General features: G+C 41.6%; 5 protein-coding genes across 6 annotated transcripts in view; 2 read left to right on the top strand and 3 right to left on the bottom strand.

Moving 5' to 3' along the window:
• VHL (von Hippel-Lindau tumor suppressor) overlaps positions 1-855 on the bottom strand; it is a 9,529-nt gene extending 8,674 nt beyond the window's left edge. The window contains exon 1 of the mRNA XM_081105726.1: positions 453-855. Coding sequence (XP_080961852.1) covers positions 453-633 — 181 coding nt within the window. The 5' untranslated portion in view covers positions 634-855. The remainder of the gene's footprint in view (positions 1-452) is intronic.
• A 9,898-nt stretch (positions 856-10,753) lies between these two features.
• BRK1 (BRICK1 subunit of SCAR/WAVE actin nucleating complex) lies at positions 10,754-23,193 on the bottom strand. Its single transcript, XM_081105724.1, has 3 exons — positions 22,974-23,193; positions 12,311-12,393; positions 10,754-12,059 (listed from the first exon to the last, which is right to left on the bottom strand). Exons 1-3 carry the CDS (start codon positions 23,089-23,091, stop codon positions 12,033-12,035), a joined length of 228 nt encoding a protein of 75 aa, XP_080961850.1. The 5' UTR covers positions 23,092-23,193; the 3' UTR covers positions 10,754-12,032.
• Positions 23,194-28,197: 5,004 nt separating this feature from the next.
• On the top strand, positions 28,198-28,768 carry FANCD2OS (FANCD2 opposite strand; the record flags this gene model as incomplete). Its single annotated transcript, XM_081106499.1, has 1 exon — positions 28,198-28,768. The coding sequence occupies exon 1, from the start codon at positions 28,232-28,234 to the stop codon at positions 28,766-28,768; it is 537 nt and encodes a 178-aa protein (XP_080962625.1). The 5' UTR covers positions 28,198-28,231.
• A 1,074-nt stretch (positions 28,769-29,842) lies between these two features.
• Positions 29,843-93,983, bottom strand: FANCD2 (FA complementation group D2). The gene is made up of 43 exons (XM_081105685.1): positions 93,917-93,983; positions 92,040-92,180; positions 89,918-89,985; positions 89,645-89,748; positions 89,195-89,255; positions 84,750-84,802; positions 78,451-78,529; positions 75,703-75,827; positions 74,288-74,375; positions 73,464-73,568; positions 72,421-72,521; positions 71,961-72,069; positions 71,700-71,735; positions 70,359-70,502; positions 68,210-68,344; positions 66,444-66,575; positions 64,783-64,893; positions 61,586-61,695; positions 58,263-58,323; positions 57,511-57,630; positions 56,797-56,870; positions 56,359-56,505; positions 55,772-55,872; positions 55,010-55,125; positions 53,870-53,978; positions 53,244-53,354; positions 52,650-52,762; positions 49,770-49,910; positions 48,414-48,530; positions 47,622-47,750; positions 47,365-47,483; positions 43,361-43,471; positions 41,986-42,116; positions 41,692-41,785; positions 41,082-41,204; positions 40,095-40,188; positions 38,803-38,874; positions 38,048-38,086; positions 37,004-37,078; positions 36,189-36,263; positions 35,090-35,236; positions 33,357-33,452; positions 29,843-30,233 (listed from the first exon to the last, which is right to left on the bottom strand). The coding sequence occupies exons 1-43, from the start codon at positions 93,978-93,980 to the stop codon at positions 30,156-30,158; spliced, it is 4,359 nt and encodes a 1,452-aa protein (XP_080961811.1). The 5' UTR covers positions 93,981-93,983; the 3' UTR covers positions 29,843-30,155.
• Positions 93,984-99,411: 5,428 nt separating this feature from the next.
• EMC3 (ER membrane protein complex subunit 3) lies at positions 99,412-114,784 on the top strand. Of its 2 annotated transcripts, XM_081105684.1 has the most exons (9): positions 99,412-99,754; positions 105,361-105,418; positions 105,759-105,852; positions 108,338-108,442; positions 109,360-109,441; positions 110,928-111,007; positions 111,809-111,891; positions 113,580-113,670; positions 113,779-114,784. In XM_081105684.1, exons 1-9 carry the CDS (start codon positions 99,600-99,602, stop codon positions 113,808-113,810), a joined length of 780 nt encoding a protein of 259 aa, XP_080961810.1. In that variant the 5' UTR covers positions 99,412-99,599; the 3' UTR covers positions 113,811-114,784. The 2 variants fall into 2 exon arrangements, with proteins under 2 accessions (XP_080961810.1, XP_080961809.1); XM_081105683.1 differs by having other exon boundaries at positions 113,580-113,811.
• Positions 114,785-123,611: the final 8,827 nt, after the last annotated feature.

Below are 123,611 nucleotides of genomic sequence, written 5' to 3'. Positions count from 1 at the left end.
CACTGGGCTGTGTTCTCCATGCATACAGGGCGCCTACGCGGACCTGGCCCACTGAGGACATGGAAGAATGTGAGATTCTTCCACTCAGGGACTGAACAAATGGGCATTAGGGACGGAGCACTGCTTTTAGGGTAACTATTCGGGGAAGGGGGTCGGGGGAAAGCCACCATCGAATGCAAATTAACCAGTTTTATAGAGAAGAATGCCTACCACTTAGTAGCAGCGTCAACTTGGATCTGTTACTACCTCTTTGGGGCCTCAGTTCCTCAGGAGTAAATGGGAATAATAATGACAACAGCTCCGGCCTCCCGGGATGGTGGAGGGGATTCGATGAGTTCGTGCCACCGTTGCCGGTGCTCTCAGGCCTGGAGCGCCGGGCACAGCTCAGCACCGGCGGGCGGGCAGGCGCTCAAAGGGGGCGGCGCGGCCGGACCACGAAAGGGCGACCCTACCTCGGTAGCTGTGTATGCGGCGGCCCGTGCCCGGCGGCAGCGTGGGGTAGGGCTGCGGCTCGCCGTCGAAGTTGAGCCACACAGGAAGCACGACGCGCGGACTGCGGTTGCAGAAGATGACCTGGGACGGCTCGCGCGAGTTCACCGAGCGCAGCACCGGCCGCGGCCTCCCAGCCTCCATGTCCTCCGCGGCGCCTGCCGCCTCCGGATCCGACTCTCCCCAGCCGGACTCTGAGGGAGCGTCCTCCTCAGCGCCCACCCGGGCCTCCCGCAGGTTCCCCGCCTTCCAGGTCACTACCTCCGGCGCCTAGACAACCCCGGCCTCCGAGCCGCGGGATTCGCCGACCACAAGGGGCGGGGCGGGGCCTCCGCACGTACATGCCGTTTTCCCAGCTCTCGGTGGAGGGCGGAGCGTACCTTCGCAGAAATGGCTGGTTGGCGGCTATGCGCTTGCGCAGATGGATCTCGCTAGCTACAGGAGCCAATGCGCACTGAGGCTATGCGCATGCGCAGATGGATCCCCCACCCCCACCCCCAGCCACAGGGGCCAATTTTCACGGAGGCGGTGGGTGGCGCTCGGTCACCCTACTCCCGGGTTTCCCTTAGAAATTTGTTTTTCTTTCCTCCTGTTAGTTTCCGTAGTTTTATTCATCCTCTTAAGGCCATTATACTTTTTGCCATATTCTCCCTACCATCTACGCTATTGTTTATTTATTTTTCTCATTAATCGTTTGTTTTCTCTCCATTTGGGGTCACAAAATTAATGCAAAAGAGTATAAAAATCTTCCCTTTCTCCACCCAGAAAGAGTCCCTGGAGGCAGCAAGTATCAGTTTTTTGTACTTCCTGTTAGGTCGAAAGGGGGTCCAGGAGCTGATGCATACCTCTGCCAGGCAGATGGTGATGTAGATACTGGGCCCTTCCTAGAATCCGTAACAGGCCAGTGCACCAGGTAGATGGTGACGCAGATACCGGTCCCGCCCTGGAGTTCCTAACAGGTCAGCTACCAGGCAGATGACGACACCTGGAAACCGTGAGGACCCCCGCAGCGGGAACTCCCACAGCTCATGCTCCCCGCCCTCACTGAACAGCTGTATAAAAAAAGCGCCCCCCTCCCTGTTGTTGGTGCGGATCCACATGCCCTGTCTTTGGGATCCGTGGGCAGCCCAGGGACCCAGAATAAAGCCTTTCCTTTCGTTCTTTTCTAAGATTAACTGGACTCTATTTCCTATGCCACCTCCTGAGCCACCTAACCTAACACTTCCTTTCAAAGATATTCTATGCATATGCAAGCAATTAAACCAAGTTTGAGAAGAATTTTTATATTAGTACTATCAATAGAAATTCATTATCCCTTGTCATAAAAGAGTACAGTGGAACTAAGTTCAAAGAAAACAAAACAAGTTATTAATTTATATCTATTGTTTGTTTTTTAAATAAATTTTTATTGATTTTAGGAAGGAAGGGAGAGGGAGAGAGAGATATAGAAACATCAATGAGGGAGAATCATTGACCAGCTGCCTCCAGCATATGCCCTGACTGGGGATCAAATCTCGACCTCCTGATTCATAGGTCAACACTCAACACTGAGCCACGCCTAGCCAAGCTATCTATTGTTTGTTTAAAGCACTTGACGTGCTTTTGCTTTAAAGGGATTAGCCAAGTGTTAGATACCAAGTATTAGTTGTCAAACCAACACTCTCCTGAACATAATCAGAAAGTTGTTGGGTTTTTTTAGAAAGATTTTTTTTAAAAGAAAGATTAAAGGAAACTGAAAAGGGAATCACTTTTCACACTGTAGTGTGTGCCCTCTGAAATTCACACTTGGCGGTAGCGAAACAGCACCAGGTGTTAGACCAGTGGGGTTAGACCAGACCTGAGTTCAGCAACCTCACTACTTGAATTCTGGCTAGGAAACAATTCAAAGACTCAAACTACTGTATACAGAAGTAGAACTAATTTGTAGAAGAAAATGGGCTTAGGAAACAAGTTACAGAGGCAAAGGAAGGGCTTTTGGAGCTTAGACGTAAGAAAGGTAAAGGTAAGCGAGCCACCTGTCAAGGTGACATACAATGCATTTAATGCTAACTAACAGGCCCTGACCAGATAGTTCAGTTGGTTAGAGCATTGTCCCCAGACACTATTTTTGTAGGTTTGATCTCTGGTCAGAGCACATACAAGAAGCCAAATCAATGTCTCTTTCCTTTCCTCTCTCTCTAAAGTCAATCAATAAAATAAAATAAAAAATTTAAATGCTAATAATGAACAACTTGTTAGACAAATGGTTTATCAATGCCAAACTGAGTTACTTTATCATTTATTAAACTGGGACATCTTAAAAAATTTTATCAACAAAATGGATTTCACCTTATAATGCACTTATTTTCCATTTTACTCTCAAGGTCACACTGGAATTGTCACATTGAATGAGTTCAAATTTAAGGATAAAAGTAAATCTCAATTCAAAATGTTTTATGATGTATAGAAATTCTTTGTACTATTGTTGAAACTTTTCTATAAGTCCAAAATTTATTTTACAAAAAATATTAATATTATTCTTTAAAGAATACCTTGATTTTTAGAGAGAGGAAGGAAGAGAGAGAAACATGGATGTGAGAGTACAACATTGATCTGCTGCACACCCCCTACTGGGACCAAGCCAGAAACCCAGACATGTGCCCTTGACTGGGAATCGAACCAGCAACCTCCTGGTGCACAGGACCATACTTAACCGAGCCACAAAAAATTATTTTTAAAAAAACACACAAAACTTTATGAGGGGACAGGGCTGAGTTCCCGGAGGTGACTGCGCAGGCGCAGGGAGGGGGGTAGGGGGCCGGCAGATGGAGGCGATGTTTGCGCTGGAGTCAGGGTGGGCGCCGCTGGGAAGCGACCGAGAGGACCGAGCCCTGCTGAGGTCCTCGGAGAACATCTTGTGGACAAGAACGTGCTTCTCTGGCTCAGGGTGCGGGTTGCCTGGCCATGAGAAACCACAGGACGCCGCTGCCCGGAGCAATGCATTCCACCTGAGCAGCGCAGGGGGCGCAAGCCATGTACTTATCCGCCCCACCTGCCCTGCGCGCGCTGCCCCTCCCCACGCGAGGACTATGGGGAGGAGGAAAGGATGCCACCACACGGGTGAAGCCCAAGTCCAGGGCGGCAGTGACGTTCGGGGACCTGGCCATCTACTTCTCCCAGGAGGAGTGGAAGAGGCCGAGCCCCGTGCAGAGAGGTCTGTACAAGGACGTCATGTTGGAGAACTACCAGACCCTGGTCTTTCTCGGACTGTCCCGTCAGAAGCCAAATGTTATCGCCTTGTTGGAGAAAGGGAAAGCACCCTGGATGGAGGTATTCGTGAAAAGACACCGTAGCCTGGGATGCTGCAAGGACGCCAGACGCATTCAGGTGGGTGGGGCTGCGTGCCCGGCCTGGAGGCAGGTCCCGCAGCAGAAAATGCCTGAAGAGCAATGTATCTCTGAAGCTGAAAGAAGGCGGCATTATCAACAGAAAATGTCTGCAGAGCAACGTGCCTCTGACACTGAAAGAAGGCAGCGTTGGCGACACAATTTATCTGAAGAGCAACTATTGGCACAACGTAGAGCTGAAGCCGAAAGAAGCCTGCGTTATCCACAGAAAATGTCTGAAGAGCAATGTGCCTCTGAAGTTGAAAAAAGGCGGCGTGGCGTCGGTGACAGAATGTATCTAAAGGGGAACTATTGGCACAATGTACCTCATTAAAAATGAGGCTACACATGCGATCGTTTCTCCAAAAAAATGAGCAGGTTCAAAAATTAAATGAAGAAATTTTGGATATACTCGATGGAAATTTTTACACATATTTGAATGATGATTCCATTGATTCAACAGATGATGCTGAAAAGGAAAAATTTCCCATCGAATTTCTTAATAGTATTACTCCTTCAGGAATGCCGTGTCATAAGTTAAAATTGAAAGTGGGTGCAATCATCATGCTATTGAGAAATCTTAATAGTAAATAGGTCTTTGTAATGGTCTTCAATTTATTATCAAAAGATTGTGACCTAACATAATCGAAGCAGAAGTATTAACAGGATCTGCAGAGGGAGAGGTTGTTCTGATTCCAGGAATTGATTTGTCCCCATCTGACACTGGCCTCCCATTTAAATTGATTCAAAGACAGTTTCCCGTGATGCCAGCATTTGGGATGACTATTAATAAATCACAAGGACAATCTCTAGACAGAGTAGGAATATTCCTACCTGCACCCGTTTTCGAACATGGTCAGTTATATGTTGCTTTCTCTCGAGTTCAAAGAACGTGTGATGTTAAAGTTGTAAATCCTTCAGCACAAGGGAAATTAGTAAAGCACTCTCAAAGTGTTTTCACTCTTAATGTGGTGGAATACAGGGAGATATTAGAATAAGTTTAACCGAGTTATCACTTGTTTGTATCAGTGTTATTTTTCTATCATGTTTTTGGATCATGTTTTGTTTTCATATCATTGTTTTTATATCATGTCTTATTATATCATGTTGTTATTGCTTACTAATAAACATTATTTCAAAAAAAACAAAAAACATGTTATGGTTGGGAAATGCAGATCCTTAATACCAGAAGGATGTGGATTAAGGCACAATACCAGCCTCATACTTGGTAGTCTCAAGCCCAAGATGCCAAAGGAAACTGTGCCCCCACATTTTTGCAAATGCAAATGTTAATGCCAATGGACACCACTTAGCTACATGTGACAACTGCCCTTTTACTCTTTCAGGTTGTCAATGAGATCCAGGGAGAGGCTAATAAAGGACCTGCATGGCATAGAAAACAAAACCGACTTGGGAGACCCTGAATGTCTCTGGCTCTCACTTGATCCGGGAATAAGACCTGGGTTTTAGTGTTGTCTTTGCCACCATGTAACTAGATGGGCGTGTCACACAACCTGTCTGGGCTCACTTCTTCATTTTCAAAAGGCAGGAGTGGACTAGATTCTCTCTAAAATTTTTTCCCACCTTTAAGTTTTACGAGTTAATCCTAATCTTTGGACAACCTTTGTTCAGGCTGGTTTTTCTCCAGAAAACAAACTTGAGAGCACTGACCCAACCTGATTTTCTTATTGTATACTCTACTTGACAGCCACTGCCTTCAGAAATCAGCTGTACTTTTGTGGTTACTAATGGCACCACTGCCTGCAAACTTCCCTAACACATTCTTCACAGGCAAGTGGAGGCAAATGGTTTTTTTTGCAGGCAACAGTATGAAACTGAATACAAATGCTGGCAAGGAGCCTAGAGATAAATAATAGGCTCTTGCCCTAGCCGGTTTGGCTCTATGGATAGAGCGTAGGCCTTCAGGCTGAAGGGTCCCAGGATGGATTCTGGTCAGGGGCACATTGCCTGGGTTTCGGGCTCGATCCAGTAGGGGGCGTGCAGGAGGCAGCCGATCAATGATTCTTTCATTGATGTTTCTCTCTCCCTTCCTCTCTGAAATCAATAAAAATATATTTAAAAAAATAATTGGCTTTCTATCCACTTAGTATGGCCTGTAGTAACACTGTTCACAAACATGGGTCTAGCTTTATGAAATAAAGGTGGAAAGTTCAAAGTAGTGAGTGACTTTGAACTTTAAGTGAACTAAGTGAATCTTGAACAAGAGCAAGACAACAGAACTTGGTACATCTCTAATGCCCAAAAAATCAGTTCCCTATTTTCCTGCTTCTGAAAATCGTTCAAGCTTAGTTTTTAAAAAGATTGAAAAACTGCTTTATTATCAAGATATATATAATCTATTTATGTCTAATAGCTCACTAGTTCAAACCCCTTACTCTAGTTTTTTTCCCCCCAATAAATATATGAATTAAACCAAATTACCAGGTAGAAAACACTTTCAAGTGTATGGGAAAGAAGAAATTCCCTTGAGGGCTCTTATGAAGAACAGAGATTTTTTCCTATTTAGCTCATTTCCATTCAAGTTAAAAAAAATAGGAAAAGTCCTTCATAATTATCCTTTAGAAATCATTAAGATTTCATGAGGAAAGAAAGAGAAGCACAAAGTGGATAAGTTCCCTACAATACCTAATATATGAACAAGAAAAAGAACTAATTTTTCATTATGGTGAGATGAATGAAAACAATTTGGACTAATAAAATCTGGGTATATTTAACATATCTCTGAAACCCATTCTCCTTATTGTTCAAATCAAAACTACTATTGCCCTAGCTGGTTTGGCTCAGTGGACAGAGCATCAGTCTGCAGGACTGAAGGGTCCCGGGTTCAATTCCAGTCAAGGGCACATGCTCAAATTGCAGGCTCAATCTCCAGTAGGGGGCATGCAGGAGGCAGCCGATCAATGATTCTCATCATTTTTTAATTATTTTTTTTTAATTTTTTTTATTGCTTAAAGCAGGGGTCCTCAAACTACGGCCCGTGGGCCACATGCAAATACAAACATTGTATTTGTTCCCGTTTTGTTTTTTTACTTCAAAATAAGATATGTGCAGTGTGCATAGGAATTTGTTCATAGTTGTTTTTTTTAAACTATAGTCCAGCCCTCCAACAGTCTGAGGGACAGTGAACTGGCCTCCTGTTTAAAAAGTTTGAGGATCCCTGGCTTAAAGTATTACAAAGTGATTCTCATCATTGATGTTTCTCTCTCTCCGTTCCTCTCTGAAATCAATAACAATGTATTTTAAAATAAAAATATCCTGTCAACACCTTAGTGTTACATTTAAACATAAGTTAAAATGTAAAATATTAACTATCATCCTCAGTGAGGGGAAATTTTAGTACAGGAACACACTGGGAATACTGCCGTTTGGGTTCCAGACCACCCCCAGCATCATAATAAAGTGAGTCATAACCTTTTTGCTGGTGGAAGGGCTTGCCTTCAATTTGTAAAATAATGCAACATTTGTGGCATCTAATAAAATGAGGTATGCCTATAATCAGAACTCTAATTGCTTAAGTTGAAGTGACACATTGAGAATTAAATAAATCATCTACACTAATAAAAGAGAAAAATGGTAATTGGCGTACGGCGCTACCCTTTTCATTGGCTAATCAGGGCTATATGCAAATTAACTGCCAACTAAGATGGCGACTAATTTGCATATGTAGGCACAATGCAGGGAGGCGAAAGGGAAAGCAGGAAGAAGCCCTCTGCCACTGACAGTGATCGGAAACCCAGGGGGGAGCTAAGAGCTGGGGGGCAGGGCAAAGGCAGCCCTGGGGCCGCCTTTGCCCTGCCCCCAGCCATGATCAAAGAATCAGGCGCCTTTGCCGCCCTGGCCAGTGATAGCAGGAAGTAGGGGTGGAGCCAGCGATGGGAGCTGGGCACGGTCGAAGCTGGCAGTCCCGGGAGCTAGGGGTCCCTTGCCTGGGCCTAAAGCGGAGCCCACGATCGTGGGGCCGCTGCTGCTGCGGGTCCCCGCTGCTCGGGCCGAACTCCTCGGCCAGAGGCGTTAGGCCTGGGCAGGGGCGGAGCCTGCAACCGCGGGGAGCTGGGGGTCCCCTGCCCAGGCCTGACACCTCTGCCGGAGGCCTCAGGCCTGGTCAAGGGGCTGATCCGGTGATTGGTGATTGGAGGGTGATGAGGGTCAACTCCTCTTGCCGAGGCATTAGGCCTGGGCGGGGGGCTGGGGGTCCCCTGCCCAGGCCTGATGCCTGGGCCAGAGGCATCAGGCCTGGGTGGGGGTGGAGCCGGGGATTGGAGGGATATGATGGTCCCCTTGCCCAGGCCTGAAGCCTGGGTCAGAGGCGTCAGGCTTGGGCGGGAGGTGGAGCAAGCGATCACAGGGAGATGGGGGTCCCCTGCCCAGGCATGATTCGTGGGCCAGAGGCCTCAGGCCTGGGTGGGGGTCAGAGCCAGTGATCGGGGGGAGATGGGGGTCCCCTGTCCAAGCCTGAAACCTCTGGCGGAGGCGTCAGGCCTGGGCAAGGGGCCGATCAGGCGATCGGAGGGTGATGGGGGTCTACGCCTCTGGCCGAAGCATCAGGCCTGGGCAAGGGGCAGAGCCAGCAATCGGAGGGGTCTGGGGGTCCCCTGCCCATGCCTGACATCTGGGCCAGAGGCATCAGGCCTGGGCTGGGGGCAGAACCAGTGATGGGGGAAATGAGGGTCCCCTACCCAGGCCTGACGCCTCTGTCAGGGCCAATCCTGCAATTGGAGGGTGATGGGGGTCAACGCCTGAGGGCTCCCAGTATGTGAGAGGGGGCAGACTGGGCTGAGGGACACTCCCCCCCCCCCACCCAGTGCACGAATTTCGTGCACCGGGCCCCTAGTTTAGCATAACACTGTTTATAGACTGCAATGACCTGTGAGCAAAGATATGTATAACTTGAGAGTAAAATCCGTTTCTGGAACCTGACCAAATAAGCTCTTTCAGAAGGGAGTTATAACTGCTTCTGGTGGCTCCCGATGTACCTCTAACCCAGAGATAGAGGAAGTACTGGGATTGAATAAATTCCAGTACTTCCAAGACTTCCAGAAAGTATAACATATTATTAAACCTTCAAAGAAAGGAAGCTGTGAAGTGACACTAGACAATATAAACATCAAGACAGAGCAAAAGCCCACGAAGCCTTCTTTACAAAAGGATGGTGAGGAGGCATATAAGACAAATATAGGTATGTAATAGCCTTGAAAGTATCTACTGTGAATATAGTGAAACAGTTCTGGCCTACATATGAGAAAATAAGTTTTAGATCTGGTTATACCACATTCAGAAGTAGAATGGTTAGAGCAGCCTGAGTCAGGTAGGTATAGGTTCAAATTCCAGCACCTTCACTGATATTGTATGACTCTGGACAAGTTCAAGCCTCTCTAAACTTGTCCTAAACCTATTATGTGGAGTTAAGAATGCCTCCTTCTCAGGGCTTAAAGCTTAAATAAAATAAAGTACATAAAGCACTTGGTAACACTAGCACATGGTAATACTCAATAAATTATAGACAATATTAGCTATATATCCTTGATCAAGCCAAGGCATTTTATAAATGAAGTGATAACACAGAAAATCACGGACACCTTTAAGTGCCAGATAAAACGGAGCAGTTATTACTACTAGAAGAGGTCAGATTCACTTGTCTCCCATACCAAATGTTACCAGTGGCTCTCTTTACAAGCAGCAGATTACCATTAGCAACAGGTATTACTTAGGGTGCTAACTTTTTTAGAAACATTACTTTGATGATAATAAACTAGAGGCCTGGTGCATGGAGTCCCTCAGCCTAGCCTGCACCCTCTTGCAATCCGGGATCCCTCAGGGGATGTTGAACTGCCGGTTTTGGCTCAATCCTAGCAGGCCAGGCTGAGGGAACCCGCGGGTGCACGAATCTGTGCACGGTGCCTCTAGCATGCATATAAGATCTTTGGTTAATCTCTTCCCACCCTTCCTCCTCCCCCTCCCCTTCCCTCTGAGATTCATCAGTCTGTTCCATGTTTCCATTCCAGTGCATTGAGCATCTGCCCCCTGGTGGTCAGTACATGTCATAGCTAATGGTCGAATAATCGCTTAGGTTTTTAGATAGATTAACTGAGCAATATCTATTGGGTCATAAGAAATTTATCAAGCATTTTCACATGTAATCTCATTGGAGGGCTTTTCTGGCTTATAGGTTATCATCACTTTTGCCCCTATTATTATCTCATGTTATAGTCCTTGTATATAGGAGGAACTCAATAAATATCTGTTAAATTGACTACAGAACACCAGATAACCTAAAACTTGAACTTTAGAAGTATGTAATTCTTTATCCTAAATAGGGGAGATACTATGAATAATGAACTCAAGTGACTCTTAAAAACATTCTGAGGGTGAGGGCAGGATTGGGGGAATGAGGGGACATTGGGGGGGGATAAGGACACATTTGTAATATCTTAATCAATAAAGGAAAAAAAACACTCTGAGATGAGCTCAATAATGTTCAAAAAACAGCACTACCAAATCAAATGTCAGTTTTGTCTCCATTGCAAAATTTGATTTTTATAAAGTTTTGCTTGTTTGTGTGTGGTGTTTTTGTTGTTAATCCTCACCCCAGGATATTTTTCCATTGATTTTTAGAGAGAGTGTAAGGGAGGGGAAAAGACAGAAACATCAATGTGTCATCAACTGGTTGCCTACCACACATGCCCCGACTGGGGCCAGGAATCTGAGGTACATGCCCTTGACTGGAATCAAACCTGGGACCCTTCAGTCCTTGGGGCCAATCCTCTATTCACACTGAGCAAAACCAGGTAGGGCTAAAATCCCATTTTTAAATGAAGGCACTATTTTCCAAAGGTCTAAGCAAGGGTTCTAAAAGTACAAAGCAGCTTGAGCTCTATAAGTCAGTTCAATTGTTATTTATTGATTACCCACCTTCTGCAAGGCATTCAGCTGGGTAATATAAGAAGAGGCACCCAAGTACATTGTAGGAGTCAGACACTAAATTAGAGAATTCATCAACCCAGAGCTGTAGTATTAGCATGGTAGGATGGCAGGGACTGACAAAAGGAAAGGGGCAATACTGAATGACTTCTAGGTGACTGTATAAGCCTTTGAACAAGGTTGCAAACTTTGGAAATGACAAGTTTTACATTCTTCTGTTTAAACTATTAGCTTTAAAAAAAAAAGTAGACATTTGGCTTGTACCTTATAAAACCTGGTTTTAAAACCCTGGATTGTGGTTAAATTGTGTGAATGCTGGTATTGCAATAGAATGTAAGCATCACACTTCATTCAACGATGTATCTTTTATTGGGACATAACATATCTACAAAGTAAGCACTTGGCAAATACCTGCTGAATGACCAAATGATTCCCAGGATAAATTAGTCAGCTCAAAGTCCAAATATGAGAGCTCGGGCTGGTAAGCCACCTAGGTTTTGATCAAGCAGCTACACCTGAAAGTTTTGTTAGAATAATAATTCCACACATCAGATTTCTGTGGAATAGAGGAGTCCCATCTCTAGCTCCTCTCCCACCACAATCACAGCAGTCAGATAAAGTTGAGGAGTTTATTAGGGAAATATCAGAGGTAAACACCCCAAGTGACAGAAAGAAAAATCTGAAAATGTCCCTTCAAGCCAAGTGGAGACCTGGCCTTGACCGCCCCATAAGGACAAAAAACTGGTAGATTAGCAACAACATTCTCTAGCAGCCACCTTGCCAGGGCATGAGTCTCTCAGCCAGGACTGTCTGCTACCTCCCAACAAAGGTAGGGAGGAGAAAAGACTGTTTATAGAATCAATGCAGAGGCAATGAGAACTGTAAGGAAAATCTGAGAGAGAGAGAGAGAGAGAGAGAGAGAGAGGGAAAACACCTTAATAAAGAGTCCCAGGCTTTTGGCTCTGAGTGCCTCAAATACATTGACAAGTAGTTTTACAAAATGTTACTGAAAAGGTAAAATGCCTAATGTTTTCAAGAGTTCCCCTGGACTTCTCCCCACATGCCATATCACACTGCCAGATGAACATGGCAGAGCCCAAAGGCCACATTTTTGAAGAAAGAAAAACAAGAATAAGCCCTGTTGCTCTTTAAGGAGAGAGAAGTGGAAGGCTGCTGGGATCTTTCCCACGTAGGCCTGTGTTCTGTAAAGCAACTTCCCAGCAGCAGTCTGGCACAGTCCTAGGTGAGGGTCTCACCTTTTGTCACCTGTAGAAGGAAAATTGACCATTAGATAAATTCAAAAGGATTAGAGGTATTTTAGATCCTAAGCAATAGAGTGGTAGAAAAGAAGATAGTTTTAGAGTCTCAGAAATCTGGTTCAAATTTAAGCAAGGTACTTAACTTCTCTAAACTATTTCTGCTTGCCAGTTTGTTTTAGCAAGACGTAGCAATATGCATTCTCTCTTGCATAGCCACTGACTAACCTCATAAGGAAACATCTTGGCCATCATACTCACCCTTGCTTCAATGTACTCTATTCTCCGTTCAAGGGCTGTCAATTTCTCATTTAATGTTGCAAGTCTTGAACGACAAGACATATCTAGTAAAAGGAGAATGATATTCCGGATTAATGTCATTCCAGACACACACACACACACACACACACACACACACTCACTCCTAAGCTGAAGAAGAGGGATGATATATCATGTAGAGTACAAATGGGAGCAGGTAGGCAAAGCAGAGGAATGGAGAGGACAAGGTGAGAAGTATCTTAGGAACACAGCTGCTTACAGTGGATCTGTGGTAGGCAGAGAATATGGCTCCCAAAGATGTCCACATCCTAATCCTTGGAACCTGTGAGTATGTATTCTACATGACAAAAGGGAGCTTGTAGATATGATTAAAGTTAAGAATTTTGAGTTCCTGGATTGTCTAGATGACCCCAATCTAATCACAAGCCCCAATGTAGATGAGGAAGGAAGAGTAAAGGCAGAAAAAGACTCAAAGTCTGAGGGGGCTCAACTTGCCATTGCTGGTTTTGAAGATGGAGAAAGGGGGCCATGATCCAAGAGCTGCAAGTGACCTTTAGAAGCCGGGAACAGCTCTCAGCAGACAACCAGTCTGCCAACAACCCAATGAGCAAGAAATCACATCCTCTCCAAGAGCCTCCAGAAAGGAAGGCACCCTGCTGATCATGATTTCAGCAGTGAGCCAGTCTTAGACTTCTGATCTACACCACTGTAAAATAATAAACTTATGTGGTTTAAGCTGCTATCTTTGTGGTAATTTGTCATGGCAGCAATAGGAAGCTAACAGACCAATGCTGCACAGATTACCTTTTGGTAACAGGCAAACTAAGAGTTTCAAGAGAGGAAGAATAAAAAGAGGAAGAAAATAATCTCAATAGGGAGGAACAGCAGATGCCAAGAACACAGCACAGACCATGGGAAGAAGGGAAGGTAGCAGTGTTTCTAAGCTAATGGAAGCCACAGCAGTGCCGATGTCTCATCAATATCTGCGAAGGCCTTTCATAATCAGAGAAAACTTGAACATCAAATATCCTGTGAAGTCCACATTCCTTCTGCAAAATTCCTTTTCTACCTTTTTCAATCTTCTTTCACTACCTCACCCAAAATGAAATGTAGGTTTTCCCTAAGATACCTTTCTTCTGCAAATTTCTCTAACAGACTTGTGTACTCTTTCTACAACTATTCTCAATACACAGGAGAAAAAGGTTTCTAGGCATGCTAATTATTTCCTACCATTTCCTCCAACACGGTTCAGTCATCTATATATATATAAAAAGGGAGCAACTGGAACACCATAACAACTGGAACGACCAGTGCTATGACGCCCACTGTGGCCAGCAAACCAGCCTGATCAGGGGGTGGCGCTGCCAGCCAACCTCCCGTGGCCCTTCCCCACAGCCGGCCCCACCCCTGATCAGCCTCTCCCACCCCAATAGGGGGTGGGGCTGACCGGCCAATCTTCTGCAGCCCTCCCCAGCTGGCCCCGCCCCTAATGGGCCCCCACCACCCCAATTGGCCCACAGCCCTCCCCCCCCCCCCGTCAAACCCCACCCAAGCTAGGCCCCCCACCGAGATCAGGGGCAAGGCTGCTAGCCAATTGCCTGTGGCCCCTTCCCCCAGGCAGCCCCACCCTCATGGGCCCCCACCCCCATGGGCCCCCACCACCCAGATCAGCCCGCAGTGCCTCCCCTCAGCCAGCTCTGCCCCTGATCGCCCCACCACTCAGGTCAGGGGCAGGGCCAGCTGGCCAACCACCCATGGCCCCTCCCCCAAGCCGCTGGTCCCCTTGGTCCCCCAACCCCATTCAGGGATGGAGCCAGCTGGCCCACCACCCACAGCCCCTTCCCACAGCTGACCCCTCCTCTGATCAGCCCCCACCACCCTGGTCTGCCCACAGCCTCTCCCCCGAGCCCGCCCCACCTCAGATGGCCCCCCCTACCCAAATAGGGGGTGAGGCCGGCTGGCCAACTCTCTGTGGCCCCTCCCCCCATCTGGTTCTGCCCCTGATGGGCCCTCACCACCTCATCGACCTGAAGCCCCTCCTGCTGGCTGACCCCACCCCAATAGGGGGCGGGGCCAGCCAGCCAACCTCCTGCAGCCCTTCCACCCACCAGGCCCACCCCCATGGGCCCCCTCCCCCCAGCCAGCTCCACCCCCTATCAGCCCCTCCACTCTGATCAGAGGCAGGACTGGCTGGCCAACCACCCATGGCCTCTCCCCCAGGCTGCTGGCCTCCAATTGGTCTCCCCACCCCATTTGGGGGTAGGGCCCACTGGCCAATTGCCCATGGCTCCTCCCCACAGCTGGCCTGGCCCTGATTGGGATGATCGGGGTGGGCCTGCAACCAACTTCCCACCATCTCCTCCTCCTGACAGGCCCGGCCCTACCCATGCATGATTTCATGCAGTGGGCCTCTAGTCTATATAATAAAAGCCTAAACAACAATTACGGTGAAATGACCAGAATGACTGGTCACTATGATGCGCACTAACCACCAGGGGGCAGATGCTCAAGGCAGGAGCTGCCCCCATATGGTCAGTGCGCTCCCACAAGGGAAGCACGAAGCCAGGCTCACGGCTGTCGAACACAGCAGTGGTGGCAGGAGCCTCTCCCACCCCTGTAGCAGCGCTAAGGAGCAGCAGCAAGCCGAGAGGTAAGGAGCAGCAAGCAGGTGGGCGGTACAGAGCGAGGAGTCCCGAACGATGAGAGGGTGCAGGCCAGGCTGAAGGACCCCCACCCTCCAACCCCAGTGCAATTTCATGCACTGGGCCTCTAGTCTCTCAATAATCTTCACTTTAATCTAAAATATCCACTCACTGAGACACACTCCCACTCAATGATTTAACACTTAGCTCACAACCTTTCTTTTCATCTCTTCCCTGGATGTTATGCAAAAGTGCTTTGGCACCCATTTTGAGACAAATCTTCCTATATCCTGATCTTGCCTTAATTTTCATTTCATCATATGCAAATCTTACTCATCTGAACATTCTCCTTCAAGGCTCAGTTCAAATTGAATTCTAAGAGGTCTTCGACAGATGGATATAATTTTCCCTCCTCTGTTATTTACCTAAATATTTATGGCTAAATTTCTAATTCATAAGTTACTTACATAGTTGGTCTTCAGTTATCATTTCTCGCTTTGGATAAAGATTTAACAAACCATGTTCACCACTATTACTTAGGAATGCTTTGGTAAAGTATGATATATCTATGAGAGACTATTAAACAGTCGTTAACAAATCACCAGTTTGAAGAATAATTAATGACATGAGTAAATGTTCATGCAACAAAACCAAGTGACACTTAAATGTTTGTGATTTATAATTTATTTACATGACTGTTTCCCCAGTAGAATGAATTAATAAAAGGCAGATATTCCATTTTTTTAAATAGATTTTTTACTGATTTTGGAGAGGAAGGGAGAGGGAGAGAGATAGAAACATCAATGATGAGAATCATCAATCGGCTGCTTCCTGCACTCCTACTGGGGATCGAGCCTGCAATCCAAGCATATGCCCTTGACCAAAATTGAATCTGGGACCCTTCAGTCCGCAGGACAACGCTCTATCCACTGAGCCAAACCAACTAGGACAGCAGATACAGGCAGTCCTTAAGTTATGTCAGACTCCACATAAGTTGTCCCACTTATTTATTAAAAAAAAAAAAAAAAAGTTCCATCATTTCGACATATGTACATATGTGCTTTATATTTTTTATTATTTACTTACCACAAGTAAAGGTCAGGAATTGTTATCTTTCTCTCCTTATGTCCCACCGTAGGAACAGATCTCCGACATAACCCAAGGACCTACTGTATTGTCTTTTATTAATCTTTGTAATCTTAGGGCTTTGCCTGGCACATAGATGTTTATTGAAAAAAAAAAAAAAGATTCTGGTATATTAGTGGAACAGAAGTTTGAATCTAGTGTGTCAACTAATTTTTTTTAAAATTTTTATTTATTGATTTTTAGTGGGAGAGGAAGGGAGAAACATTGATTTGTTGTTTCATTTACTTATGCATTCATTGGTTAATTCTTGTAATGTGCCCGATCAGGGATCAAACCTGCAACCTTGGCATATTGGGACAATGCTCTAGCCAACTGAGTTAGTGAGCCAGGGCGCCACTAATTTTACAAGTGAGAAAACAAAGACCTAGATAAGTGGAGTATCCATGACGGGTAACTGACAGGACAAAAGGGTGGCAGAGCTGAGATCAAAACCCAGTTTCCTCACTACCCAGCATGGCATTCTTTCCCATTACACTGCCACCATCCTTCTGAGCCTCTGAGGCCATAATTTATTCCCCACATCCCTTAAAATTTGCTTGCAGCCTGACTCTTCCACATTCTAGTTCATTTTTTTCTTTTTGTTTCATATTAGATCCTTTCTCACTCACCCATCTTCATGGCTACTCTTCATTATTCATTTTTAGAAATAGCTTCATTGATATATAATTTATTACCATAAGGTTCACCTGCTTAAAATATATAATTCAATGGTTTTTAGAATATTTACAGAATTGTGCAGTGATCACCATAATCTAATTTTCATAATCTCAAAAGGAAACCTCTACTAGTGCTCTGGACAGGTGGCTCAGTTGGTTGGAGCATCATATTATACACCAAAAGATTGCAGGCTCGATTCTTGATCAGATCACATACCTAGGTTGTGGGTTCAATCCCCAGCTGGGGTGCATATGGGAGTATAGATTTGCCTATTCTGGACATTCTTCTTTAATTTTTAAAAATAATTTTTAAAAATTCATTTTACAGAGAGGAAGGAAGAGAGAAACATCAATCAGCTGCCTCCCATACACACCCCTATCTAAGAACTGAACCCTCCAGGAATTGAACCCTCCACCTTTTGGTGTACGGGATGACACTCCAACCAACTGAGCTACACTGGCCAGGGCTCTTCATTCTTCTTTTCAATCTTGTCCTTTTATGTGCTAGTACTGCTTCTTCTAATTCCCAGGTCTAGCTTGAGTAGAAGCACCTCAGCACCCTACTTTTCCTGGATATACTTTGCCATGACTGCCCAACAGGATCAAGTCTCTTTCAGAGTGGTTTTTAGAAGCTCAAAGGCACATCATGTATGCTATTCAGTAACAACATGAATGTTATCACTGACAATCTGTCATTTCCCATAAAAAAGAGCCAAAAATATCCAAAGAAGCAGGGTGGTAAGAGGGAGGTTTCCTTCCCAGATTGCTGTTCTGTTCTAGCTCTGTCAATCTGGTCATGAATCAGAATCCAAGAACAACATGATGCTAGCGGCCTACGTGAATAAGCAGTGTTGAGAAATTCAAATTGTTCAACTCTAGAAACTTCAGTTATATACATTAAATACATACTGGTTCAAATAAAACATAAGGAAAGCATTCAGCAGCTGAACAAATCTGAAACCAGAGTGCATTTATGTGAACATTATCACCAGACTTTAACTGAAAATGCCAGTTGTCCTTATCAGGGTGCTTGATGGTGTAATATAGTAATCCCCCCTTAACCACGGGTAATGCATCCCAAGTTTAATTTATGAACTGGTCACACAGAGATTAATAATAACTATTAATAAAATGGAACAATTATAACAATAAGTAACATGAGCGTGGTCTCTCTCAAAATTTCTTATTGTACTACTAGAGGCCTGGTGCACGGATTCATGCACACTGAAAGTAAATTAATTAGAAGGTGGCCAGCAGGGCAGGACTGGGTGAGAAGGGCTGGACACGCCCTGGAGCCAACCTTTCATAGTCCCTCCCTGGCCGGCTGCACCTGGGGCAGCGCTGGGGCTCGAAGGGCATCTGTGGACTGAGCGGGATCCCTCCAGCAGATGGGGGTCCCTCGGCCTGGCCTGCGGGGATCAGGCCAAAACCAGCAGTCCAACATCCCCTGAGGGGTTGCAAAGTGTGAGAGGGCACTCTGCAAAGTTGCTGTCGCCTGGCAGCTCCTGCATTGAGCGTCTGCCCCCTGGTTGTCATTGTGCGTCATAGCTACCAGCCAATGGGTGGTTGGCCAGTCGCTTAGGCTTTTATATATAGATATAGACATATAGATATATAGATATAGATATTCATCCTTTTTGTGATGATGAAGACACAATGCCCATGTGATGAGATGATGTGAGGTGATTATGACGTAGGCACTGTGATATAGTGTTAGGCTACTGACCATATATAACAAGCACTTTTATGGCTTCTCTTTGGCATACCAGAATTATTAGCATCACTACTCTTATGCTTTGGGGTCATTATTAAGTAAAATAAGGGCTACTTGAATACAAGCACTGTGAAACCATGGCAGTAACCTAGCTGGGTACTAAGTGACTAACAGACAGTTAGTATATATAGCGCAGCTATGCGGGACAAAGGGAGGTGATTCATGTCCTGGACAGAACAGAGTGGGACAGTAATAGATTTCATCACATTGCTCAGAATGACACACAATTTAAAATTTATAAAATTGTCTGTTTCTGGAATATTCCATTTAATATTTTCAAGCCAGTTGACCATAACTGAAACTATAGAAAGTGAAACAGTCAATAAGGAGGGACAATTATATCCATTATCATTGCTGACAAATGCCAGTTAGCAAACAGCTCCTTCTCTGAACTCATGCACATAGCCTTAGCCTACAAAAATCAAGTCTTTCTCTTGAATTATTTTTTTAAAATATATTTTATTGATTTTTTACAGAGAGGAAGGGAGAGAGATAGAGAGTTAGAAACATCGATGAGAGAGATACATCGATCAGCTGCCTCCTGCACATCTCCCACTGGGGATGTGCCCGCAACCCAGGTACATGCCCTTGACCGGAATCGAACCTGGGACCTTTCAGTCCGCAGGCCGACGCTCTATCCACTGAGCCAAACCGGTTTCGGCCTCTTGAATTATTTTTGCAGGTAAGTCTTATTTCTCCAACAAAATTCTAATTTTTTTTTTAATTTGTCCATTTATTTTTACTTTCTCCTTTCCATGACACCTGACCCACAGCTGGATCACAACAGGCATGGTATATTGCTATACCTGTCGGTGAAGTATAAAAACTGAGATTTAAAAATAGTCACATTCTCTATTTTTTGTTATGCTTCTCTAGCTTTAGAACCCAGAAAAAAATATATAAAAATAAAAAACTATCATCTGTCAGGCCAGTGTGGCTCTGTGGTGAAGCGTCAACCCATGCACCAAGAGGTGGCTGGTTCAATCCCCAATTCCCTGTCAGGGCACATGGCCAGGTTTCTGGCTCCATCCCCAGAAGGGGATGTGCAGGGGGCAGCCAATCTATGTTTCTATCTCTCTCTTCCTCTCCCTTCTTCTCTCTCTAAAAGAAAATCAATAAAAACATATTTAAAAAAACAAAACCATCATCTACGACAATCTATTTTTAGAAACTTCAGTTCCAAATACAAAATAGGCCTAGTGCTAGGATGTTATCACTGCTTTATAATCTATGCATTCTTGGGTTCAGGTGGTCCTCCAACCCTGAAGAGAAAACTACAAAGAGATTGTAACTCTACTCTCACCAGCTGGAATCACAGAGTAAAAGCTGTTCTGACAGCTGTTCATTGGCTATCTTGCAAAAACTTCCCTTTCCAAAGCACAGGGTGAGGATTGTGGGACTGCTGCCATTTCCAAAGAGCCCAGATGTGTCCTCAAAGTAAACTTCTATTAAATCTTTGCACCACCAAACCATAGTACCATAAACTCAATGCAAGCCCCACAGATACACATCAGAACTAAGGAGTTATGCTAAGGGCTTAGAATAGAAAAATACATCCCATATACACTCATCTCGAGTCATCCAATGCCAGGACAGTATACTCAAGCATATTCTTATGATTTATCCAGTTTCTCAGCCTGTTGGTCTTTGCCTAAACTAAAAGTTTTCACCAGCTTTTTACCTGCTAAGTCAGATTGCTTTAACTTTTACTCTTGCTTCATAATTCTGTTCTTACTTATTTTTCAAAACCTGGCATGGTTCAGTGGTAGAGCATCGACCTGTAAACCAGAGGGTCATAGTTCAATTCCTGGTCAGGGCACATGCCTGGATGGTGGGCTCAATCCCTAGTGTGCGACATGCAGGAGGTAGCCAATCAATGATTCTTTCTCTCTCATCATTAACATTTCTATCCCTCTCTCTAAAATAAAAAACATATTAAAAATAAATAAGTAAATAAATGAACAAAATTTTCAAAAACCACCTAGTAATTACTCCAAACATCAGGTCATTGCCATCACTTTAAGGGAGAATAACAGCCAGCTAAGGGAAGCCATTTCTTCTGGCACCTAAAGATTAGAATTCTGTGTCTATTTCCTCAGCCTAAGACTTGTTGGAAATCTTGAATAAAAAGAAAAGTCTTTATTCTCTATCTAATCACAAAATGTGACTCACACACATTTGATAAAATCTCAGAGCAGGTATTTCTTTGCTAATAAAATAAGAAAAAAATACATTTCTCCTTGGCAAATACTAAGCTCAGATTTTTCAATTTTCAGTCAGTTGCAAGACTCACCCACTATATAAATTTAGTGGCTATGATATGTCAAGAAGATTTATGTCAAAGATAAATGTGAATTAAAAGTTTGTTAATATAGCCCTGGCCGGTGTTCTCAGTGGTTAGAGCATTGCTTGGATATTCTATGTGTACATATCCGATATTATGTACCAGATGAATGAAGTCTTTTTTAATTCTACTTTTTAAAGTTAAAACACTCTGTGTCAGTGATGTTTCCAACTATTTTCCACTGACTTTCCAGACGAAACCAAAGCTATGATCTTGTCATCATTCCATCTTTCCCTTAGCATGCAATCTTTTGGTTTCTCTTACCTGGTCCTTCTTTTGAGGGAATGTTATGAGTAAAGAATGCTGTGAAGAACTCCCTTAATTAATGGAAAAGCAGAAGAAACCAGTTATGAGAACTAACATTGAAAGATTTTGCATGGAATTTTTTTAAAAAACATCTCTGAGGAAAAACTCAGAATATCCGAGTATCAGGGTAGATGTCAGTATTTCTCAAATGTTTTCAGTTCATTAAAATCAGTCTAGTTTTTTTGAATTTCCGTCTCCTGTCTCCAAACCCTCTTATCTTTCACTAAACCATGTTCCTTCACTCAGTCCTCAAAAAATTTCAAGGTATTTGAGATCTATACTTTCTTGATATCATTCCCTATTACAAACTCTATAGCAAGTTTTTTGTATGAATATGTATTACTGACATATAAATTCATACTATTCTCTCAATAATATTACCTTCATCCCCAATCCCTGGAAAGTGAGGAAGTCCACCATATCAAGATACATCAAGCTTATAGTCCTATATACCTTATATGTAAATATATTAATAATTATTTGACTCAGGCTTGGTCAGCAAGGCTCAGTGGTTAAGTGTCAACCTATGAACCAGGAGGTCACAGTTTGATTTGTTGCGGGCTCGATCCCCAGTGTGGGGCATGCAGGAGGCAGCCGATCAATGATTCTCTCTCATCATTGATGTTTCTAGCTCTCTCTCTCTCCCTCCCTTCCTCTCTGAAATCAATAAAAAAAAACATTTTTAAAAAATTATTTGACTCAGGAAATGGTTCTTGTTCTGTGTCCTCCATAGTCCTGAGAGAGTCTTGCACTGAGAACTAGTTTCTCTTGCTGATGCTTTCTGACAAATTCCATGCATCAGAAGCCCCCCACCCACACTTAGAACTCACCAGTCCTCTAGCTAGGAAGTAATACATTTTAACATCTTTTTTAATAGATCATTTCCCCTACTTAATTTTAATTGCTTACTTTTGCTGAATTCGTGGAACAGAGCACATGAGTTTGAAAAGATCACTAGATGTGGCCCCGACACCTTGTGATCGATCACTAAGTCTACCCAGTTCTTAAACATCTGAAGGACATGGGATGGGGTTCTGTTACAGGATTGCTGTCCAGAAGAATACGGAATAAGGACTGTCATGAGCAGGCCATGCCTAGGAAAGATTTTGCCAGAAGCAGATAGAACACCTACTGCCGGTAGATACTAACAACACAGAGAAGATTTCCATGACTCCACACGACCTGGACCTGACCTCTGACCTTACCCCCTACCACTCTCGGCACAGCCAACAGGGGAGACAGGAAGGAACGCACCGGAGAAGGCTGAACTGGGGCAGGCAGTAAAAGGCACAGCGCTCAAGGTTTCCACTCGAACCTGAAGGAGATGGGGAACCGGCACGGGTCTATCCACAGCGCAGCGACACGGCCAGGCCACGGCTAGGTTCTAGGGTGCACTCTGAATACAAGTGGGAACTGGAAGGGAAGCGGGGCGCCAAGGAAGCAAAAAGACTACTGACGAGAGGACGCCCAGGGTGGATGGGGCTGCCTGACATGTCTGAGATCAGAGGCAGGACTGTCTGGGAAAAGGAAGAACTTGCCAACGGATCCGGAGTAATGGCAATAAGGCCCATGAGCTCAGCGTGGAGCAGGGTAACCCTACAGGGACTGCCCAGTGGAGCCTGGGGTCAGGGAAGGAGGAGGAAGGTGGGGCCTGGAGGAGGAGGAAGAGAAAAGCAAGAGTCGAGGTCTCCCGGAGAGAGCCCGTCAAAGCTTCTCATCGCCCGGCCAAACCTCCGAGACCTCCCTCCATCCCGCCGCCCGCCGCCCGCCCACTGACCGAACGAATTGAGAAAGTCCGCGATTTTCTTGATGCTGCTGGTGATGATTTCAATGTACTCCCGGTTCGCCCAGTCCTGGTGAATTTCCCGCTGCACAGGATCCTCTTGTCCCGCCATGGCCGCCGCCTAAGGAAGTGCGACTGCGCAGGCGCCCCGATCCTCCAGCACGTCCGTGCGCCTGCGCCGCCAGCCCACACCCTCCCTCGGCACCCACGTATCAGCTGGCATCGCGGTGCGCCTGCGCGACGTGACTTCCTCGCCGGCGTTGGCTCTGCTCAACTCCGACCGGGAAAATGGAGTGGGCATGCGCCAGGAGCCCCCCACTCATCGCAATAGCGGGTCGCTGGCGGTTGGCGGGAGCGTGGGCCCGCGTCACCCTCCCACTCCGTCAGCTGCTCCAGACTTAGGTTATGGTCTGTGTCAGCAATAAGTTGGGCATAATCGATTAAATCACATTAAGCCCAAGTTATTTTTAAAATGCTTTTCAACAACAGAATATGATGTTCCACCTTACATTTATCAAATGAACAAAATGTTTATATATATATCACAATAATACCCAGCGGGGGGAAATTTGTAAATTAATGACAAGATCGAGCGCAGGTGAGTTCAGGGTGGTATGCGGGAGGCAACCAGTCAATGTGTTTTTCTCACATCAATGTTTCTCTCCCTCCCTCCCTCCCTCCCTCCCTTCCTCTCTTCCACTCTCTGAAAAACAATATCCTGCCCGGCCAGTGTTGCTCAGTGGTTGAGCATCAACCTATGGACCAGGAGGTCTCGGTTTGATTCCCAGTCAGGGCACATGCCCGGATTTCGGGCTCAGTCCTCAGTGTGGGGCGTGCAGGAGGTGGCCAGTCAATGATTCTCTCTTATCATTGATGTTTCTATTTCTCTGTCCTTCTCCCTTCTCTGAAATCAATAAAAAATATATTTAAAAACAACTGTGCAATAAAAAAACCCATCTTATTTGCTTTTAAAACAAGAGGAAAATTAAAAACTTACTGAAAAAAAGTTTTGTAATTCAAAATCATTTTAGTCTCTTCCAAGAGTTGTCATTCTCTGCCCTTCTCTGCATTTTGATGACCCCTCCAATCTCCACTTAGCTCTCCTTCGACAGGGACACACACACACACACACACACACACACACACACACACACACACAGCATCTGACAGTTCTTAACAAGCTTCTCAGACTATCTGGCCTTCCAAACGAGAATCTCAGCCTGACCCTTCCCCTGGTCCCCAGTCTCCCCACTTCAGCTTCACCCAAAGAGCAAGATGAAAGGTGACAGCTCTAATTTGTGTTATATCAGTGATGGCGAACCTATGACACGTGTGTCAGAGATGATACACGAACTCATTTTTTTTGGTTGATTTTTCTTTGTTAAATGGCATTTAAATATATAAAATAAATATAAAAAATACACATCTTTGTTTTACTATGGTTGCAAATATCAAAAAATTTCTAGCCCTAACTGGTTTGGCTCAGTGGATAGAGCGTTGGCCTGCGGACTCAAGGGTCCCAGGTTCAATTCCACTCAAGGGCATGTACCTTGGTTGTGGGCACATCCCCAGTAGGAAATGTGCAGGAGGCAGCTGATCGGTTTCTCTCTCATCGATGTTTCTAACTCTCTATCACTCTCCCTTCCTCTCTGTAAAAAAATCAATAAAATATATTTAAAAAAAATTCTATATGTGACACGGCACCAGAGTTAAGTTAGGGTTTTTCAAAATGCTGACACGCTGAGCTCAAAAGGTTCACCATCACTGTGTTATATAGTTCGCAAAGTGCAAGGCCAACGTCTGGGTGTTTAAGGGAAGGGCAGGTGGGCCGTTAGTTAATTCCTCCCCAAGTACCTCCTGCATACTGCCAGACACTGTGGTAGCCAGGCACCAGGGATATAGGAGTCAACTGGGTAGATCTGTCTTCCCTCAGCGGTCCGGGTAATTGAGTGATGCTGTCAAAGTTGTCGGATCACTCTTACTATAGTGAAAGGTTCTGTTTTTCAGCTTGTTGAGAATGGGACAGCATCGTCTTTCTGAGGTTTAATAGAAAGCAGAGAAAGGTTTTCAGTCAAGAAGTCAAGGGAAGAAGACATGCATCTTTTTTCTTGTTCTAGATAGGCGAGCATTTATATTAGTACATTCTGTCTCCTTGCACGGGGATCATTCCAATGTAGCAACAAAAGCCTTCAGAAGTCTGGGTAACTCTGCCTGAACACCTACTGAGCAGGTTTAATAAAGACTTTTAAACTAACGATCGGTCCCGGGATTTTGAAGCACGTTCCTGACCACACCCCTTGAAGTGGGTAGGCCCCTGCTCTGCAACTAGATCAAAGGCACATCGATGTAGCGCAGCAGGGAGGTGCTGGAGGGAGCGGGATTCGAACCTGCACTTCTGGACCTGGTATTCCAAGGAGTTGGCGGTGGGGAGTCCAGCCCAGACGGCCCCGCCCCCCTACTGCCCCACCCCCTTGCGCCGCTCGGGTCTCTAGCCGCCCCCGCCCCCCTCCCTGGTCCTGGGTCACAAAGGCGGTTGCCAGGCGCCTGCTGGAGAAAAGATGCGGCGGGGACTAGTAGCTTCCACTCTGGAGCGTATGGCCGTGGAGTTCAGCAGGTGAGCTCCCAGCCCGGATGGTGGGACCGGGCCTGGGCTCCCACCGCCACCTCCACCTCTTCAGCCAGAGGCCTCTGGCCCCGGCCCGCCCGGGGTAGGGGACTCCCAGGGAACAAGTCTGGTTTCCGGCTGGGACGGGAAGCTCCCCCCACAACAGGCAGCTTCAGCCCCTCGGATTGCAGTTTACAAGGACCTCAGCGGCACTTTGACGTTGCCTTCTCTTTCCCAGGTGGGGACATTGGGGGACCCGGTTCCTTGGAACTGGAGGACTAGTATGAAGGGGAACCCTTTTGGGCCAGAACACGGTGTTTCCCCTTGGGGAGTTATTAGAGCAGTTTGAATAGACTTCCTAGGTTCAGTCCCCCTTGGAGAGGATGACAGTGAGTTCTGGGTGGTAGGAGCGGGGGATGAGGTGAAGGGGGTGTGAACCATCTTTATGTAAACTTGGCTGAAAGTGGTGGAAAGACCTGGGGTGAGAAGCCCTTCTCATCCCATGCTGGTTCCGCTGAATACTTAGGCTGGACATTTGACAAAGCCTTTTCTTTTTTTCTTTTTTTTAAATATATTTTATTGATTTTTTACAGAGAGGAAGGGAGAGAGATAGTTAGAAACATCGATGAGAGAGAAACATCGATCAGCCGCCTCCTGCACATCTCCCACTGGGGATATGCCCGCAACCCAGGTACATGCCCCTGACCGGAATCAAACCTGGGACCCTTCAGTCCGCAGGCCGACGCTCTATCCACTGAGCCAAACCGGTTTCAGCTTCTTTTTTTTTATTTATTTTTTATTTTATTTTTTAAATATATTTTATTGATTTTTTACCGAGAGGGAGAGAGATAGTTAGAAACATCGATGAGAGAGAAACATCGATCAGCCGCCTCCTGCACATCTCCTACTGGGGATATGCCCACAACCCAGGTACATGCCCTTGACCGGAATCGAACCTGGGACCTTTCAGTCCACAGGCCGACGCTCTATCCACTGAGCCAAACCGGTTTCGGCTCTTTTTTTTAAAAAAAAACACCTCTAGCCCCTTTTGCTAAAGGTGAGTCAGGAAAAGGATACTTATTTTGGTCACCACCTTGCCATGGTTGTGTACCAGAGTGGCACTGATCCTGGTTGTATGCTCCCAGGGTCATGATCTCAAGCATCAGAGGCCTTTGGTAGGCTGTTTGGAATAGATAAGTACCCCTGGGGTGTCAGTGTCTCATCCTAAAGCAGCCCAGACATTTAAACACAGTATGCAAAAAGGCCAGCATAGGTCAGGAGACAGCAGTTGTAGGAAATAAACAAATCTCTATACTAACCACTGTTAGAGCAGGTCTTCTGGCTTGAAATGTTACCAATTCCTTTTAAAAAATGAACTTTACTGTCTCATAAAGGATGGTGGAGGTGTTAATTTGTCACACCATTACTGGATGGAATCAAATTTGCTGCTGTTTCCTTTTGGAGAAAAGAGAAGGGACAGAGAAATACACTTGGCTAAAAAGAAAAGGGATCTGTTATGTCCCTTAACATAATAGTGCATGCTCAATAAATGTTAGCATCTCCTGAATTCAGGAAAACCCTTTATATACTGACAATTTTAAGGTAGATTGAAGGAAAATCCAAGTTCTACTTGAGTACATTTTTGAGTTAGCAACATCCTCCCAGACCTTTATCTTCAAAGGGAACAGAAAAATAAAGTTCTTAGCGAGTGGGTCTCCCGTAGGTAAGAAAACAAAAAACACATCTATAAGAACCAGAAAAATCTTTAGAAATATTTAAAGACTGACCTTTAGAAACTATTTTCCTACCAGCCTGGTATACTTCCTCTGAGATGGCATAAGTAGCTCAGGGTTCTGAAAGAACAGCTCCCTTGTGTCAGAAAACAGGTTTTTAGGGCCAAGAGACTGTCTTGCTAATTAAAAATAGTGAAAGCCGAAGTCCCTTAAGAGGAGCAGTATATGTTCTCAAACTATAAGTACATCAGAATCCCGAGGGTTTACTTAAGCACAGGTTGCAGGGCCTTACCCCCATAGTTTCTGAGTTTGAAAGGTGCTAGTCCCGGGATCATATTTTGAGACCCACAGGTCTAAGTACATGGGATTCAGAGTCCCACATATTGGGTAAGATGGGGGCCTTTCTGAGCTTCTAATCACAATTAATGTCTCATCTTGAAGCGCCAGCAGCCTCTGCAACCTCAGAGGTGTCTTTAGCAGTTATCAACACAGCATAGATCCTAATGGTGAACTGGGATACTCCATTTAGGGCAAATCTACAGGGGTTGGCAAAAGTTAGTTTACAGTTGTGAATACACAAGTTTATTCTTGTATTATTTATTAACTATTGTATATTTATTATTATTGCCCACCTCTGTATTCCTCATCTGTAAAATGGGTTAAAATCTATCTTCAAAGACTTGTGATAAGGTTTAATAAAGTGTTAGTACACATGGCACTTGACAGATTCAAGACTTGTTACCATCCCTTACTACTCTTTAGAGATACTAGTACCCTAACATCTATTGGACTGTTTATGGGGACTAGAATAAGTTAAAGTCAATGTGAAAAAGATGTGAATTTGAATGGCCATGCCCTCACCAAAACCATGCTAGGGAAATTCCATGTTCTGATTCCTTTCCTTTAGACTATCAATGGCAGGATACCAGCTCTGGTCACCATGGACCCCACTGGATGAGAGCTTCCAATGGCTGCGGCACACAACACCTACACCTTCTTCCAAGCACCCCTTTAGGGCTTCCCCCTGCTTCCCACACACCCCTTCTGACCTTGAAGTGCAGCTGTGCTTTCAAGAGGTCACTCTAGTCCTAGACAGCCCATTCCTGGAACCTGGGGTGAGTCCCAAGTTACCCTGCCACACATCAGAGCTCCGAACCATAAACAACAAGAAAGGGCTGGTCAGGAAGCCCCAGCCTGTCCGCCTCACTGGAGTGGATTCGGTCTTTGGCAGGGTCATCACGGCTCAGCCTCCAAAGTGGACTGGGACCTTCAGAGTTTCAGACAAGTCAGCCTTTTGCAAAATCATCAGCCGGGAGCACCAGTGGCCCACTGGACTTAAGGAACCTCAGATTCAGATGACAGTGACCATGTGCAAACAGATGCTGCGCTCTATTCTCTTGCTGTATGCAACGTACAAGAAGTGTACCTTTGCCTTGCAACACTCCAAGTAAAGGGCCCCCCACCTGATTCCTGTTCCTCACACCATTCCCTTTGCTATGTGCCTGAAGCTTACAGAAACCTATCCATGTAAAGGAAACTGGCATTGCCCCAACCATCTTGCTTTTCTGTAAAGCAGTGAAAATTCAGGAGCCTCTTTCCTCCCTTCCCCTCCAAAAAAGGGCCAGTGACAGAGCAAGGAAGAACAATTTCCATTGAAATGTTGAACAACCATTTAAAAGAGAGTCAAATTAGCATTGACATGTACATGTGATAAAGAACCATTAAACAAACCATATAAATAAGCCTAGTGTGAACTCACTTAAAACATCCATAATGAACCGGGGAAACAAAGGTGTGTCAAGGAAGGAGACATCAATTTCGATATACCTGAGGATGAAGGGGTCAAAAATCTATACGTGGGTTAAGGATTAATTTTAAAAACAAAAAACCTCCTCTATTTGAAAAAAAAACAAACATCTAACCAGCCACCTCCTAATACCACTAGAGAATACCAAAGTGGGTAGAAATATTAACAAATATTATAAGAAAGTACCAAAAAATGTTAACAAGTATTAAACAATATTTGTAGCTCAGCAAAAACTTGGTAGCAGCACTGAAACTGGGCTTTCTGACCAAAGACGTGAGACTTTCCATTTTAGCTCAAGTGTACTCCTAATGTTCTAAGAAACTATAAGTAATTAGGTACATAGTTATAACTTAATTATAGGTATAACTCAGAATAATGTGGAAATAACCATTACATATACAAATTCAACATGCGAGTTTCATGGTGCCTTTTCCCCTTTTGTCTTACATCTACACGATGACCAAACGTTTTTTTAAAGCAGCCAAAATATTCATTTTTAACCTTATTTGGGCACTGACAAGAAATTTATCACTCCTCTAAAAAGAACACAAAGATCTTCTTATCGCAAAGAAAGATAATTCTTACAATAGAAAACATGATTTACACTGGTAGAACTAATGTTGGCACCGGTCTTCATTATTTTTCTGCTGAAAACCCAATTCAATTTCATCTAATCCCTGACTAAGTAAAGGAAATCCAGAAAGAGGAAAGAAGTAGCTGAAGCAGAACTTAAAACAATTTATTTGTAAAACTGGTACAAACATAAATTATAAAATAAATTCAAAACTAGCTCCCAAAGTCCAGAATCATGACTACTCCGCAGTACAGCACTGAATGCTACACTGGAATCCTGAGCCAGGGCCTTTAATGTTAGAGGATCTATAATATTCACTATTAAGTTGAATCAATAAAGCCCCCACTTTAAGGACAAAATAGGATGCTTCTAGTGAGAAAGGGAGACAGATTTCAAATCCTGAACACAAAATGCTAAGAGGCTGGCAGAGATAAGGAGGCGTCCATCTTTCTGTGGTCTAATCAGTGTCATCGTCGTCACTCTCATCACTATCTTGCTCCTTTTCTCTATCACTTGCTTCATCTTCTTCACCATCCTAAGGGCAAAGGATAATTAAATACTTCAGGTCATCTGAGTGAGCCTGTATAATACTGCTCTCACAGGACTTAAAACTATACTGTATCAATGTTACCAAAATTAATAAGTTTTAAATCATTCATCTGAAAAATGAGTTTTTTATCATGATCTCTAACCCAAGACTATGGAGGGAGGCCATTTGAAACTGATTAATGCCACTTGGCAACAACCAAATTTGCGTAATTTAAAGCCATGGTCCTTCTATTCTATTGCATGTATGTGACACAGGAACATAGTGGATATTGAATATAGAATGAAATATTTGTTAAAATTAAAAATTCTGGCCCAGCTGGTGTGGCTCAGTGGTTGGATGTCGACCTATGAACCAGGAGGTCATGGTTCGATTCCCGGTCAGGGCACATGCTTGGGATGCAGGCTCGATACCTAGTGGGGGGCCTGAAGGAGGTAGCTGATCAATGATTCTCTCTCATCTTTGATGTTTCTTTCTCTCTCTACTTCGCCCTTCCTCTCTGAAATCTGTTAAAAAACCTGAACAAAAGAAATTTAAAAATTCTGGCCCTGGCCAGTTTAGGTCAGTGGTTAGACAGCATCAGCCCACAGACCGCAGGCTCGAGGGTTCAATTCCTGACCAAGAGTATGTACCTCGGTTGTAGGCTCAATCACTGGCCCCAGTTAGGGCATGTGTGGGAGGGAACCAGTCGATGTGTGTCTCTCCCATTTATTTTTTCCTCTCTCTCTCTCTCCCCCTCCTTCCTCCCTTTCACACTCTAAAAAAACCATTGGAGCCCTAACTGGTTTGGCTCAGTGGATAGAGTGTTGACCTGCGGACTAAAGTATCATTCCAGTCAGGGGCATGTGCCCAGGTTGTGGGCTCAATCTCCTGTGAGGGGCGTACAGAAGCCAGCCCATCAATGATTCTCTCTCATCATTGATGTTTCTATCTCTCTTCCTCTCCCTTCCTCTCTGAAATCAATAAAAACAGAATTTTTTTTAAAAAAAATAATCAGTGGAAAAAATATCCTCGGATAAGTATTAAAAAAAGAAAAAGAGCCCTAGCCGGTTTTGCTCAGTGGATAGAGTGTTGGCCTGTGAACTGAAAGGTCTCAGGTTCGATTTCAGTCAAGAGCACCTGCCCAGGTTGTGGGCTTGATCCCCAGTGGGGGACTTGCAGGAGGCAGATAATCCATGATTATCTCTCATTGTGGATGTTTCTATCTCCCCCTCTTCCTCCCTCTCTGAAATCAATAAAAATGTTTAAAATATATATATATATATATATATATATATATATATATATATATATATATATTCCTGATGAACCCTCCGGCCCGCACCAGGGAGTTGCTTTCATTTCTAAAAAAAAAAGAAAAGAAAAAAAATTTGTAAATTAAAAATCTGGTGTACCTCAGCAGTAATCAAGCATCAAATTTTCTCTGGCCTGTAACTCTAATCTGGGAGGGATTTTAGGAGAAATAGGATACTGCCTGTCTCAAAAAAATTTTTTTTTTTTTTATGAGAAAAAGGTAGAGAGGTATACTATACAGAGGACCATATAATAGAATTTTTTATACTCGATGACCTTTCTGCAGCAGCCTCAAATTGCATTATAGAGATTCCACAGCAAGGGTTCTTAAATCTGAGTTTTTTGGTGTCTATAACTCAGCTGAATTGTATCCAAACTTTATAAACATACTAGAGGCCCGGTGCACAGATTTGTGCACCAGTGGGGTCCCTCGGCCTGGCCAGGGATTAGTGGGCCTCTGTGCTGCCACAGCCCGGCCTTACCCGCGAGCTTGTAGGTCTCCAGCCTGCTGTTCGCATTGATCCCATACAGCACAAAATAGTGTGGTAAACAGCAGGCAGCTCGGGAGGAGCCGGAGCCTGAGCAGGGCGCTGCGCCACTCCCACTCATCCTTGCCCCACTGCGCCTGCTGCCGCTGCCACTTGGGCATGCAGGGGGAGTGTCTGAGGGAGAGGCTCATAGGTGCACTCCCAGCCATCAGCCCAGCGCCTGGCACCCATCTGTCAGCTGAGCAGCGCTCCCGCTGTGGGAGCGTACTGACTACCAGGGGTCAACTCCTACATTGAGCGTCAGGCCCCTGGTGGTCAGTGCACGTCATAGCTACTGGCCAGTTGCTTAGGCTTTTAGATATATAGTCTAGAGATCCGGTGCACAAATTCGTGCACTTGAGGGGGGGGGGTGATCCCTCAGCCTGGCCTGTGCCTTCTTGCAGTCTGGGAGCCCTCGGGGATGTCCGACTGACAGTTTTGGCCAGTGCCACTGTGCTCACCAGCCATGAGCCCGGCTTCTGGCTGAGCACTGCTACCACCACGGGGCAGCTCCTGCATTGAGCGTCTGCCCCCTGGTGGTCCGTGTGTATCATAGCCATCAGTCATTCTGCCATTTGGTCAATTTGCATATTAGCCTTTTATTATATAGGATACCTTTTTCTCTAGCTTTCTTTAAAGTTTTAAAAATATCTGTATTATGCTGGTGTGGCTCAGGGCATATGACCAGGTTGTGGCTTGATTACCAGTGTGGGGTGTGCAGGAGGCAGCTGATCAATGATGCTCTCTCATCACTGATGTTTTTATCTCTTTCTCTCTCCCTTCCTCTCTGAAATAAAAAAAATATATATTTTGAAAAAGTATCTGTAGTAGTCCAGAAAAGAATAAGGACCCCTACTCTTATTTTAGTCCTCAGTAGTGGCAGTTTTTGATTCTGTGCTTCTACCAAATGTATTCACATTTCTATTTTATATAGAACATTTAAATGGTTTAACTCATTCTTCTCAATATTCACAGAACATTCTGTCCTCCCTTCTAAAATGATTTTAGACATGAATTCAGAAAAAATAGGTTATAATGGAAGGGAATTTTCAACTCTATAACACATGCCACAACTTGAGATACTCGAGAATGATTTTAATTGGGAGGGTTTTTTCCTTGCCCCCACAGAACTCATAGAAGCACAGAAGCTTTCTTGGAGGGAGGTGATGAAGATAGGCATAGAAGCCTTTGATTATAAACAGAAACAGGGAAACTTCTGCACTTTACCAACTCAGAATAATTAAGGAAATGCAACATCAATGCCACACTCTGGTGCCTTATGTAGAGATACCTCCGTTGCTTTGCTCTTGGAGACCTGGGATGATGTGTCATCCTCGCTCTCATCTGCTCTGCTTTCCTGGGAATTCTGTGATACAATCTCTTCACCCTAAATGTGGACGGTCCAAGATAAATGGTGGGGTTAAAGTGATCACATGTGGGAGAAATGCTTAGCTTATGGGCAATACAAAGGAAGATATTCTAGCCATTCAAATGTCATCAAACATGGCACCAAAGTAGGACCCAGCATCTAGAGAAGTGATCCTCAACCCAAAGTTTCTGAGATATGTGTGGCTCTGATACAATACACAGTTTTTACAAAAAGTCCACCTTTGTATTCTAATATCATGCTAGATTTTACAAGGCTAGACTCTCTCAGTTAATGTTGAATTTAGTTCTAAAATTTCCCAGATACCTTAAGGTATATAAGCACCAACACACCAACCATGGGTGGCCACATAGAGGCTGAAGGAGAGTACACTGAAGTGATTTAAGAACAACTACTCTGGAACAGAACTGTATGGACTCAAACCTTGAATCCACTCACCTATTGCTTAATGACTTTAGGTAAGTTACTTAACCTCTCGGAGCTTCAATTTTCTCATGGAAACAATAGTACTTATCTCATAAGATTGATGTGAAGAAAGAAAGCTAATTCTATGGGATGCTATTTTTTTTTTTCACATTTAAGATTATAAAGCTCAGATACCAGTATTATAAGCATGATTAAGGGCTTGGTCTGGCCGGGTGGCTCAATGTTGAGCATCGACCCATGAACCAGGAAGTAAAGGTTTGATTCCCGGACAGGACACATGCCTGAGTTGTGGGCTTGATTCCCAGTAGGGGATGTGAAGGAGGCAGCCAATCAATGATTCTCTCTCATCATTGATGTTTCTGTCTCCCTTCCTCTCTCTGAAATCAATAAAAACATGTGTGTGTGTGTGTGTGTGTGTGTATGTATGTGTATATATATATATATATATATATATATATATATATATATATATATAAAAAGAAGAAGGGCTTGGACCCTACTTCAAAACTGCTATAACTCCAAAGCAGTACTATAAGCAACACGAGATTTCAGTCAGTCAAGACAGCTGAAAGATCTTGGAAATGCTCACTTGTTAAAATTAGTCAAAGAATACTTTAAGACAGACTGGTTTAGAAAAAAAAAATCCAAAACAATTTTTTAAAGTTTGTCCATATACAAAAATGTTATTATGAATCTACCCTCAGTAGGACTTATAGCAGAGGTTCTCAACCTGTGGGTTGTGACCCCTTTGGGGGTCGAACGACCCTTTCACAGGGGTCGCCTAAGACCATTGGAAAACACATATATAATTACATATTGTTTTTGTGATTAATCATTATGCTTTAATTATGTTCAATTTGTAACAATGAAATTGGGGGTCACCACAACATGAGGAACTGTATTAAAGGGTCGCGGCATTAGGAAGGTCGAGAACCACTGACTTATAGGTACCTCTCTGGCTGAGGAGAGAGGTTTTATGGATCTGGTTTCTCTATATCTGAGGCCTTGTTGGTATCAATGGCATGTTTTGGTGCCTTTGCTGGCTGGGATGAGGGGTGCAGCCTGTGACCAGGGCCCATAGGCAATATACTCTAACTTAAAGAGCTAAATGGCCCAGACTTAAGAGAAAAGCACATCATCTCTTACATACCTCCCAATGCTCTCACAAAGAAAGGGAGTAGGAGATTATCACTGGTAGGGCCCAGGCTTACCTGCAAGTCCCGGTTTTTGAGATTACCCAGCCAGAAAGCCTCCCTGCAATTGTTGAGGATAAGCATGGCTTTTACTCTGCAAACTAACAGCTCCAGGGTCTTTTTGAGAAAAGGCACATGTTTGGTGAGTTTCATGTCCTGATGAATCTGAATGGAAACAAATGCACCTAACTCATCCGGTTTCTCATCATGCTTCCACATTTCCTATAAAGAACTTGCATTCCTGACATTCTGAACACTCTAGAAGAGCATAAGCCTTGCCAGTATAGGCCAGAGACATGTCCCATCATACAGCAGTAGTTTGGCAGAGTACTACAAGGAGAGTGACAGTTGTCTTTCAAGCTAAGAGGGCTTAGAACACATACCACCTCTAGGTTTCTCTTCATAACCTCTCGTTGACTATCAATGAACTGACCTAAAATATTCTTGAACATGTATTAATTATACTGATATTGAACAACAGGTATCAATCCTGTTTAGCTCAGAGAGTTCTTAAAATTTCACTGTTCAGTACCTTCTAAAGTTAGAACCAGGGGAGGAGGTGAGTAATAAAAACTGGATCCAAAATCATTTGGTTTGCCAGTGACTGCAGAACTCTATGGTTCAGACAAAAAGAGACAATGGTTCAGCTGTAGTCGGCAAGTGGAAAAGTCCTTTAATGCTAAAATGTTCTCACAGTAGATAGATGTGTTTCTTGACAAGCAGCACAGCTGAAAAGTGCTAAGGATAGCTACTTTTAGAACCACCTCTTGTCTCCCACAGAGTCATTACTTACATAATTCCTCCTACCCTATGTATTTTGTAGCAGTAACACATACACCAATATTCTATCTCTCTCACCAAAGAAGGAAATAGAGCTATGGAGTTTGGGTCAAATTTCAGATGCAGAAAACTCCTCTCTAGATGATTGTCCATTTTTAACCAGCACCTAAAGATTTGACCACTTTAAATAAACTGCCTTTGGGCAGATACAGTCTCAGAACTAAAAGCTCTAGACATGTAAAAAAGGAAGAAGAAACTGAAGCCTATGTATCTCCCAATCACAACTGTTGATGAAGCCAACAAGCAGGTGGGTAATGTGATCTGCTTTTCCTCTTACCTTGGAATGCCCACACAGGTGATGAAGCAGCCTTGTGTTCAACTGGAAGGTTCCCAGTAAGCTCAGAACATCTTCCTATAACCAACAAAATGCGTAAGTGCCATTTGAAATACTCTCATTTCATTTTAGATGCAAGATACCCTTGCAATCAAGGGCTCCAAAAAGGATAAACCCTGGAAGTTCAACTGTGTATCAATAATCATCTTAATTTGGCCCTAAATAGAAGTGCTTTCTAACTGTCCTCCCTCCTTTATTTCTGGGTTATGAGAAAGCAATCAAATTCTGTAAGAGTGTTCTACAAAGTTCAATTTGATAAATATATGTAAGAAATCATGTTTTTATCCTATTTCACTACTCTAGCCCTGGATCCCACTTGACTAAAATAAAAACAAAAAACAAAACTCTCAAGATTATCCATTATAACAGCAAAGAGTTTATGAAATAAGTGGGTTTAAAAAAAATTATTCCTGAAAGTAGACCCAGAGAAGCACAAAAGAATAAGCAAACAACACACCGATAGAGGTCCTGGGAGTGCAGCAAAACAAGAAAATAAAGCTATAGGGAACGACCACCCCCAGATCTGGAGTAGAAGAAGGAAGGTGGGTTTCAAACAGAAGGGGTCTCAGCTCAGCCTACTTTGGAATATTCCATCTAAATGAGTGACAGGTGAAGTAGACCAAAGGTGCCCAGGTAGAAGAGGGGCCCAGAACCTGGGCAAATGTACTGCCCCCATGCCCAGTCCAAGAGACACCATGCATGTATCTTCTGAACAAACTGTACAGAGAATGTTTTAGTTCTCTGCTCTCAGTTCTTACCCGGTGCTTTCTAAAGCTGAAGTCTAGGAGCGGCATACACTGCTTCAGAAATACTTCCACAAAGAGACGCCCATACTGCAGAAAAATGAAACACTGGTGATGACGCTAGCTAAGGTCTTTCACCTAAAAAGCCCCTACCTGAAGCAACATAACATCATCCAAATACTTTATTTTTGTGCATAAAAAATAAATTGGGAGGTGTCCAAAAGGTTAATTTGGAGAATGGAGCTTAATGTAAAACTAAATGGGCCTGTTAACTATTCGCAGAATTAGGCAGATTTACCTAACTAACCTAGACACAGCTAATGGGGAGGGGCCTTGCTCACCTTAAGAATGAGGGTACAGAAGAACAGAGGGGAATCCCAGCTCCCTGGGGACAACTTACTCCCAAGAAGAAAGAAATTGGGTAGAGCTAAGAAAGCACATGCCCAATAGCCAAATTTACCAATCAGATAAGTCACTCCCCCTACTCCATCTCCTACACTAGCATCAGGATGGAGTGAGTAAAAAGGCAGAAGCCAGGAGATAAGAATATGGTGACAACCACTTTGAAGGAACCATCAGGAATGGGGAAAAGGCATTCTCCCCATAACACTCACTAGCTCTTAACCCACTGGATATACCATCAAATCTTGGGTTACTCAATTGAGAGTTCAGCAGTTATGAGGATATCAGCTCTCACATTCAAGAAGCCACCCATAGGCGTTATTTATTTAGTTTTTATTTTTTCTTACCCATGGCTTTAAAAAGAGGAATCATGTATTCCTCCTTCTCCCTGTTGCCTGGGAAGGAATGGCAGGGAGTGATTATTGTTCCTGAAGCCACACCTCCTAGTTCTAAAACTTGAACTAAAAGTTTTCAAAGTCATAGGAAAGCTGGTTCTTTTGTTATCCAACTAGTATCCACTGTTTTTTCTACACTATTATCTGTTAGCACACATTCTGGAGACTCTGGCTTGTGAGCAAAGTATTAAGCAATTCCTCCCAGCTGATGCCCTGTCCAGAGAAGAGTAAATACCAAAGTGGGCTCTGGTCATCCTCTCACCTTCAGACAGACATGCAGAACAGGACGACTATCAAACACCTGGAGAGATGAAAGGCAAGAAACCAAAGCTGAGGTCTGCTTCATTGAGCACCCCAGCTTCTTTCTCATGTGCAAAGCACAACTCTGGGTATGGTAGAGAATTCTAAAATGAAGAAGGCCTGTCAACAGTTAAATTAATCACAAAGAATAAAATAATCATCATTAAAGTTCAAGAAAAGGAAGAGGGGAGCAAAAAAGAACCAGTAATTGATTCCAAGTGGGATGTTAAGTAGAGGACATTATAGAGGTTCAAAACGTTGATCTGAAGCTTTAAGAAAGAGTGGATGAGAGTGGAAAGGAGAGTCCGACATTGTAAATTCAGGGAGTAGCCTGAGCAAAATCCCTGAAGAGGTGAGAGCAGAGTGTGTGCAGGATAATGAAGGCATTCATGGTTGGAAGAGGGAGATAGCAGGGTATGTGGCAGATTACAGAGGACCCAAGATGTGGGGGGACTGCGGGATTGACATGTGCAAGGAGCCATTAAATAGTAAGTATTGTGGCACAGATGATAAGGAGGAAGGGAGAGAAGGAAAAAGATATCACTTGGGGAGAGAAGAAGGGGTGATCCAGGATGGGTAGGTCCACAAGGGAAGACGACAGAGAGAGCAGGTCCCCAAGGCAGGGTAGGGAGAGGAGCAGTGAGAGTCCATTTGGAAACCAGGACCCTTGTTGGTTTCTGCAGCCAGTGAGATGGGTCAAGGAGCCTCCATACTCACCTTTATCAGGTTGATGAGGATGCTGAAGTCTCGAACAGCCATGTTCCAGTAGAGGAGCTTCTCTTCATGAACCTGGGGACAGCCAAATATATAGGTACCTCTAATCACAACAAAATATGTCTCTTTCTGTATTCCTACTAATACATGGTTCTTGAATCATACAAATATTCAGAGATAAGCCAATTACCCTGCTAAATAGATGAGGCAACTAGTGCACCCCCCAGATGGATCTGAGGCCTGTGTATATATGACAACATCAGGATACCTTATGAGACTTTCTAATAAAATGACTCCTCTTCAGTAATATCCAGGTGGAGAAAAGCCTCTGAAATATACCTACTGGCCATCAGCTCACTGTGGCTTCAGTGATTCCCTATTCAAGCCTGTGCTCTTAGTGGTTCCAGTTTAGTTCTGGTTAGCAGGCTATGAAGGCCCCGGACCACTGCATCTCAAACAGGCTTGTTTACCTCAAGCCGGCTCACGAGCAGCACACTGTCGGGCACATGAAGCTGCAATCAGACATTTTTTTCCCAAAACTAGGGCCTATGGAGCAGTCCAGGCTTTTCCCCGTGCAGTAACCAGGGAAAACAGAACCTAATCATCACTTCCAATTAGAAGGAAAGGATATGAAGCCAGAGAAAAAAATCCTGGCTCTCAGTAAATCAAAGGAAATAGCTTAGGGGAAACCCCGGACCCAAGAAAGTACAGCAGGTCCTTGAGTAACGGCATTATTTTGTTGTAGCAATGGGGGGAAAATCAATTCAAGCCAGGGCCACTTTCTGTACATTTTCCTCATGTCTGAATAGATCTTTTCCAGCACTCGTTTCCTCCCACATCCCAAAGATGTGCACATTAGCTTAACTGTAATGTCTAATGTTCCTGACTGTGTGTGTGTGAGCCCTGATGTGGAAGAGCATCCTGTCTAGGGTGGGTTCACTCCTTGCATCCTGAGCTGCCAGGATTGGCTCTGACCATCCTGACTCTGAACTGGTATAAGTGGATTGGAAAATAATTACCTTACTTGTTTTTATCAGTCTTTCTTAAATATATGTATAGCTCATATTCATTTCAATGTTTAATAAGTATTGTAGGTCTTTAATTACAAGTTTGGTTTTGTGATCAGAAATATGCTGTAGAAACTGAACTCTTGTGTATATCAGTTAGCCTATGGTAAAACTGGTTCAGTTATACAAAGTTTCACGTAAAGGTGTAGTTTCCAAGAACCTATCAACGATATTGAGGACTTACTGTAATCCAAAGTCTATTTCTTGGGGTGGGAGTATTTGACTCACCTGCTGAGAGTCTGCTGCTGTGCCAGCCTGAAGACCTTTGACTGTCTTCACTAGTTCAGCCATCATTACACGGAAGAAAATGACAAAGGTGTGCCTAGAAGAGGGAAAGAGCATGAATGCCCACACAATGATGCACTGGTTAGAAAGAGCTACCTGGGAAGAAGCCAAGGAACCAAATGTTATTTCCTTTCCCACCTCTCTGAATGTCCTTTCACTGGGGTTGACTGTAAGAGGAGGGGGAATTGATAAGAATTTAAAAATGAGCACAAAAAGATGGCCTCTGAAACAATGGAATTAACTTTATGAAAGGAGATAGTGTGGTGGTATAGAAAGAGCAGTGGAGAAATGGTGAGAAAATCAAATTTTAGGTTCCTAGTTCCATACTTATTTTATTGCCCAAATAAGCTTAAATAAGTTCCTCCTCTGACCTTCCTTTTCCTCATTAGTAAAACAAGATTAATGATACACCTTACAGAATCTTAAAAAGATCAACTGAGATAAAGAATGTCAAAAGTGCTTTATAAACTGTAAATACTACACAAATGTAAGATAACTATTAATATTAGGAGACACAAAACCCATTAAGTGAGCCCTGGGCAGTGTGCTCAGTGGTTAGAGTGTTGCCGTGCATGGAAGGGTCGTAGGCTTCATTCCTGGTCAGGGCACATGCCAGGTTGCCAACTCAAGCCCCAGTGAGGGGCATGCAGGAGGCAGCCAATCGTTGATTCTTTCTCATTACTGATATTTCTATCTCTCACTCCCTCTCCCTTATTCTCTGAAATCAATTAAAAAAAATAAAAATAAAAGGTCCTTTCACATAACTAGGCTGAGAGCCCCTTAGAAAGAATGCATAATGGACATCCCATGTGTTAACTGAACCTACTACCTCTCTCAGGATCAGATGAAGAATAAGGTAGTTACTTGGAAACTACATATATTGGACAGCATGACCGTACTGAAAAGAACTGGAGGAGAGAACTCTCTTACCTAGTCAGCGTAGGGAATGTGGAAGAAGATGCATCTTTAGAAGAGTTCATCAGTTCTGGAACACCAACACCAGCAATCTCCTCTATGGCCTTCAGAACACTGTCTGTGTGCTCCAGGTAGATGCTGCATTGACAGCCACAGAAGTATGAACAAATGTTACAGAATTTCTAAACCAAGATTTTTTTCTTGATCTATTACCAGGTATTAAGCTTTAAAACAACTACTAACATTAAAAATATTTTAAAATAAAGGTTCCAGAAACATGACAGGAGGCAGGAAAAAAATGTCTCAATTAGAAATAGTTAGACACCTTGGAAGTGATGAATGTCTTGGATATGGTAGGCAATAAATAACTGACTCGCTGGTTAACAAAGCAGGATATAACTGCAGACTCCTCTTCCCCTTTAACTCAATAATAATAAAGATAATGGAAACAGAACTAGAGGATCTTATGATCGACCTTTCCTAAATTTTGTTAATTTCAAATCGACTTCATTGCTTCCAAGTTCTCCCTAACCAAGGTAATTTCTTAGTCTTTGCCCAGATGAGGGACCCCAACAGTGGCAAATGGAAGACTGCTTAGCTCATGGAGAAGAACAGAGCACCTTACCTCAGCAAAGCATGGAGCTGGTCATTAAGAATACTGCTCTTCTCTCTTTCCCCACTTGGCCACATCCGACAGAGGAAATGTCTGGCAAGGGAAGCTGTTGGAGAAACAAGACAAAGTTATCTCATGCAGGCCAGGCTGAGGGAGACCTACCCGCCCCCCCCCCCCCCCGCAACCCCCATGCACCAGGCATAGTGCATAGTTTACATATAAGGTCTTAGGAAGCCCCAAGCTTACGAGCTTGAGATATTAATCCTATTTGTGAAGGGGGAAAAAAAGAGAATCAGGGTAAATCACCAATTTTTTCTTTGTTCTGAGTAGGATTTCTAGATTTCTCCAAAATGACCATCAAAAGTCTGATGAGATAAAGAGCAGATTGGAAACTAGGAATGCTGTGATGGAAATTCTGCAAGTAATGGAAGCTTTGGCTGTAAGGAAAAAAAGCAAAAACAAAAAACAAAAAAAGCATCACAAGTATAATCTAAATTCATGAGTTATCCAAGTCCATTTAAGTGATGGTTAATCAGAACCCTCATTTTCAGGTGCTTTAGTAGCAACCTTCTTTCCCTGTAAGAGAAAGCCAGAACAGTACAGAGTCCAATGGGTAGAATGCTGGCCTTGAAGGGGTCATGTATACAAAGATTCCCATGTACTAGTCTAGGCCATGTTTATATGTGCAACCTGTATCAATTACTTGCTCTTTAAGGCCTTAAGCAACACATTGGAAAATGTTTAAATTCTGGGTTCATAGGGACAAAGCAAAAGGAAATTATAAAGCAGAGCTTTTAATAAATATACCATATATGGTCAGCTTTCAGTACACTGAGGTAACGGGAGATGGGAGTCACAATTAATCCAAAATTGTAACTGACATAAAACTAAAGTCAACTTCTGATTGACTGGTGGGAAGGAGGTCAAACAAATTTAAAAGTAGTATATTTAAAATGAAATAAAGTCCTGCCTTAAAGGTAGAGATGACAAGTACTGATTGCAGATCCAGTGATGGCCTAGGGCCCAGTGGTTGGCAAACTGCGGTTCTCGAGCCACATGCGGCTCTTTGGCCCCTTGAGTGTGGCTCTTCCACAAAATACCACGTGCGGGAGCACACGTACAGTGCGACTGAAACTTTGTGGCCCATGCGCAGAAGTCGGTATTTTGTGGAAGAGCCACACTCAAGGGGCCAAAGAGCCGCAGTTTGCTGAACACTGGTAGGCTCTCAGGGGAGGTGAAAGAATGACTCAATTAACTGATTGAAGTTGGGATAGGAGGCAGGGAGCCATGCCCCTTAGATCTCCTCAGCTCCCTCCTCCACTGCCTAGCCCTCAACCTAGGCTCTTTTTCTGCCAAGTTTGGGGAAAGGATACAGGCAATCAGTGACAACTAGCTGCTACCTAATTACCAAACCCTACTGGGAGACAGAGCAGGTCTCAGGATAGTCAAGAATTGACTGTAGATGGTCAGTGCTGTTGTCATTACCTGAAAATACAAACTTTATATGATGAAAGATAGATGAAGATTTAGAATGATTTGTTCAGCAGTGTATAATGCTTCAGGATTTATCTGAATACTCTATCAATTTCCCTCTCTACCAAGAGACACCCAAATTATTTCCAAGAAATCTTGTTCCTAGGAGTGTCCTGGGAAACTCTCTGGGATATGTAGTTGGACCCACCTAAGCAGTTCCTCCAAGGACTGGTCACGCTCTCTCGGCTTCAGTCGGTTAAAAAGGACCTCGAGGGCTGAGTACAGTAAATTCTGATTTTCAGCTTGAAAAAATCCACTCCTAAGGAGAAGTCAAAGTAAGATGCTTTAACTTAGTTTTAGTAAGATTGCTTGGACAGCATTTGAAGATCCTGACCTCTAGTCTGTACCACCAGTAAGTCAACAGAAGAAAAAGCAGAACTAAAGTACTGAAAGTAGTAAAGAGCCAAATTCAGACAGCTCTGTGTATCAGACTAGAAGTTGAAATGTACCTAAAACAGTCTTTCCATCAAAACCTAACAGTTCACCTAGGTTTAATTTCAAGGGAAAATGCTCTCCTTCATTCCCTACATTTTAGACTTAAGTCTTAGTCTTCTCTAAACAAACAAACAAACCACCAGGAATAATTTTGTCAAATTGTGAAATCAATGTCTAATCCAGCGGCTCTCTATCTGTGGGTCGCGACCCCTTTGGCAGTTGAACGACCCTTTCACAGGGGTCGCCTAAGACCATCCTGCATATCAGATATTTACATTACGATTCATAACAGTAGCAACATTACAGTTATGAAGTAGCAACGAAAATAATTTTATGGCTGGGTCACAACATGAGGAACTGTATTTAAAGGGCCAGAAGGTTGAGAACCACTGGTTTAATCCATAATAGGTGCTCAATAAAGAACTTACTCCTTCTCCAAGTCTTAACTATTCTATCTTCAGATTATCTTTCCTCTGGTCCCTTTCTTTCCAAGCCAAGGCCATCACTCTTGGCCAGGTCCTTATCATCACACGCCTAAATCATCGCGACACCTTTTGACTGGTCTTTTTGCAATCCTTTCTAGTCACCCTGAACAATCCTGCCAAAAGGATTTTCCTACAACACTGCTTTCATTATATCATGGTGTGATCATAAAACTCCAAAACTGCTTCCCTGGACAACTTTCAAGTTCTTCTGCCTAATCTTCAAGGCCTAGCACATTCTGACTCCCTAGATCTGCTCTAAAAAAATGTCCACATCACCAGTGACAGTCAGTCTTTCTTCCTTTCAACAAGTATATTCTGAGGGCCTATTATGGGTCAGGTTCTTTTTTCGTTGGACAGTTTTACTGAGGTATAATAATTGCCATACAATAAATTGCATGTATTCAAAACATTTAATTTACCAGTTGACTTACATATAATCCCATGAAGCCATCATCACAATGAAAATAATGAACATATCCATTTACTGCCAAAACTTTCCTTATATTCCTTTGTAAACCATCCCTCCCTCCATTCTCCCACCCAATGCTAAGCAACCACTGACCTGTCTTCTGTCACAATAACATGCTTTTTCTAGACTTTCATATAAATGGACTCAAATAACATAGATTTCAGAGAGAGAAAGGAAATGGAGAGAAAGATGGAAACATCAATGATGAGAATCATTAATCATCTGACTCCTACATGCCCCCTACAGGGGCTCGAGCTGGCAACACAAGGATGTGTCCTGAGATTCCCAAGGATGTGTCCTGATTCCCCCCCCCCCCCGCCCAGGGAATCGAACCCGCAACCTGGGCATGTGCCCTTGATCAGAACTGAACCCGGGAACCTTCAGTCTGCAGGTTGACGCTCTATCCACCAAGCAAAACCAGCTGGGGCTCCAGGGGTAACTTCTTTATTATTATTTTTTTTATTCTTATTGATTTCAGAGGAGAGAGAGTTAGAAACATTAATGATGAGAGAGAATCATTGATTGGCTGCCTCCTGCATGACTCCTACTGAAGATCGAGCCCCCAACTGGGCATGTGACCTTGACTGGAATCAAGGCCGCGACCCTTGAGTCCACAGCCGACGCTCTATCCACTGAGCCAAACCGACTAGGGCCAGGGCTAACTTCTTAAGGAACTGAAAGTTTTTTTAAAAGTGGGTGTACCACCCTGGCTGGTATTTCTCAGTGGTAGAGCATTGGCCCATGCACTGAAGGATTTCGGGTTTGATTTCCAGTCAAGGGGAAGTACCATGGTTGTGAGTTTGACCCCTAGCTCCAGTGGGGGGGTGTGTGTGGGAGCCAACCAATGGATTTCTTACATCAATGTTTCTCTCTCTCTCTCCCTCCATCCCCATTTCTCCCTCTCTAAAAAAAAAAACAATGGGAAAAATATCCTCAGCTGAGGATTAAAAAAGAAAAAAGGTACACCTTTTTAATTTAACCATGCAATGATTTTTAATTGTATTTCCTAAATAATTAATGCTATTAAACATCTTTGCATGTGTTTATTTGCCATAAGTGTATTTCCATGATGAAGCATCTATTCAAATCTTTATCAGGCTCTGTTCTTAAGTATTGAGGATACAACAATGACTGGTCTTAGCCCTCAAAAAACTCACAATCCAGAAGGGAAGATGAATGAACAAATAATTATAACAACAAGTAATAAGTTTCATCGTAAGAGGATACCAGAGTAATAGAAGAGAACTGGGGGGTCAGAGAGGCAGGAAGGAGGCTTACCTGGCCTAGGGGTCAGAGAAGATGCCTGAGGAAGTGAATGCTTTTCTAACTCAGAAAAATCTGAGTTAGAAATGAATGGGGATCAAGAAATGTGGGGATCCTGGTAGAAGGATGAGAATGTGTGAAGCCTTCCAGATGAAAGCTATATAGGGTATAAGACAAGTAGAATAGCAGTCAGATAATAAAAGGTCTTAGAATCTAGGTAAGAGTTTGAACTCAAGAAAAATCTAAGGGGGTCCTAGCTGGGTAGCTCAGTTGGTTAGAGCATCATCCTGACATGCCAAAGTTGAGGGTTTGATCTCCAATCAGGGCACATACAAGAAGCAACCAATGAATGAAAAAACAAGTGGAATAACAAATCAATGTTTCTCTCTCTCCTGTCTCTCTAAAAATCAATCAATAAGTAATAATAAAAAGTAAAATCTAAGGGCAATCAGAAACAAAAGTTGGCATAGGGTAAGACTGGGTTTGCATTGGGAAGATTACTCTGACTGCTGTGTAAAGAAAGGACCATGGGAGGGCACCTGGAGGCAGAGAGACCAAATGTGAAACTAATCTAGTCCAGGTGAGACATGATGAGAGTCTGAAAACAGTGGAGAATGAGATGGCTATTAAGATGCTATTTAGAACATAAAACAACAGGATTTTGTGATCAGATGTGGGAGAGAAAAAATATGGACAGTAAAGGAAGGCACAAAGAATAGCTTCTGGTTTCTGCCTGAGACAGCTGGTGGTGCCATTTACCTAGCCAGGCAAAGCTGAAGGAGCGCTGGTAAAGATGAAACACTTCATTTTGGATGTGATGAGTATGAGGTGTTAAAGAGACATCTAAGTGTGTTGCATAGGCAGTTGAATATAAGTGCCTGTAGCTCAGAAGACAAATTTTAGCACAAATTTAAGCTTGGGTGAGATTGTCCAGGAAACTTATTAATGAGGACAGAGGAGTAAGGGCCCAGCCCTGAGGAACAAAAGCATTTAAAGAACACAATTCCCTCATTTCTCCTTTAACCCAGTCTGTGCCTTCCCCAGAGGCCATCTACCCTTCAAGGGCCAGATGAAGTCCCCATTGCTTCCATGAAGGAACCCACAAATACCCCAGCTCCAACTGTGCTCAGTTCTTTACCACATAATCTGGAATTTATCCAGAGCTTGTTTAATGACAGCTTTTTAAGTAACAATCTCTCCAGTGTTATTACAAAAAGTTTGCCCCTACAAACTCAGCTAATAATCTGATGGTCAAATTGGCTAGCCAAAAGCAAGTCATATAATTTTCAAATAAGTAAATAATAGCAACTCCATAAGATACAGAGGATGCAAGATCAAATAAAATGATGCAGACAAAAGCACTCCAAAAATAAAGCATCATATTTACCTCCGTTTTTGGAGCCTTTTCCTTCTTTTCTATACCTCAGTTCCTTGGTGACTGTCAAGTAAAGCAAGTACATACTGGATTGTCTCTACCTTTCATACCTGCCACATACTCACCAAGCAAAAAGCCCATGAAAAATCTGCAGTAGCCTCTGATAACAGGAAGACAGTAGGCGGTACTCCTGAGCTTGCATTCCTGGACCATCAACTACACTGTGATTCTCAGCTGGTAAGCACTAAAAGGAAAAAATGCTTTTAGGACAGTTGCTTCAGCAATTGCCCTCATTTTCTTTTAATATTTCTTAACCAAAAATGAAGTATCTTGTTAACTTAGTAATTTCTAAGTCTCCATAATAATAAGATAAGCTTCTGACCTGAAAATAGTTGTGAATATTCTCCAGATGGTTACACATTGGGGTCAGCAGTTGAATAATACAATGAACAATTTCTTGGCCAGTTCTCTGTTGGACATGTGACAATCCAATATTCTGGTTTCCTTTACCCTATAATAAATTCAGAGTTACTGGGGAAGAAACTGCTGGATAGCTTCCCTGAAATTAAAAGCTCACTATGGGGTGAGTTAAGCCTATGCCACCAGGTAGGGTAGATAAACAACTTAACTGCTTGCCTGAGACTCTATTCTGAAAGAAGGATCTTTGTCATCAAACAACAAAGATATTGGCTTCTGTAGACCCATAAAGCTCACACAGAAATAGAAATAATTTAGGCTGATAAGAATATAGAGCAAATAATAAGTACAAACAAGAAAGGACCAAGTAACTGGGTGTGTTAATGCTTAAATGTTTACACCTAAAATTTTCACATTTTGTTGTTTGCACCACCCAATTGCTTCACCAGATGCTATGGCACATTTGTATGGGCATGGGCTTAGTTTGGGAGGCTGTTAAAACCAAAACCCAAGTACAGAAGAGGATTCAGGAATGCTTGGGCACTTAGAAATATACTTGCCTGTTTTGGGTGGCTTTTGGTTTTCTGTTTCAGAGTTTCTTTCTACACAAGGTGAATATGGTCTGGCAATGAAGCTGCCACCATGCTACCCAGTGACGCAAACATTATGCCAAAGAAAATGCTAACTTATTCATTACTAAGACCTATTTGTTTTCAAGTCCACTAAAGTCAGGGCCTGTGCTTCTGCCTATACTTACCTTGAGGAAGGGGACTCTCCTGGCAACAGAAGGTGTCAGCATATTCTCCACCTTGTGGGAGAGATCTTCCAGCAAGAAAAGCAGCTCAGGGGGCTGAAGTTGCACAACTTCTGTAGCCTATCACAAGGAATAAGGAAAGAATAACTATAACCATGTCCTAGCCATCTACTTAGGGGAGCACATTTTTATGTTTAGTCTTCCCAATGGATGAAGAACCTGACCATTACTAAAAAGGGGGGAAATTTCCCAGACCTCAAATAAATAAATGAATGGCTGTTGTGCTATGTTAACAAATCAAACAGTCAAGCATTTCTGAAGTAAAAGAAAATTTCAAATGATCAAAATAAAATTTTAATAGGCAGTATAGTTTTGGAAGACATAATTTTTCTCTAGAAACAAATGCCTCTGTGTATCTTTCCAGCAGTGGGCCCGAGGTACATTTCCTAAGTACCCTAAGATAAAAAAATGACTAATTCAAGGGAATTTTACTTTTCTCTGTTCATTAAATAATTCTTTCATATTCTTTCTCTTAATGTTTTGCTGCTGTTAACTCTGGGCAGGATCTCTATAAGTGTAGTACATTTCCAGAAACAGAATTGGTGAAATACATTACTCCAAATTGTATACATTTATGGCAAATCTCCAAGTACAAGCTATGTAGAAAGATTGAAGGGGGTCGGGGGGAAAGATACTGTCTCTATTCTGAAGGAGCTTACTGTCTTATAAAAATCTGCTATTTCTCAATTTACTAAACCTGGAGAACCTCTACTCTGGTGAAATCCCACATCAAAAATTAGCTTTTCTGTGAAAATGTCCTCCATTTCCAACTTCCTCATAAATACCATTCTCTCCTCAGTTTCATTGGTACTCAGTTCAGTTCAGACCATCAACATAGCACATAGTGCTAGTTACGTCTACTTCCTTTATTAGATTATGAACTAGCTGAAGGCAAACATCATGTGGTATGAATTACTGAAGTGCCAATGTCTGGATGATTGGCAAATACAAAAAGTGCTGATAAGCATCTCATGGATGCAGATCAAATGCCATGAAAATAGCACTGACCTCTATAAATCAAGACAGAGCTACTCTACAAAAGTAATCTAAACAGCTTATAGTTAGTAACTAAGATAAGATCACCTCATTAGCATGATCTTTTATAAGGTCTAGCACATTGTAAAAAACTTAAAACTTGTAAACATCAAGATGACTATTCATCATTACTTTCACACGTAAAGGCTTTGGAAGCCAGAGTCCAACTTTTCTCAATGTCATGGTGTTCTTTTTGAAATAAGATTAGAGCTGAGGCACTTTCTGAATGAAGATTAATTCTGGGATCTCATCGCTGTCACTTACTTCAGTGTGCATTTCAGTATCTAAGATGAACTTGGTCAGAAGCCCACAACGCAGAATACAGAAGACCTCCATGTCCAGCTCTCGGAATAATAAATGGTGATTCTGTAGTGACACTGTCTTTTCTTCTTTCCCTTTGAACTCCTAGGGAGAAAGTAGCAGCAACCAACAGAATAAATGAGGATTCTACTTAGTCTAATTTTTAATGAAGATTGTGAAGTGCAATCATGCATTTAACTTATGCAAAAAGTTACATTTTCATTGTATCACCAATTTCCTTTCACCAAAGTCTCTAAATATTCCTAAGACAGAGCACCTAATTTATATTGGGATATACATCACACATCAAGGTTCTTGATTGTTTTCTACTTAGAGATGAACTATTAGACAGATCAAGGCATTATGGTGTAGTACAGAAAACTACGAGCTTAATGGTCAGAAAGATCTGACTTCTTCAAACTGATGGTCGCCAGATGGGGCGGGGGTAGGGGGTAGGGAAAGATGGGTCAAAAAGGTGAAAGAAATTAAGTACAAACTGCCAGTTATAAAAATAGTCATGGGGATGTGAAGTACAGCATAGGAATATAGTCATTAATATTATAATAACTATGCATTATAGTGTCAAACGGGCACTAGACTTATTGGGGTGATCACTTCATAAGGTATATAAATGTCTATTTTGTACACCTGAAACTAATATAATTTTGTATGTCACTTGTAACTGGAAAATAAATTAATGTTTTAAAAAATGTATTTTTATTGATTTCAGAGAGGAAGGGAAAGGAAGAGCGAGAGAGAAACATCAATGATGAGAGGGAATCACTGACCTGCTGCCTCTTGCATGCCCTCTACTGGGGACCGAGCCCGCAACGTGGGCATGTGCCCTTGACTGGAATCGAACCCAGGACCCTTGAGTCTGCAGGCCAAGGCTCTATCCAATAAGCCAAACCAGCCAGGGCATGAATTAATTTTTATTTTTAATTGCTTTATTGCTTAAAGTATTACAAAGGGTATTACATATGTGTCCTTTTTTCCCCCCTGCCCTTGACAATCACCTGGCCTCTCCTACCCCCCAGTGTCTTATGTCCATTGGTTATGCTTATATGCATGCATACAAGTCCTTCGGTTGATCTCTTATCCCCCTCCCTCCTGCCCCCCAACCCTCCCTGGACTTCCCGTTGCAGTTTGACAATCAGTTTGAGGCAGCTCTGCCTCTGTATCTATTATTGTTCATAAGTTTATAATGGTCTTTATTATCCATGAATGAGTGAGATCATGTGGTATTTTTCCTTCATTGACTGGCTTATTTCACTTAGCATAATGCTCTCCAGTTCCATCCATGCCGTTGCAAATGGTAAGAGTTCATTCTTTTTTACAGCAGCATAGTATTCCATCGTGTAGATGTACCACAGTTTTCTAATCCATTCATCTACTGATGGACACTTAGGCTGTTTCCAGATCTTAGCTATGGTGAATTGTGCTGCTATGAACATATGGGTGCCATAAATTAATTTTTTAAAAAATGTTTTAATTAATGTTAGGGAGAGAGCGAGATAGAAACATCTATGTTGTTCAATTGGCTGCTTCCTGCATGGCCCCTGCTGAGGATCAAGCCTGAAACCAGGGCATATGCCCTGACTGGGGGATAGAACTGGTGACCTCTTAATACATGGGTTGCTGCTCAACCACTGAGCAACACCAACGGGGCTAAATTAAAAAAAATTTTTTTTAATATATTTTTATTGAATTCAGAGAGGAAGGGAGAGGAAGATAGAAACATCAATGATGCGAGAGAATCATTGATTGGCCTCTTGCTCGCCCTCCCCCCTGCACTGGGGATCAAGCCCACAACCTGGGCATGTGCCCTCGACTAGAATTGAACCTGGGACCCTTTAGTCCACAGGCTGACACTCTATCCACTGAGCCAAACCAGCTAGGCCTAAATTAAATTTTTTAAAACAAGATTTTACTTCAAGCCCTTGAGCAAGCACCTATCAACCATGTGACCTTGGCTAAGTCACTTACCCTATCTGGGTCTTAGTTTCCTCATGTATAAAATTTGAATATGATTACTAACCTTGGATTTTTTTCTAACCTTGGATTTTTAAAAAATATATTTTACTTATTTCAGAGAGGAAGGGAGAGGGAGAAAGAGAGATAGAAGCATCAATGACGAGAGAGAATCATTGGTCGGCTGCTTCTTGCATGCCCCACAATGGGAATCAAGCCCGAAACCTGGTTCTTAAGTCGATGCTCAGCCACTCAGCCTAATTTTGAATTTTTAGGAGGATTAGAGGAATCAATTATACATAATAAATACTTAATAAACATGGCTTCTCAGCTTTTGACTAAGATCAAGTGTAATACTCAATAAACAGTAGCTAAGAAACAGAAATAATTAGGATCCATGTGGTTCAGGCAATATCACAAACACATGAAATCCACTTTGTGAGTGGTAGAGTTATAGGAAAAGGGAACTACTGTTTATTAAGTACCAGAAACTACAAGTATTTCATGTTATCTCAATTTATCAAGAAGTTGACAATCTGGGATTGAAAAGGGGAAAGAAGCTAAAAGGAGTATATTTACAACCACACCTACAGACAGAAGCTGATAATTACAAGGAAGAATTCAAAATACTGCTAGGATGCAAAAAATGGAATAAAATATTCAAGAAAATAATTAGAAAAACAAGGTGGTAGTGATAAGAACTTGGAGTCTAATGTGAACTCTGCTACTGACAGGGACACTGTAAGGCCTACAGAAGCTTGTTTGCCTCTCCTTTCCCTAACATTTCTCTGTGAAATTCAGACAATAAAGCTGGCCCTCTGTTAGTCTCACTGGGCAGTCACACACCTTCATGGATATGCATCATTCCAATACCTTTTCCAGCTGGCCTCTATTAGATGGTGTAGGGTCGCATTCTGAACCATCCTCCTTTGAAATCATCTCATGGGAGGATGTTTTGTTCCCACCTGCTTTTCGATTCCTTCTTCCTTATGTTTCAAAAAGAGAAAAGTGAGTCAAGGAATCAATAATCATGTTTACTAAATATCACTGCCTTTAGCAAACAACCTGCTAAAGACTCCTTAGCGGCATAGGAGGTAAATTTTAAAGAACACTGATTTCAGAGAGGAAGGGAAAGGTATAGATAGACAGAAACATCAATGACAAGAAAGAAGCATTGATTGACTGCCTCCTGCAGGTCCCACACTAGGGATTGAGCCCACAATGCTGGCATGGGCCAGGATCAGGAATTGAACCGTGACCACCTGGTTCATAGGTCAATGCTCAACCACTGAGCCATGCCAGCTGGGTCAGAGGAGGTAATTGTCTAACCCCACACTATAGTTCATTATAAATGCTAAAGAAAGGATTCAAGTACATAATCTCTCCAATACTGATGCCTTAATGCATATAACCTCTTAGGTCAATTCAATGTGACTCATACGGAGACAATAAGATGTAAGAACTTACCTGTAATTCCTTGTTTTTTTATTTTTGCTGAAAATACAGTGCTGGCATGAGGTGTTACAGCTAAAGTTTCCAAGTCAAAGGTTGCAAGGGAAGGACTACAGTCTGGGGTGACTGAAATAGATAGCAGTAAGAAACTCAATATATAACAACCATATACCACTGTTAGACTGGGAATGCTAACTACCCAACTGGCTAAAAACTAGTTTCTAGAACTACCAAGCATGGCCGACTTCCTACAAGATGCAGTCAAGTCATCTGGCTGTTTTGGCATAGAAAAATGGCCATAGATAACTTAGGAAGCTCCATGTTTTCCCCCACAGAACCAAGCTAACACTTTAAAAAGACAAGTTTACTTAATGGTCAGAGGTATTATGAACTTTCAGCTCTATTCCTGGTTCATAACTATGTTTAGGAAGTCAAAGGGCACTGCAACTTACTAGTTGACCTCCAAAGAAGCAAAGTAACCTAACCAATGTTTTATATTTTTTTAAGCAGAAAGAGCTCTTGGCGATAATGATGGAAGGAAAAATGGACACACTCATTGCTATCATTGAGCCTGGCTTAAAAGCTAACTTCTTTATCTCCTCACTGCTCTCCAAGTAGGGCTACCAGGATATTTCCCTTACCTGCCAAGTATTTTTCCAGGATTCCCTGTAGCTCTACAATGTGCTTTAACCGGGTGAGCACCTTTCCCTTCATCTCAGGTGACATTTGCCGGCAAAAGGCATTTACAACCTGCAAAGGTAAAAATTATATTCTCATACTTTGAACTGTTCAGATTTTAACCTTGTTCATCCAGAGCTAAGATGCCATTCAGCAGCAGGATCTGTAAGTTTAGTCTGTAATGTAAAAAGTACTCTCAGCAAAATGCTGTAGAGGGAAAAAGCCCTGGGCCAATTCATAAGACCTGACTCTTAATCCTAGTTCTATTTATTACAAGTTAAATGACAAGGCAGAATAGCACAGTGGCTAGAGAGCATACACTTTGGTGAAACAAGTCTTATTCCACAACTTACTGGTTGTGTGACCCTGGCCAAATCTTTAACCTTTCTGAGCTTTTATTTCTTCAACTATAAGATAGGAATGCAGTTGTTATATGAATTAAATGAGTCCAGCATTTGGCATGGTAGAGTGCTTGATAAATTTTAATGACCAAATTCTCTGTACCCACAATTCCATATGTACTAAAAGAGGATAATACTCATTGTTGCCTATGTCGTAATATAATTGTGAGGATAAGAAGAGATAATTCAAATAAATAAACTTTCTCAGAGATACTATGCATGAGAAAGGAGATGTAGATATAAAATGATACCATAATTTTCATCATTTCACTTTCCTTATATTTCATATTATTGTGTATTTCATTAAGCACAAATATGTTCTAAAAGAATGGGGAAACTCATTCAATTGATCTCACTGATTTGAAACATTAGGTGTGTACTTAACCAAAGATAAACAGTATTTTTTAACAGTGAAGAAGATGACATTATTCCAGGCAGAAGTAAAAATACTATGAGAAAGGGTTGGAGGTAGTAAAGCATAGGCAACATTAAGTGAATTCTAGTATTTTCATTTGGCTGCATAAGAAGATACATATAATTGGGGGTGAGGGTGGGGGTGGGGAGAGATACACACAGTGAGAGAAATACACTGAGGTTAGTGCCTCGTAGACTTTTTAGGGCATCTTGTGGGAATCAAGAAAATAGTTTCCTTTTGAAACTAACTACAGGTAACAGGTGAACTGTTCTAAAAACTCTGCTCACCTCTCGGAACCAATTGAGAGTAAGACATATGAGTGAACATATGAATGAACGTTCTTTATCAGACATGGATTCCAGCCTCTCTCCAGGCTCCAGGTCAGTGAGCAATATAGGACAATCTGAAAGAAAACAGACTTTTTACTCCCTTTGGTTCAAGTCAACAGAACCTGGATGCTGCCCCTAAAGCTAACTCTCCTTCTGTGTAGTTTCCCATTTAACTTGTATGTGAAGATCAAGTCCCCAAATACTTCCATATTAGCAGCAGTCAACAAATATAATAAAGAAGTATTAGCAACAACTATAGAAGCAAAGACCAGAAAGTAATATGAAACTATGATAACAATTGATTGTTAACATGTTGAGAGTCTGATATGTATTATTTTGTCTTTGGAACTCTGTTATTACTGCTATACTATTCTGCGAAGTTAGAAAATTCGCCCTAACCAGTGTGGCTCAGTGGATGGAGCATCGGCCTGCAGACTGAAAGGTCCCAGGTTCGATTCTGGTCAAGGGCATGTACCTTGGTTGCAGGCACATCCCCAATAGGAGGTGTGCAGGAGGCAGCTGATCGATGTTTCTCTCTCATCGATGTTTCTAACTCTCTATACCCCTCCTTTCCTCTCTGTAAAAAAATCAAATATATTTTTTAAGAAAAAGAAAAAGAAAGAGAATTCCTCCCCCAAACACCATATACTGGTCTGCCCCTTCCCTAAGTTTACCAAAGAAAGGTCACAAAGAGGACAGGTTGATAACTTTGTCCTATACCTAACAAACCATCAATCTCCTCCAAGTTTCCATTATGTTGTTTCTCCACACAAAGTCTCAGTAACCGGAAATAGGGAGCTAGGCACAATGGAGAGACCAACCTGGGAAGGAAAAATCCATTTCCATATCAGACTTTACAGGCATATTAGTTCACATTTATGGGGAGCCCAAACTTATAATAAAAGAAATTTTTCCCAAAATAACTACTTTTAAGAACATATGACAAGGAACTTAATGGATGCACAGCAGATACATAATGAACCGAATTGGAGGAAGGCAGAGGTGAGTAGAATGAATGACATGTGTTAGGAAGGAGGGAGTGAAAATAGCAGAGGTAGACAATTATGTTCCTGGGAGGGAAACAGAAACAAAAATAGTTTCACAGAAACCTGCTGGCTGTCATGAGGCAATGCAAATTCCAACTAAAAGGTCCAAGAGGAAAACAAAGATTCTGCTAACCCATCCAAATATTACCTGTCTTTGGAGAAACCCTTTTCAATTAAGTTCCCCACAGATTGCAAGAACTATGGAATTCCTGTGAACATTCAAAACATCAGCAGAGGTTTTAGGAAAGAAAGTGTACTGACTTGTGGTCTGATTCCTGTGAAGTCCTTCTACCCTCATCTTCTGCAAAGTCCTGAGAGAACAGGAGTGGCAGGAGGTTGATAGCGATCCCATCTTGACTATTGTATTCTTCTAGTCCATAGAGAGCTTTCACAGGAAATGGATAGTTACTGTGGAGAGAAACCAGAATCTGATGCCTCAATTCAAGGGTATACAAGTCTATAGGGGAAACCACTAGAACAAATCAATCTCCCTATTATGAGGAGAAATGAGAAATAGGATAAAGGATAAAGTAGGGAAACATTTTGCAATTCTGGAGCCAGGGGTGCTGGGTTTGGGATGAAAGAAGTTGTGGGAATAGGCTAGATTTGGCTGAGGTCAAGGGCATTCTGATATCTGTACTAGCTACTGACATAATTTATTCACCAGTATAATCAAATCAGGGAGTAAATAGTACTTACCCTTTTGGAACAGCACACAAGTCAACCACAAAGGCATCTTGAAAATCGTTAAAGATGGTTTGCCCAACCCATTCCTTCAGGAAACAAACAAAAGAGGCTGTGTAGCCCATGGTGTATGGACAGTAGAGCCCTAGATAAACTATTGACCTTTCTAAGCCTCAATTTCCTCATTTCTAAAAAGGAAATAACAATACTTCATTATTATGAAGTTGAAAAGACGTAATGCAAGAAAATGCTTAACACACTGCCTGGCAACTACCAACAACATCAACACTATCAACACCTCATGCTTACTATTATTATATGAAGAAGGCCTCAGAGGAGAGAGGTCTGGGGCAGGGGAGTCAGAACAGCCTTCCCACTTAGAGCTCAGAGGATAATTTATTTTTACAGCACAACAGAGAGAGCGATTGAAGAACGTGTAGTAAAGCAGCACTCATGCTTTGTTGCTTTAAGAAAAGATACCTGGGCCCTCGCCGGTTTGGCTCAGTGGATAAAGCGCCGGCCTGCGGACTGAAGGGTCCCTGGTTGATTCCAGTCAAGGGCACATATCCAGGTTGTGGGCTCGACCCCCAGTAGGGGGTGTGCAGAGGGCAGCCCATCAATGGTTCTCTCTAGCATTAATGTTTCCATCTCTCTCTCCCTCTCCCTTCCTCTCTGAAATCAATAAAAATATATTTAAAAAAGGAAAAAGAAAAAGATACTTGGCCTTACCAGGACTTTTGGAGCCAGCTTTACTCTTTGAATCATGTTGGCAAATTCATCATAGTACAGTACAGAGGCCTGAGGAGACTGCTTACTGCAGGAATGAACCAACTGCAACAAGGAGGTCACCTGGAGCACCCGAAGACAAAGAATGGTTCAGCCCTTGAGCTGCCACTGCTTCCCTAAAACCATTCACCCCACTTAGTTTTTTCCCTTTCCAATTTCACTGGCAAAGTGCTTATTACCTCTCACCTCAGGTTTTCCTGAGCATCTGAACCAGTCTGTCTTTGTCTAATCTCACCTCTTTTCCAATCCACAAGACACATAGCCATTTGTTTTTCTAAAGCAAAGCTTGGATTATGCCATTTCTAGGCTAAGAAACCCTTAAGGACTACCTCTGAGAAAAAAATTAAAATGTTTTGATTCACATTTAAAGCCTTTTTTACTATCTCCAATACAGCTTTCTCTCCAACTTTCCAATTACACATTCACCATGCTCTGATCAGTCTGTCATTCTTCAAACACAGCCCATCTTTATTGCTCTCAGGGAATTCACGATTTAATTAGGGAGATTAGACAGATGCAGAAATAAATACAACACAAGCCAGTAGATTCTAAGTGCCACAAGAGTGGTACAAATCTCTTTGAGTTCTGAAAAACATATATTGAAAAAACCAGCACACTTTCTGATAAACTGACAGTAACCAGAATCAATTCCTCAATTTCTCATAAACATATCCAATTACATTACAATAACTTACCTGTGTGTACTGTTCATTGCTCAGATCTGCTTTCCCTTGGATCAAACTTGAAAATCTACTTCTAAAAAGAAGAAATTTTAGCTTCACTTTTGTAATAATTTGTAATAACCGGCAATTAAGTTTAAGAATCTCACCTTACCTGAGATGAGGGTAATGACAAAAATACATGAAGGGCCCTAGCCGGTTTGGCTCAATGGATAGAGTGTTGGCTTGAGGATTGAAGGGTCCCAGGTTGCAGGCTCAATCCCCCTGCCCCTGGTCGGGGTACATGTGGGAGGCAATGAATCAATGTGTGTCTCTCACATTTATGTTTCTCTCTCTCTGTCTCTCCCCCTCCTTCTACACACTCTAAAAATCAATGAAAAAATATCCTCAAGTGAGGATTAACAAACAAAAAAAAAGTGCAAAAAGGGACAGAGCAGTATTTATTTAGGTCACACAAAATGTGGATTAGAACAAACAATGGCTATCTTAGATTTTTAAAAAAATGTTTTTATTGATTTTGGAGAGAGGTGCACAGCAGAATGAGCTAAATTGGAGGAAGGCAGAGGTGTGTGTTTATTGATCTCTCCAAAATGTTTCTTTCTTTCTCCCTCCCCCTTCCTCCCTGAAGTCAATAAAAATATATTTGAAAGAAAGGAAGAAAGAAAGATCAATGATGAGAGAATCATTGATCGACTGCCTCCTGTACGCCCCTACTGGGGATCAAGCCTCCAACCCGGACATGTGCCATGACTAGGAATTGAACTGTGACCTCCAGATTCATGGATCTATGCTCAACCACTACGCAACATCGGCCAGGCTTAGATTTTTCTTTTAAGGGCACACTAAAACTAGTAATAATCATAAAGTGAGCACTAAGCATTATTCTAACCATTTAATATTCTCAACAACTCTAGAAAGTAAATACTATTATCTTTATTTCACAGATGTGAGAATACAAAAGCACAGAGAGGTAATGTAACTTGCCTAAGATTATTCAGCTAATAAAAAATAGAGCTAGTATTCGACCCCAGGCAAACAGTATAGCTTTGGAAAATGAACCAGTACACTATTCAGCCTCTACAAATTACTAATGCTAATTCTAAGGATGTCTTTTGAGGTCTCAGGAATTCCTGACAAATCATTTCCAGGGATCATGAACTGAACTCCAATGTCATTTTGCAGTGGCAATATCTTATCAAGCCCCAAATCAAATGTTCCTTTAGATGCTACAATTGTGGCATCAAAGTGCAGGGGGGAAGAGGGCACCTATAGAAAGACTTTGTGTTAAACATCATGTCCCAGACAAGAATAACAGCAATGAAGAAACCTATATTGTCTAGTGCCCAGACAGAGCAGATACAGAAAAATGCACCCCAGGAGAATCAGGATTTACCTTTTGTAGAAACATTTCTAGAACTTTATTTCTTGGCAATCCCTAGTTTTTAACCATCAGATTGCAATGACTATGATCACAATTCTGTAAAAATTATATGTGGCATATACAGTTAAGATTGGAAGGGAATGCCCTAGCTGGTTTGGCTCAGTGGATAGAGTGTTGGCCTATAGACTGAAGGGGTCAAGGGTTCAATTCTGGTCAAGGGCACATGCCTGGGTTGCAGGCTTGATCCCCAGTGAGGGGTGTGCAGGAGGCAGCCAATCAATGATTTCTCATCATTGATGTTTCTATCTCTCTCTCCCTCTCCCTTCCTCTCTGAAATTAATAAAAAAAAACAATACACACACACACACACACACACTAGAGGCCCGGTGCACAAAAATTTTTGCACTCGGGGGGTTCCCTCAGCCCAGCCTATGCCCTCTTGCAGTCTGGGACCCCTCAGGGGATGTCTACCTGCTGGCTTAGGCACGTTCCCTGGGGGATCAGACCCAAGCTGGCAGTCAGACATCCCTCTGGCAGCCCGGCAACCCTCGGGGGATGTCCACTTACCAGCAGGGAGAAGACCTAAGCTGCAGTCAGACATCCTTAGTGCTGCTGAGGAGGCGGGAGAGGCTCCTGCCACCACTGCTGTGCTGGCAGCCATCAGCCTGGCTTGTGGATGAGCGGAGCTCCCCCTCTGGGAGCGCACTGACCACCAGGGGCAGCTCCTGCATTGAGCTCCTGCACTGAGCATCTGCCCCCTGGTGGTCAGTGTGTGTCATAGTGACCAGTGATTCCCAGTCATTCTGCTATTAGGGTCAATTTGCATATCATCCTTTTATTATAGAGGATAGAGGCCTGGTGCATGGGTGGGGGCCGGCTGGTTTGCTCTGAAGGGTGTCCCGGATCAGGTTGGGGGTCCTGCTGGGGTGCCAGACTAGCCTGGGTGAGGGGCTGATGGGTGTTTGCAGGCTGGTCCCCACTGGGGGGCCTGGCCAGCCTGGGTGACGGGCTGATGGTGTTTGCAGGCTGGTCAAGCGCCCCCCAGTGGGGACCCTCACCCCATGGAGGTTTGGCCAGCCTGGGTGAGGGGTTGAGGGCCGTTTTCAGGCTGGCCAAGCCCCTCAGCGACGGAAGCTACCAGCCTCTCCTTTTTTTCTTTTTATTCTGGGATTTATTTACCTTCTATAATAAGGCTACAACTCAGAACTAGCCAGGGAGGGCGGGAAGCTTGGCTTCCTCCATTGCCAGGGGCAACCCAAGCTCCTGCTCGCTCCAGCTCCATGTCCACGGCCAGCTGAAAGGAGGTATCCGGGGTTTATTTATCTTCTATAATTGAAACTTTGCTGCCTTGAGTGGAGCTCAGAGCTGGCCGCGGCAGGCAGGAAGCTTGGCTTCCTCCATCACTGGGGCAACCAAGCCTCCTGCTTGCTCCAGCTCCGTGGCTGCTGGCCGCCATCTTGGTTGGGTTAATTTGCACACAGTCACTCTGATTGGCTGGTGGGCGTGGCTTAAGGCATAGCAAAGGTATGGTCAATTTGCATGTGTGTGTATGTGTGTGTGTGTGTATATACACATATATATACATATGTATATATATAAAAATATTGGACTTTAATGTGGAAAAGTGGCAAATAACATTTGCTCACTTTGCTTATTATCCTATATAATAAAAGCATAGTATACAAACTGTCCCCTCAATCGGAGTTCTTCCAGAAGTTCGACCATGGGGCGGGCCAGCCAGGGGAAGGGAGGGAGGCCCTGGTGCTGGCAGGCAGCCAGGGGAAGGGAGGGACGCCCCAGCTGGCGGCTGGCAGCTGCTAGTGACCCTACCAGTGCACAAATTTCATGCCCTGGCCTCTAGTGGTTTTAATATCTGCTGTTACAATGATGTCTACACAATGTAATACTTTATTCTGTAAGGCAGCAACTTGGTTAACCGACCAATTTCCATGCATACCTGTCTAATGCCATGATGCCAGCCATGGTGATAGCACCAACAATACCAATGAGTTTGTACTTGAATATGGTGCTAGACAGCTGCTTCCTTATCACCAGATGCATGTCATCCTACAAGGAGACAATGATACAGAAAAGAAAAAGAGGAATAGTATAGCAAAAGAATCTACAGATATCAGAGGCTAAGAAACTAGAATAACAAGGGTTCTATCAGTCATTAACTGTGTGGCCTTTGGCAAGTCATTTCATCTCTCTGAGTCTCAATATTTTTCATCTATAAAAGAATCAGAGACAAATTATGAAATTTCCTAGAACAGTGCCTGGCACATGGTAGATATTCAATAATAAGTTATTATTGTTACTGTTGGATAGTTGCTCAATAAGCATATGTGAATTGTCATAATACTATTTACTGTTCAGCTAATAAAATTATGAAATAGAAATAGTTAGGATATGCACATTCAACACGATCCTTATTAAAATCCCAATAGCATTTTTTGCAGAAATAGAAAAACCCATACTAAAATTCAAAGGGGATTTCAAGGAACCCAAACAGCCAAAACAATCTTGAAAAAGAACAAATTTGGGGCTCACACTTCCCAATTTCAAAATTTCTACAAAGCTATAATAGTCAAAACAGTGTGCTACTAACATAAGGACACACATACAGACCAATGAATAGAAAGAATCCAGAAACAAACGTTCATATTCACATAGATGGTCAATTGATTTTCCACAAATGGTGCCAAGACCATTCAATGGGGAAAGGATAGACTTTTCAAGATGCTGAAAAAACTGGATACTCACAATCAAAAAATGAAATTGGCTCAGCCAGTATTGCTCAGCATCAACCCATGAACCGGTTCAATTCCCGGTCAGGGCACATACCCGGTTTGCCAGCTTGATCCCCAGCAGGGGATGAGTCTTTTCATCATTGATGTTTCTATCCCTTCCTCCCTCTCCCTTTCTCTCTCTGAAAAAAAACTCACCAAAAACAAAAAAAGGGAAAAGACAACCCCCAGAATGGGAGAAAACATTTGTAAATCATATATCTAGTAAGGAATAAATATGCATAACACATAAAGAATTATTACACATTAAAAAAATAAAAACACACCCATTTAAAAACTGAGCAAAGAATGTGAACAGATGTTTTTCCAAAGAAGATATACAAATGACCAATAAGCACATAGATATTCACCATTAGTCATTAGGGAAATGCAAATCAAAACCACAGTAAGATACTACTTCACACCCAGTAGGATGGTTATAATTAAAAAATTAAAAAATAAGTGTTGGTAAGGATGCAGATAAACGGAAACCCTCAACTATTCATAGGAATGTAAAATGGTACAGTTACTGTAGAAAACAGTTTCGTGGTTCTCAAAACATTAAACATAATCACCATATGACTCAGCAAATCTATTCCTAGGTATATATACAAAAGAAATGAAAATAGGGACTCAGTGAGAGACCTGTACTCTTTCTTACATTCCTAGTATTATTATTCACAATAGTCAAAAGATGGAAAAAGCCCAGTGTACATGAATGAATGAATGGATAAAGTAAATGTGGTATATACCTTAATACACATAAAATGGACTTTTATTCGAGCCATAAAAAGGAATGAAGTTCTAATATAGTCTTCAACATAGATGAACCTTGAACATATTATGCTAAGTGAAATAAACCAAACACAAAAAGACAAATATTGTATGATTCTATTTAAATGAGGTACCTAATATGTAAATTCAGAGAAAGAAAGTAGATTAGAGATTACCAGGGGCTAGAGAGAAGGGAAATGGAAGATTATCACCTAACAGATACCGAATTTGTTTTGGATGATGAAAAAATTCTGAATACAGGTAGTGGTGACTGCTGTACAACATTGTGAATGTACTTAATGCCACTGAATTGTATATTTAAACATGGTTAAAATAATAAAATTTATGTTATGTATATACCACAATTTAAAACAGTAATGACATAGCTCTAAATTAATGATATGAAGCTATCTCCAAAACATACTGCTATATGAAAAAGATGTTCAGGATGCAAAATAAGAGGGTAAGGAGTAGAATAATAGATAAATACAAATTTGTAAATGCTCAGAACATCTCAGAAAGCTATAAAATAGTAACAGTGATTGTCTTTAGAGAACTAGATGTTGCCGAAACCGGTTTGGCTCAGTGGATAGAGCGTTGGCCTGCGGACTGAAAGGTCCCAGGTTCGATTCCGGTCAAGGGCATGTACCTTGGTTGCGGGCACATCCCCAGTGGGGAGTGTGCAGGAGGCAGCTGGTCGATGTTTCTCTCTCATTGATGTTTCTAACTCTCTATCTCTCTCCTTTCCTCTCTGTAAAAACTCAATAAAATATATTTAAAAAAAAAAAAAAAAAAAAGAGAACTAGATGTCTAGAGGACTGAGAGGAGAGACTTATTTTTCACTACCTTCCCATACCTTTTGAATTTTGTATCATGTGCATATTACCTAGCCAATTTATTTATTTTTTTAATTTTTAAAGGGTGTTGGTTGTTCATAATTTAGTATGGATTACTGCCACAGGGTGGCACCAAAGATACAAAAGAACCATGTGTTAAGATTCTAACCCAGTGGTTCTCAACCTGTGGGCCGCGACCCCTTTGGCAGTCAAACGACCCTTTCCAAGGGGTCGCCTAAGACCATCCTGCATATCAGATATTTACATTACGATTCATAACAGTAGCAACATTACAGTTATGAAGTAGCAACAAAAATAGTTTTATGGTTGGGTCACAACATGAGGAACTGTATTTAAAGGGCCAGAAGGTTGAGAACCACTGTTCTAACCTAATTTCTTATTTTAGTCCTTTGCCTGGCTTTTTCAATGAATGGTGTTCACAAAAGAAAACAAGCTCAGATGATGTAGAATGCTCTGTGCCCCCAGGCACTCAGTGCAGAATACAAACTACTTTTCTTAGTTTCATAGTTAGCTGATATAGACCCATTTCCACACAGAAGGTCTAATACACCTAACATCTCAGTGCTTGCTCCACAGTAAGCACTTAATGTTTGTGGTAAGAAAATAATAAACAAATGCTGGGACTATGACTATGTACTCTATTTCGCCTACAACACAGGCTGGATTTATTTTTTTTTTCTTTCAGTAAATTACAATTAAAAAGGTTTAAGATTCTTTCTCAACACACTTCCCCTTACCTGGATGTGACTGCTGCCGTCAAGCTGTTGGCTAAATGCCAGTGTGCTGAGAAGATAGAAGAGTTTTCGTATTTGCCGAGGGGACATTTTATCCAGATAATCTAAAATGCCCTGTGACCAAAAAATGCAAATGATACGGTTAGGAACTAACATTTTTTTCCTTTAAAAAAAATTAAATCCTTATATGAAGCATATACAGATAGGCAGACATCTATTCCACAAAAGCTCAGATTCTCTAAAGCTAAGCTAAGACCCCAAAAGGGCAGAAATTCTTAGTCATCATAACATGTCTCTTCAATCTCCCTATTTTTCCTCTATTCTTCCCTTTTTCTTAGTGAAAACAATATTCTGCCAAATGTTATATCTCTGACCTTTTTCCCGTATCATCTCAGGTTCTATTTCATAAATTATTCTTTCTGGAGAATCACAAGGGAATTATTTACTTTTTTTTTTTTAAATCCTCACCCAAGGATATCTTTCCATTGATTTTTAGAGAGAGTAGAAGAGGGAGGGAAAGACAGAGAGAAATATTGGGAAACCAATTAATGTGTTTCTCTGTGCCCTTGACAGGAATCGAACCCTGGACTCTTCTGTCCATAGGATAACGCTCTATCCACTGAGCCAAAATGGCTAGGGCAGAATTATTTACTTTTTGACCTTGGGTAAAACCTAAGCATTCTCATCCCTAATATGGGGATAACACAGCCTACACAGTTACCTTTCAAAGTCCAGACTTAATTATGTTGGCTCCCTCATACAAACCTGGAATAGATTCCTACTGTCTGTAAGATAAAGTTGAGCCCGGCCAGCATGGTTCAGTGATGGAGCATCAATCTATGAACCAGGAGGTCACGGTTGAATTCCTGATTAGGACACATGCCTAGGTTTCGGGCTCAATCCCCAGTGTGGGGCATATAGGAGTCAACTGATCAATGATTCTTTCTCATGACTGATGTTTCTATCTCTCCCTCTCCCTTCCTCTCAGAAATCAATAAAAAAAAAAAAAAAAAATATATATATATATATATATATATATAAAAGATAAAGTTGAAACTCTTAGCGTGGGATTTGAGACCATTCATAATCTGGTCCTGTCCTATGTCTTCTAAGCCTCACCTCCCACCACCTTTCACCATATATCCTCTTTGCCAAGCACGCTCATCTTCTTGTCATCTCCCAGGCACAACACAGACTTGGGTGCCAACCTGCTTCTGTTCAAACTGCCCTGTGCCTATATGCACTTTCTTCCTTTCCCTTATCAAATAATTCCCAACTTTCAAGAATCACCCAAATGTTATCTCCTCTTTGAAAACTTCTCCAGCTTCCCAGGTCAAATTAATTATTCCTGTTCTGGTGTATCTTTACTAGAGAATTCATCATGTATTTGTAATGACTGTAAGTCTTACTTTCTATCATCAAAGGCAAGGACTGACTTTTGTATCCACAGACCAAAAATAGAGCCTATCACATAATCATAAAAAAGTATTTGCTGAATACATAAATGAATTATTTTTTTGTATTATTTCCCATCACCTCACCTCCTCCTACCAAGAATGTCAATAGAGTACGAAATAAATTATTGCTAACCGATAGCAGCTATTTCTCAAATATCTGCAAGAAAGAAAAATGATTCAATATATGTCCATGAAGCGACTAGATACCTTCACAAAAACAGCATTCAGCCTCATAACAGATAGGTTTACAACTACCAGCTCTAGGAGAACATCCAATGCAATATCAACTTCGGCTTCATTCCCACTGCAGATATGGGTCACGAGGGCACCAATCACTTCCTATACAGAAAAGAGTCAGCAGGACAGTATGAAGCAAAAATATGGAAGAGCCATCTTAAAGGGGTTCAAGCCTGAGGGCTTCCAATCTCAACTTGGTTAAAAATCTCAATCCACCCTATCCCAGCGTCTAATTTTATTATCTAGTTTTCATTTATGTTGGATTCAGGAGGTTAAGATTATGCCAAGTCTAACTACACCACCATCCAGTCATTTCCCATAATTATCTAGATAGTGAACATTATCTAAACCATTAATTTTCAACTGGTGTGCCATAAGAATTTTTAAAACCATGCAATACCTGACTATTTAGTCAGGAACGCTGACCTCTTTTCCCTTAGATTGTCAAATAAAAAATGACAACAACCAAAACAATAGCCATCTGGTGTGAATGAATCAAAATTATACCTATTTTGCCTGGCCGGTATGGCTGAGTGGTTGAGCATCAACCTATGAACCAGGAGTTGTGGTTCGATTCCAGGTCAGGGCACATGCTCAAGTTGCAGACTCGATTCCCCAGTGTGGGCATACAGGAGGCAGCCGATCAATGAATCTCTCTCATCATTGATGTTTCTACCTCTCTCTCCCTCTCTGAAATCAATGAAAATATATTTTGGGGAAAAAATTATACCTATGTTTTTGTCAGATTGGCAAAAAACATATTTTTTGGAGTGCCGGAGAAAAAGTTTGAAAATTGCTAATCTAAACCCTCCTGATTTTTCTCCGTGGCATAGTCTTTCTCTTTTTCATATGGGTTAAATATTACCCTTTATGCTGTGATTGTATTTAACTTTTTGAAATTTACTGAAAAGATGGCCTTCGAGGATCTAAAGATTTTGGAAGTTTTTATCTGCTAAACTTGTATGTTTCAAGCAACATGTGCCATGATAGTGTTTTTAAAATAAGATGGTTCAAAAACAAAATGTCTTAGATGCCATTCTCCCTGTTCTTTATAATGCTGCTCCATATAGAGTCATCTGGCTTCCTCAATTGCAATAGCTAGTTCATGTCAACGGAATCTATTGCTGGTGTAAGTTTTTAAAACTTTTTCTTCGTTTTTTAAAGAGATCCATTCAAATGTGTTTTAACATTGTTAATAATAGGTATAGAATATATAACAAATACAAAATAAGACACTTTGTTCTTTTCATAATCACTTCCTACAAGTATAGTCCTCCCTCAGTGGATATGTGTTCTTAAATTTTGTGTCTCATGTTCATGGAATAGGGCTATGCCCTCAGCCTTTCTTCTTCATTGGTATTTTGCCACATTTTTTTCCTAGGAAACTCCAGGCTCAACTGGCAGTTGACTATTTGCAGCTAAATTTTAAGACTGTAATTCCTGTACTGTGAAGCTTCATGACCACAGTTCATTTGGAGCATACTGGATCTGAATCTTCATTTTAGATTCAGAATTTTGGAGCTCAAAACACAGAGTTTGATCCTCCAATCCAGTCTCTTCCCTTTACCGAGACTATCACTAGAACTAAGTTTTCCCAACTCCCGGCCCAGAGCTCTTTCTCCCTCAATGCCTTCAATCAACAAGCAATAAACATCAGATCACATGCAAGTCACTTGGAATAGCATTTCTTCCCTTTTCCCTGTTTGCTCTTTTCCAAAATAAATATTTCAACATACCTGCTGGCAGTAAGTATCAAAAAACTTAAATGCATATCTGTATAGGAGACTGCCAAATAAAATTATACTCTGGTCTAGGGAGTGCAACAAATTCTGAGCCAGCGATAGAATGGATGGACAAACATCCTTAAGAACCTTGAGGGGGAAGAAAAGAGAGAAAAAAGTTTTAGCACCAAGAATAGCTAATCATTTTGGAATGTGAGATATCTCCCAGTCAACTCTCATGTTAAATAAAGAAACCTTAATCTTCGCTTTACCCAGAATAATTCTTCATCATTCTAGATCCAGCATATAAGTAAGAATTGGCTTTAAAGCTCAAAGAAGTTAAACTACAACCTAATAGCACTGTTTGTATCTGCCCAATATGAGACTAGAATCCAGATCTTTTAAATCCCAATTTCCTCACTCAATTATACAACCCCCAAGTGATATATTAGGCTTGCTCTGCTTTAGTTATGATTTGAAATCAATCTACAAGGTTCAATACTAATTAGATAGATTTCTTTGAAAGACCGAGAACTAGTCTTGTCTTACCAAGAAGGTATTAATGGATGCAGAGTAAAACAGTTACTAAGTCCACCTTTTTTACCAATATCATTACAATAAAAAGAAAATCTTAATTAAGCAATAAACTGCTTTACTGAGAAAAATACAGTAAAAAATGATATATGGTTTCTGCTTTCTGGAAAATTATAGCCCAAAACATATATTATTGCCAGAAATAAGCACAAAAAGAACTGCAAGATAAAATAATACAAACACTGCCCTGGCCAGTGTTCTCAGTGGTTAGAGCATTGGCCCGTGCATTGAAGGGTTTTGGGTTCGATTCCCTGCATTGCAGGTTCGATCTCCGGCCCGGTTGGGGTGCATGCGGGAGGCAACCAATCGATGTGTCTCTCTCACATCAATGTTTCTCTCTCTCTCCCCCGCCCCCTTCTACTCTCTAAAAATTAATGGAAAAAATATCCTTGGTGAGAACAAAAAAAATATCTACAATAATAAAAGTGTAATATGCTAATTAGACCAGATTCCTTCCGGACGAAGCCATGGCAGTGGGGGCCGAGCCCCTTGCACGAACTTTGTGCATCGGGCCATGTATATATATATATACATACAAACATTAAATCCATTTCTAAATATAAAATCTTAAGGCTCAACTATATATTTTCATTAGTTCCTAAGTCAAGCCCCAAAGTACTGCTACCAGTGTTCTAAGAAGGCATACACTTAATATCCTAAATATTCACTTGAAAACATCATTCTTAGCTTATAAAATCCTAACTTGAATGGTTTATACTTCAACAGGAATGATCACCTAAGGTCACAGGGTTGAATAGTCAAATAGTAATGGTTCAACAGATGCATGATTATGTCTCTATTAGCATTTCTTTGCTTCTGTATGCTGCGGGTTTTTAAAAACTACTTAGGCCCTGGCCAGTGTGGCTCAGTAGATTGGGTGACATCCTGTGCACCACCAGGTTGCTGGTTTGATTTCTGATCAAAGGCACATGCCCAGGTTGCAGGCTTGATTCCTGGTAAAATGAGTCCAAGAGGCAGCTAATCAATGTTGTGCTCTCAGATAGATATTTCTCTCTCTCCTTTCCTCTCTCTCTAAAAATCAACAAACTATTCTTAAAAACAAAAGAAACAAAACAACTTAAAACAGATACAAAAGGTAAGTCTGTCAAGTTGCAGATAACACAGAGCTAGACAGTTAAGATTTGAAAGTCTCAATCAGCTTGAATAATGGGCTGAAATTAACAAGATGAAATATTAGATGGGAGCTGTAAAATCTTCCATTTTAGGTTAAAAATCATGTTACATTAAGTACGTAACTAAATGATGAGAATTAAAATACCTTCTATGAAAATGAATTTGGGGTTTACATCTAATAAGCTCAACATAAACCATTTTTGTGACCTTTTCACTAAAAAGTTAAAAAATAATCTTACGTTGGTTTTATTAACATCATAATGTTTCCATCAAGGTAAGTAATAATCCTACTAGGTTTTGAAATATACTGAGCTCCCTGTCAAAGATCAACAGCTAGCAAAGGTGGTGGTGTTAAGATTCCCACACTGGATAGGAAAGGTTAAAATGACCTCTCTATACCTTTCACAATAATGTTGTCTGATTCTCTGACACTTACCAAGTAATGAACATAGAATGTACTCTGCAGCAGATCTTTGTGAAAGCAGCCTGATCGAATCTTATTTCTTAGCACCCTCTCAATGTACTTCTTTGCCTGAGTGTTGGTGCTATAGATGATTAGAAGCATCACCAGGTCAAAAATCTATTGTCAATAAATATGCAACAACAGGAAAAGAGTTTAATAAGTAAATACATTTACTACAATGAATTAGCAACTTTAAATTTTTCCCCATTAAAACACAGAATGATGGACGACACTCATTTGCTCAACATACCCACGGGAGTATCACCTACATTTCCACAAATCCCAAAGTATTTTTCAGAGAAATAAAGGTGCCACAACTATTAACCACTGGTATATTTTAAGAAAACGTTGGAATACAAGTGACAGTGATATTATTACAGAAAGAATAGTATCTTCACAATTCTTAAAGAAAAAAGATCAAAAAACTTGCTAACTTCAGTATATATTTTCATTAATATTAGAAAAATTACTGTGTGAAAAGTTGGACTATAAATATCTGTCAAATGAAAAAGATTAAATAAATTATGATAGGCACTTTCAGAATATTATACAGCTATTAAAAATAAGACTCTCTCTCCCCTCCCTCCTTCCCTTCCACTCAGTTGAGCATCCTTCCAGTACCACGAGATCAATGGTTTGATTCCCGATCAGTGCCCATGTCCAGGTTGTGGGCTTGATCTCTGTTAGGAAGAGTGCAGGAGGCAGCCAATCAATGTTTCTCTTTGATCAATGTTTCTATCTCTCTCTCTCTACCTTCCCCTCTCTCTAAAATCAACAAGAAAATATTTTTTTTTAAAAAGAAATTCAATCATCTGGCTTCTTGACAGAAGAAGACATTTCCAGAATTAAGAGAGATCCAGTATCATTGCCTTTATAGTGGATGGATTCACTCTGGTCAGATTTACATACATAAAGAGAAGTAAAACATGGAATGCCATTATCTTGACAATTCTATTTGGTGGGAGGGAAGACAATCGGACAGATACAGGGACCTGACTGATGATCCAGGTGACTCTAGTCTTCAACTCCTCAGCAGTAGGGACTTGGCTTCTTTGCAACTCACTATGCTTATTTGGAATGTTAACATTTTCTCTTATGGATATTTTAGGCTTAGTTTATTGCCAGAATAAATGAGCAGGAAAGACCATCTGGCAAGTCACCCACTCATATCATCTTCCCCAGACAGCTTGTTTTTATTAGAGCAGCTAGAGAAGGCATAGAAAGGATGACTGGAGGAAGCAAGAAAAAAAGGGAAAAAACACTAGCCAATTTCACTAATTTTAATACTTAAAATTCATAGTATGTTAACATTACCTTATGTTCAGACTCTGAGGCAATGTGTTCAATTGCCTAGAAAAACAAGGGTCACAAATATATTACAACACATTAGTATAATACTTCTCACTTTATTCAGCATGCCTTGTTCTCTTATTTGAGAACCAAGCAACCATCATATATCATTTCTTCCTGAATGACTTTTAAGACTTTTATTTCAATTTACCTTTACTTATATATCTATCACTAATTGCCACCCATTTTTTCCTTACTATTTAAAGTTTCAAAGAGCTCACTCACCTTAATCCAAGCATCAGAAATGGTTTTCTCATATCTAACAGCTGACTTTATTATGTCAAAAACAAGAAAAACACAGTCCTCATCACTGTTTTCTTGGTTTCCTGAAGAACTAAAGAAGCAGAAAGGGAATAAAATCATTCTTCCACTTAACAGAGAGGTACCTGGGTTCCTGTTTACTAGCCAAGTAGCCTGGAACAAATCACAACTTCATGTATAAATGGCTAATAAACTTGTACAGCAGTCTATCTGGGATTGATGTGAATAGCCAAGAGAATACACACACACACACACACACACACACACGACTTGAGAAAATGTACAGTAGTCCATGAGTATAATATTACTGCCATTCTTTATAGTTGTAAATATTAAGATGTACTCTCCTGGCTTCAGGATAAATGTCAGAAAACTTTCCTTGCTTATGTGAGAAAAAGGATGGTAATAGTCAATGAGCTTATACCGTGTTTGGCCTTTATTTTTCATCTTGCTTTGGGAAGCCAGAAACCATGGTGGCAAAATACAATGCTGCACATCCAACCTCTCCCGAAGCTCAGAAATTACCTGCAGAAAATAAATATTATCTATGTGTTCTGTTCGTGCATAGCAGACAGGCACAGACCACTCTCTCAAAGAAACTGTAACAATGTCCTGAAAGACTGAGGAAGTAGGATTATTAAATGTTAGACAAGGCATTTTGAAAAAGAGTTGATGAAAATAGCTAATACAAGTATAGTATGTCATACCCTTTAAAATCCCAGAACTTGGAGGTACTACACTGAAATAGCAAATATATCCTGTAGCAGCTTATATAGAGCAATAAATCTGGTCAATAGCTCCCCTTCATACTATCTGGATTCATGAGCTTTATAAATTAGTTTGTACAGAAAAGAGCGATTAGAACCTATTAATTTAAATAATTTATCTTCATCTAGGTTAGTCTTGTATATATATCAATATATATACACACATATGTGTGTGTGTGTGTGTTTTAACTGATTTCAGAGAGGAAGGGAAAGAGAGAAACATCAATGAGAGAGAATCACTGACCGGCTGTCTCCTACATGCTCCCTACTGGGGAATGAGCCCAAAACATGGGCATGTGTCCTGACTAGGAATTGAACTGTGACCTTTTGGACTCATAGGTCGACGCTCAACCATTGACCCATGCCGGGCGGATTAGGTTAGTCTTTTTTTATTGCTGAATTTCATAAGAGCACCACTGCACTTCTCTGTACTCTCTAGGGCAGCAGTTCTCAACCTGTGGGTCGCGACCCCTTTGGCAGTCAAACGACCCTTTCACAGGGGTCACCTAAGACCATCCTGCACATCAGATATTTACATTACGATTCATAACAGTAGCAACATTACAGTTAAGTAATAGCAAAAAAAATAATTTTATGGTTGGGTCACAACATGAGGAAGTTATTTAAAGGGCCAGAAGGTTGAGAACCACTGCTCTAGGGTCTAGCACCTATTAATGTTTGCTGGGAAATAATAGGGTACCTCAAGTGCATCCATGGCTGTTATGGAATGAAGAATGAACTTGATTATCACAGGTAAGTCCTTCAATTTGACAGATGAAAGCTTACTCATTACCAACTGGCGGACCTAATCATAAAAAACATGAAAACATTAAACATTTCAAATTAATACTTCAACTTAATACTGACTTGGTAGGTAAAATTAGAAAAATCACTTCTCTCACTCAGTTTTCTCACATGTAATTCAGGAAGAAAGATACCATGTTTTATTTTGTTCCAAATTATAAGCTTTCAATTGTTAACACCACAGTTCCTTGTGATAAATGTGTGCGATGTTATATTTTGAAGCCCGAATTTTCCACTGTCTAGAGCAGCGGTTCTCAACCTGTGGGTCACGACCCCTTTGGCGATCGAACGACACTTTCACAGGGGTCGCCTAAGACCATCCTGCATATCAGATATTTACATACGATTCATAGCAGTAGCAACATTACAGTTATGAAGTAGCAACAAAAATAATTTTATGGTTGGGTCACAACATGAGGAACTGTATTTAAAGGGCCAGAAGGTTGAGAACCACTAGTCTAGAGGAAAGTATAAACAATTGTTATTTCTATGGAGAGCAGTTTGTAAATATTCAAGCAACATAGATTACCACTAAAACTTACTGCTTAAAACATAGCAGTGAACCTCTCAGAGTATGACACATGAAATTCATTGAAAAAAACAAGAGATCAAATGTCATTCAATATTGTTTCAAAAGGAAATTGCCATTACATAGATTGCTCCCAAGTAATTACTAACTGACACTGGCTGTGGAAGGTGAGAGAGCAGAATCTTCCCTACCTTAGACAGGAGCTGCAGGTCAAGTCGGAGGCTGGAAAGGACATCCAGGATGGGTACAGTAAGTGAAGTATTCTCTGTTAGAAGGTCACTGTGAATGGTGGGAAAAAAAGTTGTGCAACTTTTAACAGAGCTGGGCAGATAACAACTTGGGAAAATCACTAGAGTATGGGAAGAAAGGATATTCTTACTTCCCATTAAGTTTGTTCATAGCATGTTTCATTAAAAATTGTTCTGATTAAAAAAATACGTGTTTATTATAAAAAATTCAAACAACAGAGTAGAAACAAGATGTCCTCCCTCAGCATTCCCACTACCCAAAACAAAGGAAACCCACTATTGAGTTTGGTACATATCCTTCCTCTGAAAAGGAAAAAGAAAATCTACAATTATAATGGCATGTGATAAATATGATAGACATATGTGCAGGGTGCTACAGGAACAAAAGGTAGAGAAGGACAGTGATAGAGTCTAAGAGAAGGCTACCCAAAAGAACAAGCTGGAATTAAGCAGCAAACTGGACAGTATAGTGCTATACCCAGAAGGAACATCCTGCCCAAAAGCACAAAGACAAGAAATCCCTGCACATTTTTGGAGGTAGCTTTGCAGACAGCTAGAGAAAAAGAAGTATTACAAACCAAATTTTTAAAAACGACTACTTCCAGGATAAGTGAAGTTGCATTAAAACAGAAACACTAGTCCTAGCTCATTTAGCTCAGTGGACAGAGTCAGCCTGTGGACTGAAGGGTCCCAGGTTTGATTCCTGTCAAGGGCACATGCCCAGGTTACAGGCTTGATCCCCAATGGGGGTTGTGCAAGAGGCAGCTGATCATTGATAGTTCTCTCTCTCTGTCTCTCCTTTTCCCTCTCTGAAATCAATAAAAATATATTTAAAAAACACACAAACTAGAAACACTATTACATAAGGATACTGTTCTCCTCTTAATTACTGCCCTAGCACAATTACTATTTTTCACATAAATGATAATAAGTAGTGAGTCTTGGAAAAGGATCAGATACAGCAATGTGCATTAGAATGAATCAATTAGGAACCAAAGAATGTAGATGTTTAATAAGCTTCACAAATGATTTGGATATGTACTCATGACTGAGAACCCCTGGGGTGGAGGAAATGCTAAGGAAACAAAGGGAACATGTTAAAATCTCCATAGACAGAATTTATATAACTAATCTTAAGCCAGAATGCATATTCACAATAGGTAGACCTTTAAAAGAAAGTAGATAGGTCTACTAAATATATACAAATTAGAAAAACAAGTCAAATCCCGCACCCTACTTACTGTAGGCAGGTATCCTCTTTTATACAAAAAAGAACACATTACTACTGTTTTCACACTGCAGTGATAAGACTCCCAGAGTGGAGCCTTGCTGAGAACGGCAACAAGGTGCTCACCCACCTGAGTTCTTTCCCCACATCTGCATGCTGAGAATCCCCTAGGATCTCAGGTAGGCTGGTGATGAAGTCATGCTGAAGGTGCACTGGAGCAATACTGATCAGCTGCATGATCTTGGTGGTGAGATCCTACAGTGGAGGATACTATTAGAATTGGAGCATATTACCAGGAATAGAGAAAAAGTTCCTACTCATGAAATGTACAGCTGGAATTATTTTGTGACAACTACACACACATTCAAGCTCGAAGCTAAATTTCAGAGATGAATGACCCAGAAATTTTCATACAAGGGATGGTAAATAGGAAAAAAAGTAGGGTGGATGGTTTATCTAACTGGTTTGTTATATATTTTATTTCATTTAATCTTCACAATAATTTCCATTTTTAAAATGTGGGGCTATGTGTTGCTCAATGATACACAGTAAATGACAGACCCCAAATTCCAGCCCAGGTGAAACTCCCTAAGCCATGTTCTTCCAAGTAAAGATTAAGCCTTGGAATATCTGACAAAAATTAACAGAATGATTTTAAGACTGTTGAAAAGAAATGGGCCTTAAGCACTATGCTCAAAATAAATTCAACTTCTGGATGAAAAAGTTGAAGAAATTAAACAAAAAAACAAGAACAAAAACAAAAAACAAACCAAAAAACCCTCACAGACACAGACAACAGTATGGTGATTATCAGAGGGAAAGGGGGGGTTAAGGGGAGGTAAAGAGGATATAGGGAGATAAATGGAGATGGAAGGAGACTCGACTTGGGGTGATGAACACACAATACAATATACAGATGATGTATTAGAGAAATGTACACCTGAAACCTATATAATTTTATTAACCACTAGTGGCCCGGTGTACAGATTTGTGCACCAATGGGGTCCCTTGGCCTGGCCTGCGCCCTCTCACAATCCAAGACCCCTTGGGGGATGTTGGATTGCTGGTTTCGGCCCGATCCCAGCAGGCCAGGCTGAGGGACCCCATCAGTGCACAAATACGTGCACCGGGCCGGTTCTAGTATGCATATAAGATGTTTAGTTAATCTCCCCCCGCCCCTCCAATTTATCAGTCTGTTCCATGTTTCTATGCCTGTGCATTGAGCATCTGCCCCCTAGTGGTCAGTGCACATTATGTCAAAAGGTCGAATGGTTGCTTAGGCTTTTATGTAGTCACCCCAATAAACTCAATACTGAGTTTTTTAAAAGTACAATCATATTAATTCAAATTCATTTGATCAATTATTAATGATGTTGAACATTTTTTTCTTACTCTTATTAAACATTTGTATTAGCTTTCTTGGGAATAACCTTTTATAATCTTAGCCTAGTTTTCAACTGACCATTTTTAGATTTTTCCTTTTTTTTTTTAATTTCAGAATCAGTCAATATTTTTCTCATTTGTCATGTTAATTCATGAGATATACTTGTGACAGAAAGTCACAAGATGTTTGACTTGTATTACTGGGTCAAATGGCACAACCACTTTTCACTTTGTGATTTTATTTATGATCTCTTCATGCATATCTAAAGATCACATGATACATGCAAAATTTACTTTCTGTATTTTTAATCTAAATTTTTAAAATTCAATAAAATAGAAGATAAATTTTCGTAAGGAAAAAACAAAAAAGATTCACCTTTATCAAGGTGCTTGATAACAAATAACATAACTACAAAACTTCCTGAAAATTTCAATTTTTAAAATATAATCCCCCCTCATCTCTGGTGGATGCCTAAAACCATGGATAGTAACAAACCCTATGTATACAATGATTTTTCTAGTACATACATACCTATGACAAAATTTAATTTATAAATTAGGCACAGTAAGAGACTATAATTTTAAAAGTTATATGCTTGGCCGGGTGGCTCAGTGGTTGAGTGTTGACCTATGAATCAGGAGGTCGTGGTTCAATTCCCAGTCAGGGCACACACCTGGGTTATGGGCTTGATCCCCAGTGATGGTGTGGAGGCAGCCGATTAATGATTCTCTCTTATCATTAATATTTCTATCTCTCCCTTTCCTTCCTCTCTCTGAAGTCAATTATAAAAAAAATTACGTGGTCTAGCTGGTGTTTCCCTCTCATCAGTGTTTCCATCTTTCTAAAATCAATAAAAAAATTATTTTTTAAAAAAGCAAAACTTGCCCTGACTGGTTTGGCTCAGTGGATAGAGTGTTGGCCTGCGGACTGAAAGGTACCAGGTTGGATTCCAGTCAAGGGCATGTACCTTGGTTGTGGGCACATCCCCAGTAGGAGGTGTGCAGAAGGCAGCTGATTGATATTTCTCTCTCATCGATGTTTCTAACTCTCTATCTCTCTCCCTTCCTCTCTGTAAAAAATCAATAAAATATATTTAAAAAAAAAAAGCAAAACTGCAGATAGGTGAAGACAACTGTATGTAATCAAATTAAAACATTTGCAGTGAAGTGCAGTGGTTTGGGATCCCATCGCTTTTGAGAATTAAAACACAGTAATTTATGTGCTTTGAAAAATTAAATTTCTTTCCAAATATTTAATTTAATAAATGATACCTAGCCATCATAAGTAAATTTCTTTTCTTTCTTTCTTTTTGAAAACGTAAAGGGTGAACTACCAAAAAATCTCAAAGCTGGAAAAAGTTAATGGATGAATTTAAAAATGTAAACTTTTCTATTTAGAAAGGGAAGAAAAGAAAACACTGCAAATTCCAAAAGTTTGGTTAAGTATTAAAAACACACACTCTAAATCTAAGACAGAAAAAGTCCAAAAGGCTACCTTGCCATCCACAACTCTGTCAAGCCATTTCAGTTGACTGATGATGAGTCGAGGCATGTTGATTCCATCACGGTTCATGCTGAAATGTTAGGATGAGAAGACAAGGAACTTGACCTTTCTGACTTATACAACAGTGAGCATTTCAGCCATTCAATTCAATTAACATTTACTTAACACTTATTATGCTTTGTGCACTATGACAGACACACATGTGATACAAAAAAACCATGATATATGCTTATATACCTTGAGAAAGATGTCAGGAAGAAGAGGCACTAACCATGTTAATCATGGCTATATCTGGAAAGGCTTACAGAGACAGAAGGGTCTCTCGTTTTTTTAAGATTTTACTATTTAAAGTATTACAGATAGTAGTACATGTGTCTCCTTTTTTTCCCCCCATTGACCTTCCCCCTGCCTTCCCTACCCCCCGGCACATGCCCTCACCCCACCTCCCCAGTGTCTTGTGTCCATTGGTTATGCTTACATGCATGCATACAAGTCCTTCAGTTGATCTCTTACCTCCCGCCCCCCAACACTCCCCAGACTTCCCACTGCAATTTGACAGTCTGTTCAATGCTTCTCTGCCTCTGTATCTATCCTTTTGTTCATCAGTTTATGTTATTATCCATAGATGAGTGAGATCATGTGGTGTTTTTCTTTCACTTCCTGGCTTATTTCACTTAGCATAATGCTCTCCAGTTCTGCTGCAAATGGTAAGAACTCCTTCTTTTTTATAGCAGCATAGTATTCCATTGCGTAGATGTACCACCATTTTTTAATCCACTCATCTGCTGATGGGCGTTTAGGCTGTTTCCATATCTTGGCTACTGTAAATTGTGCTGCTATGAAAATAGGGGTGCATATATCCTCTCTGATTGGTGTTTCTGTTTTCTTGGGATATATTTCTAGAAGTGGTATTACTGGGTCAAATGGCAGCTCCATTTTTAAATTTTTGAGGAAACGCCATACTGTTTTCCACAATGGCTGCAGCAGTCTGAATTCCCACCAGCAGTGAAGGAGGGTTGCTTTTTCTCCGCATCCTCTCCAGCACTTGTCATTTGTTGATTTGTTCATGATAGCCATTCTGACAGGTGTGAGGTGGTACCTCATTGTTGTTTTGATTTGCATCTCTCAGGTGATTAGTGACTATGAGCATATTTTCATGTGTTTCTTGGCTTTGTGAGTGTCCTCTTTCGAAAAGATTCTATTTAGGTCCTTTGCCCATTTTTTGATTGGATTGTTTATTTTCCTTTTGTTGAGTTGTCTGAGTTCCCTGTAAATGTTGGAGATTAAACCCTTATCGGAGATAACATTGGCAAATATGTTCTCCCATGCAGTGGGCTTTCTTGTTGTTTTGTTGGTTTCTTTTGCTGTGCAGAAGCTTTTTTTTTATGTAACCCCATTTGTTTATTTTCTTGTTTTTTAAAAAATATGTTTATATATTTTTATTGATTTTGGAGAGGGAGAGGGAGAGAGACAGAAACATCAGTGATGAAAGAGAATCATTGGTTGGCTGTCTCCTGCATACCCCCCTACTGGGGATTGAACCCACAACCTGGACATGTGCAGAATTGAACTGCGACCTACTGGTTCATAGGTCAATGCTCAACCACTGAGGCCTTAAAATAATCCTATATAATAAAGAGGTAATATGCAAATTGACCCTCACATCACAAGATGGCCACCCCCCACACTGTCACAAGATGGCTAGCAGGGGAGCAGTTAGGCATCAATCAGGCCAGCAGGAGAGTGGTTAGGGGGCAATCAGGCAGGCAGGCTACCGAGTGGTTAGGAGCCAGGAGTCCCGGATTGTGAGAGGGATGTCTGACTCTGGCAGTCGGATATCCCCCGAGGGGTCCCAGAGTGGAGAGAGTGTAGGGCACAAATTTCATGCACCAGGCCTCTAGTGTAAACAATAAAAATAAAAAAAATAAAAGTAATAAACTTTAACAAATTGAATAAGACGAGTATTTTCAAAAGGTTAAAACTACATCAATGTGGTGAGTAACGAAAAAGGTAAGAATATACTGCTATAAAAACATGGCAGGTCAAATTAGATTGTTTGTGTAAGTATTGAAAACCACTTATGGATGAAAAATGTTGGCTCAGTTATTATTTCCCCCAAAACAACAGTCTCTACCTTCCTCCCAAGCTACTTACTATATCTAAAGTTTTGGAACACCTTCAGTCCATTTTCTGAACAGCATTCTCAGTCTTTGTTTATTACAGTCAAATTTAACTGCTGAAAAAGACTAAGGCAAGACATAAAGCATCTAATGCAGTGGTTCTCAACCTTCCTAATGCCGCGACCCTTTAATACAGTTCCTCATGTTATGGTGACCCCCAATTTCATTGTTACAAATTGAACATAATTAAAGCATAGTGATTAATCACAAAAACAATGTGTAATTATATATGTTTTCCGATGGTCTTAGGAGACCCCTGTGATAGGGTCGTTCAAGCCCCAAAGGAGTCGCAACCCACAGGTTGAGAACCACTGATCTAATGTGAGCCATCCAGGCAAAGCATGAATTTTTAAGTGTAAGCCTTCAAGCTTATTATCATTATACTAGAGGCCTGATCACAAAATTCGTGCACTGGGGTTGGGGGGGTGGGTAGTCCCTCAGCCTGGCCTGTGCCCTCTTGCAGTCCAGGAAGCCCTCAGGGGATACCCGAATGACAGCTTAGGCCTGCTACCCACAGCCTACTGGTCATTACACCATTTAGTCGATTTGCATATTAGCCTTTTATTATATACTAGAGTCCCGGTGCACAAAAATTTGTGCACTTGGGGGGCGTCTCTCAGCCCAGCCTCTGCCCTCTCGCAGTCTGGGACCCCTCGAGGGATGTCCACCTGCTGGCTTAGGCCCGCTCCCCGGAGGATCAGGCCTCAGCTGACAGTCAGACATCCCTCTGGCAGCCTGGGAGCCCTCAGGGGATGTCCACTTGCCAGCAGGGAGCAGGCCTAAGCTGCAGTCGGACATCCTTAGCGCTGCTGAAGAGGCAGGAGAGGCTCCCGCCACCACCGCTATGCTGGCAACCATCAGCCTGGCTTGTGGCTGAGCAGAGTTCCCCGTCTGGGAGCGCACTGACCACCAGGGGGCAGCTCCTGCATTGAGCGTCTGACCCCTGGTGGTCAATGTGTGTCAGAGTGACCAGTGATTCCCAGTCATTCTGCTGTTAGGGTCAATTTGCATATTACCCTTTTATTACATAGAATAGAGGCCTGGTGCACGGGTGGGGGCCGGTTGATTTGCCCTGAAGGGTGTCCTGGATCAGAGTAGGGGTCCCCACTGGGGTGCCAGGCCAGCCTGGGTGAGGGGCTGATGGCTGTTTGCAGGCTGGTCAAGCCCCCCAGTGGGGACCCTCACCCCATGGGGGCTTGGCCAGCCTGGTTGAGGGGCTGTGGGCTGTTTTCAGGCTGGTCACAGCCCCTTCAGGATGGGGGCTCCCACTGGGGTACCTGGCCAGCCTGGGTGAGGGCTGATGGCCGTTTTCAGGCTGGCCACGGCGGCAGGCTGGAAGCAGGTATCTGGGATTTATTTATCTTCTATAATTGAAACTTTGTAGCCTTCAGCGGAGCTCAGGGCCGGCAGGGCAGGCTGGAAACTTGGCTTCCTCCATTGCCAGGGGCAACGCTCCAGCTCCATGGCCGCCGCCATCTTAGTTGGGTTAAGTTGCATATTTGCTCCTGATTGGCTAGTGGGCGTGGCTGGTGGGTTTAGCAGAGGTACGGTCGATTTACATCTTTCTCTTTTATTAGATTAGACTACTGGCCCAGTGCACGAATCTGTGCACATTGAAAGGAAATTAATGAGAAGAATTATTTTAATATTGCTATTCATCCTTTCTCTATACTAGAAGTGTCTATCAAGTTCACAATCAACAATAACAGATTAAAAACATGTATGCAATTGGCGCCAGTAAGAGCTTTATATATATTGTGCATGTGCAAGTCAACTTAACCTTTTATAGATGTGGAACAAACTTGCTTAATTAGACCTGCTTTCTGATTTAGCTAAACTTTATCCAGCCCAGTGAAGCACCCCGACGTCTCTTCAGGTAATTGTCATCTACACAGCAGTACAGTGGGGCCTTGACTTACGAGTGTCCCGACTAACGAGTTTTTTGAGATACGAGCCATCTCTCGGCCGATTTTTTGCTTTGAGTTGCGAGCTAAAATTCGGGTTACGAGCCAGCTTCAGATACCCCACCGCTAGTTGGCGCAGCGAATGTCACAGTGAACGCCACAACATCAGCCCAGCATCACGTGTCTCACTCGTTCACTTTTTGATTTGACATACAAGTAATTTGAGTTACGAGCTCCGTCACGGAATGAATTAAACTCGTAAGTCAAGGCCCCACTGTAAATATCAATACAAAGCAGATTATTATTGTAGATCACGCAGGGAGAACAAAGGGTAAAATATTTAACTGCAGCAGTGTTTGACTATATTCTGCACAGTGAGAAAACCTGAAGTCATTTTCAAGGTCCACCATTTCTTACTTCTTTTCAGTCAGATGAAGTTTCTGAGCTTTCTAAATCTTTGTTTTCTGGCTAATGAAAAGAAAATAGGATTCCACCAAGTCTCCTATCTACCTACTCCAGGACTTCTGTGAGGATCAAATGAGATGAGGCATGGGAAAATGCTTCATAGACATTTGGTTAAAATGTAAAATGTTTCCACCTGGCTATAAAGCAAGTCATGTTCCTGGGCTGAAGCAACTGCAAGGAGGCTAGTCGCTAGGGAGAGGAAGCTGGGTGTTGCTTTGTGATGTCATTATCCGGATGGGCACTTAGCATATTACCCTTTTATATATATAGAAGATATAAATCCCTGAAAAAACACATATGAAGGAGAAAATAAAAATGACATATAATCCTGTCATCCCAGATATGCCCACTATTGATATGCTTATGTATTATGTTTCTATGTTTGTGTATGTGGGGATGTATCTAAGAAAAAAACAAGAACAAAAAACATCCCTGGCTGGTGTGGCTCAGTTGGTTGAGCATTGTCCCATGCATTGAAAGGTTGCTGGTTCAATTACCTGTCAGGATATATGCCCAGGTTTCGGGTTCAATCCCAAGTGGGGGTTGGGGGTGGGAGGCAACCTATTGATGTTTCTCTCTCCCTCTCCCTTCCTCTCTCTAAAATCAGTAGACATATTTAAAAAAATACTAGGCTGAACTATAAATACTGATTTGTAACCTGACATTTTGCTAATTAATGCACAGTATTAAATAGTCCTCTTTATAAGTTTTTAATGTCCACATGATATTCTGTGTGGATGTACCTAATTTACTTAACCAATCTCTTATAGTTGAACATCTCAGTTATTTATAATTTCTTGTTACTTTAAACACTAAATCTTATTACTACTTTCATTCACAAGTTTTATTTTAAGGTAAATTAGAAGACACGTTTGATCATGAAAGGGTGTGTAAAATCTAAGGTTTTGATACATACAATCTACTATCCTTCAGAATGACTGAACCAATTGATATGTTCATCAGCAATGTCTGAGCTTGCCTGTGAATTATACTCAATAGGGAAGATCCTTTGAGAACGGAAAGTGTATTTACTGTTTTAAATTTGTGTCTTTGATTAAAGAAATTGAACATTTTAAAAAAGGTCTGATGCTCTTATGTTTCTTCTTTATGAACTGTATGTTCATGACCTTTATCTACTTTTCTATTAGGCTGCTCATTTTTCTAAGTAAAAAAAAAAATTTTTTTTAAATGTACACTATAAAATTGAAAAGGTAAAGAATAGTATTCAGGGAATATCTGACTCCAGCCAACTGGCTCCCTTCCTTGGAGATAACTACTATTACCAGTTTATTGTGTATTTTTCTGGCACTATTAGTCAAATAAATAGGTGGAAATTTTTTTTACTGATTTTAAAAACAATCCTCATGCAAGGATATGTTTTTCATTGATTCTAGAGAGACAGTAAGGGAGGATCGAGAGAAACATTGATGTGAGAGAGAACCACTGATCAGTTGCCTACTGTGGATTGAACCCAAAACCTGGTTTGTGCCCTGACTGGGAACTGAACCCGAGACCCTTTGGTGCACAGGACAATGCTTCAACCACTTTGTGGTACCTGCCCAGACTAAGTAGGTGAAATTTCAAAGAAAGACAACCCAATAAATCTTAGTAGTTATTTAAGAATATGGCATCAAGATAAATATGACCTTCAAAGAAATCAATGATATTTCAGAGTAATCTTTTCAGAGAGAAATTTAAGTACACCAGGGTAATTTAAAAATTCCAGAATAACTCCACTTACCTTTCAAAAAGAAATTCTGGCAACTTTTCAAATAAGGTTTTGATAATGGCAGGCTGGAAAAAAAAAGACACAGGGAGTTAGGGAATGGTCTTGAAATACACAACAGAAATGTATAATTAGTCATAATTCTCTTGGAGGAAGAACCCCTGCTATAATGAAATCCTATTTTTTTTTTAATGAGCACTTTATTTTTATTTATTTATTTATTTATTTATTTATAATCCTCACCCGCTCACCAAGGATATTTTTCCATTGGTTTTTAGGAAAAGTGGGAAAAACATCGATGTGAGAGAAATACACTGATTGGTTGCCTCCTGCATGGGCCGGGGCAGAGCCTAAAACCAAGGTACTTGCCCTTGACCAGAATTGAACCTGGGATCTTTTGGTCCACAGGCTGATGCTCCCTTCTTCTGAGTCAAACCCGACAGGGCTAAAATCCTCTTATTATTAGAATGTCCACATGAATATTGCCTGTATTTTGAATATAAGCTGTTGGAACACAAAGACTTATCAATAATTTATCTTCTGAAACACTGCAAAATATCTATCAAAACAATATTAAAATAATCAGATAATAAAAAAGATCAGCCCTGGCCAGGTGGTTCAGTTGGTTGGAGCTGTTGTACACACACAAAAAGGTTGCAGGCTTGGTCCCCAGTCAGGGCACGTATGGAAGGAGAGGCAATGGATCAATCTTTATCTCTCTAAAATCAATAAAAACATATCCTCCGGTGAGGATTTAAAAGAAAAATTCATTACATATGATGAACCCATGAAATGAAGACTTTAAAGATTATCAAATAGGTTGCAAGATTTCTTTTCAGAGAAACAATAGGGCTTGGCTCTTAAATTTAAACTAACTAAATTATAGTTAAGATTTCCAATGAAGCCCTAGCTGGATAGCTCAGTTGGTTAGAGGATCATTCTGATACGCTAAGGTTGCAGTTTCAATCTTTGGTCAGGGCACATACAAGAATCAACCAGTGAATGCATAAAAAAGGGGAACAACAATTTGATGTTTCTCTCTCTTTCTCTCTCCCCCGCCCCCACTTCCTCTTTCCCAAATCAATAAAAAATTTAAAAAAAGAAAGATTTCCAATGAAAAGGAAAAGATAACAGTGGGAAAGAAAAATAGAAAAGATGGAAGATGGGATGGGAGGGAGACTTTTCATTGTATACATGGTTTTATAATTTGAGATGTTTAAACCATATCAATGTATTGTCTACTCAATAAATTAAACAATAAAGGGAATAATGGCCCAGCAAGAGATGAAGACCTGAAATTATGCAAGAGGATGAGGACTTACATATTTATCCAGTAAAAACTTGACTTAACATTTTCTATGTCCTCACCCAGTTCTAGGCTCTGGGGATCAATAGTGAAAAAGACAATATCCCTGCCTTTAAAAAGCTTATAATAGAGATTAAAAGTGACGGCAGAGTAGGAGGATGCTGCATGGACATGCTCCCAGGAACAAGCTGGAATTACAACTGAAATACAGAAAGGCTTCCTGAATAATCAATGGAAAACTCACAGGAGAGAACCCTGATACCCAAGGACCAAAGGTGGAGACCGCATAGAGACTGGTTGGAGGGGTGGAGGAGCGAAAGGGCTGGCCAGGCACCCATAGATGCATAGATGGCAACTGAAGTCCCAGAGAGATATCTCAGCTGTGTGTGTGGGGGGGGGGAGGAGGGGGCAGGGGGGGTAGAGGGTGTGTGTGCCACTGAAAACTCTGGGATCTAATCCTGAAGCTGGGCTCCCCAGCAGAGAGCACAAAACTGAGGAGGGTACCCACACAACATCTAGCTGTGAAAAGCAGTGGGGTGCTGTCTGCCAGGGAGTGGCAGTTGAAAGTTTGGGCACCCTCTTAAAGGGCCAACACACAAAAATTCCCTGTGGAGCCATGCACCCTCTGCTCTGGCAAAGGAAGGGTAAAGTGGACTGGAGCTGTGAGAGTACAACCCAGGACTGGTGACTCAGGGGATAGAGCTCAGAAGGCAGACACCTCAAGTTTTCTGGGCTGAGTCATTCCTTCACACAGAGGACATCTTTCCCACATAGTCATTTCCCTTGCCTGGGGGGAAGACACATCCTATTGGAAAACACCTTGCCCTGAGGCCATTTAAGAGACTAAAAGTAACAATTAGTCTCCAGGTATAAGCAACTGCTCGACCCTGTAGAAAAAACTCTTGCAACCGAGGCAATTCAAGTTGAAATCCTATTAGTCTGTAGACCAGCAGTTCTCAACCTGTGGGGGTCGAACGACCCTTTCACAGGGGTCGCCTAAGACCATTGGAAAACACACATATAATTACATATCGTTTTTGTGATTAATTACTATGCTTTAATTATGTTCAATTTGTAACAATGAAATTGGAGGTCACCACAACATGAGGAACTGTATTAAAGGGTCGCGGCATTAGGAAGATTGAGAACCACTGCTGTAGACAGAGGCCATCTCTGGAGGTTTTGAGTCTTTGCCTGATCCAATTAGTCAGAAATTGTCCTGCACTAGAGATTGAGAGGTATAGAAGATCTACCTAAAACATAGTCACAAACCCAAACAGACAACCAAAATGAGGAAACAAAGAAACAATCCCCAAATGAAAGAATTAGCAAATTCTCCAGAAGAGGAGGTAAATGAAGCAAAGATAAGAAATTTTTCTGAAACAGAGTTCAGGGTAATGATGTTAAAAATGCTCAACGGTATGAAAAAAGATATAGTAACTATGAAAAAAGAACAGTGTGAGATAAAAAATGACATAATACAAATAAAGAACACACTGGAAGGAATACACAGCAGATTAGGGGAAGCTGAGGATTGAATCAGTGAATTAGAAGACAGAGTTGAAAATATCACTCAGAGAACCAAAAAGAAAAAACAATTAAAAAACAGGAGAACAGCTTAAGGGAGCTACAGGAAAATGTGAAACTTAACAATATTAGAATAGTAGGTGTGCCAGAAGAGGCAGAAAGGGAGAAAGGAATAGAGAAGGTGTTTGAAAAAATAATGGTAGAAAACTTCCCTAACCTGGTTAAGGAAAAAGTCACACAAGTTCAGGAGGCACAGAGAAACCCAAACAAGAAGAACCCAAACAGACCCACACCCAGACACATCATAATTAAAATGCCAAAAATTAAAGACAAGGAGAGAATCTTAAAGGCAGCAAGAGCAAAGAAAACTGTTACCTACAAAGGAGTTCCCATAAGGCTGACACCTGATTTCGCATCAGAAACTCTACAGGCCAGAAGGGAATGGCATGAAGTACTCAAGATAATGGAAAGCAAGAATCTGAGACAAAGATTACTATATCCAGCAAGACAATAATTCAAAATAGTCAAATAAAGAACTTCCCAGACAATAAAAAAAGGCTAAAGGAGTTCATTACCACCAAGCCAGCATTATAAGAAATGCTAAAGGGATTGCTGAGAAGAAGAAACAGAGAGAGAAACCTAGCCACACAGAATTAAGGCTATAAATAAGTACCTCTCAATAACCCTAAATGTAAATGGATTAAATGCTCCAATCAAAAGGTGTAGGGGGCAGATGAATGGATACAAAAACATGACCCAACTATATGCTTCTACAAGAGACCCACCTCAAAACAAGACACACATAGGATGAAAGTGAAGGGATGGAAAAAATTTTTCCATGGAAATGGAAAAGAAAAAAAAGCTGGAGTAGCAATACTTGTATCCAACAAAATACTTTAAAAGCATCATGCTAAGCGAAATAAGCAAGTTGGAGAAAGATAAACATCATATGATCTCACTCATTTGTGGAATATAATGAACAACATAAACTGATGAACAAAAATAGAGCCGGGGGGGGGGGGGAGGAGTATTCTAGAATATAATAGAGGTAATCCTGCTATTTTCAGATTTTTAGTATTTCCTACAACTTTTGCGATATCATACTATGTTAGTACAGTTTTGGTAATATTATTATACTTAAAATCCTTTTATTCTTGAAATATTAATGTTTATTGCATGTAATATTACAATAAGATTATTTTTTAAAAAAAAATAGACCACATGATGAAAAAAATAAATAAAATAAAATAAATAAAGGAGAGGAAAGGGCAAAATTAATTTAATAAACAAATTAATAGCTAAATGGGAGATGAATGACACAGATATGAACACGGTAGAGACATAGAAGGGTACTCAGGGCACACCGGATGAAACTTTTCCAAATAGAAAACAGGCCAAAGGAATAAATGAGACTTTGAAATGTATTGGGTTAATCAGCTCAGTCCAAAGACAAAGACACTGCCCTACCAGATGCATTTCAGCAACAGGGCTATGGTAAACTGCTGCAAACCCAAACACTCCCATTAAGCTTACTCTACCCTGTGTGCTCCAACCACTTATGCTTGGGCATACACCACAGATCACATCCAACAATGTTCACACACAAAAAAAAATGGCACAGTCTCACCTGTAATATGTCAATCCCCAGAAGCAATTTAATGAGGCTCTTAGAGTAAGATGTTCCCATGCTGTAAAAATAAATAAATTTGTTTTCTATTTTGTTTTCCTTGTTTTAATATGCTTCTTATTCTTTCTCCACAAAATCGGTTAATTATATAACCTTTATGGAGAAACTAATCTGGTAGATAAGAAATTCAGAACATCAGAAGATGGCTCTTAAGCCAGGGAAAAGTAGAGTTAAAATTTTATCAACACAAGTGAGAAACATTATAGAAAACACTCTGGTTCTTAGTCTCATAATTATAAACTTAATAATTTACAAGTCAGGATAAAACTCTGAGAAAAGAGAACGATAAATCAAAAGTGAAATTCCAAAAAATTGCATTTTGCACCCCCTCCCCCACCAGTTAGTATAACAGACTAAATTTCAGCACTGTTCCATGCTTCCTCTCCACACCTGGCTTCCTCATTCTGCAGACGTTCACAAGACAAAAGACAGTTTCTGAAAATGTCTTGATCCTCAATGTAAGACTCCAGACCATTAACAAATTCTTCTATTATCTTAATGAAATAAAAATAAAAAAAACACAGAGTAAGATTTTCAGTGTAACATTTGTTGTGGGTTAGCTAAAAATCATTCTAGCACATTCAACTTTATGCCAATGCCTTTAAATTTTCAATTCCAGAGTACTGCTGGCAAAAGTAAAAGTACAAGGGAGAAAATACATACTTTGGGATAAGAAGGATGTTTCCTCAGAGTCTGAAAGAGCTTTCTTTGGAAAACGATTTGATCCACAGCTACAATAAAAGAATAGCTGGTCACCAGAGTCTTTATTTTTATATATATATATATATATATATATACATATATATTTTATTGATTTTTCACAGAGAGGAAGGGAGAGGGATAGAGTCAGAAACATCGATGAGAGAGAAACATCGATCAGCTGCCTCCTGCACACCCCCCACCGGAAATGTGCCCACAACCAAGGCACATGCCCTTGACCGGAATCGAACCCGGGACCCTTGAGTCCACAGGCCAACGCTCTATCCACTGAGCCAAACCGGCCAGGGCTACCAGAGTCTTTAACCTCTCCTACCAGAGTTTACTTTCCTCAAGACCTAAGTTTCCTATCCGATGAAATGAATAAAGATATTTACAACCTAGCCCTTACCAGATGGCTCAGTTGGTTGGAGTGTTCTCCCATACACCAAGTGTGCAGGTTAGATCCCCAGTCAAGGTGCACATGGGAGGCAAGTGATTGATGCTTCCCTATCTAAAATCAATCTACCTATATAAAACCCTATTATACAAATAGACCAAACAACCAGTCGCTATGTCATAAGCTGACCACCAGGGGGTGTGTGCGTAACATGGTGGGCGTCTGCAGCAGGTGGCAGAGAGAATATGGCGGGCATTGGCCACAGGATAGTGGAACAAGTGAGCAGGGGCGTCAGACTAAGGCGGGGTGCGGATCACTGTCAGGGGGGCAAGCCTTTGGTGGTTACTGAAAATTCTTTGCTCCTGCGCACCACGGTCCTGCTGGGCACTCACACCTGTTGCCAGAGCCTGCATCTGCTGCTGGCGCCGGCCCTACACGTACCCACAGCTGGTGCCCAGCACCCTCCCAATTGCTCGGTGCTGTCAGTGGGTGCGAGCAGTGGCTTCGGCCCCAATCGCCCCTCAGGGCTTCTTCACCTCCTCCTGCTCCCCAGAGGCAATCAGGGCCTGCAGCCGCCTTTCGCACCTGCTGCCCGCAATGGCCCGCTCACACCCACTGCTGGCGCCAGAGCCACCACTCTTTTTATTATCTTCATCTAAGCATATGTTTTTACTAGGGGCCAGGAGCTGAGCATCAACCTATGAACTAGGAGGTCCCAGCTCAATTTCAGCTCAGGGCACATGCCTGGGTTGTGGGCTTGACCCCCAGTATGGGGAAAGCAGGAGGCAGCCAATCAATGATTTTCTCTCATCATTGATGTTTCTATCTCTCTCTCCCTCTCCCTTAAATAAAGAAAAAAGAAAAAAAGATATTTACAACCTATTTCAAAGCCAAATCTTCTAAACCCACAGTAAAACAAAGGCAGCTTTGACAGAGGATAGCTACTAAATGTTCTAAAAATGACATGCTGTAACCTCAGCAGGATGAAATAATCTATGCCCCCAAAGCAAGCCCTGACATGCTTATATGGATATTAGAGGCAAATTCTTGCACTCGCCTGTGTCCTCTTGCAGTCTAGGAGCCCTTGGGGGATGTCCAACTGATGGTCAATGTGCATATTAGCCTTTTACTATATAGTATATAAATTTTCTTCTAAAATTATTCTGACACAGATCTAATAGTTCTAAGGGTATTAATTTATTTTTTAAAATATATTTTATTGATTTTTTACAGAGAGGAAGGGAGAGGAATAGAGTCAGAAACATCGATGAGAGAGAAACATCGATCAGCTGCCTCCTGCACACCCCACACTGAGGATGTGCCCGCAACCAAGGTACATGCCCCTGACCGGAATCGAACCCTGGACCCTTCGGTCCGCAGGCCGACGCTCTATCCACTGAGCCAAACCGGTGTTGGCTAATTTATTTTTTTCATAAGAAAACACAAAGCAATACTATTATATAACAGTTTTCTAAAAAAGGGGCAGGGGGTCAGAAGTACTGCTGGCGCAGTTTTACTTAACATGTATTTATCAGGACCAAAGACTATAATAATATTCTCTAAAAAGCAATTTCAATTTTATCTTTGTCTCAAGATGAACCGTGCTCCCATTTCTAATCTTCATTCCTTTCTATTTAGAAAACCCATGATTCACTCTACCCAGAGAAAAGAGTTAGATTAAAATATCACCTAGCTGATTCTGACTCTCTCCTGTTTTAAGAATAATTCCTGATGTCTTAAGAAGCTTTATAAATGCACTGTCATTTTCTTCAACTTCATAATAAACATGTGTTTTCTTTGTCTTTTTGGAGGGTGGTTGCTTTCTGGCATCTGAAAATAGAAAATAGACACAAATTTCAAGATTGTGAAAAAAAATTAAGAATGTGACAAATAGTAAAACAAAGATAAAACTGTAAACCCTACAATAATAACCCTAAGAGGAAAGTTGATAGGTTCCTGAAGAATTATATTAGAATTGACAGTATAGTAAAATTTTATTTCTAACAATGGTCTAATAGTGGCTTCCAAACAAACAGAATAATCAATAAACATTAATTGTTCTCATCTACTGAGTTTTCATTAGAATAATTCAAAATGTGCCATTTCTAACAATAACCATGGAAAATGTTTCCACCCAAATTCTAAAGCAGTCAGGGTCTCTCAAGCTGATGTCTGCAAACCACTGCTCTAGAACCACTGGAAACCTTATTAAAAGCATATTCTTCGATCACATCCCAGAGTTTATGAAATAAAAATTTTGGGAATAGGGCCTGAGAATCTGAATTTTTAATAAGTTCTCTAGGTAATAATCCTGATGCACACCAAAGTTTGAGAACCAATTATCTTTATCTAGCTGCACGGGTAGAAGACTGGGTCAGATTCTCCTGCATCATATCTTTGAATACAAAGACCAGACTGGTTCCATCCCAAGGCTTTCAACCCATAAGAAGTAATAAAACATAATTAACAAACAAAACAAACAGGTTCTTGATGTTAAACATGATTACATACCTACTCTTCTCCCCTGATACAAGTTAGAATCGCCGTAATAGGGTAGTTGAGTGTAATAAATGGGAAAAACTACCAACTTCTTGTCGGAACTCTTGGGTCTGTCAATCACATTCTCACATGCACATAGTCTATTTCTTTGCCTCTGGTATGCTTTCTTTGATATGATGCCTTTCTTTATATATCACTATCAGAGCATTTATCTAGGCCATAACTTTTTTAAGGCATGAGACCATAAGTTTAAGGGTTGGGATTATATTGTATCTTTGTATCCCAGCACCTAGATAATGTATAATAGGTAAGCTCTATAATACTAACTCCTCTCTTATAGATGTGGAGACTGATACTCAAGAGACTGTAGGTATGCCCAAAGTCATACATGGAATCAGAGGCAGAAACTCAATCCCAAATCTCCTGATATAGATTCTGTGTGCTCTAGCCATTAAGCCTTGATGACTCCCAGCATTTGAAAATAGGAACATCGTATCTCTTTAAGTGCCTCACATGTTTTTTCATTTTATTAATTTTATTGGGGTGACTGGTTAATAAGAGTATATACGTTTCTAATGTACAATTCTATAAAACATCCTCTGTATATTGCATTGTGTACTCACCATCCAGTGAAGTCTCCTTCCGTCACCATATATTTGACCCCTTTTACTCTCTTCAACCTATCCCTAGCCTTATTTTCCCCTTTGATAGCCACCATACTGTTGTCTATGAGTTTTTGTTTGTTTTGTTTCATTTGTTGCTTTATATCCCACATGACTAAAATCATATGGTTCGTATGCTTTCAATATGACTTATTTCACTTAGCATACTCTCAAAATTCACTCAAGTTGTCACAAATGCAGTACCTTATCTTTTCTTATGGCTGTGTAGAAAGGAATGAAGATTAGAAATGGGAGCACCATTCAAACTACAGTTCTCTAACAGTCAAGAATCCATTATGATTGGATACAGATGTGGTATAAGGGAAACGTATTCAGCCATAAGAAAAGATGAAATACTGCTATACACATTTGCTATAGAAAATAAACAAATGAGTAGATACTTACCAGAGGCATTTTCTGTCAGGGTCTCTTTATCCTCAGATTTTGATAGTCGTCTTTTGGAAACCATGTTGACCAATTTTCTGCAGTTAAATTATTTTCTACAGCAAAATCAGAGAACAGAAGTGACCCTCTCAAAGCTATATAAATTGAGAGGTTAAAGCTATAGCTCAAAGAAAACCACTCTATTCAAAACTGAAGTGGTTCCAGTGTTTACACCAATGCTATCTAAATCCAGGTGTTGAGAAAATTTCAACCCCTCTATCTGGTCAATACATTCTTGCTTTCAAGACTTGTTTACCCAGTTGCCTTTTTAGCCACACCACTTCCCTCTTTTTAAAATCCTTACCAGAGGACACGTTTTTATTGATTTTTAGAGAGAAATATCAATCAATGTGAGAAACATCAATTGGTTGCCTCCCATATGCACCCAGACCGGGAATCGAATCCGAAACCTAAGTATGTGCCCTGACTTGCAATCAAACCTGAAACCTTTTGGTGTACAAGATAAGGCTCCAGTTAACTGAGGCACCTGGTCAGGGCCAGACCACTTCCCTCTTTTATTTTATTAACTTTATTGGGGTGACTGGTTAATGAAAGTATATTAAGTTTCTAATGTACAATTCTATAAAACATCTTTCTTGCTGAAGGACAAACCCACAGTTCTCTGACAGTCAAGATCCTTCATCTTCTACCCCCAAACTATACCTCTCCAATAATTTAATAATCCAACACTACACATTAGGGACTGTGCTAGGTGCTGGGGTTAAAATTATGAACCAGACATGATGCCTGACCTCAGAAGTTTATAGTATAGTAATGAATAGTCTTAACGTAATTATTTAACTACAGTCATGCCCTGCACAAGGATGTTTCAGATGACAGACCACATATACCACAGTGGTCCCATAAGATTATAATGGAGCTGAAAAATTCCTATTACCTGGTAACATAAAAGCTGTTGTAATGTCATAGCGTAACACATTACTCACACATCTGTAGTGATGTTAGTATAAACAAACCTACTATGCTGCCAGTTATAGAAAAGTATAGTGCACACAATTATGTACGGTATATAACAGTTGATAATGGTAATAAGCAGCTATGTTATTGGTTTATGTATTTATTATACTATAATTTTTTTTAAATATATTTTATTGATTTTTTACAGAGAGGAAGGGAGAGAGAGAGAGAGAGTTAGAAACATCGATGAGAGAAACATCGATCAGCTGCCTCCTGCACATCTCCTACTGGGGATGTGCCCGCAACCCAGGTACATGCCCTTGACCGGAATCGAACCTGGTACCTTTCAGTCCGCAAGCCGACGCTCTGTCCACTGAGCCAAACCGGTTTCGGCTATACTATAATTTTTATCATTACTTAGAGCAGGGGTCCTCAAACTTCTTTTTTTTTTTCTTAAATATATTTTATTGATTTTTCAGAGAGAGGAAAGGAGAGGGACAGAGAGTCAGAAATATTAATGAGAGAGAAACACCAATCAGCTGCCTCCCGCACACCCCCAACTGGTGATGCGCCCGCAACCAAGGCACATGCCCCCGACCCGAATCGAACCCGGAACCCCTGAGTCCGAAGGCCGACGCTCTATCCACTGAGCCAAACCGGCCAGGGCGGGTCCTCAAACTTTTTAAACAGGGGGCCAATTCACTGTCCCTCAGACTGTTGGAGGGCCAGACTATAGTTCAAAAAAAAACTATGAACAAATTCCTATGCACACTGCACATATCTTATTTTGAAGTAAAAAAACAAAACGGGAACAAATACAATATTTGTATTTGCATGTGGCCCGCGGGCCGTACTTTGAGGACCCCTGACTTAGAGTATACTATTTCTACTTATTTAAAATAAGATTTGCTATAAAACAGCTGTGTACACAGCAGCAGCCTCATACATCTGTTTACCGCTTGATGACATCATTTTCTCTTGTGCTTGATTTAATCTTGTGTTGTGTTGCATAGTAACATGCAATATAGGCTTGCAGCCTAGAAGCAAGAGGCTATATAGCATATAGCCTAGGTGTGCTGTAGGCTACTAGTATACCATCTAGGTTTGTGTTAAGTACACTCTATGATGTTCACACAATGATGAAATTGCCAATGGATGCAACTCTTGGAATATATCCCCATGATTAATCAACACATGACTATACAGTTCTGTACTATAAAAGAAAAGCACAGGCTGCTATGAGGGCTTACAAAGAAATTTAGTCTAGTTAGGGTGGCGGTGATGAAGAAAAGTAGCGACAATTTCTCAGGGATAATCTTTTTGAGAAAGTGACTTTAAGCAGGGATCTGAGGGTTGAAATAGGAATTAGTAGAAGAGATACAAGAAGAGTAGTCCAGGCAGAGAAAAACTCCACAGTGAAACAGGAAGGAGCTTGTAGAATTAGAAATGAGACTGCAGAAATAGGGGAGGGCCTGAAACACGGGGTCTTCTAGCCTATCTCGTAAACCAGAAAAGTGTTCTCACCCCAAATGCTCTTATTTGCCTGGAAACTACTATTCATCCTTAAAGACTCAATTAAATGTCATCTTCCTTGAAAAATGTTCCTCTAGCCCAGCTGGCGTAGCTCAGTATCAACCTATGAACCAGGAGGTCAGGATTCGATTATCGGTCAGGGCACATGCCCTGGTTGCAGGTTTGATCCTCAGTGTGGAGCGTGCAGGAGGCAGCCAATCAACGATTCTCTCTCATCATTGATGTTCCTATCTCTCTATCCTTCTCCCTCTCTGAAATCAATAAAAATAATAAATTAAGAACAAACGTTCCTCTTGCCCTGGCTGGGTGACGGTTGGAGTGTCGTCCTATACACCAAAAGGTTGCCAGTTGGATTCCCAGTCAGGGCACATACCTAGGTTGTGGTTCGATCTTCCGTCAGGGTGTATACAGGAGGCAACTGACTGATGTTTCTCTCTAAAAATCAATGAAAACATGTTCTCGGGAGAGGATTAAGAAAAAAAGAAAAGCCCTGACCGGTTTGGCTCAATGGATAGAGCGTCGGCTTGAGGACTGAAGGGTCCCAGGTTCGATTCTGGTCAAGGGCATGTACCTTGGTTGCGGGCACATCCCCAGTGGGGGGTGTGCAGGAGGCAGCTGATCTACGTTTCTCTCTCATCAATGTTTCTGACTCTCTATCCCTCCCCCTTCCCCTCTGTAAAAAAACAATAAAATATATATTTTTTAAAATGTTAAAAAGGAGCCCTAGCTGGTTTGGCTCAGTGGATAGAGCATCGGCCTAGGGACTGGAGGGTCCCAGGTTCGATTCCAGTCAAGGGCATGTACCTTGGTTGTGGGCACATCCCCAGTAGGGGGTGTGCAGGAGGCAGCTGATCAATATTTCTCTCTCACTGATGTTTCTAACTCTCTATATCTCTCTCTCTTCCCCTCTGTAAAAAAATCAATAAAATATATTAAAAAAAAAAAAAAGGAAAATGTTCCTCCTCTCCCCAATAAAGTTTGCTACTCCAGCTTTCCTGCTCCACTGAGGTGCCTAGGAGCCCTTTCCGCATCATACTGAACTGCAAATCTCCTTGAAAGTGTTGTGCCCAGATTTCAAAGTTCCCAAGACCTCCAGGGAGCCAGTCAGTCCGATGCAAAAGCAGAGAGTCATTTATTTCAAACCTAGGTTTGGCTCCCCTGCCACACTCACCTATGCAGTAAGCTCCAGTGGCCGAGAGAGAGAGGCCTGATGGGACGGGGGTTTTAAAGGGGGGTGGAGTGAGGGCCGGAGAGGGGACTGTGGGCCCCGCTGATTGGCCAGGCGGAGTCAGTACAGGATGTGGTCATAGTGATGGCGTGCACTTCCCTTGATTATTATTGGTTAGTCCAGAGAAATCCTGGGTGTGGCTACCAGCGGCTTCCGTGAGGAAGCACACAGCACCATCCCAAAATGGAGGACCCAAGGCAAGATGGAGGACCCAAGGCAAGATGGAGGGCGCACATGGCTCTGTCCCAAGATGGAGGACCCAAGGCAAAATGGAGGGCGCAGTCCTTGTCCGGCTCCTGCTGCTGCCGCTGGAACTCACCACAAGGCAGGATGGCCCTCCTGCACAGCACCCGCAGCCGGCCTGCGAGCAGACCGGGACTCCAGCGCGTCTGGGCGGCACAGGCCCAGCACACGGGGTGCGGCCGGTGGAGCGGCCCAGCCCTGGAGGAGCGGCATCCACTCGGAGCAGGCCCGGCCATGGGGCCGGTGCACTGCAGCATGGCGGCCTCCCCGAGCTAGGGCACGCGCCCCACTCCGCTGCCGCCGGTGCTGCACTGGGCCCGGTCCCGGTGGGGGGGGGGGGGGGGGGCAGCGGGCGGGTGGCAGCCCGGCGGTCGGCCCACACAGGCCCCGGTCCCCCTGACCGGGCCCCAAGGGCCGCATGGACCCCCGGCCCCAGCGCGGGCAAGCGGGGACCCGACCACGGGGAAAGGGAGGAAAGAGCCAGGCGGTGAGGCCTTCCGCTCCCATGACCTCCCCCGTGGTCGGTCACCGCCCGGCCCCACCCCTCGGCCCGCCGCCGGCCACCACGCAGCCGGTCCGGACACTCGGACCCGCTCCGGGGAGGCCAGGCCCTACGGCGGGCGCGGAGGGATTTCAGAGCCCAGCGGCCAGACTCCTCCACTCGCACCGCCCGGAGAGGCAGGCGGCACGCCTTTCAAAAGCAGGAACCCAGTGTCATTTATTTCAGTATCCCCAGGACCCAGCACAATAATTGGTGTAAAATTTTTTTTCTGAAAAACATTTTTTTTTTCTGAGCCCCAACAGTGTGGCTCGGTAGGTGAGGGTCCGTCCGCCTAGGAACCAGGAGGTCACTGTTGGATTCCCAGGCAGGGCACACGCTGGGGTTGCAGGTTTATGTCCAGTAGGGGGCCTGCAGGGGCAGCGATTAATGAATCCCTCTCACCACTGATGTTCCTGCGTCTCTCCTTCCCTCCGAAATCAATAAAATATATTTTTTAAACATGTTTTTCTCCCCTAGCCAGTTTGGCTTAGTGGACAGAGCTTTGGCCTGCGGACTAAAAGGGTCCCAGGTTCGATTGGGGTCACCAGCCATTTTGCAGGCGGAAAAACTAAACCCAGTCAGAACCCGCTGACCTCGGGGCCCGCCCTTAACCGTATTCCACCTCCTGGTTTACAGAGAAGCCTAGAAGATGGGAAGATGGGGCCGGCTGCCGGGCCTAGGCCATTCGAGTTGGGGATATAAGTTCTTCTCATTTTGTCATTTTAACGACGCAGGGAGGTACCTGAGGGTCTATCCAACGACAGGGCAGGTGAGGAAGCCGAGATAGGGCGCGGAGCCCCGGAGGGAAAGGCCGACCTTGACCGAGGCCTACAGGCCAGGCCGCAGGCGAGCGAAGCCTCGAGAAACGACGAGCGCAGCTCCAAACACCCGCCGACTGGCTGGCGCCGCCTCTCGTTTAAGACTTTCCCGCGCGGAGCGACGCGCCTTGACGTCACCGAGGTGCGCCGCGCCGCGCCGTGACTTCAGGTTTCCGCGCCGGAAGTGGGCGGCCGCGCGGCCCGGCGAGGGTCAGTACGCCGGGACTGAACCTGCAGTGGGATCCCGCGCCCGCCAGGCTGAGGGCGTGAGAAGGCTCGGAGGCGAGCTAGAGTGGGAGCCCGGCGCCCGTGGTGGGAGGAGAAACCCAGCGACACCGGGTCGGGAGCTGGCGCTGTGTGAAAATGGCGGGGCCGGAGCTGCTGCTCGACTCCAACATCCGCCTCTGGGTGGTCCTGCCCATCGTGATCATCACCTTCTTCGTGGGCATGATCCGCCACTACGTGTCCATCCTGCTGCAGAGCGACAAAAAGCTCACCCAGGAACAAGTCTCCGACAGGTCAGCGCCCTCCGGACCCGGCGACCTCACTCCCCCGTGACCTTGAGCAAGAAAGTGCGGGGGTTCTGTCCGTTTACCCCGATTTCCACATCGCGCTCCCGCTGGCGGGGTAACCCCCTGGGCTGAGTTACCTCCTGTGTTTCCCTTTCGTCATCTGTCAAATGTGGATGCTAACAGGATATGCCTCCTAGGGCAGGGGCGAGGATTAAATTTTAGATCATGTCTATAAAGCCCTTAGCTGGGACGAATCAAGTGTTCCAAAGTGATGTTGCTATTAATTTTGTTAGGCTAGTCGCCAGCCTTATCTATGAACTATAGGTAAGGTAGGTGTGATTATACTCGTCTTACCAAACTACAGTGGTGGTTAGCTGCGGTACCAACTACCCAAGAGCTTGGCAAACAAAACTACAGAGATGTGAGGGATGGTGATTATCATTTTCCCTGCTGGAGTGAGGGCAGATTCTTCCTCCTGTGCTTTATTACAATATTTGTCGAGAGAGGTCATTTGAGATGATGTGGTATCTAGACGTGTGCCCCTCCATATTAAAGTGAACATTTTCAGTCAGTCGTTACAACTATTTTCAGAGTTTACCTTAGGTAAATGTTAGTATGTCTTTAACACTTGTACTTATTAATCTTCCCTTTTTTTTAACCATTTTTTAAAGATATATTTTTATTGATTTCAGAGAGGAAGGGAGAGGGATAGAGAGATAGAAACATCAATGATGAGAGAGAATCATCGATCGGCTGCCTCCTGCACGCCCCACACTGGGGATGGAGCCCGAAACCCAGGCATATGCCCTTGTCCGGAATGGAACCTGGGACCCTTCAGTCCGAAGGCCGAGGCTCTATCCACTGAGCCAAACCGGCTAGGGCTTAATCTCCCTTCTTAACAAAGAGCAAGCAAGCTTCAGGCTCAGGACTTTCAACAGGCAACAGTATGCAGCTAAAATTTAATAATTGTGTTTTGTTTTTATTGTATTTATTTTTAAGTTACTTCCTATTTGTGGAGGTAATACTGGTTTTGCATTTGCTGGTAATTTAAAGATTTCTTTTAAAACTTATATAAGTAGAAAAGTTGATGCGTAGAAAATACTACGTTTTTAATAGTACAAGTGCTAGGTAAATAAGATAAAAATAATAACCATGAAATGAGAATGCTGAAGTTTGGAAAGGACTGCTGTCGTTTTCAGCTGTGCTTTCCAGTTATGCTGAGAATAACAATAATAATAAACCAACATTTATTAAGCACTTAGTCTATGCTAAGCACTTATATTCATTAACTTATTTAAAATTCAAAACAACTCTGGTAGATGCTGTTCCTTTTTTTAAATTTTTGTTTTAAAGATATATTTGTGTTGATTTCAGAGGGAGAGAGAGAATCATCGATCTGCATGCTTCCTGCACGCCCCACACTGGGGATCAAACCCATATCCCGGGCATGTGCCCTGACCGGGAATCGAACCATAACCTCCTGGTTCATAGGTCGATGCTCAACCACTGAGCCATTTTATAGAAACTAAGGGTTAAGAGGTCCCATGGTCACAGACAGTGACATCCAGGACTTAACACCAAGTCTTCTGGTTCCCAAGTGTGGAGCTTCCCACTATACCACCGACTTTTCTTTGGCATCAGTTTCAGAACTGACCGAACCAACCTCCTGTAGATAACGTTAAGAAGTCAGTTCACCACAGGAAGGGAGGCTATAGAAAGATGTTAAGTAGCCCTGGCCGGGGTCCCTCAGTTGCAGGCAATCAATCAATGTCTCTCTCTCACATGGATGTTTCTCTATCTCTCTCCCTCTACCTCCCTTTTCCTCTCTTCCTCCCTGCCTCCCCCTCCCTCTCTTGCTGTCCTTCCCTCCCTTTCATTTTCTCTCCCTTCCCCCTCCTCCTTCCTTCCACACTCTCTAAAAATCAATGGAAAAAATATCCTCAGGGGAGGATTAAAAAACACACAAACAAAAAGATGTAAAGTGGAGAGAGCTCAGTCAGCATTTATTTATGTATTGATACCAATAAATTGTTCTCATTTTACCTTCAAATTAACACTGAGATAGATAATCCTGAATCATTTTTACTTTTGAAAAAAAGAGCCGAAACCGGTTTGGCTCAGTGGATAGAGCGTCAGCTTACGGACTGAAAGGTCCCAGGTTCGATTCCGGTCAAGGGCATGTACCTGGGTTGCGGGCACATCCCCAGTGGGGGATGTACGGGAGGCGGCTGATCGATGTTTCTCTCTCATCGATGTTTCTAACTCTCTATCTCTCTCCCTTCCTCTCTGTAAAAAATCAATAAAATATATTTTTTTTTAAAAAGTGAAAAAAAGGGAGCCTGGGAAAGTTAAGTAGCCTTCCCTAAATAACCAAATAGTAAAATATTGCGCCTGTACTTGAACCCAGGACAGTCTCACTCCCAAATTAAATTCTCTTGACTACAATTCCTGCTGTCATAGATTCTCCACCACAGTTTTTGCACTGGGTTCAATATGTGATTTCAGAGTGATGACGCTGAATGATATCAGACCCAAAACTCCCTTTTATAACCCAAAGTGAAATTCACTGTTGATGCACTCTATACAAGAATATTAAAAAAAAAAAAAAAAAAAAGAGGCACATAACGCTTTACAGCAAGCATGTCAAACTCGCTCACGGCCAGCAGACCACATGCCTCATTTAAATAAAGGAGGCATGCAGCCCTCCGGCCACGAGTTTGACATGCTTGCTTTACATAAAGGCAACAATCATGAGAAATAAAAGGTAGGTAACTTAAATTCTGTTTTGTAAGTACTTGTGCATAACAGTCCTAGAGAAGATGTACTGGAGAAGTCAGATGCAATCACCTAGCTATAAAATCCCTATAAATTGGGGCAGATTCCATTGTAGGCTGATACATTGTGTTAGCTACTTAGATGTAAGAGAAGGCAGTGTTTGGATGTGATTTTCCTAAGTGGTGAACTACCCTTGATAAAGTCCTGAACACAACAAAGTGCAGTGTTTCCTATATTTATAGGCTGGTTGTGTATCTGGAAATTCAGTATCTGTAAATATCGTCCCTCTCAACCATTGCAAAAAATGGAATTAGGTTTGAGGCTCAGATAATTAGAACCAGTTTGATGAGATATCACAAGTAGTGTGAGACATGGGACAGTTCTTTGTATTGCACATCTGTCCCCAGCACTGAGGAATACTTAGTTGTGTGTTTTCTCTCCATCCCCTAACTTTGACACTCTAAATTCCACAGGTTTCCATTAGGCCCTCTAGAGGGCAGTGCCACTTACATGAAGAACCACTGCTTTAAAGACAACTCAACATTTCTGGTCATAATTGCTCCATCCCTTAAGTGAAGTCATGCCATCTCTGACATGGTATAACTATACCCCTCCAGGTCATCATTTGAACCTGAGTAGAATGCTGACCACATGATTCTGAACTGGCCGAAGTCCAAGGCAAAAGATGTCTTTTAATTGTAAAACATTCCTCTAAATACAGTATAAGTTTCCAATAACCTGAATGATCACAAATGGAATGTTGGGTTTCATAAATTATTAAGCTTTTACTGCCTCGAAACTTATTAAAATTTTCTAAAATGTATTAAACCAAAACTGAAAAATGCATAAATAAAATTTATTCGACCATATTTAAGGATAGAATGTATGTAAAAAGTAGTTCTCAAGCTTGAAGAATATACTGACTCTTTTTTTTTAAAAATATATTTTATTGATTTTTTTACAGAGAGGAGGGGAGAGGGATAGAGAGTTAGAAACATCGATGAGAGAGAAACATCGATCAGCTGCCTCCTGCACACTCCCTAGTGAGGATGTGCCCGCAACCAAGGTACATGCCCTTGACCGGAATCGAACCTGGGACCTTTGAGTCCGCAGGCCGATGCTCTATCCACTGAGCTAATCCGGCTACAGCAATATACTGACTCTTTGAAAGGAAAAAAAACAACAACAAAAACACCCTGATCTTTGAGGATATGGAACTCCACTTTGAGAAATAATAACTTTAAAAACTAAACTTTTAAGAAAATGTCTTTCAGTTGCAAATTACCACTGTGAAGAAAAGCTTTATCTTTATAGTCAGTACTAGGACTTAGTTTTAGATATTAGTGGAAATGAAAATGCAAAATTAAAAATTTCTTGTAGGGTTTGCAAATCTCAGAGAATACATCTGTGAATCTCAGTTTAAGAAAGTGAGTGCTTATAATATACAGGATAATTAAAGCTTGCCTTGATTTAATTTTTTAATTTCCAATCTATCACAGACTGATGCTTTTGTAAAATATTTTGATCGCGTATTTGGATCTTATAACAATGTCAAAGTATAAACTTTTCTAAACCCTTATCACATAGCAGCATTGGTACATAGGTCACACTTTGAGTAGCTTTAGACTAGCTCCCAGGGAACAGGACATATTACATGTCACCTCTGTAAGCCTGTGTATGGAACAGTCAACCGTATAGTACAACGAGGTCAGGAGGAGGAACACCAGAGAGAATTGCATGAGGGCACCAGGCATTGGGAAGAGTTTCATAGAAAAGGCGGAGCTTGAAGAAGGTGAAGGAGAGGGGCACTAGAGAATTCCCAGCGTATGGAGAAAGCTAGAACATGACAAGGAGATCCTAAGGGTATTGACCTACTTCTTAGAGCAGGTGGCTTATACTGAGGAGTAGAGAGAAAACCAAGCACAGTTTTCTTGTGTTCATTTCTGTTGCAATCTTTTTCCCCACTTTTCAAGAAAGATTTCCATTAAGCTAAGTAGGCTCCCCCTCAAGCCCGCCAATTAAGACAACTTTTGAATGCCCTTGCCCGGTAGCTCAGATGGTTAGAGTGTTGTCCCAATACGCCAAGGTTCCTGGTTTGATCCTCAGGGCACGTACAAGAATTAACCAATAAGTGAAACAACAAATCAATGTTTCTCTATCTCTCCCTTCTCTCTAAAATCAGTAAATTTTTTAAAAGCTTTTGAAAACCAAAAAAAAATTAGTATTTTGATCACTATTCTGTTTACTATTTGTAGCTTAGCACTACCCACTTGTATTGCACTGTTATCTTTAATGATCAATTATGTTAAAATATCACCAAATAATTTCACTTGTTAGTTTATTTAATAAATGTTTATTGAGAGCTTACTAACCGTCTGAGTACTGGGTGGGATTTCTATTTGTTGTCTGTCAGATAGCAACCCTGTCAAGTCCTGTACTCATTTCTCTTTGGGACTTAAAAAATTCCCTCAATCCTCACCCTTCCTCCCTCCTCCTGCCTCCAAATCATCTGAGAAGCATCCAACTGCTACTCTTTTCACTCAGAGAAAGTGCCTTCTTAACCCATAAATTAAGAGAAAGGTGAGTGTTCCAAATGTGCCTTCTTCAGACATCTTTGTTCAGAAACACAGTCACTTCTGAAAAATGCTCTTTTGAAAACCTGATTTGGGGGTTGTTAGATTGGTTTTAAGGATACCTGTAGTTTGAAAAGTTTCCATACCGGACTGTGGCCAAATAGGCCCTCTCTTGTGTTTAAATAGGTCTTCTACTTTATTCTCTAGTTTTCTTCTAGTGTTTCGCTTTTATAAAAATCTCATTGTCTTGGTTGTATTTTTCAGTCAAGTCCTAATTCGAAGCAGAGTCCTCAGGGAAAATGGAAAATACATTCCCAAACAGGTACTCATTTATCTTTTATTTAAAGTACCAAGATTCACTGTTGAAGGCAGTAGATATCAGAATGTTTTATAAGGGGACTCTTTGGGGAAAACTGAAGGCTGGCAAGTCAGGAATTAAGCTGTGGCCTGATGGTGTTTGCTGTCATTGTGACCTCATCCTTCTTAGAAAATTGTTTTTAAATGTGACTCAGCTAAAATGTCAGCTCAGCTGCCAAGTGGGCTGTCAGCTCTTAGTGTAACAGCATATTCCAAGGGCCTTCTGACCAAACCTCTGGGGAATAATTTTACAGTTTGCTATGTCACAGTTTTAAGATTTAAAAAGCTCTTTTTTTTCCTACTAGTCTTTCCTGACACGAAAATATTATTTCAACAACCCAGAGGATGGATTTTTCAAAAAAACTAAAAGGAAGGTAGTACCTCCTTCTCCTATGACTGGTATGTTTATTCGTTTCTCTCATCTTTAAGGAAGATTTTTAACATGAGTGGGGGGAGGAGGGAGTTAGAATGTGTCATTTGATTTCAGTGTTAAATTGTTGAAGATAGTAACCGTAAGGGACCGTAGATATCATCTAGTATAGCAATCTGCAGAAGTAGTGTTCTCTTTTCCAAATAAATGTTCTGGTAACTCCAAAATATAAAGTGGATCTAAAACAGAGCTCTCAGGCCCTGGCTGGTGTTTCTCAGTGGTTAGAGCATCCGCCCGTGCACCAAGGGGTCTCAGACTCGATTCCCAGTCAAGGGTACATACCTGGGTTGCAGTTTGCTCCCGATCCCTGGTTGGGGTGTGTGGGGGAGGCAACCAGTCAATGTGTCTCTCTCACATCAATGTTTTTCTCTTTCTCTCTCCCTCCCTTTCTTCCACTCTCTGAAAAGCAATGGAAAAAAATATCCTCGGGTGAGGATTAACCAAAAAAAAAAAAAAGAGAGAGAGCTCTCACGCCCTGGCTGGGTAGCTCAGTTGGTTAGAGTATTGTCCTGATAACACTTAAGTTGGTGGGTTCGATCCCTGTCAGGGCACATACAAGAGTCAACCAATGAATGCATAAGTGGAACCAAAAAAAAAATCGATGTTTTTCTCTCTTTTTCCCTTCCTCTCTCTCTCTCTCTCTCTCTCAAATAAATTTTTAAAAAATAAAATAAAAATAAAGAAAGAAAGAGCTCTCAGCTAAGGGATTGAAAGAACTAGAGCCATCGTCTGTGGGTCTCTTCCCTTTGCTGTTACTCAGGACCCAGGGCTCCACTGAGCACAGTTGGAAAAGCTGGGGCTCCCACCCAGTGCCTGGCTCCTGTTGCTGACAGATGGCCACACAGCACTGCTCTCTCTACTTCCCCAGACCAGCTATTGGCCATCCTACAATTTTTACTCATAGATTTCTTACTTTCACTGATCCCTGTCATGTGAAAAACACAGCATCTTTAAAGTGAAACAAAATTTATTATCCCATATTTTTTTTTAAATATGTTTTATTGATTTTTTACAGAGAAGAAGGGAGAGGGATAGAGAGTTAGAAATATTGATGAGAGAGATCAATCAGCTACCTCCTGCACGCCCCCCACTGGGGATGTGCCTGCAACCAGGGTACATGCCCTTGACCGGAATCGAACCTCGGACCCTTGAGTCCGCAGGCCGACGCTCTATCCACTGAGCCAAACCAGTTCGGCTATTATCCCATATTGACTGTCCTCTCATTTTAGTATCCATTTCTTTAGGTGAAATTACCAGCTATTTTAAACCCAAACAGAAGTTAATATAAATCTTTCAGAAAACCTACAATAAACAAAAGAAACCAATAAATTTACAAAAAGATGCTTGACCTACTAAAATCTATGGAATGCAAATTAAAACAAGATGTCCTTTATAGCCCATTAAATTGGCAAAGATTGAAAGCTTGACCAAAGTTGCTACTGTCAAGGTCATGGGAAGTGAGGGTCTCTCACTATTTTTGAAGGACAGTCTGACAGTATCAACAAAAATATGCAGACTTATGTACAAGGTGGTTGTTGATGGCATTGTTTATTGGCAAAAAAAAAATTGGAAACAATCTATAGCAGTGACGGCGAACCTATGACACGCGTGTCAGAGGTGACACGTGAACTCATTTTTTTGGTTGATTTTTCTTTGTTAAATGGCATTTAAATATATAAAATAAATATCAAAAATATAAATCTTTGTTTTACTATGGTTGCAAATATCAAAAAATTTCTATATGTGACACGGCACCAGAATTAAGTTAGGGGTTTTCAAAATGCTGACACGCCGAGCTCAAAAGGTTTGCCATCACTGATATATAGGTTCACCCAGTAGTGATGCCTGTGACCACATTGCGGATTCCTATGCAGACATTAAAAATAATGAGAGAGTTATTATACCAATGTGGAAATAGCATTCACAACATATTAATTTTTTTAAATTAAGAAGCAGAATAGTGCCCTGGCCTGGTGGCTCAGTTGGTTGGAGCGTCATTCTGTACATCAAAATGTTGTGGGTTTGATTCCCAGTCAGAGCACATAACCTAGGTTGCAGGTTTGATCCCTGGTTGGGTATAGAAGGGAACCGATCAGTATTTCTCACATCGATGTTTCTTTCTCTCCCTCTCTCTCTAAAATCAATAAACATATCCTCCGGTGAACCTAAAAAACAAAACCAAAAAAAAAGAAGAGTAAGCGTAGTATCCCTCTGTTGTGCCTATATGGAGAGAAACCACTCTGTGTGTGTAAATAAAGTGATGGAAGGATGTGAAACAGTTCAAAATGTTAGAGAGTGGGCTCAGGGGAACCATCTACATCCTGTTTGTATGTCATTTGAATTTTTTACAATGAACTTGTATTACTTTATCAAATAAATTTAAAATTGACAGAATCAGGAGGAAGCCCCTGCCAGCAGTGGTAAAATGTAGTGGTCTCTGTGTTTTTGTCTTAGATCCCACTATGCTAACAGACATGATGAAAGGCAATGTAACAAACGTTCTCCCTATGATTCTTATTGGCGGATGGATCAACATGACATTCTCAGGCTTTGTCACAAGTAAGTCACCACTGAGAAGACTCAGGTTGTATTTCACCTGTGCTCCTTTCCCTTCTCCCTGTTCCGAGAAATCGAAGTGCTACCATCATGAGTCCTGTGTTCTGTAGTGGAAACTGGTAACAACATCCTTTGAACAGCAAAAGCATTAATATGCTATGATTTTATGGCTCTTATTACAAACTGATTGTAAGTTCATAATATCAATGCTTTTTTACTAATAGGGATTCAAACGAGTGGCTTGCTAGTTTGTATCTGAAACTAATTTAGTGTTCTAGTTGAGTAGGATAAAGGGAAGCCCATTTATATTTTTACTTCATTTTCTAGATGTTGGGGTGAGTCGTTTGTCTATTTGTTTATAAGTTTTTATTTGATTTGAATTAATTCGGCTTCTTAGTAATGTAGTTCTCTGTGTATATATACTCCACTTTATGTTTAACACATTAGTGCATGTTTCTTTTGAGATTTTTAGGTCACAGCTCAGTTTGAGTCCCTGCTTCTTTTTTTTTTTTTTTTTTTTTTTAAATATATTTTATTGATTTTTTACAGAGAGGAAGGGAGAGAGATAGAGAGTTAGAAACATCGATGAAAGAGAAACATCGATCAGCTGCCTCCTGCACATCTCCCACTGGGGATGTGCCCGCAACCCAGGTACATGCCCTTGACCGGAATCGAACCTGGGACCTTTCAGTCCGCAAGTCCCTGCTTCTTAAGCAATAGAGAAGCTAGTATTCAAGGAAGAGTGACTGACATTGGATGTATTTCTCCAGAAAGTGACAAATTTCCTTGTGGGAATCTTTTGCCAAACTCTGTATGGTCCGGAGTTCCCACCTCTTCAGGGAAAGAAAGATGCATTCACAGTTTCACTCTTCTAAAAATCAAGAAGCTGGGACTGATTATGAACTTTTCTTTCTTTGCAGCTAAGGTCCCATTTCCCCTGACCCTCCGTTTTAAGCCGATGCTACAGCAAGGAATTGAATTACTCACATTAGATGCATCCTGGTAAGGACTTTCTCTGAGTCTTACAAAAGGAGAGAAGGTTTTAGCCTCTTTTCTCTAGGTGCTGGGGTCTTAGGAGTGCAGGGGTAGATGTATGTATTCCCAAAAAGTTAAAAGATAAAGCTAGACAGACCTTTTAGCAATGCCCTGGAGCATATGGGAGTAGATGTTTGTATTACTTTTTCCAAAATACATTACTACTGATAATAACATTAAACCTTTTCATTGGTACCAGGCACTGTACTAGGTGCTTTCTACATATTATCTTATTTTTATCCTCATAGCAACCCTATGAAATAAGTGGAGAAATTGAGATTTGACCACACTGTCTGTCCAAGTACAGCACTCATGTCTTATTTACCACTATTTTTTATAGCAGAGTAATAAAACACAAAATTTGAAAGGCTCATAGAACACTGCTACCACATGTAGAACCCAGTAGCGCTTCTTCATTTGGTCTCTCCAGACTGTTTTGTCTGTGGCTTCCCAGAGACTGGCATTAAAAAGGAAGCCAACCCTAGCCGGTTTGGCTCAGTGGATAGAGCATTGGCCTGTGGACCAAAGGGTCCTGGGTTCGAATCAGTTGCAGGGTCCTCCGCAGCCTGGGCCCTGGTCGGGGCATGTGCAAGAGGCAACCAGTCGATGTGTTTCTCTCACATCGATATTTCTCTCTTTCCCTCTCTTCCACTCTCCCTAAAAATCAATGGGAAAATACTCTCTAGTGAGGATTAACAACAAAAAAAGGAAGCCAGGCAAGAGGAGAAGAATGGGTAACTTCCAGTGGTAACTTGCCTGAAGTGAGCAAACCAGTGGCTGTATGAGAGGGGCAGGCCAGACTGGGTGCTAGAGAGTCTTGGCTGTGCACAATTCCACTAGAGGAGAAAAGCGATAGTTACTGTAAGTAGCATGACTACTAAACCTCGACCTTCCAGACTCATTTGGGCCAAGCAAAAACTTTATGTGCAAGAAAAACTTTTTTAAATCTTTTCTCAGCATCTGTGACTGACATGCTTGTGTGGACAAAGGAGACTGGAACGTGGGTATACAACTAGCTTACTGTTAGATGTAGATCTACAAGTTGGGAGTCAGAACTTCTTATTGTATGTACTTCTGCATTGTTTGCATTCATTATTTATAGCAAGTGTGTTTTTATTAAATAATGAATGGTCTGAAAACCCATTATGTAGAAAGGAAAATTAAGCAAAGCTTACAGTCCCTGATTAAATGGAAGCACACCAGTTGTGAGTTCAGTTTCTGCTACTGAAGGCAGAATTTATTACATAGCTCTAAGTGGCACTTTACCTGCAGTCAGCTATAACTATTTGTAACATTGCCTTCACAACTTGTATTTCTTCTTTGGTTGTGCTTTAAATGAATATAGCTTACCCCCGCTGATTTCTTACATACTCTGGACAACTTTGGGTGTTAGAAAAGTATGAATTGCATTAGTTCTGACATAACTCCCTACGTTGCTTTATTTTTGCTTTAGGGTGAGTTCTGCATCCTGGTATTTCCTCAATGTCTTTGGGCTTCGGAGCATTTACTCTCTGATTTTGGGCCAAGATAATGGTAAGGAGCACATCAGGTTTAATAAGCAAATACTCTGATAGATGAATCATCCATGCCAGAGTCAAAAAAATCATGTAGGCTGTGCTATTTGTTAGCATAGTCAAATACAGTCCTTCATTCTTTAAACTACTAAGTTTCTGAGGTATTCTGAAAACAGTCTTAAAAATTCCAGGGTCAAACTGAAGATGTGAGATCTCCCTGGCAATAACAGGGACAAGATGTAGTCCCTAACAGTCTGATATCCTCAAATGAGGGATCCACACCATCAATATAAGCCTGCAGAATGGAAGCTGAAAGAAGGCCTGGTTTGATCAGTTAGTGCATTGATGAGATTTCTTGCCAGTACTTGTCCTAACTGTTTCACTTAATGGCTGAGAACTCAGGCAAATTACTTTACCTTTCTAATCCTCTGATGTAAAATAGGGACCTTAATAATTAACTTCAGGGTTTGTTGTTAGGAGTAGATGAGGTAGAATCGGTTAAGTACCTAGTGAAGTATTTGGCATATAGTAGTTGTTCAGTAACTGGTGGCTGTTGTTATTGTTTAAATTTGAGGTAAAGTTTAGTGCTTTCTTAGTTACCTTTCTTCTCCTGCTATTATCACCCCCATTTTTCACGAGAAGTAAAGTGACTTTTCTGGAGTCACACAGCCAGTGCAAGGTAGGGCCAGTCAGTGAATGTGTAATATGGCTCTCTTACCCACTACTGAGCATCTGGCAGTTTTGTGTAAGGACCGTTCCTCCCAGGCATACAGGCTGCTGCTAAGCCTTGGGGCTCATATAGGTGCATCTTACTCTGCAGCCGCTGACCAATCACGGATGATGCAGGAGCAGATGACTGGAGCAGCCATGGCCATGCCCGCAGACACCAACAAAGCTTTCAAGGTACACTCACTTCTTCCAGCTTCACTGGAGCTCCAAAAGGCATTCAGAGTAACTTTAAAGATGGGTTCTCTGAAGTGAGTGTAGTGTCCATTATTCCATTATTTAAATTTAGTAAAAAATGTATTTTAGTTTACATGTCTCTTTCTCCTGAGGGAATCATCTAAGTAAATTTGAGATTCTTGGTACTTTTTCTAGTTTTTAAATGCTCACCAAATTCATTCTACACTAAATGATGCTGTAAAAACAGTCCAATCAGAGGCACTGTAAACATTTGGAATATTTTTTAACTTTTATACCCTGTAGACATCAGATGAAAATTTCATTAAAAAATTCAGTCCCTAGAGCCTTTTCATGAAATGATTTTATAATTTATAAAATCGAGTGTAATTTTTGTACAGCAGAAGTTCACTAATTTTTCATCATAAGAACTAGGAATAGAAGGGAACTTGCTCATCTTGGTGAAAGGTATCTATGAAATACCTATACTCATATTGAAAGCTTTTCCTCTAAGATCAGGAACAAGACAAGAATGTCCATTCTTGCCACTACTATTCAACACTGTACTGCAGGTCTAGCCAGGAAAGTTAGTCCAGGAAAAGAAATAAAAAGGCATTCAGATTAGAAAGGAAGATGCAAATCAAAACCACAAAGAGACACCACTTCACACCCACTCAGTAATAAAAGAGGATGGACAATAACAAGTGTTGACAAGGATGTGGAGAAATTGAAACTCTCATGTACGGTGGTAATGATGAAGCCACTTTCTTCAAAAGTTAAAGATAGTTACCATATGACCTAGCAATTCCATGCTTAGGTAAATACCCAAGAAAACTAAAAACCTATGTCCACACAAAAACTTATACAAGAGTATTCAAAGTACTATTTATAATAGTCAAAATATAAACAATCCAAATGTCCATCATCTGATGAACAGAAAAACAAAATGGAGCATTTTGGTATATGTGCACAATGTCTAGACAATGGAATGTATACAATGGAATATTATTCAGCCATCAAAAGGGACGAGTACTGAATCCTGGTACAATTAGGGAGGAACCTTAAAAGCATGCTAAGTGAAAGAAACCAGTAACAACAGGGCGTGTATGATGTGTAGACTAGATGAATCCAAAGATACAGAAAGTAGAGTAATTTGAAGAGGTTGGGGGAAAGGGATAAAGAGGAGTGTCTGCTATTTGATAGGAAGTTTCTTTTTCTGAAACCTGATGGAAGTATTCTGGAATTAGGTAGTGGTGATGGTTGCACGTCTTTGTGAATATGTTAAAAACCACTAAGTTGCATATATTAAATGAGTGACTTTTATGCCATGTGAATTACAGTTATTTAAAAGAACACACCCATGAACTAACACTTGTCTTGCATGTTAAATTTCACAAAGCATATTTTTAGAGCCCACTAATTAAAGGCAAAGTATTCAGCATTAACAGACTATTTGAGAAATGTAATTAGTTACTAGCTCCGGTGACCTTAAACAAATATTTTACCTTTCTTAGCTTTTGTCTCCTTGTCTGTAAATTGGGGTTTGGGGTGGATGGCAGCACCTGAGCTTATACATGTAAACAGCCTCACCCAGCCCCTGGCCCAGAGTAGACGCTCACAAAGATCAGCGCTGCTCTTAGTAACAGCCCTTCTGCCCCCTCTCCCTGCCCTGGTGTTCTCTTTCTTTGCAGACAGAGTGGGAAGCCTTGGAGCTGACAGATCACCAGTGGGCCCTAGATGATGTCGAAGAGGAACTCATGGCCAAAGACCTCCACTTCGAAGGCATGTTCAAAAAGGAATTACAGACCTCTATTTTTTGAAGACCAAGCAGGAATTAGCTGTGTCAGAAACTCGGAGTAGCGCTTAACCTTGTAACTTTCGTTTGAGCAGGAGCCTCTCGGAATAAAAAGGAGGATGCATGAGCTGGCGGATGTGCAGCAAGGATCATTCTTGTCTGAGCCGGTTCCCCTTTATGTATGAAACTAGAGGAAACACAAGGATTGTGTGCTGGGTGACTTACCCAGAAACAGCTATTTTTAAAATGTTTTAAATTTTCCATCTGGTGACTCTAGTAATGAAAGTCAGAGAAAGGGGGAAAACTCAAGCTAGTGATAATATATAAAACTTAGCAAAAATACAGTCTTTGGAAAAGGAGTTTTCAATTATACCTAATTATTATGTGTAGTCAGCCTGACTTCTAACCACAGTAGACTCCTTTTTTCTTGGGATCCAAACACCCTGCATTTTACCTTTAATTTTTGTTAGTATTTTTATAACTTTCTTTACACAAATAATACATTTTCATTACAGAAAATTTAAGAACTATGGATGAGCAAAAAGTGAAGCTCCCTGTATTCATTTTGAGCCTACAGAATGACATAAAAAGCAAATGTGTCAAAACCTTATTCAGATAAATCTTTTTCAGAGTGAATACCCAGGGCCAGGACAGACTTAGGAAACCTTCGCTATCTCATAATACTGTCCAGTGAAAATCAGTGACTGTGAGACACTGCCGGATTCTCAAGTGCCTTTGGGATCATTAAAAACAGGCTAAATAATGTGAGGTCTTGATCTGGAGTTCAGAATACATCAAATCCATTGACAAATCAATGGTGCTATACTGTATATGGCTGCTCAGTTGAATGAAAGCATTTCCCAGTCATTCTGCATAAGAGAGTTTACGTATCACTGTAAGAAGTGAGAGAGGGCGATTGCTGGCAGACACATAGTTAAGGGTTGCCCAGGAAGAATTCTGTCTGGGTTAACTCCCAGGGAAGTGGCAGGGTGCCATTTCTGTACCAAGAGGTGAATGTAATTTGCATGTTGAACGCTGTAATCAAGAACAAACAACTCTTGACTCTACAAATTAAACCATCCTGTTTTCTTTGCCTGTAAATATGTTGCCTCTGTGGGTCATTAACAGCCTTTGACAATAGGTAGGAGTGTCTGTTGTGGAAAAGTGCTGAAGAGTCTAGGTAAAAAGTGTGATCCTTGCCCTCAGTGAATTCATAAGAGACACACATAAGAAATGGATGTTGTTGGTTTTTTAAGTCAACTGTAAAAATATATTTATGATTTCAGAGAGGAAGGGAGAGGGAGAGAGAGATAGAAACATCAGTGATGAGAGAATTATTGATCAGCTGCCTCCTGCCTGCCCTTCACTGGGGATCAAGCCCACAACCCAGGCATTAAAAAATGCCCTGACCAGGAATTGAACCGTGACCTCCTGGTTCATAGGTCGATGCTCAACCACTGAGCCATGCCAGCTGGGCAGAAGTGGGTGGTTCTTAATCTTTGGGTCACAGAACGTCTTTCAGAATCTGATGGAAGCTCTGACCCTCTCCTCCAGAGTAATACACATGGGCACAGACACATGTCTCAGGTAACCCCAGGGGTATTTGGTAGACCCTCCAGAGCCTATTCACAGTGACACACAGATCGAAGGTAAAAAATACCGATATTCAAAATAGTTGTTTAAACAAAATATTCAAGGACCAAGGGTTCAGTGTAGAAGAATATCCCAAGCAGAGGGAACAGAGCCAGCAAAGGCCCACATATTAAAATGTCCACAGTTCATTGCATCCCCAGGAAGTGGGCAGTGGTGTGGTATGTACGGAAAGATCGAGGTTGGGATGGAATGTAATAAGTGACTGATAGAGAATTACTTATGTGAGGAACCTTGCAATTGCAAGTGACAGAAACTGAACCTAGCTTAAGCAGTTTTTTAAAAAAAGGGAATGTGAACTGACTCGACTAAAATGGCCAATGGTCTCTTAGCTTCCGGTAGAGCTGCTTAAAAACAAAAGAACAAAAAAAAAAACAAAAGAACAATGTCTTGAGTAGGGCCATCTAGATAGTGGTCACCAACCTTTCGGACCTCCCGGACCACCAGTTGGCGATCGCTGATCTAGATGGCAGAGAGCTTGTAAATCATTCCACAGAGGAGCACTTGATCCTGATAGGGCAGTGGAAGCCTCTGGGAAGGACTGGTGAGGGGATTTGCTGCTGGGTGGGGAAAGGAATGGAGGGGTAAAGTGGGCATGAGGAATGTGAGTGTGACAGCGAGATAGATGGTAGTGAAATCAATGGAGAGAGTGCAGGTGGCGTTGAGGCCATTTAGGTGATTAGCTCCTGCTCTCTGAGTGTGTAGCTTTGCATAAGACACTTCCCCTTTCTGGGCCTCAGTCTTGTCTGTGAAAAGGAGATTATATATGGCAATCACTTTGGAAAACAGTCTGGCAGTTTCTCAAAAAGTTAAGCATAAAGTTTCCTTATGATCCAGCAATTCCACTCCTACGTAGATATACACCCAGGAGAAATGAAAACGTATGTCCACACAAAAACTTAGACACCAATGCTCATCGAGCATTATTCATAATAGAGTAGACACAGCCCAAATGTCCATCAACTGCTGAATAATAAATAAAATATGATACATCCAAACTATACAATATTATTCCGCAATAAAGAGTGAAGTGCTGACTTAACCTATGATGTGGATGAACCTAGAAACACACCAAATGGAAACCACAAAAGACAGTATATGTGATCCTATTTTTTATTTTTTATTGCTTAAAGTATTACAAAGAGTATTACATATGTCTCCTTCCCCCCCGCCCTTGACAATCCCCTGGCCTCCCCTACCCCCCAGTGTCTTATGTCCATTGGTTGTGCTTATATGCATGCATACAAGTCCTTTGGTTGATCTCTTACCCACCCCCCTCCTGCCCTCCCACCCTCCCCGGTGATCCTATTTTTTATGAAATGTTCAGAATAGGCAAATCCATAGAGACAGAGAAGGTAGATTAGCGGTTGCCAGGGCTTGGAGGGAGGAGAATGGAGAGTGATTGCTCATTGGATACAGGTTTCTTTTTGGGGTGATAAAAATGTTCTAAAATTGAATGTGGTGATGGTTGCACAACTTTGTGAATATACTGAGAACTGAACAATACACCTCAAGTAGGAGAACTTTATGTATGTGAATTATATCTCATTAAAGCTGTTAAGGGTGGGGCGGGATCATAAGTCCTTGGCAGCTGACGTCAAGATCTCTCATGATCGCCCTGGCCGGTGTGGCTCAGATGGTTAGAGCATTGTCCCGTACACCGAAGAGGTTGCAGGTTTGATTCCTTGTTCGGGCACATACGCAGGTTGTGGGTTCCATCCCCGATCAGGATATGTACGGGAGGCAACAGATTGATGTTCCTCTCTCACATTGTTGTTTCTCTCCCTTTCCCTTCACCTCTCTCTAAAGATCAATAAAAATATATCCTTGAGTATTAAAGAAAAAAGATTTCTCATGATCATGGCTATGAGAGGTTCTTGTAGGCTAGCCACAGACTGAAGATGGTGGGCATCAAGGGGACAGATGGGTGCAAGGGATCTCTGGGGTATCTGGAGCCAGCATATTCCTGAGCCTCTCGTGTTCTTTAACCCTCGGGGCACTGCCACCATTCCTGCTGATTCTGCTCTCATCCCAGACTGGGAGAGTCAGCAAGCTTCAAAAACCAGAGTTCTCTATCTGTGCCCCTCCAAGATGGGCTAGTACCCAATAAATAAAACTTCTTTATTTCTGCAATCAACTCACATAATGCACAGCCAGCCCTAGGCAACATTTTCCTTTCTTCCATTTCTTTGTGAATTTTTCATTTTTATGGAAAATTTCAAACATGCACAAGAGTGGGGAGAATAGTATATTGATGTACACATCACCCTGCTTTAATAATTATCAATATTAGGCCAATCTTTCATATATCTCCCAAACCCTTTTTTCCCCGGAATGTTTTAAAAGTAAATACCAGATATAATGTAATTTCACACACAAAAAAATATTTTAGTATCTCTAACAGATAAGGATTTTTAAAAAACATAATCCACAGTGCTATTATCTCACCTAATTAGACCTTACTTAGTATGTCCTAAGGCCCAATCCATGTTCAAATTCTCCCCATTATCTTTGTCTTATATTTTTTTTATTGGTTTTACAGAGGAAGGGAGAGGAAGAGAGAGAAACATCAATGATGAGAGAATCATTGATTGGCTGCCTCCTACACACTTCCCTCTGGGGATTGAGCCTGCAACCCAGGCATGTGCCCTTGACCAGAATTGAAGCCAGGACCTTTCCGTTTGCAGGCCTACACTCTATCCTCTGAGCCAAACCAGCTAGGGCTCTCCCCATTATCTTAAAATGCCTTTGAACCTTTGGTTTGTTTGAATGACAATCCCAACAAAGGCCCCCATGTGGCATTTGACTGCTAAGTCTCTTAGTCTCTTTTATAACACTTTCTCCTTTGTGTCCCTTTTTTTGAGCCATTTATTTGTTGGAAAACCATGTGCTTGCTCTGTAGAATTCTGTGAGTCTTTTTAGAAGTATTCTTATCTGGGTGGGAAATCATATGCTTTTACTTCAAGGAAAGATTAAGGGGAATGAATTAGTGACAGATGCATAGAAAATTAACCAATAAATTAACTAATAAAGATAATAGGAGGTCCAACATGGTGGGAGCATAGGAGGATGCTGAACTCACTGCCCTCCCATAAGCAAACTCAAATATACACATAGAGAACAATTACTCTTGCAAAGAAAAAAAAACACCCAAAAACACAACAAACTGGGGACTGAATGAATAGTTTCTGAACAACAAACAAGAGAAAGACACTGCATAGAGAAGGTTGGGAGGCCTTGGGAGCTCTCGGAAGCTGAGGGAACTCTCTGGACTGAGGAGCAAGTGAGCACCACTATTTACTTCTCCCTCCACTTTGATAGGCAGGTTGGAACCCTATTCAGGTGCTTGGCCCTCAGAGCAGGGCTTTCTCAGCTACATTGCCCAGAGCCCTTTGTCCCTAAAAGAGAGCAAGCAGGAACAACAGGATGTCACCACACCCCTGGCCTCCCTGCCAGGGGCCTCTCTCCTGCTCGGCAAGCTACTGCCCCAGCTACCATGAGCACCTGGTATACCCAGCACACAGAGCCTACAGAGAGGTCTCTTCTATATAGGACCACGTTCTCTACAACAAACAAGAGAGAGAGTATAGAGAAGGCTGGGAGCCATGGGAGCTCTCCAGGGACCGCCAGTGAGTGCCATTGTTTATGCCCCCCTCCAACTCCATAGGGTGTGCAGGGGGCTCTATCCAGGTGTTCTGGTCTACCTGCCAGGTTTCTGCAGCACATTCCCAGGCACACCATAAAAAGATCTAAAACATGACATCAATAACATAAAGCATGGAGAGGGGTGGGGGAAGGAGAAGGAAAAAACAAGTAAGTGGAGGAAAAACAATGACTCAAAGAAGAAATCAAACAAGAAATCAGAAACTATCTTGAAACAAATGAAAATGAAAATACAGCTTTTAAAAATGTATGGGATGCAGCAATAGCAGTTCTAGAGGGAAATTCATATTTATATAGGCCTACTTCAAGAAAAAAAGAAATATCCTAAATAAACAATCTAACTCTATAACTGAAGGAACTAGAAAAAGAAGAACAAACAAAACCCAAAGAAACAGAAAGAAGGAAATAAGTAAAATTAGAACAGAAATAAACAAAATAAAAATTAAAAACAATAGCCCTGCTGGTGTTGCCCACTGGTTAGAGCATTGGCCTGCAGACCAATGAGTCGCTGGTTGGATTCCCAGTCAAGGGCACCTACCTAAGTTTGCAGATTCAATTCTGGTTGGGGAGTGTGTGGTAGACAATCCATTAATGTCCCTCTCTCTATCTCTTTCTCTCTCTCTCTCCACGCCCTCCCTTCCACTCTCTCTAAACAACAACAACAACAAAAAATCAATGGAAAAAATATCCTTGGGTGAGAATTAACAAAAAGGTTTTTTTTAATAAAAAATAAAAAACAATAAAAAAGATCAATAAAACTAAGAGCTGGTTCTTTGAAAAGATAAACAATTTAACAAACCTTTAGCCAAACACATGAATAAAAAGAGAGGGAGACCAAATAAGTAAAATAAATGAAAGAGAAGTTACAGCTGACACCACAGAAATAAAATAGAAATATACCCATAAAGAACAAGCTAATGGTTGCCAAAGGGGTGGGAGGATGGGAATAAAAAATAATTACACAAATAAATAAAAAAGTAATACCCCAGGAAAAATAGACCATATATCAAAGGAATTATAATTACACTAAACTTCTTGAATACTAATTGAATATTTGATTAGTCAACTTGAGTAACTGTTTTTGCAGTTCTAGTATTATAAATGCAGAATAATCATACAAACAAGAGGTACAGGAAAATGTAGAAAGTGATATAAGAGCTCAATCTTCATATTCCTTAGTAAGCAGTCAATAGATAAATTTAAACGTGGAGAAAAAAAACACTTAACATTAGCAATATAAATCTGATGCTTACAAAATAGATGTAAGACTAGAAGAAATAATCAGAAATACCAGAAAAAATTTAAAGGAATTGGAAGTGAGAGGGAATGGAATAGGAAACAGATAATTTTAAAGTGTGTATCAAATTATCAGATTTATTAACAACAAAAAATTTAAAAGTTTAGGTTCATTTAGCTGGTATCCAAGGCAGCTAAAATCTGAGGGGGGAAAAAGTGAGTTAAGACTCCAGGAACCGTTGAGGCTTAATTAGGCCAGTTTAGGGAAAGAGTGTGACTCTCCAAGCCTCTGAGTTCAGGACTGTGGGCACAGCATAGAGATTGTGGATATTTCTTTATCCAGGCTGCACCATCTCCTACCTGTTCTGCCTTTTGTTTCTTTGTTTACACCGGAGTGACCAGCCAGAAACAAAATGTCAGCCAACTCTCCCAGGCATTGTCTAAGCAGGAGACTTCATCACTGCCAGCCAGATCACCTTTGCCTTTTCCTTCTCTCTCCCTTTCTTTGGGAGCTTCCAAGGTGCTTTTGGGAGGGAGCTCCCAACAACTCTCAACACTGTTTAAGTTCCTTCAACAGAGTTCCAAGTTGGAGGCCTGTTTTCATAGATTCAAACTCCGAACACAGCAGGGACCACCTGGGAGGCCTGGGGTTTTCATCTCCCCTTCTTCTCTTCCTGAGGTTCTTTCAGAGGTGCAGAATGATGTCATCACCATTAAAGGCAGACTTATAGCCCAGCCTCTTGTTTGCTGTGTGACCTTGAACAAATTACTTAACCTCTCTGAGTTTCACCTTGCTGGCTGTAAAAAGGAGAGCATAAATATATATAGGGTTGTTGTAATCACTTAAAAAGGATAATGCATGTAAGGTGGGTAGCATAGCTCCTAGCTGACTGAGTGCTTGGAACATGAAGCTATTGACCATTACCCATATACTTGGAATCACCTTCCAGCCATCCCCTGTCCCAGAGTCTCCAGAATGACACTGGGAGTTCCTTTTGGAGTCAGGGTACTCCTCACCTATACCTGGCATTCCACGTTAACATTTACCTCCACCCCAGCCAGTCTTCTCTTTCCATAAGATCAGCTTTCATCTTGTCTTCTGGCCAAAGGGGTTATAATCTCTCTTGCTTTTGTCTGGAATCTTAAAAGCCCTACCAATTGATGGTTCGAAAAAACAATGGGATTGGGTTCCTGGTTCCAAAGAGGGAGTCAGGGAGCAGCTGGATGATGCTGCCTGAGAGAAGGACGGGTGGGGGGGAAGCCGGGGCACTGTTAGGCCAGTGAGACTTTGCAGGAGCATGAATGGTGTGAAATGAGGAAGAGAACCTGTTGAGGGGATCTTGACATCCCAAAGGAGGCTCACCAGAGAGTTCACAGGAGGCACTGAGAGAAGGATGTGTACCCCTCAGCTTCTGTAATAGGCCCCCAGAACTGTCCTCCCCCCAGGCTTGCCCACACAGGGAAAAAGACATGGTTCCCCAAAAGGAAATTAGGGTCTTGAAAGAAAAACAGATCTTAAGCAAGGCCCTAAAATGCTAATTATCAATTATATACAGAACCAGGATCCAGATAACATCCCACAAGATCAGAACAACTGGCTAGCTAGATCCAACAAGATAAAATAAACATTAAAAAAATGTAGTCTCCTACACGGAGGGTCAAGAAACCAACGGCACACAAAGATGTGGAAAACCTACCAAATCAATAATGGGCAAGTGATGTGGCTGCCAGAAACATTAATTCAGTGTGAGACATATTAATGGAGGAGTAGAATCTAGGAAAGGGGAGGTGAAAGTTCAGCTTTATTCCCAACTGAGTTCAATTCCAAGAGTAATACTTTAAAGGGGACTTTGTTGACCTAGTAAGAAGCAAAAAGAGGAGATTTGTCGCAAGGAAAACAGTAGTAGAACTGGTGAGATGATACGGTTAAATGGAAAAAGCCAGAACCCTCTCCCAGAGTCAGAAAAGCTGGATTCCAATTCCACTATTTATCAGTTATTAAAGATTGATCATTCTTCACATCACATACCATGTCAGACACAACTGAGCCCTGAACTGCTTTTCTGTAAGAGCCAAGGGGAGGAGAACACTGGGAGGGAGAGTTCAGCTCAACCCTAGAAAAAAATGTCTTTCTTTTTTTTAGTGACACTTGTCATTCTTATCTCTGGTGACAAAAGAAATTCATGGTTGTATAAAATATTGGTAAACAGAAAAGCAAAATTAGGTAAAAATCACATCTCAACTCCCACTTACTTTCTAATATTTAAGGATAAGCTACATAGACAGACAGATATGAACAAAAATTACCAAATAATTATCTGATCTAATTTAGAGTATCAGCATGTAAAGATATATGTATTTGTAAGTAAGGATGTTTATTTTTTTTTAAATATATTTTATTGATTTTTTACAGAGAGGAAGGGAGAGAGATAGAGAGTTAAAAACATCGATGAGAGAGAAACATCGATCAGCTGCCTCCTGCACATCCCCCACTGGGGATGTGCCCGCAACCCAGGTACATGCCCTTGACCGGAATCGAACCCGGGACCCCTCAGTCCGCAGGCCGATGCTCTATCCACTGAGCCAAACCGGTTTCGGCAAGGATGTTTATTAATATTGTTTCTAGTAGAAAAAAACTTGTAAACCACTATCAGTAGGAGAATACTGGGAGTGTCTGAGTAAATTATTGTGCATGCACATCATGCAAGACTGTGCAGCTCGTTGCAAGAAAAGGGTGGAACTAATAGGTATTACCTTCAAAATGTTTCCACATATATTGCTTGAGGCAAACAAAGTTATAGAATAATATGCATGGGGGAGGGATGAGGACACATTTGTAATACCTTAACTAACAAAGAATTAAAAAAAGAATAATATACATAGTATGATCCCATTTGTGTAAACAAATGCATGTACATATATATTTTAAATGTTTTTATTGATTTTTTAGAGAGAGAGGAAGGGAGAGAGAAAGAGAAACATTAATGTGAGTGATCATTGATCGGCTGCCTCCTGCACAGATCCAGCCCGCAACCTGGCCATATGCCCTGACCAGAAATCAAACTAGCAACCTGTTGGTACATAGGAGCATGCTCAACTAACTGAGCCACACCAGCCAGGGCCACATATATGTTCTTATAAGCAAAGGAAACAGTATGATGTTAACTGTGGGTACATTTGGGAGGGCACAGTTGGAGAAGCCAATGCTAAGACAGTTAACATGTTCTTTGAACATTTCTGTGTTGTTTGAATTGGGATGATCAGGATATATTATTTCTAAAATTCAAATGACTGAAATTTAAATAATCAAACAATAATCTACCCTGGAAATTTCTCCATGCCATTAAAGATACTCTATCACATCTAATGACCACATATA

Source organism: Myotis nattereri, assembly GCF_964212035.1.
Source record: "Myotis nattereri genome assembly, chromosome: 14".
Lineage (NCBI taxonomy): Eukaryota > Metazoa > Chordata > Mammalia > Chiroptera > Vespertilionidae > Myotis > Myotis nattereri.
Note: the sequence above shows the minus strand (reverse complement) of the source record. Positions and strands in the feature narration are given on the sequence as shown.

What these genes read in the sequence shown, in the direction of transcription:
- FANCD2 (XM_081105685.1), bottom strand. Translation starts at nt 93,980, where the DNA reads ATGGTTTCCAAAAGACGACTATCAAAATCTGAGGATAAAGAGACCCTG. An exon ending in AAAAATAAAGGCCAAACACG is followed by an intron (nt 72,070 to 72,420) that starts GTATAAGCTCAT and finishes CTGCTTCTTTAG; the next exon opens with TTCTTCAGGAAACCAAGAAA. An exon ending in ACATTCCCTACGCTGACTAG is followed by an intron (nt 40,189 to 41,081) that starts GTAAGAGAGTTC and finishes TCCCTCTTCTAG; the next exon opens with GCACACCTTTGTCATTTTCT.
- EMC3 (XM_081105683.1), top strand. Translation starts at nt 99,600, where the DNA reads ATGGCGGGGCCGGAGCTGCTGCTCGACTCCAACATCCGCCTCTGGGTG. An exon ending in GAAAATACATTCCCAAACAG is followed by an intron (nt 105,419 to 105,758) that starts GTACTCATTTAT and finishes TTTTCCTACTAG; the next exon opens with TCTTTCCTGACACGAAAATA. An exon ending in CTCACATTAGATGCATCCTG is followed by an intron (nt 109,442 to 110,927) that starts GTAAGGACTTTC and finishes TTTTTGCTTTAG; the next exon opens with GGTGAGTTCTGCATCCTGGT.
- BRK1 (XM_081105724.1), bottom strand. Translation starts at nt 23,091, where the DNA reads ATGGCGGGACAAGAGGATCCTGTGCAGCGGGAAATTCACCAGGACTGG. An exon ending in GGACTTTCTCAATTCGTTCG is followed by an intron (nt 12,394 to 22,973) that starts GTCAGTGGGCGG and finishes TCCTTTTACTAG; the next exon opens with ATATGTCTTGTCGTTCAAGA. An exon ending in TAGAGTACATTGAAGCAAGG is followed by an intron (nt 12,060 to 12,310) that starts GTGAGTATGATG and finishes TTCCTTCTACAG; the next exon opens with GTGACAAAAGGTGAGACCCT.